The sequence below is a fragment of the Lissotriton vulgaris genome, chromosome 7, assembly GCF_964263255.1.
Source record: "Lissotriton vulgaris chromosome 7, aLisVul1.2, whole genome shotgun sequence".
In the NCBI taxonomy this organism is placed as follows: domain Eukaryota; kingdom Metazoa; phylum Chordata; class Amphibia; order Caudata; family Salamandridae; genus Lissotriton; species Lissotriton vulgaris.
This window is the reverse complement of record NC_141695.1, coordinates 857,090,710-857,234,888: the sequence shown is the minus strand read 5'-3', so window position 1 is coordinate 857,234,888 and position 144,179 is coordinate 857,090,710.

Below are 144,179 nucleotides of genomic sequence, written 5' to 3'. Positions count from 1 at the left end.
GTCATCTCTCCGTAGGGTGTTCCGCCCGGTTTTTGGCAGGGCCGGACGTTCCAGGGGACGTTCGTCCGGCCGCGGCTCTGGCCAGCAGCGTGGTCATCAGTCCCAGCAGGGAGGAGGTCAACATTTCTCCAATTCCGGCTCTAAGTCACAATTCTACCCCTCCCGCAAAGGTCGTGGACAGGCCGGCAAAGGAGGCTATGGCGGAAACCAGGGAGGACGTCAGGATTTCTCCGCCACAGGTGAGCTTGATTCCTTACGAAAATGTGGTCCTGGGGGGCAGAGTGCGATTTTTTCATCAGAATTGGCGTATAATCTCCAGCGATGCATGGGTGTTACAGACTGTTCAAGGTTATCGGATAGAGTTTTACCATCCTCCCCTTCAAAGTCACGTCCCTTCAACCCTTGTTTTTTCCCAACTAGATCAGGACGTAATCTCCAAAGAAATCGACTCCCTTCTGGTCAAAGGGGCCATTGTGCGGACTTCCCTGCATCCTCAGGAGTTCGTCAGCAATGTCTTTCTGGTGGAGAAGAAAGGGGAAGGGTCTCGCTTAGTGCTCAACCCCAAGGACTTCAACAACGGAGTGGTTTACCGCCACTTCAAGATGGAGGGCATCCATCTTCTCAGGGATCTCCTTCGCGAAGGGGACTGGATGGTTCGCCTGGATTTGAAGGACGCTTACTTGTCGGTCCCGATCTACCAGCCTCATCGCCGCTTCCTCCAATTCCAATGGTTGGGGACGTGGTTCGAGTACACAGTTCTCCCGTTCGGCCTCTCGTCCGCTCCGTGGTGCTTCACGAAGCTTCTGCGGTCAGTAGTGGAGTCGCTGAGGGCTTGCGGGGTTCGTCTGATAGTGTATCTCGACGACATGCTATTGATGGCTCAATGCCCTGTCCGGTTACAAACCCATTTGGCCTGGACGATCGAACTCTTGCAATCTCTAGGATTTCTAGTGAATCCTCAAAAATCTCTTTTGTATCCCTCTCAGTCGATAGAGCTCTTGGGTTTCCTGGTCGACTCGATCTCTTGCCAGCTGCTCTTGCCTTCCCAGAAGATCAGGTCTATCAAGCGGGAGTTGATATTACTGTTATCCAAACAGAGTGTGTCTTTGAGATCGATAGCTCGGATTGTCGGCCTGTTGGCTTCGTCCGTTCAAGCGATCTTTCCAGGTCCCTTACACTATCGAGCCCTTCAACGTCTCAAAACAGACATTTACAGAAAGGTCTTCGCTATTCCGATCTTGTGCCTCTGTCGACGGACGCCAGGTCGGAGATGGTGTGGTGGCTCGACCACATGGAGGCTTGGAACGGGAAAGCCCTGTTCGGATCTACCCCGGATGTAGTGCTGGAGTCGGATGCCAGTCTTTGGGGTTGGGGAGCTCGGTTCGGGTCTGTGACGACGGGCGGCCGTTGGTCACGGGACGAACTGCTTCTTCACATCAATTGTTTGGAGCTCCTGGCGGGCTCGTTTGCAATCCGCAGTCTTGCTCCTCAGGCTACCAAGTGTTGCATACTCCTCGGCATGGACAACGTCTCTGCGGTTTGGTATGTCAACTAACTAGGAGGGACGAGGTCGAAGCTCTTGGCCGAAATTGCGAAGGATTTCTGGTACTTCTGCCTTCAGAAGAAGATCACTCTTATTGTAGTGTATCTCCCGGGTCGCGAGAATCAGGTGGCCGATTGGAATTCTCACCATCTGCTGGACTTCAGTGATTGGAGGCTTCATCCCAGGGTGTTTCGCAGCCTCTCTCGCATTTGGGGTCAGTCTTGGATGGATCTATTCGCCTCTCGCCTCAATGCCCAGTTACCCAAGTTTTACAGTTGGCGTCCGGATCCGGAGGCTCTGGCCACGGATGCGTTTCTTCAGATTTGGCCTCCACATCTCTGCTATGCGTTTCCCCCGTTCGCAATGATTCCACGGGTCTTGGCTCGGACGAAACACTTCCGGTCGGAGATCATTCTGATAGCTCCTCTTTGGAGGTCTCAGACTTGGTTTACGGACCTTCTGGAGCTGAGATTCTTGACGCCGTTCCTTCTTCCCCAGAAGTGGAACTTGTTGTTGGACCCTCTGCTCAATCCGCATCCTCGGATTCAGTCGGGTGAACTCCGGTTGGTTGCCTGGTGGATTTCGGGGAACGCTGGAAAGTCCCAGGCTTATCTGGAGACTCTGCACGATTTATCGGTGAGGCTTGGGCCCCCAACACGCACAAGCGTTATGCATCAGCTTGGCGTCGATGGTGTGGCTGGTGTTCTGAACGGGAATTGGATCCCGCTTCAGCGGATGTTACTTTAGTGGTCAATTTTCTAGCTTCTATAGCTTCTTCTGGCTCTGCTTATAGGACGGTCAATTGCTTTCGCTCTGCGATCTCTGCGGGTCACACCTTTGTTGACGGGAAGCCTGTTGGGGAACATCCCTTGATTTCTAAATTACTCCGTGGCATTAGGCTGGTAAAACCGCCTTGTCCAAAGTATGTTGCTCTTGGGATGTCTCCATTGTTTTACATTTTTTGGAGGCTTGGCCTCCCAATTCCTCTTTGTCTTCATTTTTGGAGCCCATTCCGCTCAGGGAGCCATGGCTTCTAAGGCTTTTACTGTTGGGGTGAGTCTGACGGACATCATGAAGGCCGCTGATTGATCTTCCGATTCTGTGTTTAAAACGTTTTGTTTCAAGCCTATTGTGGATATTGCTTCTGTTGTGGTGGCTCAGCTTTGAACAAGCATAATCTGAGCCTCCTGTCCTGCCATAGAATTAAAAATTTGCAAACATTCGTGACAAGAATTTTCAATTCTATTAAGGACACGGAGGCGAGGATTATCCCACCCAAATGTATTTTACTGCATTTCTCATGTATGTTATCATTGCTATGACATCGCTCTAGACTGTTTTTCTTGCACTTTTTTCCTACCCTTTGTACTTTTACCTTCCATGGTACTGGGATGGTGTATTACGGCTCTGATTTTCTTTCAGGTTCTGATCAAAAGTGAGGTTTTTCTTCAATACACTCCTGCATCGGTTTCCAGCATCTCGGATTCTGGATATGTTGTGTTCTCCTGCTCCAGTCTCCTGGTCCTTGGTTCATTGGGATGTCTTCTGCTGGTCGTTCTCCTGTTGCCTTCGGATGTTTCCTCCAGGCTGTTCTGCGGTACCACTTGAATTGACTTTTTTGACTGATTAACTATACTGGACAAAGAAAGAGGAAGTCATTCCCTCTATGGTTGTTTATATAGGGATGTAGTCTCTATGGTTGCCTAAGTGTTCATGGGATTTGTAGTTTTCCTTTTCTTTACTGTATTCCTATTGGCTGCTGTTTGTAGTAAAGAAATCGAGAAAGCATAATCCACGCCTCCGTGTCCTTAATAGAATTGAAAATTCTTGTCACGAATGTTTGCAAATTTTTAATTCATATACCAGTCGAAGGTGGTTCACACGTCTAATCGAGTTCTGTCGGGTAAGAATTTCTCTTGGGCTGTTGGGAACACCGGTCTAGTGTGTTAACCACTTTAGGGTTACTTATGAGTTCTCGACTCATTTATTTCAGGACGACTTCTCTTTTGGCAGTGTTTACCATTGACGCTTTAGATGGTACTTCTTTGAGCATTTTCGATGTTTAGTTCGGTGAGCGTTAGTCTTCTTGAGTTTGATTATTTTTTTGCATGGGGCTTTCAAATTAGCGTGCTTTTACGTATTACCTTGTATTTGGGAACCTTAGACATTCTTGCAGCACTAAGTTCACGGATAGCATGGTTTGTAGCAGCATGTTGATTCTAGGGAGAACATCTTTTTTCGGACTGCACTTTCGTAACTATTGGCCAGTATTCACTGTTGCACGCAAGGGTGAGGCACCTGATATCACGTTATACCTGGCACGGGTGAGATACTCTATCTTTTTTACTCTTTTACAGCTAACGATTTCTTGGCAGTGTTATTCCCCATCTTAATCTTAGTAAATACAGATGATAGAAGCAAATGTAGTCACATGACACGTTGTACATCATGATGTTGTTTTTTGTGTTTGTAGATCAAGACTGCAACCTTCAAAGGACGTTGTAAATAATGTTGCACTATTAGATATATGTTCCGTCATCACAGTAATTTTCCCCTGATGAAGGGTTCGGTTAGAACCCGAAATGCATTGGGTACTCTTTAAGTTATGATTTCATCGAATTCACCAAATGTGATTTAATTGAATAGTGTGAACATAAGGATTCACAAACTGTATATATTGCACGTCGAATGTATTTGTCTATGAAAAATGTTACGCATGTTTATTTTGATATCGCACTAAAAAGCCAGAGTTATGTAGGCATGAATAAATTACCTTGAGGATGAAAAAGAATTTGGATTAATTACTTGTACATTTCATAGAGGCCTTCTGCCCATAGCTGTGCTACAAGCAGCATAGGGTTTTCCCTGGGCCTCCCAGGAATGTGTCAGTTCATCGCCTCCCCGCAAGGTTCAGAGATTTTGTTATGAATCTGGGGTTTTTTTTGTTTGGAAGGGGGAAGGTGTGTCGGGTGCATGGAAGACACAAGCGTGCCCTTTTTGTCCAAGCTGGTGCATCGGGTGTGTGGCACATACGAGCATGGCATTGTGTTTCATAGCTCGTGGCTGCCTCGCGTCCAGCTGTCTTTTTTTTTTTATTTGTCCTCATACGCCATTAAATATTTCCGGAGCTAGATTGGTTTACTCTGCGGGCCCCCTGTTTGTTGCCACCAGCAAGAGAGCTCTGATCTTAATGGTTTGCACTTTACACAGAACCTCTTGTAATTGGTCTGATCCAATCTTCTATCTGTTGAACCCAAGAACTGAACCCGAGTGGTGAAGTAATTCCATGTAGAGGCATAATCATTGGACATGCATACCCCTAAGTTTAAAGGCTGTCCAACCAGCCCATACATGGTGACCAAAAGGCCCTCCTCTTACTGTTTTCTTTCCATGTGGCTATATTCAATTTCATTACATATTTAACAGAGTTCAGCCAATCTAAAAAAGTCGGGAGTATATTTGACAACATTTACAAATTTCTCTACGTGCAAGTAGGATAAGATAAAAATACAGCTTATTATTATCTGAGGGTGACAATTAATAATTCAGAAGTATACCAAAAATATTGAAGAAATGCTCACCTGAATGTCAAACCCAAATATGTCTTCCATACCTTTTATTACAAGACCCCAGAATTGCTGTAATCTAGGGCAGCTTATTAACATATGCTCATCGTTAGCTTTACCTTCCCGACACTTTGGACAGCATGGGATAGTTCTCTTTGCAAACTTTGACAATTTAAAAGGAGACCAGTATACTCTGTGAAGAGAGAAGAGATGATTTCTCCTTAAAATGGCTGCTTGGACTGTAGAATATAGTAAATCAAAAGATACTTGCCATATAGCTTCGGTGCTGGAGCCCGGCAAGCATTCGCCCCACAGCTGTGATGGAAGGATAAAGTCCCCGTCTGCCAGGTCTATCAGGAGCCAGTAGAGATGTGCCACTTCTTTTTTATTCCGTTGTCTGGTTCTCAAAGCAGTCTCTAAGTCATTTGTATAACCAAACGTGAATTTAGATAATTGACTGTCCGTTATTAACTGCAGATCTTCCCAGGGTAACAAATAGCTCTCTGGAATGAGTTGGGCCCAGGAATTTACACCGGCAGATTTTAAAGGTGTTACTAGTGAATCTGTAGTCCACTCAGGTGACCCAGGTGTATCCCAAATAGGCGCCATAGCGCTATAATAGCTATTTTTTAACAGCTTTCTGATTTTGAACCAGGTGTTTGCTAAATGCTTTAGAGATTTTAGTCAGACTTTCTTGAAGAAGTGTGGATCTCCAAATTTGTATATATAAGCATGTCCTTTTGGGTATTACAGCATTTCTCTAAACCTAGGGCCCGATTCACAGAATGAACTTAAGACTCAATCCTAAACCTACTACTGTTTTGGTATTCACAGATTGCACTTACAACTTTTGGTATTCACAGAATGAACTTACTACTTTTGGCATTCAGAGAATGCACTTACTACTTTTGGTATTCACAGAATGAACTTACTCATTTCCGTATTCACAGAAGTTAGGACTCCTAACTTTAGGACTCCTAAATGCCTTCTGTGAATACCGAAAGTCTTAAAATTAGGATTTTTCTCAATTTAGTAGTAGTAAAGTTAGGACTACTAACTTTAGGATGCCTAAATGCTTTCTGTGAATACCGAAAGTCTTAAAATTAGGATTTTTCTCAATTTAGTAGTAGTAAAGTTAGTAGTCCTAACTTTACTATTACTAATTTGAGAAAAATCGTAATTTTAGGCCTTTCGGTATTCACAGAAGGCATTTAGGAGTCCTAAAGTCTTGAGCTGGCACAAAATTCAATTAAGGAATTAAGTGTAAATTCTACTTCTAAAGAAAATGTAAATGTTGTTGCTTCTACAACTATATGTAGCAATTCTTCAAGAAAATTTAAGACTAATGAAAAGGGAGTTTTCAAAAAATCTAATATGTGTTACAGATGTGGTTATCCTCCACATGGAAAAGAAAATAGACTTTGTCCAGGAAACAATGCAAAATGTCACAAGTGTGGTAGGATTGGCCATCTGGCAAAAGTTTGTCAATCCAGTATTAACAAAACGGAGAAAGTTAATTGTGTAATTAAGGATGAGCAAGTATGCAAAAGTGACATTGTTCAAGATTTTCAAGATATGATTGTCACAGTCATGGATGGTGGCATTGTTACAGGTGATCCGTCTGAATGTGTTGACCCTTATGTTGATATTCAGGTGGGTGATGTGTGTTTGAAGCTTTAAGTGGATTCGGGAGCTCGCATTACTATGATAACGTATGAACTTTTTAAGGGATCCTGCGGTAACAGGATACTTTTTCCCCCAGATAGAGCACCTGTTTCGTATGAAGGACGTAAAATAGATTTGGAAGGTTTGATAGAGGATGTGTTGGAATTTAAGGGACGTAAGATACAGGGTAAGATCTATGTAGCAGTTCGCGGTTTGAATATCCTTGTTTGGTACCATCAAGGACTCTTTGGTATGGTGTTAAGACCGGGAACTAGTGAACAAGTCTTAGTTGTGCAAGATTTACCTGATTCTCTTTGCTTAGAGCGTGAATTTCCTAAGGTGTTTTCAGATTCTCTTGGTAAGATTGTAGGATTTAGACACAAGATTAAGGTGAAAAACAATGCTGTGCTGGTGAAGCGCAAAGTCAGGTCAGTTCTATTTAGTCTCACAGCAGACCTTAAAACGGAATTGGCAAAATTAGAGAAATTTTGAATTATTGAACCTGTAGAATCAAGTTTGTGGCTTAGTCCATTGGTTGTCGCACGAAAACGGAACGGTGAGACCCGTTTATGTATTGATCTGAGAGGTCTTAATAAAGAAATATGGGTGGACTCCTATCCTCTTCCTAAAATTGGAGATTTACTAGAGGAATTAAGAGTTGCTCAATGGTTTTCTAAGATTGACTTAGCATCAGCGTACCACCAGATCATGTTGGATGATGAGTCGCGGCATTATACAGCTTTCAACTCCCCTTTTGGGTCATTTCAATTTTGCAGAATGCCTTTTGGGTTGGCTTCTGCGGCTTCACTCTTCCAAAGGGTCATGCAGTCAGTTCTTCAGGATGTCAAAGGGGTGGTCATCTTTCAAGATGATGTACTCATTTTCAACAAACATTTAGAAGAACATGACAAGATTCTCAGATCTGTTCTTGATATTTTTGAGAAGAAAGGAATTGTTGTAAAAAAAAAAATGTGAGTTCTGGAAGAGAGAAATAGAATTTCTGGGGCATCTCGTCTCTGGTCAGGGTGTGTGTCCAAGACCTCGTTTAGTAAAGGCTGTTGTTGAGTGTCCCAGTCCCAAGAACAAGGACGAGTTACGTTCATTCTTGGGTATGTGTGAATTTTACTCACGTTTTATTCTTGATTATGCCAGCAAAATGAAGACACTTTCCAATATGCTCAGATCTAATGTCACTTTTATATGGAATGATAACTCTCAGGAAACTTTTCAGTTAGTCAAGTCTGAGATGCTAAATGCTAAAACACTCAAGGCTTATGATCCGACTGTGCCTTGTACCATCACTGTAGACGCCAGTAATTATGGTTTACGAGCCATACTTACCCAAAATTCTGGTGAGAAGGAGGTCACTATTAGCTACGCTTCCAGAGTACTTAGAGATCCTGAAGTAAATTATTCCGTAATTGAAAAGGAATTGTTAGCATGTTATTGGGAGTGTGAAAATTCAGGACCTACATTTGGGGAAGAAAGTTTGTCATCCAAGCTGATCACAAACCTCTTGTGTATATAATGGGAGGAGAACGCATTAAATATGCTACACCACGCAGTGCACGTTTGACTACCAAACTTTTGCAATATGATTTTGTGACTAAGCACATTCCTGGGAAACAAAATGTTAGAGCTGATATGTTATCTAGGCTTCATTTGAGCGAGGATGAGCCGTTGGATGTGGATGAGGACAAAGAGGACTGTTTTATTGCTGTGGTAGATGCTGTTGATTGCAAAGCATGTAGTGAAGTTGAGTGGAAGGAGGCTGTGAATGAAGACTCTACTCTTACTAAAGTAAAAGAATATATTGTAAAAGGTTGGCCCAGAGAGAAGTGTGTTTCTTTTGCCATTCAGCCTTTTTGAAAAGTTGCAGAGGAACTGTCTATTGAGGATAGTGTTGTCATGAGGGATGGTAGATGTGTGCCTCCCATGAAGATACGAATCAGATTGATTGATTGTGCACATTATGGGCATCTTGGGACAACTATGACAAAAAAGCGACTCAGACTCCATTACTGGTGGCCTTCTATGGACAAATACATCACAATGATTGCAGTGCACACCTCAGTTCTCCTGTTTTTTGCCCTCTATGGACAAAGACATTGAAGAGAGGGTCGAAGAGTGTGTTGTTTGTAGTAGGGCAGAGAAAGGTTTGAAAGTGGTTAATCCACCCCTTCAACCCATCTCTTTTCCCACAAAGTCATGGCTTAAAGTAGGTATTGATCTAGTTGGGCCATTCAATGTTCTTCCACATCATTTGCGTTTTGCTTTTGTGCTAATGGATTTTCACAGCAAGTGGCCTGAGGTCAAATTATGTGTGTCTCCTACTGCTAGCAATGGCATTTTATTCCTAAGAGAGATTTTTATGAGGGAAGGATTTCCTGAGGCTAGTCTAAGATAATGGCGTGCAGTTTGTTAATCAAGAAATGAATGAGTTTTTAAATGAATCTGGGGCGAAGCATTTAAGAAGTTCTGTTGGACATCCACAAACCAACGGTTTAGTTGAGAAAATGAACAGAGTGGTTGTGGAGTGTATCAAGTGGGCCAAACACAACAGCTTTGATATTGAAACTGCGGTTAGATCCATGTTGTGGTTTTATTGTACAACCCCACATTCTCTCACTAAAATAGCACCATTTGTTTCTCTTAAAGGCAGAGTACCCACTTCCACTCTTTATCCTGCTTGGTTGCTAAGAATGGTTTCAAATAAAATCTCGTGTTGTGTAGACATTGTTGCCTTGGAATCACTTGTTAAAGTCGCACAGGAAAAAATGTCAGAAGGATACAATTTGAAGAAGTCTGCCCAAACTGTTGTTTTGCATCCTGGGGACATGGTCCGTATTAGAAATTCTAACTTTGTCAGAAAAGGTGGCATGTCTTTTGGTGAGCCTGTGTGTGTAGAAAAAGTGTGTGGTGGTGCAGTGATGGTGAAAAGGTGGACATTGGTGGAATATTGCAAAAGTTGTCAAAGTTAAGGCTGCAAAGAATGAACCTTCAGGAACTAGGGCAATATCCGCAGGCAATGTTAATGTTTCTTCTGGTCCGCCAAATGTATCTTCTAGAACAGGATCTATAAATGGTTCTCAAACTGATGTTTCTACTAATGATTATTCAAGTAATGTTTCTGTATCTAACCGGTAAATTCAGGTGGTCAGAAGGTCAACGCAGATTACTCGGCTTCCTTGGAAACTGCGTTGATTTCAATCCTTATTCATGTATTTTCATATTTCACTTTGGACATTTTCTTTGCTTCACACAGTCTTATGCATTGCATTCATATTGCTCTTGTATTTTCATGTATTTTATTAGAATGCTGCCTGTTGTTAATTTGCTATTTTATTGTTACGTTTTCTTTATTTATTGTTTCTAGCAGTTTTAACTTTTTGCTCTTTGTTATAATGCTTGTTTGTTTTTAACAAAAAGAGGTAATATGTTGTGCTTAGATATACTTGTTTGCATATCTGATAGAACTTCATGAGTTGCCATGGAGTTATTTGTAGTCTAAATTCTATTACTGGTCAGTTGGTGCCTCTCTGTAGCTGTGAGAGGAGCGGTGGCTCGTTTATCCCACAATAAATCTAAAAGACTACTTAAACGTTTCTCTTTGCCTTGATGTTTCCTGTGAGACACAACAAAAGCCCTTTTGGTCCTGATGTAGTAAACCGCTCATGATACCATTCAACCTCTCTGCTAGAACCTTGACAAAGATCTTGTAGTCAAGATTAAACAGAGAGATTGGTCTATATGAGTCACACTGATTCGCTGGCTTGGATGGTTTTAAAATCAAGGCCACAGTGGCCTCATCCCATGAGGGGGCATGTTCCCACCTTTTTCAAAAATATGAGAAAACAATTTTTTCATTACTGGAATCAGAACTTCAGCTAAAGATTTATAAAGCTCGACCGGAAGACCATCTGGTCCTGGCGCCTTACATTACTTGCCTGATTCTATTGCCTTCTTAAAGTCAGACTGAGATATAGGTTTGTTGAAATTACTAAAAGCCTCATCGCTGACTTTTTAGAAGGAAAACAATGAAGCCAAGATTCTATTATGCTGTCCTGTGGGGTGAGATCTTCTATGTAAACGTTATCAAAATGTTTTCGGAAAGCTTCTTCAATGTCTGTGGGTGTCTGACATAATTTTCTCGTAGCATTACAGTCTACTTCTCTTATATTACTTCTTGCTAGGTCCTGCTTGGTTTTCCAGGCAAGGAGTTTCCCACAGCCTTCCCTGTATTCAAAATGCACCACCTTACTGGCCTCCCACCTTTTTTGCAATCCTGCATCCAGCACCCCTGTCAGATCCATTCTAAGAGATATTAATCTGTCAGCGATATTCCCTCTATTCTATCTCCTTGAGCAGTGCGGTCATGCTTTAACACCTGAATTTTATCCTCTATTTCTTTTATGTCTATTTTATGTTTCTTCTGTCTAGCAATCTGAATGGTAGGTATACAGCCTCTTAATAATGTTTATAGGCATCCCATTCTATTTCTATAGGAGTACTATCGATATTAGTTGAGAAATAGATCTTAGATTCTACCACTAGTCTTTCAGTTATTTCTTCCTCAGGCAAGATAGCTCGATCTAATGTCCATCTTTAATTTGTTGGTTTATTTGGAAGTTTCAACGTTAGTGTTACAGCCAAATGATCAGATAAGTGACCCCCAAGATGCTTTGTTTCTGTCACCCAACCCCTCAGCTCCGTAGTAATTAAAAAGAAATCTAGCCTAGCCCTTTGACCGTGCTTCTTGTTATGGAAAATGTACCCTCTCCTACCTCCCTCTCTTTCTCTCCATATATCCGTCCAGCCTAACTGTTTCATAGTATTTTTCAGTAGGGATCTCATTTTACAATTCTGAGGTGTTTTACTATTCAGAGATCTATCCATCGTAGGGTCTAGGACTAAGTTGAAGTCACTTGTCAATATTAAGGGATGTCAAAATGGCAATAACTCAGCACATAGACTATTTAAAGGAGCTGGATCATCTAGATTGGTAGCATAATATCCTGCTACTGTGAATTTATGAGTATGAAATCTTATGTTTGCTATTGCTCATCTCTCCATCTTGTCCACTTCAAATCCTTCCCGGCCGTCTTGTATTGTTTCAAAATGTTGGAAGGTTTAGGAGGTGGGAGAGAATGTTGTAATGATTCATTCTGCCTGTAACTTATGTGTTGACCAGACCTGTCTGCACGATTAAAGGACGTCTGAGGAATAGTCCTATTTCTGCCTCCTTATTCCTCGTCTGGGACTTTTCCTACAGTAAGTACCATTGAGTTGGGTAAAAATACAGGTGCTAATCTGCACCACGATGCCCCACCTGGTGAGCATAGGCTTTACAAACATGTTATGCTTTCTCCAGACTCTTTTTGTACTCAGCATGACTATAAAAGTGGCAGAGACTTTGTGACAAGAATGATATTTTATTGCCTTCTTGGAAGTGAGTTAAGGCACCAGGAGCTATTGAGACTTTGCTGTGGTGCAAGAACAGAGGGCAAGTGCCTTGGACAGTTCGCAGTAATTCTATATGCAATGTGAGAAATAGATTGATAGCTTCAGTAAAGATAATTCTTAGATCATGAAAAAGAGAGATATCCTTTTGGACAATTTTGCTGCTTATGTAATAATAAAAAAAAGCAAACACATTTTGCGGCAAATATCGTCATATCATTCACATGTGAAAATTTAAAACGATGTAATTACTCTGCTTGCAATGCTTACTGTGAAATATGCAACAGAGGAAACATATTTAATTCACGGCACATCACAGAGTGAAAAGGGTGAAAATGAATGCAAAACTATCCATCACGTTTTTTGTTTAGAAATAATTTCATGGGTGGCCTGATGAATACCCTAAAAGACGTGTTGCGTGAGTTCCTCTTCTGAGCTGTGATTATCCTGAAGAGCTTTGGTTTACAGAAGTCAGTAAACATCCTCTCCCTCCGCAAAGGTCGCAATTTTCTGCCTTTGCCTGACCTTATAGGTAAACTTTGACTCTGGCTTACTTCTAATACCTATCACACCACTTCCATAACTTGGTTTAACAGCATTGCCTGATGTATGTCCATGGGAGCCAGACCCACAAACGATGCCAGATTTTCAAGATAAACTATGAATGTGTAAAGGATCACCATTTTCATTCACTGTATGTGAATTTTTCTTTTGGTCAAATATTGATAATCTGAGAGGGCTCCTGGCACTGTGGACAGACTTTGTACAACACACAGCCATGCCATCACAAACCCTATAAACTCTGATTATTAAAGTAGAGTTTGTGTACATTTTTGTCATGGTAATTTTTAATGCTAGAGAAAGGAGAGTGCTGACCAAGTCTACCAATGGTAAGAGAAAGGAGAGCGGTGAGCAAGCAAACCCACCAATGGTAAGGAAGGGAAAGGAGAGTGACTAGAAAATACCAAGTTTCAAAGGAGGGTCAAGGGTAAATAGTTTAAAGACCATCAGAGTCAAAACCCTTACTCCGACTACAAGAAACAATAAAAAACTTGTCGGTCTACAGTTCAGCTGAGTCTAAGATGTTCTCACCGAGAGTGATCAAAACTGGACATGCCCTGAGCCAGCCTCACAGTAGTCAGGAGACACTAGTGAAACAAAGTCCTATTAGCCCACCCTCATGGCGGAGCATCATCATTTAGGATATCTGGAACCAGGTTGGTGCCTCCGTGCCTTGATGTATTGGCTGGATGACACGTACCCAAGGTTCAAAAAGTGATAGTGTCCTTGCCCCTGGCGGTGCTGGTACAGTGCAGTGCAGTGAATATAGTGAGTGATATTAAAATGACTATCGAGGCAAAAAAATATTTTATTGAGTATTCACCTAGACGTCAGGTTAAAAAGAGTGAGAGAACAGTGTGAAAATATCACTGTATTCTTTGCTAAGTGGTCAAAACGGCCAACATGTTTCTGCCTAATGGTGAAAAGTCCACCGGCATTCTTCAGGGCCAAAGCTGTAATACTACTACTGCAAAGTTGTACTCAAACTTGAAGTGCAAAGCAAATTAATGTGCAAAAAATAGTTATGAATGGTATCGTCAATTGGACGATCCTACTGTATCCTAGTAAACTCTGTGGTAAGTGGAGGATACCATCCCCAACACGTTGTGGGAGTATAGCTTCACCTCACTGGGCAACGACTCGGAGTGATGAGGCCCCGCTCTCTCCGTCGGTACCTCTCGGCGTCGTCCTGAGCCTCATCGGCTATTTTTTGCACATTAATTTGCTTTGCACTTCAAGTTTGAGTACAACTTTGCAGTAGTAGTATTACAGCTTTGGCCCTGAAGAATGCCGGTGGACTTTTCACCATTAGGCAGAAACATGTTGGCTGTTTTGACCACTTAGCAAAGAATACAGTGATATTTTCACACTGTTCTCTCACTCTTTTTAACCTGACGTCTAGGTGAATACTCAATAAAATATTTTTTTGCCTTGATAGTCATTTTAATATCACTCACTATATTCACTGCACTGCACTGTACCAGCACCGCCAGGGGCAAGGACACTATCACTTTTTGAACCTTGGGTACGTGTCATCCAGCCAATACATCAAGGCACGGAGACACCAACCTGGTTCCAGATATCCTAAATGATGATGCTCCGCCATGAGGGTGGGCTGATAGGACTTTGTTTCACTAGTGTCTCCTGACTACTGTGAGGCTGGCTCAGGGCATGTCCAGTTTTGATCACTCTCGGTGAGAACATCTTAGACTCAGCTGAACTGTAGACCGACAAGTTTTTTATTGTTTCTTGTAGTCGGAGTAAGGGTTTTGACTCTGATGGTCTTTAAACTATTTACCCTTGACCCTCCTTTGAAACTTGGTATTTTCTAGTCACTCTCCTTTCCCTTCCTTACCATTGGTGGGTTTGCTTGCTCACCGCTCTCCTTTCTCTTACCATTGGTAGACTTGGTCAGCACTCTCCTTTCTCTAGCATTAAAAATTACCATGACAAAAATGTACACAAACTCTACTTTAATAATCAGAGTTTATAGGGTTTGTGATGGCATGGCTGTGTGTTGTACAAAGTCTGTCCACAGTGCCAGGAGCCCTCTCAGATTATCAATATTTGACCAAAAGAAAAATGACTATCGAGGCAAAAAAATATTTTATTGAGTATTCACCTAGACGTCAGGTTAAAAAGAGTGAGAGAACAGTGTGAAAATATCACTGTATTCTTTGCTAAGTGGTCAAAACGGCCAACATGTTTCTGCCTAATGGTGAAAAGTCCACCGGCATTCTTCAGGGCCAAAGCTGTAATACTACTACTGCAAAGTTGTACTCAAACTTGAAGTGCAAAGCAAATTAATGTGCAAAAAATAGTTATGAATGGTATCGTCAATTGGACGATCCTACCGTATCCTAGTAAACTCTGTGGTAAGTGGAGGATACCATCCCCAACACGTTGTGGGAGTATAGCCTCACCTCACTCGGCAACGACTCGGAGTGATGAGGCCCCGCTCTCTCCGTCGGTACCTCTCGGTGTCGTCCTGAGCCTCATCGGTCCGTCAGTACCTCATCGGCTCAGGACGACGCCGAGAGGTACCGACGGAGAGAGCGGGGCCTCATCACTCCGAGTCGTTGCCGAGTGAGGTGAGGCTATACTCCCACAGCGTGTTGGGGATGGTATCCTCCACTTACCACAGAGTTTACTAGGATACGGTAGGATCGTCCAATTGACGATACCATTCATAACTATTTTTTGCACATTAATTTGCTTTGCACTTCAAGTTTGAGTACAACTTTGCAGTAGTAGTATTACAGCTTTGGCCCTGAAGAATGCCGGTGGACTTTTCACCATTAGGCAGAAACATGTTGGCCGTTTTGACCACTTAGCAAAGAATACAGTGATATTTTCACACTGTTCTCTCACTCTTTTTAACCTGACGTCTAGGTGAATACTCAATAAAATATTTTTTTGCCTCGATAGTCATTTTAATATCACTCACTATATTCACTGCACTGCACTGTACCAGCACCGCCAGGGGCAAGGACACTATCACTTTTTGAACCTTGGGTACGTGTCATCCAGCCAATACATCAAGGCACGGAGACACCAACCTGGTTCCAGATATCCTAAATGATGATGCTCCGCCATGAGGGTGGGCTGATAGGACTTTGTTTCAGTAGTGTCTCCTGACTACTGTGAGGCTGGCTCAGGGCATGTCCAGTTTTGATCATTCTCGGTGAGAACATCTTAGACTCAGCTGAACTGTAGACCGTCAAGTTTTTTAAAGGAGAGTGACTACCAAGCCTACCAATGGTAAGTTAGAGAAAGGAGAGTGGCGAGCAAGCCTACCAATGGAAAGGAAGCGAAAGGAGAGTGCCAAGCAAGCCTTCCAATAGGAAAGAAAAGAAAGGAGAGTGGCGAGCAAGCCTACCAATGGTGAGGAAGGGAAAGGAGAGTGATGAGCAAGTCTAGCAATCAGTCGCAGCTCCTCTGCTATTGTGAAGGAGCGCTGCCTCATTGCTTTCGAGCAGTGCGAGAAGTAGAAACATAAAATGATAATAACTTTTAGCTGTTATCATTTTATGTGTGTGCTGCTTTGCGGGCGGGCCTGTCGGTGGGTGGGGCTACTCTGCTCTCGGAGTAGGAAAGGGGAGCAGTGGTAGGCCCACTCCTAAGTGCGCAATGACTGTTTGGTCGGCCCGCCCGGGCCACCCAAACCAGTCATGCGCACTATCCCCGTTCTCCTTTAAGGTTGCATTACGGCCTGCGTGGAGAACATGCCCAGGCCTAGGCCCCCATTCCTTGATTGAGTGCCAAACTAGGAAGCTCAAAACCAATCACAACGCTGCATTACAGCGTTGTGATTGGCCAGGGAGCCTGGGTGCCTACCAATCACCACGCTGCACAGCGTGGTGATTGGTCAGTGGTGCCTAGCTGTGCTTCCTGTTCATCGAGGAGAGCTGGAGCAGAGATGCGGGACTCGGCGGCAAGGTAAGTTAATATTATTTAACTATGCGCACCCCTGCACAACCCCCCCCTGAATAATGACCTTTCCACCTGCCCTGACACCCGCAAATCATGCCGACTGCCACTGCTACCAATTGTAAATAAGACAAAAGAGAGTGGCGAGCAAGCCCACCAATGGCAAGGAAAGGAGAGTGACAAGCAAGCCTACCAATGGCAAGGAAAGGAGAGTGGCGAGCAAGCCTACCAAAGGTAAGTAATGGGTGTGCTCTAAAGCCCTTTTTAGATAATTTATTAAAGAACATTAGACTCCCAAGAACCAGCACTATAGCATTTTTCGAGAACATACTGTTAAACATAAAACACATACAGCATACTTCATACAGTTCACACCTGTTTGGGTCATGTTTGTACTAGCGGCCCTTTATCGTGCATTTTATCTTTCACTACATCATTGACAGCGTTTATAGATATTATCACACAAATAGGACATTGCTACATGGTACGCTTCATGCATTTAGCAATAGTTATTACTCCGTCAAATAACCAACGTCCCTTGGCGCTGACAAGTCCTCGTCCGGCAGACCTGCAGCTTGCTGTAAAGAGCTGTAAAACAACAAATCAATATGATTTTTATACCGGTGTGGGTGTTCACTGAGCACTGGTGATGGGGAGGTGTGCCCAGCACGCACTGCTGGACTTCACACTCTAACCTGGATGCAGGCAGACCCCCCCAAGAGCTGGGTCTGCGCTCTGCCTCTGCTGTCTCTGTCCAGGTCACACCTCAAGCTCCCAGCACATCTGTACAGGACTTGACTGATGGCGACCCAGTCCTCCTTCAGTTTCAATAGGGTTCTACCAAGATTATCTATATACACACGTATAAAACGTGAAAAATGGCATTGGTAGTGATAATAAATGTCCCTCCCAGTAACCTGGTCATGGTCGTGTCCATAGGGTCCACAGCGAAGGTTTCGGACCAGGACCCCCGGCTCACACGCCGGGACAGCGCAGTGATAGATGTCTGCAAGCAGTGGTTCCTGGAGTCCTGATCATTGTTCTGTCTCCAGATCTCAGCATCTCTCCATCTTCAAAGAGGTGAGCTCTTTCAGAACCAGCTGCTCTACTCTGAGCTCTGCATTACTTTCCTTACGCGACCTCTTCGTATAGCTTTACCAATTGTTTTTGCACCATGTGTAAATGTGAACATGCAGATGCAAGACTAGTCTGCAAGTTATGCAGACACTCTTTATTTCTGTGGGCATAATTAACTGTTGCATCCTTCAAGTAAATAAGATTAGAAGAAGAGATGGCCTTTGCGTCCTAACATATTTCCCCTTAGACACAGAATGATCTAAAACCCTTGGATACATGAGGCCCTACGTTTGTAAATTTCCCTTACCATTCAGAGTTTTGGATGATGGATGATGTGGTGAGGGTCTGTTCATTTGGCCTCACCCATCCTTGGATCAATTTCTCACTGATTTCACTGTCTCAGTGATCCCATTCGATATGTTCAGGCATCTGGGTGCTATCTTACTTCTAAATATTCGGAGCATCTTTGGAAAGGGAATCTGGCTGCAATTGCTGTTTCTCTAGTTCGGGTCATGTGCGAATGTCAGCAACTAACTACAACATAAGTCTTTCATTGAACATTTTAGATCCAAGTCTGTGCTGGAAAAGGAGAAGATGGGATCCAGCCAAATTCTTGATCTGGTATCTTTTAGTGAGTCAGACCCAGGCCAGCACCAGGGAAAGGTGCCAACTGTGTGCCAGTGCAGCCTGCTGATGCTAGCACCCAATTAGGAACGTCCGCACCTTGTGTGCTTTGTATTCAAGGCAGCAACCTCCAGGGCACCAGGGATGTCTTCTATTTTCAGTTCTCGTTGGACCCAACACAAATGCCTCACTTAAAGGACTATCAGTACTCCTGTTAGATTCTCGTCCAAACTGGGAGCTAACCGGAGCCTAACACCACGATGCAAATGTCATACAGAAAACGAAGTAGAAAATTGAAGATGCTAGCCCTCCACCACTTATCTCACAATTTTTGTGAATACAAACAGACAATTGTTTTGTTTGTATGGGCGAATTTATTTAACCCTTTTCATAAATTTTTGTCTTATTTATAGAAACATTTTAGGTGCTGTGCCTTCTACCAGGCACATTAAAGCTCTATTCTATTTCATGATCGGTCAGACCTGTGGCTAAACTAAACAAAGATCTCCTCAGAAATTACATTAATTCAAAAGTTATCTTAATGCTGTTGTACCTCGGAACTTTCTAGATACACAAGGATCTCTACGGTAGGTGCCTGAAAGCCCATAAGATATTTTCAAATGCAGTCTGTCACCAATAAAGTACACCAGAACTGATTTACCATCTTATTTGATATTGCTTCCAATTTCATAGTGGAAAGAGTTAAAAAACAAGCATTTGCAATGCAATAGGTCTCGCAGCATTAAAGTTTGAGATATTGGCATTGTGTATGACAATGCGTTGCATAAAGTTTTTAGCAAACTTTGAATTGATGAGCAGTGAGAGTGTGTGCAAGAGTATGCTGTTGCTCACAGCCGTTATTATTCACACAGCTCTGATGATGCACCTCACGCACGGGGCTGACACACTTATTATTCACACAGCTCTGATGATGCACCTCAGGCACAGGCTCACAGCTGTTATTATTCACACAGCTCTGATGATGCACCTCACGCACGGGGCTGACGCAGTTCTTATTCACACAGCTCTGACGATGCACCTCAGCCTCGGGCTCACAGCTGTTATTATTCACACAGCTCTGATGATGCACCTCAGCATGGGGCTGACGCAGTTATTATTCACACAGCTCTAATGATGCACCTAACGCACGGGCTCACAGCTGTTATTATTCCCACAGCTCTGACACTGGGCTGACGCAGTTATTATTCACACAGCTCTGATGATGCACCTCAGGCACGGGCTCACAGCTGTTAATATTCATACAGCTCTGATGATGTACCTCACGCACGGGACTGACGCAGTTATCATTTACACAGCTCTGATGATGCACCTCAGGCATGGGCTCACAGCTGTTATTATTCACACAGCTCTGATTATTATCACCTCACGGTGCACTTTCCCTTTGTACAGAGTTGAAATACACCTCTCCTGCTCTACTAACAAAGGGCCCCAAATGACTCGTACGTCACCGCTTTCGGCATCTTATCGAGTTTATCAATCATGGATATATCGGCCCGCCACTCCACATATGCATGTTACGAGCAGTCACTCCACACTGATCTCCGTCGCATTCTGCGAGGGGCAGCAGTGCACACTGTTTCAGTAAGTGCGAACTGGAAGGATGCTGTTTGAAAGTGCGTGCACTGAATGTATTGTTTGGTACATGCCTGCGTTCTGTCGAATCAGCCGTAAAGTGTGGCGTTGTGCGGGGGAGGTGGGGCTGCGCGCAGCTGTGCTACTATTGAGGCTTGCATAAAGAAGATGGGGCCACTGGGAAATACTGGGGGGAGGAGGGGGCTGTGTGAGTTTGTTGCACAGGTTAGGGATGCTGCTGTAAACACGTGTACAATATTGCCCTGTGGTGTTGCTTTTTTGCAGTAATAAAGAAAGACACTTTAGAATAACTTGGCTATTGAAAACTTGAGACATGGCTGCTGGGTTTATTTCTTCACTCTTGTGCCATGCTGGTTTTTTCGTGTTTCATGAAGTAGGGAGGCATGGTGAGGCTGTCATCCGGCGAGCATACTGATGGGTGGCAGGGTCACAGGTGACAGGGTGGTAGTCTGGGGAGTCTGTCAGTGATAGGGGGGTGTGAAGGTGGGGTTTGTCGGTGTGCAGTGACAGGGTCTAGTGGCTCAGTGTGTGGAGAGTGCGAGGGGGAAGTGTGTTGCCTGGGCTGTTAGTGCTGGTTGGGTGAGGGATACTATGGCAATGGTGTAGAAGTGTGGCCAGTCAGTGCATCAGTCTGTCAGTGCTACTCTGTGTGTAGGATGTGGTCAGGGGGCGCCAGCGTGCAGGTTGCGGTGCCTGAGTGGAAGGGGGAAAGGTGCTTCCGTGCAGGTCGAGGTTATCGTTGAGAGTTGTGTAGGAGTGTCTGTGTGAAGGGTAGCATGGTTTTAAAGACAGCGTGGGTGTCGGTGCGCGGGTTTGATGGCATCGGATTGTAACTGCAGACCGTGACAGCACTGTGGGTGCTCGTGTGTGCGGGGCTGCGGGGGGGGGGGGGGCTGCCAGTGTTGTCAGGTATGTGGCTCCGCTCTCTCCCTCTTCCACGGTTCAGAGGCCGCATTCCTTCCATTGGCCCAGGGGGATGAGCGCGCAGAGCAAGGTCTACCCCGGGGGCAGTACACCGGAGCCACGCCCAGGGGAACGAACGAGTGATGGGGACTGGCGCATCAAGGGCCATTGAGAGGCGCAGCACTGATTTCCACCACCCGGCACAGGACAGCAGCCAGAGCTACTGCAGAGCAGCCCAGAGGCGCTACATGCATTCATGCCAGCGCCAAGAAAACAAGTGTCCAGGAAGGGCCCCTTGCCCAGCTGCTCTCCCTGGGATCTCACCTGTCACAGCTCGGCCGCCTCCTCTACTTCCGGTCCGGCGCCGGTTGGTGACGTCACAACAATCCCAAAGCTCTAACGCGCCACGCCTTGCCGGACTCCGCCCCCAACCGATAGCCCCGAAGTTATGACGTACGACGTGGACTGTGGCGCGCGAGGAGAGGGGATGCATAAACTGGTGTCCAGCGCAGCTTGTGCACGAGATGAGGGGAAAGACCGGACTGGCGGTAAGTGGGACGGGGGGCGGTGCACTTGTGTGTGCGAGCGTGTGTGTGTGCGACGGAGGAGCGTGTGTGTGTGTGTGCACGACGGGGGTCTCTGTATGTGTGCATGCGTGTATTTGCGCTCGTGTTTGTGTCTGTGTGTGCGCATGCGTGCAGGGGGAAGTGTGCCTGTGTATGTATGCGCTTCCCAGGAGACAGACACGACGAGCGCGTTCGCGCGCGCATGGCTTGCGCCGATCGCCTTTTGCGAGATATGCGCGGCCATCTCTGTCTCCTGGGAAGCAGAGTCAGCAACAAAAGATCTCTGGCGAGACACAGCGCTTACGCGCTGTGTTTTCGCTACGAGACCTAATAATGTATAGAACAGGTGGCTGTCTGACTCCAACCCTCATGAGTCCCCCTCGAGTGACTCAGTCCCTTTTCTGCTGCCATCCTTTGCCCTCAATTTCTGGGATTCGGAAGTATTTCTTTCTATTTCCAACACTGTATAAATCAGAGTTTGTGGTTTATTGTTGTGCATATAATAATCCTTCTGGGAAATATTTCTGAAAATGAGTGGAAAATTGCATTACAAAACACAGAGCAGGTGTTTGAGCTTTAAATGTATGCCATTATTTTAGCATTATATGTTTATGCAAATTAATGGTTGAATTCCAATGTTTAAGGTGAAGGCTCCACCACTTGCCCTGCCTGAGCCGCACAAGAGCAGCATGAAAGGAATCATCTGTTTTAAGGGAAGCAGCATGCCTGACCCTGGGCAGAAACTTTGAGACAGAAGCATGTTTTTGGGAACACTCAAGTTAAACAGCCTGGCTGCTGTTGCAATCCCTTTGTTGACAACGGGAAAGCATGTATGTTCAGGTTGCTTCTTTTTGTGTCTGGCTTGACAGTGCCGCTGTTGCCAGACCTTATGTGATTCACATAAAAAGAGCTTTAAGAGCACTGTTGAGAGAAGGTTTTGTCTCCGCTCACATGCTGATCTTCCTTCTTAATTTCACTGGGGAGGTTGTGTGCATTCAATGTAAAAGAGTGCTTCGATCATACAGATAAACTTGGTCTGAGTTATTTACGGTGCCAACCCATTGATCAAGGTTGTAGTTCGGATTAGTTCATCCGGAAAACGTATGACTGATGACATAGATCGGATCCATTTGTTAAGAAAAGTGTGACAGAGGCAATATACCTGAATTATGTATTGTGAAAAGTACACGTTAAAGCCAATTGCCTTTCATGTGTAGATTGTTATTACTCTGTGCTAAAACCTGTGGACATGTTTGCCAACATGGATTCCCTGGATTGCCATTATAGGACCATGTTTTTGGTTTAATTTCATTGCTTTTTAGCCATCAGTTAACAGGGCATCCGTCTGCAAAGGCTTATTTAATCACTTGAGAAAAAGAGCTATAAGAAGTAGTGGGAGGAGACTGGGGGAGGGGTGCTGGCTCTGCCCACAGGTGAATCTTCTTCTGTACAAGCATTTGACTCAAAGTTGTTGTGTTAGTCCACACAGGAGGTAGCTCCATTATTCATAATTGATAAAGTTGGAAGGGGCTTTGCATGATGTAAGTCCATGACCAGTGGTGCAAGAATGGGTTCACATGAAAACTCAAAGAGAGCTCTGATAAAAAAGAGGTTTTACTGCTTGCCCAAATAACATAGAAATTGGCTTTGCATTGTGAACTGCGTGAAAAAAACAATAGGAAATGGTTTTACATTGGGAACTCCTTGCAAGACACCACAGACAGTGTTTATATCTTATGAACCAACTGATAAATGCAATAGCAACTGTTTTTTTTTTATTTGTGTATTTTAAAGAGCGCAGAGCTACCCCAACGGGGTGTACCGGCGCTATTGAACAGACAGCAGTTAGGCCAGAGCAAATCATATTAGCAGAAAAGCCAGGTTTTAAGGGATCTGCGGAATTCATGTTCCGACTGAGTCGTGCGGAGATGAAGCAGGAGTTTGTTCCAGCGATGGGTGGCACACACTTTGAAGGTTTTACCTCCAGATCGGGCTTTTTTAAATCTAGGGGTGACTAGTAGCAATTTGATGTTGGAGCGCAAGGCTCTGGAATGACTATAGAGACGAAGTCTCTTTATGAGATAGGCTGGTCCTAAGCCTTTGGTAGTCTGAAAGGCCAGAGTCATGGCTTTAAATCGATCCTTTTAGAGATGGGGAGCCAGTGCAGTTTCCGCAATTAGGGGGAAATGTGTTGTCTAAGTGAGATGCCACTGACCAAACGGACAGCGGCATTTTGAACCGTCTGGAGTCTGTGGCACAGTCCTGCTGTCAGACCCAGATAGAGTCCATTAGCATAGTCTAGATGCGAAGTTATGAGCGCATGGACTATGGTTTTACGAGTACTTCTGGGCAGGTAATTGATAAACTTTTTTATAATTTTAATTTGACTAAAACAAGCGGCAGAGACTGTTTGTACTTGATTAGCAAAGGACAGGCGGTTGTGCCACCTGACACCCAGGTTTCTAACCGAGTCTTTAGAAAGAGGGGCAATGCTCAAATCTTCTGGCCACCAGAGATTGGAGGCTAGGGGAGAAGGTTGATTGAAAAACAGGACCTCTGTTTTGTCTGCGTTGAGTCTAAGACAAATTGTGGTCCGTCCATTTCGCAATATTCCTGAGGCATGTTTTTAGGGAATCAAAGGTGGTGGCAGATAATTCATCATAGGAAAATAGAAGCTGGATATCGTCAGCATGCGATGTTATTTTAATTCCAGACTGTGATATCAATTCGGCCAAAGGGGTGAAATAAACATTAAAAAGAAGCGGGCTCAACGAGGAGCCTTGAGGGACGCCCCATTTGAGGGGCCTAACTGAAGAGGTGTAGGGGGGAGTGTGGACCTGTTTTTTACGGTCTGAAAGAAATGAGGCAATCCAGTTAAGAACCGAACCCTGGATTCCAATGGATTTCAGCCGTTTCAGGAGGGTTTACTGTAAGAACTCTGACAAAGGCAATAGCAAGGGGTTTTACCTAGTGAACTCTCTGACAAACTTAGTAGGAAAGAGTCTTATATTATAAACTCCATGACAGACACTATAGAAAGAGGATACATGTTTTAAATTATTTGATAAATACAATAGGAATAAGTTTTAAATGATCAATTCTCCGACAAAGGCAATAAGAATGGATTTAGTACATGTATTCATTTTCATATCAGCCCACAGTGAAGGCTTGGTGTCTCCAGAGGGGGAGTTAATATTCGTTTCAATGCATCCTCTGGGTCTGCCTAATTTATTAAGGCAAAGACCACATGGTCAAGTTCATGTTCATTTTAGGTTTAAAGTATTTTATTCATTCAGTGTGACACATCCAAAATTATATACAGCAATATAAGATCAGCAAATGAAAAGGAGCAAAAGTCCGGCATGTCACAACATTTTAGCCCAAACATTCCCCACCACCCCAATGTCCCAATGCCCCCCCAACTCCCCCCCCACCCGCCCCTCCCCACTGTCCAGTGCGCTACCAACATGCAGCCTATCTCCCGAGGCTATAGGCAATTGGGGAGGAGGATCTCATCCCTCTCACTGATCTGGCGCTGGCGGGCTCGTAAGCCGTCGGAGGCGGAGGTACCTCGGGCAAGTGAGCTCTCTGAACTCTGTGAGCAGCAAAGAGTGAAATGGTTGCCACAGTTCATTAAATTGCGTTACATCCCCAGCCACCACCAAAGACAATTTCTCCATCCCCAGCACATGCCAAAGTCTGTGGAGCCAGCCCGTTATCGTGGGTACTGTGTCTGTACGCCAATGTATCAAGATATTCTGAACAGCAGAGCTGAGTGCAATGGCGATCTGTCTGCCTCTTCTGGACTTGAGGGGATACATTAGAGCATTTGGGAGTCCTAGCAGGGTACATGCCGGGAAGCGCGGGAGCTCTATGCCGAAATGAGAGTCAATTTCATCCAGCACTTCCTTCCAGTAGTCAGTTAAGAGAGGACAGTCCCAGAGAATGTGCGTGAGTGTGCCCCGATGTCCGCACCCCCGCCAGCACGTGTCCGTCTTACTATGGTCGAACTCATGAATCCGCTCAGGCGTATAATACCAGTAAGTGGACACTTTAGTAAAGGTATCTGTGAGGTCCATATGATAGGCTGAGTGGCGCGCCCTAGAAGATATGTGGTCCCATTCCTTGGGGCTCAGTGTCCTCCCAAGCTCCCGTTCCCATCTAACCCTCCCTGGATTTAGGCATGGGCGGAAAATCCGTTCCGCTCGCGGATTTTGCGGATTTTCGGGAAATCCGCAATCCGCGAGATTTGCGAATCTCCCGCAAAATCCGCAAATCCGCGAGCAGCGGATTTTGCTTGCACTGCTCGCACTGTTCGCGTGAGTTCGCGTGAGTTCGCGCCCCGCGAATAAGTGCAAAATTGCAGAAATACGATTTTAGCAAACTGAAAGTAACTACTTACCAGGTTCAAAAGTTCAGGCTCATCATTAGTAGCCATTTCCTGTAGTGCTTCCTGAGGGGCCCCTCCAGAGTTCAGTTGCCAGTTGAAACTATTATGTGACCCTGCTCTGAACCTCAGAATAGTTACACATATGCCACAAAGGTCCTGAATTACAGCTAAGGGAGACAAGCAGGAGCCAGGCTGGAAGTTAAAATCCATTAATCAGCCCCTAATTCATTATTGTCAGTTGGGGCAGGGCAGGTGTTGTAACTAATTTTGCAACAATGAAAGCACTTAGCAAGTGCAAAAGATCACTAATCAGGGCGCACTAAGGAAGCAGGTGCCAGCTAAAAAAATATTCTGTGACACATTAATCAGCCCCAAATTAATTCAGGTCACTTGAGGCAGGGAAGGTGTGATTTGCTTTACCGAAAATAATGTACACTGGACAACCAGAGGGTGTGGTGATGAAACAGAGGGTGGCATGGGTGGGCCAGAGGGTGGCATGAGTAGTCAGAGAGTGGCAGTGGTGACAGAGAGTGGCAGTGATGAAGAAGAGTGTCCCAAACAGGCTGGACACGTAGAAACAACAAGTTCGCAAAACTTGCGACCCGACAGGTAAGTTCGCAATTTGCGAAAGTGTACAAAACCCTCGCGAACTGGCAGAAACACGGGCGAACACAAAAAAAAAAAATCCGCAAATTCGCGGGAATTCGCGGATTTTGCGGATTGCGAATCCGCAAATCCGCAAAATTCGCGAACGCGAGATCCGCAAAATTCGCTCATGCTTCCCTGGATTGTGGAAGTGTGTGGAGGGTAGTTGCAAAAACTTATACAGGTCCGAGATTAGTTTTGAGTCCGATGTACGGGACAACAGCCATCTCTCACACGGTGAGAGCATCCTATCCGCCACCTCCCGCACCTGTGGCTGAAGGGCCCAATGCCGAACCTGCATGTAACGGTGTCTCTCCGTTTCAGGGAGTGAGAATTCCTGCCGAAATTGTGTGAACGGGATGATACCCTCGGGGCCATACAGGTGACATAAAGCTCTGCATCCTGCCTGCCGCCAATGTGTGAAAGCTCCTTTCTCCATCCCGGGGGTGAAGGCAGGATTATCCACTAGCGGCGAAAGGGGCGAAGGAAACATGGTGAGGTCATACCTAAGGTAGGTCGCATCCCAAACCCGCAAAGGCACTCTAGTAATGAAGGATGCGTAAAGATTCTTAGGCCGATGAGTCCGGTGCAGGAACGGTATCTCCTGCAGAGGCCGCCCCGCCACCGCTTGGTCCTGGAAAAGCCAATGCTTATCCGACTCCCACCTGCACCATTCGACCAAGTACCTCAATTGCGTCGCCTGAAAGTATTTCCGGAAGTCAGGAATGCCCAAGCCTCCAGCGTCAGGAGACAAAAGAGAAAGGGTCCTGCGTAGCCTGGGCTTTTTCCCCTGCCAAATGAAACGGGCTACGTCCGACTGCAATTGCTGTATCCACCCCTTCGGCGGCAGCAGCGGCAGGGCCCTCAATAAGTAGAGCACTTGTGGCAAGATCGTCATCTTGACAGCAGCAATCCTGCCCAACCAGGAAAGGATGCCGCGATTCCAGCGGCCTAGCTCGGCCTTGATATTGGCACCCAAGGCCAAGTAGTTGGCTGAGACCATGGCTGGCAACGTAGGGGCAATCTGAATCCCTAAATACGGTATCGCCTCCGAGGACCAAAGTAACGGGAACCTGTTCTGCAAGTACGCCTTGGTATCAGGCGCCAGGGATATATCCAAAGCCACCGACTTCCCCATATTTACTTTAAAGCCCGAGACCGTGCTGAATGCCGCCAGTTCTTCCATACAGGCCGGAAGTGACGTCCGGGGTGTAGCCAATGTGAAGATGACATCATCAGCGTAGAGACTAACCGCATGGGTAAAGCCACCCATCCATATCCCCTCCACCGCCGGTCGAGTCCGCACGCGCTGAGCAAGCGGCTCCATGTAGAGAGCGAAGAGCAAGGGTGAGAGTGGATAGCCCTGCCTTGTGCCTCTCTCAATGGGGAAGGCTGCGGAAGTATGGCCATTAACCCGGACCACCGCTGATGGCTCCTTATAGCAGTTGAGGATCATAGAGCGAAACCGTTCTCCAATACCCACCTTCACCAGCACTTGTTCCAAGAAGGGACAGTGCACGCGGTCGAACGCTTTTTCTGCGTCGACCGTGAGCATCATCCTCTCACCCGGAATCCGGGATGCCTTCTCCAGCAGGTGGACCACCCGTTTTGTATTATCCACCGTCTGCCGTCCCGGAACAAAGCCCGCCTGATCCGGATCAACAAGGCCGGGCAGATGAAGCGCCAAGCGGCTTGCCAAGATCCCAGTATAAAGTTTCAGGTCGACATTTAAAAGAGATATCAGCCTATAAGATCCACAGTGTTTAGGATCTTTCCCCGGTTTGGGGATTACCGTGACGGAAGCCCTCAAGAGATCAGGCGGGATGGCTCCAGGTTCCGCGAAGGAATTGAAAAGGCGGGCGAGGATTGGGGCTAACGATCCGCAGAACGTCTTATAGAAGAGGGCCGAGTAGCCATCCGGGCCTGGTGCTTTGCCGTGCTTAAGTCTGGCAATGGCCGTCACTACTTCCTCTATGCTAATGTCCCTGTTTAGGTGGTCCGCCTGTAGTGGGTCCAAGGAGGGTAAAGTGATCGAGTCTAGGTAGGAGGTCATAGCCGGCACATCCGGCGGGTCACCCGCATAGAGGTTGCCGTAGAACTCTCGGAACGCGGCCGAGATGCAGGAGTCATCCTTCACTATACCGCCCATGGTATAGTGGCCCGGAGCCTATTGGCCAAAAGTTTGCCACAGCGATCCCCCCCAGTATAAAACGCAAGTCGTAGTCGAAGGGCCGCATATTCCGCCCGGTCCACATCTAAGGCAGCAAGAAGTTTCCTTGCTTCTTTAAGCTGCCGCCAAATCCTCGGGCCCCAGTTCTGCGGTGAATCAGCTCCAATTCCCGGACCCTGTCAGTGAGCTCATCCCGCTTTATCTTGCGCTCCCTATTTTCGGCCGCAGAGATCGATAAGAACTCTCCTCGGAGGACCGCCTTCAAAGCTGCCCACTGGGTGGCTCTGGTAGTATCTGTGTTGTCATTGTGCGCTAAATATTCACAAAGTACCTGCTCAATACGGTCCGTCACCATTTTCCTGTGGAGCAGAGTATCCCGGAGGCACCAGACCCTCGCCGGGGCGGCAGACGGTGGCAAGCAGAAGGATGCCTCAACAGGGGCGTGATCCGACAGGGAAATAACCCCCATGTCTACGGTAGACGCAAGGGCCTGCACCGGAGAGGTGACCAGGAGGTGATCAAGCCTCGCGTAGGTCTTGTGCGCGTAGGAGTAGTACGAGTAATCCCTGTCCACGGGGTGCTTATGATGCCAGAGGTCCTGGAGGTCCACCTCCGCAAGTCGCGCCTTGCAACCAGCTGAGAATTCCCCGACTTGCGGGGAGCGCTGAGCCGATCAGTCGACTACCGAATCAAAGACCATGTTAAGGTCGCCCCCGAGGATAACCTGCCTATCCGGCGAGGCTGAAATCTCTTCCACCGCAGACTGCAAGAACCGCTCCTGTTTGTCATTAGGACTATAAAGAGAGCCTATCGTGAATATCATGCCCCCCACCCGAAGCCTATGTGCCAACATCCTCCCTTTAATTTCTGTGAATTTATGGATGTGCTCCCCCCTGAAGTGTCGAGCCACTAGAATCGCTACCCCGGCTGTCTTGGTAGGACCTGAAGAAAAGAACTGCGTTGGAAATTTACAAGAGCGTAGCCTATGTGTGTCCTGTGGCAATAGGTGGGTTTCCTGAAGGAGGCAAATGTCTGCTTGGGTGTTCTCCAACAGGGAAAGTACCGCTCGCCGCTTAACGGGATTGTTCAGACCCCTGACATTCAGGGTCACGATTTTAAAAGAATGAGGAGGCATAGGAAGAAATGTGTGTAAAGGCGCAAGTGTCCTGCATGGTGAATACCGTGGGTGAGCATACTCCCTCAAACTCAAACAGCAAGTCGGTCATCCACCAACAGTATGCAACGCCTCTCCCCCTTGCGCAGCGTGGCCTAGTACCAACCACCAGCCCCAGTTCGACCAATTCACCCGCCACACACGCGCCAACCCCACAGACCCCCTCCCCATGCTCCAACCTATCGCCACAAAGCCAAGCAAAATGGAGAAACTCAGGCAAAGCAACATTTCCTAGTACAGCGCACTGGACAACTTCTTTCCCCACTCCCAACTCCCACGAACCCTCCCGGTACCCCAACACCCCAAAACAACCCCTTCCAAACCCCAAACACTGTCCCCGTCCCTCCAAAAAAAGAGTCAAGGAAGCCATTGTCCAAGGCCGGCTCAAAATGGCAAGTCTATGGAAAAGTCTCGAAAGTGGACGTCCAGCCACAACACCACCCCCGCTCCCCTCCACCCCCCCAGGCACCCAAACCTGCAGCTCGAAAAAGAAGAAGCGATGTCGATCTCCCCCCGGAGAATTCTTAGGCGGTCAAAGCAACCTCCTCTGTCGCCGTTTCTCTAGCGACCTCCCGCACAGCATTATCCATCTCAGCCCGGATAGTAGGCGAGTCCGGTCTCACTGAAGAAGTCGAAGACCTGCGGCCAGGGATCGATTGCCAGCCATCCCTGGTGATCCGGCGACGACGCGGAGTGGGCCCATCTTCGTCAGTCGCCGTGATGCCCAATACAGTACAGGTGTCCTGAAGGGAGCGCAGCTGATGCAATATTCCGTTTCAGTGGAAGATGATACGGAAAGGGTGGCCCCAAGAATATTGAATGTCATGCTCCCGCAAGAAATCAGTCACAATCTTAAAAGACTTGCGTTTCTGTAGGGTAACCACTGAAAGATCTTGAAAGAGGGCCACCCTATGGCCTCTGAACTCCAAGGAGGGCTTAGTGCGAGCTACCCTTAGAATCCTTTCTTTCAGCGGATAGTCCGTCAGGAAAGCCAGAAGATCGGGGGGAGGCGCCGGGGCTCTATGTCGTGGGCCCACTCTATGTGCTCTATCGATCCTGAGAGTAAAGTCTGCCGGCTCACCCAGGACTTCCCGAAACAGATCTTGCAAGTAGGCGGCCGCCTCTTCCCCTTCTTCTCCGAGCGGAACGCCCCCCGGACCCTGATGTTGTTCCTCCGGGAACGGTTCTCGAGGTCCTCACATGGGATTGTAGATCAATCTGCTGGTCTCGGAGCCTAATCACTTTCTGCTGAAGCTGTGTGAGTTCCTCGTCCCGGGCATGTCCCGCTTCTTCCACGGATGAGACCCTTTCTCCTAGGCCATCAACCTCTCTCCGGACCTCTCGTACCTCCCCCGCTACTTCCTGCTTGAGAGTCTGGAAGTCATCCCGTAGGGAGCTAAAGAGCGACTCAAGGAACGACCTAGTAACTGGTGGCTCCCCTCCGCTCGCCCCCTATGAACTGCTAGACTGACTGGGGGAGGGCTGTCCACGGTCTTGCTGAGCGTTGCTCCTGTTCAGCATCTCCGGCAGGGTGCGGTCACCCTTCCTGTTCCCCCTGTTGCCGGCCATTTTGGGAGCCGAATAAGAGTGTTCAATCCTCACCAGCGATAATAGCGTTCACAACACCACTTAGCTACCCGGTGTGTGACCGCCCTGACCAAAGAGGCCGCACGTCGCTCCTGTAGTGCAGTCCAACACCCGTTCTCCACCGCTCCGTGCTCTCCGGGCGGAGACTCCTGCCCACTCCACCTCAGTGCTAGGCCGGCGGGATGTAGCTTCCAGGTCAAAATGGCATCCACGCTCCGTAGCACTCTGCCTCTCAAGCGGCCCCCGAGCGGACCCCAAGCCGTACAAAACAACAGCCAACAGTTCCCCGCGGCAATCGCTTCAAAGGCTTCTGAGACTCCTCTGGGCCCGAGTTGCACCACCAGGCACCCACCACTTCCTGTCCGGTTTCAGCGGGTGGGACGATCTCGTGCCCCGAGCCAGGCCGGCAAGGCCTCCGAAATCCTCGGCACCGGTCCCATCCACGGCTGTAAATCGGTTGTTCGTCTTGGCGGGGCCCCAACTTCTCACCGCTCCGGTCGCTTTCGTTCAACGCCACAGTCAGCGGCTCCGCACTGCAGTAGGGGGCGGACCCGAGCTGGTCCCGGCTCCCCTCTAGGCCGTGCCAGCAGCCTCCGCACAGCGCCTCAGGCTCGAGTTCGCTCACAGGGCGGACCCAACGGCACTTCCGGTCGGGCCGCAGCTTTCGGAGGTCGCGGCTCGGCTTCCACAGTCCGCCAAAAGTGCCTTCTGGCACGCAGATTTCTCTCCCAGCAAGGTCCACCAGTTCTCCACTGCACCCGCCATCGCCAGCTAGCGACGGTGGGGGGAGATCAGCGATAAATAAGGTGCTCAGGGGCCTGGGCCGGAGGAGCTCGCCGAGGTCGCGTCCTTCTACTCCGCCATCTTGGCCACACCCCATCATGTTAATTTTAAAGTCATTTGGCTTACATGATTGATTTTGGAATGTGAATGCAAAGGCAGTATGTCTCTCATTTTACGTTGTGAATGACTTGAAAAAACATGTAGATAACTTTTTTGATTGTGAAAATTTCTAATATTTTCATTCTTTCGCAATTAGACTGTTGGTGTAAAAAGTGTTGCATGTCCTCACCGATAATGAGAGCAGACTATAGTTACATATTTAATTGCACCTTGTTATATTTCTTTAGAGTACATGACTTGCACCCAGGCTATTCTGCATGGCACCTTTTGGGGTGGTTCCAATTTTCAATTCCACTTTGAATATTGTAAATATATGTCATTTTGATTTTAATATTTAGTAGTGTGCGCATTAAAGCACTTTTCCTTTTTAAAGAGAAAGCACTGGCTGAATATTGATCTATTGAAGGTGAATCGAAATTTGCCTAGCTTACGTAACGGTAAGTTTCAATTCTATTAAGGACACGGAGGCGAGGATTATGCTATATCTTCCTTCGCTTTATTAACATAAAGAAACCACAGCAGCTTAGGAAAAGATATAATAAGAACAAAAAATGCTTTAAACATAAAGCATTGACGTAATGTTCAACAAAAAATCAACAACAACTCCCAAGAGTCTCTTTGTTATAATCATAGTCCACAGTCCTTTGTCACTGTTCATCATCCCTATATAACCGGACTTCCCATCATCTTCCTCCTCTTTCTTCGCGCAGATCACGCTTAAGCCTCATTGGTCCTGTTTAGCACCGTCGTTGCCTGCCAAAAAAGGAACAGCATCAGCGAGGTGGCCCAGGAAAAGGTTACAACAAGGCGAGGAGCATTCAGTGAACAACACAGTACAGACAACGTAAAGGAAAACGCTTTACTTACTGCCATACGGGTGGGTAGAGACACCACCGTAGTCCGGGTGGGATAATCCTCGCCTCCGTGTCCTTAATAGAATTGAAACTTACCGTTACGTAAGCTAGGCAAATTTCGATTCTATGTCAGGACCGGAGGCTTCAGATTATGCTAGTTTAAAGCTTACTTACCACCAACTGAGCTAAATCCACCACCGGCTTAAAATAAAACCTCTTGAAGGTGGAATCCGAGGACCAGTCCGCCGCTCGCATAAGGTCCTCCAGACGAGCACCCACCGAGAATGCCTTAGAGGCCATGGCCCCCCTGGCGGAGTGCGCTCCAAAGAGAGAAGTATTGATGCCCGCTTCTTGCATGACCCAACGCACCCACCTAGCGATGGTGGGGGAGGAGACAGCTTTGTGTGGCTTCCGCAGGGCAATCAACAACTGACGCTCGCCCGGAGGGCGTAGATCCAAGGTCAGGTCCTCATATGCTTTGAGGCATTGCACGACACACAACTTAGGAGTGTCAGTAAAGGCTGGATAAGAAATGGAACGCGACGACGTCTTAGTGCGTCGACCCACCGTAAAAGTAACCCCCTCCGGGGAAAAAATGCGTGCAGAAACATCCAGCGCGCGCACGTCCGAGACGCGCCTACAAGAGACCAGACATAACAACATGGCTAATTTCGCCGAGAGCTCCTTAAGAGACAGATAAGAATTCGCTGGCCACAATAGGAACAGGTTCAGGACCAAATTGACGTCCCAAAGGACGGAGTACCTGGGCTCTGGCGGCAGCGCGAGGCGAACCGCTCGCAGAAGCCGGCACACAAAAGGGTGTTCCCCTACCGGATGGCCATCGATGTTATCATGGCCCGCAGAAATCGCCGACCGGATAGCATTGATCGTTCTATACGCCAAACCCTTGTCGGCCAAATGAGCCAGGAAATTCAGCACGGGAACAAGGCCGGCGACCACGGGATCCAAATCCCTTCGTAAACACCAACGCATCCACTTAAGCCAAGCGGATCTGTAACGCTTCGTCGTACTATCAGCCCATGCTTTGGAGAGCAAGTGCTCAGCTGACCCCGAAAGGCCCGGGAGCGTCCAGCGTCTCCTGAGAGCCTCCACGCCACGAGGCGGAGAGTGTTCTGCATGACGAGAGGGTGAGGTTCCCGATCCGGGCTCGTCAGGAGCAGAGGAAACAGGGGGAGTAGGATTGGAAAATCCCAGGAAAGTTCCAGAAGAACCGGAAACCATACTTGAGACCTCCACAGCGGTGTAACCAACACCAGGTCCGCACCCTGGCGGCGTATTTGAGCCGCCGTTCGCATGATCATGGAGAACGGGGGAAACGCAAACGGCTGTTCCCGACTCCAATCCTGCAAGAACGCGTCCGTGGCCTCCGCCAGAGGGTCCGGCCTCCAGCTGTAAAACCGCGGCAGCTGGTGGTCGAGACGGGACGCGAAGAGGTCCACCGAGAAGGGGCCCCAAAGGGAGTGTAGCCACCGGAAGACTCCCGGATCCAGTCTCCACTGGCTGGCATCCCTGAGATGTCGAGAGTGCCAATCCGCTACCTGATTGGACTGGCCTGGCAGATACTCCGCCGTCACCGCAATGTGACGAGACAGGCAATAATCCCAGAAGTCCTTCGCTAAATCCGCCAAGGCGCGGGACCGAGGACCTCCCAGGTGGTTCACATATCGGACCGCCGAAACATTGTCCATCCGGAGCAGGACACAAGCCTTGACCGAATCTTTGGTCCAACAGCGAACCGCGAAGGAGCCCGCAAGGAGCTCCAAACAATTGATATGCAATTGTTGTTCTTCTGACGACCAGGCGCCGCCGGTGGAAAAATCCCCGCACCGGGCGCCCCAGCCCGACCTGCTGGCGTCGGACTCTATGATTAAGTCCGGAGCCGACCCGAAGATCGCTCGCCCATTCCATGCCTCCATGTGAGACAGCCACCATGACATCTCCTCCTTCACCTCGTCCGTGAGGGGAACCCACTGATCGTAACACATCCCACGGCGCAAATGCTGCGCTTTCAGGCGCTGAAGAGCCCTGTAGTGCAGCGGGCCTGGGAAGATCGCCTGGATGGAGGACGACAGAAGACCCACCACCTTGGCGACATGGCGCAGTGACGTACGATCCCTCGCGATCGTCTGCCGAAGCAGGTGCCGTATCTTTGCGACCTTCCGGCTCGGTAGGCTCAAGACCGCCTGCACCGAGTCCACCACGAAACCTAAAAAGGTGATCTGCTGAGTGGGAACCAAGACCGACTTGGAGCCGTTGACGACGAACCCCAGTCTCTGAAGCAGGCCGACCGCTTGACGCAGTTGTCCTGCCAGCACCTCCGGGCACTGCCCCATGAGGAGGATGTCATCTAAGTATAAGATCACAGGCCTCTTGCCCCCATCCGTCTTGTCTACCAAGAAGACGTTGCTGAGGAACCCATGCGGGTGGCGCGTTGATAGGCGGATGGCTCCCTTGCGCAGCAAGTCCGAGACCTCCCCGTCTATCAATCGCGCGTCGGAATCTGAGAAAACCATTGGGCGCGGGGGCCTCACCTGAGTTGGCTGGTCGTGAAACTCTATATGGAAACCTCTCACAGTTTGCAAAACCCAAGCATCGGCAGTGAGCAACTCCCACTCCCCGTAAAAGCTTGCCAGCCGCCCCCCAATCGGAACTTGATCCAAGCAAAGTACACTTACCGGGGGCATTTCCCTGTCCGGACTTCTTTTGGAATCCTCTTCCACCATAGCGTTGTCCCCTCGTGGGGTAGAAATTGGTGTAGTTGGCCGAGGTCTGGTACTGACCTCTTCCGGAGCCTTGTCCACGGTTGTTGGTCTGCTGACCACGGCCGATCGCGCGGCCCCTGCCGCGACCGGCCCCTCCAGAAAAACGCTGGTGAAACACCCTCTTGATGCTGGACTGGGCCTTGTCCAGCGACGTGAACGTGTTCACGAACTTTCCAAGCTCGCGGATGAAAGGTTCACCGAAGAGGCCACCCTGGGCCACGGCACCTGCCTCCGACGAGGCCAGGTCCCCCAGCTTCGGGTCCAGCTTAATGAGGAGCGACCGCCGCCGCTCCGTGGACAGGGCACAGTTGGCGTTGCCCAAGAAGACGATCACCCTCTGGGCCCAGTTGGAGAGCACCTCCGGTGAAATGGCGGTGCCATTCGCTCGAGCCTCCTCCGCCATATCGAGGATCTTCGTGGCGGGCCCGACCGCATCCAACAGCTTGTCCTGGCAGGCCCGCCAGGACCGATCGATCCCCTTCCTGGGGTCCTTCATGAATTTCGCCAGGAAGGTGGCCATCTTGGGGTCCAATTCTGGGGTCATAGCCACCTTCCCCTCCAAAGTAGGCCGAGGGCATTCCCCGCGCAGGCAACCCCTCGCCTCCTTCTCCAGGGGCTTGCGCAGCTGGCCCGCGACAAACTTCGCCACCGTCTCCCCCGGGGCCCAGGCCGCGGATCGGGGGTGGACGATCTCGTCCGGGTCCAGCATGCCCGACTCATCTCGGGGCATCTCCTTTCCCGAAGGCGCCGGGAGCCAAGACCGGGTCGACTCCCCGTCGTCATCCGTGTCCGGAGAGTCGTAGATCGGGGAGGCGGGCGCCGTTGACAGACCGCCCGAAGTGCCAGGGTCCACCAAGGGCGTCGGAGGCACCGCCGTCGCCTTGGCCAGGAAGGCGTCACGAAGACGCTCGAAGGCGCCCTTATCCACGCCTTGGGCCTCCGATGAAGGCCCCTCACCCCGGGGTCTCTTCGGAGCGGGCGGCAACCCGCCGGACGTCCCCGGGAGCTCGGGGGGCGGCGGCACCTGCGCCGCTGCCAGCTTGGCACACTCCTCTACGATGCGGGCCGAAAGGCGGTCCTCCATGGGCCCTACCACCTCCGTCACACAACGATAGATGGAGCTGTCCACCGCCTGATAAAACTCATCATCCTGCAGATAGGGGCAGGCCTCCTCATCATACTCCCCTTCCATGTCGGAACCAAGGGCAAATGCGGGGCACCCAAGAGGGCGGCAACCGAGAAAGTTCTCGAATGTGGGCAGGCCCAGCGGCTGCGATCACGTTTTGGGCCAGCTGACGTGGCAGGTGGGCTGCACCAACCCCCAAGCGCGCAGACCCTCCACGCCGGGACCGGGTCTACGTACCCCTCAAGCGTGCTAGGCCACACACGAATAAAGAGGTGCACAGATCTCGCCCGAAGGCGATTCACGCGGTCAAAACCGCCATACAGACCCCAAAGGGCGTCAATTTGTGAAGTACAGACCCGGAGCACCAGGTGTCAGAGGGGTACGCGAGGGTCGGCCCCTGCGCAAGCAGACCCCACGGCGCGGCTTCTCGCACCGCGGAGGCGCGCCGGAGGGTCGGCGAGGCGACAGGCCGCCCCCTTGCGGTCTATGTACACACCGCACACAAGTGGGAAAAAAAGTCGCGTAGGAACGGCAGAACGTTCCCGCAACTAGGGGACTCTGAAAGGAAATAAACCATGCAAGGGGTCCCCAAAGACCGCAAGACATCAAGCACAATAAAAGAAGACAAATAGAAAAGCACTTATCTGGCTGCGGGAGCAGCGAAGAAAGAGGAGGAAGATGATGGGAAGTCCGGTTATATAGGGATGATGAACAGTGACAAAGGACTGTGGACTATGATTATAACAAAGAGACTCTTGGGAGTTGTTGTTGATTTTTTGTTGAACATTACGTCAATGCTTTATGTTTAAAGCAGTTTTTGTTCTTATTATATCTTTTCCTAAGCTGCTGTGGTTTCTTTATGTTAATAAAGCGAAGGAAGATATAGCATAATCTGAAGCCTCCGGTCCTGACATAGAATGTTGTGCGCTGTTATTCTCTGATTCCATGTCCCATAGCCAGAAAAGTTGAAAGACCCTCACTGACACAACTGGGTCTAGGAACATTTGAATGCCGAGGGACCTCCTGCATTGGATTTCTCAAATACACTAGGAAGGGGTTTAAGATTGTGAACTCTCTGACAAATACAATGGGTAGAGCATTACATTGTGAACTCCTTGCCAAACAACGGGAAGGGACTTCTGACAAATGCATTATCAAGAGGTTGTACATTGTGAACTTTCTGACAAATGGAAAGGAAGAGGTTTAGTGTATAGTTGACTTTTTAGGTCTGGCCACGGTACATGTTTGTTGTCACAAAAAAAGCATGTATTATCATTTTAATGTATTTGTATTTACCTAAAATGTTTGATGGGTCTCGCTAAGCAGAGACCACATGGTCATGTTTATGCTCATGTTATAGCCAATTGTCTTACTTCACTGATTTTTAAATGTTCTCCTAAATGCAATAGGACTCACATTTAACATTATGAATGACTTGACTAAGTGTGTAGGTCTAACCTTACTGATGATAAAAACCATTAAAGGTTGCGGAATGCCCATAAAGGGGGATTGCTGATTTTAGTTAGGCTAATAGCCTACTGGTGCGCAAATTGTGACCTAGTACCACATAAATGGGAACAAGCTAAATGTACCAGGATAGTTGTTATCTTTGATATATCTTTTTTGTACATGATTTGGACCCTGCCATTCTGCAAGGCCCCATTAGGAGGGGTTCCAATTTGCATTTCCAATTGAAATAGTTTAACTATTTGTAATTTTGTGCCATATATTTATTTGTGAGCTCATTGTCGTGCTGCTTTTCCATTTTAAAGAAACATTAATTAGCTGGACATTGATTTATTGCTATTTTTGTGCATTTTGTGCATTTCTGAGGTATGATTCTTTAGCCCATGTCACCTCCCTGAATCAGCCTTGGGCTTTGTTGCTTCATAACACTGACATTAAAGTGCTAAGAGGGTTGCTTGGTCCCAGCTAGAGGGACCAAGGCATGAAGCTCCATTAACCAAATAAGGGAGAACCCTATTGACACAAGTGGGGAGCACTAACTACTCACTGCCCTCGGATATCTCAAATCAGATTTCTTAACTACAATAGGAAGTGATTTTACAGTGCCATCTCCATTCAAAACATTGTTGTGAGAATGTTCATATTATGAACTCTGCAACCTATGCAATAGGATAGGGTTTTAGAACTCCCTGACAAAATAATAAGAATGAAGTTTGTAATTTTATGTTTAGTATTAAGTTATATAAATTGAAACTCATTTTCTTTTAAAAGTAAAATTATTGGACATGTATTTAAGAATTATTGTTCTCTTGATAGAGTTCTTTAATGTGCATTTAACGCCTATGGTTGCTTTCATTAGTTATTTTGTCATTTTTTTCTCCAATCTTTTTAGTGACATTTCCAGTAAAAAGAACAATACCTAGATGACATCTATCCCCTTTTGGCAAAAAAACAGTGGAGGCATGGTGTTCTACCTCTGCGAGCTGTCACCTGCAAGTGCCTCTGTCCCGACCAATTGTCCAGCTTGTAAACATGATACTAAAAAGGAGCTGCATCTGTTGTTTTTTTGTCCTGGCTTGTTCCCCTATGTAAAAACGTAGGCTTTCGAAGATGCATGCAGGCATTTAGAATACTAAAAACCGGCACAACTGGACCTATAGTATTTGCTGTTTCAAAATTTCTGACTGTTATGTGGTTTAAGCGCAGGCTATTAATTGAACAAACCTAAGCCTGCACTTTTATCCCGTGGCACACAGTCCTTTTTATGTTTTTTAAACTGTCTTATGAAATTATTTATAGTTTTAATAATCTTAAACTGTGGCCAACAATTATGAAATTTGAATAGCAGCTTATGTTGCCAAATTTTGCTGAAACCGGTATTGATATAATGAACTTATATTGTCATCTATTTTTCTTTTGTACTCTTTTTAGTAAATCACTGTACTCTTTTATGGCCCACAGCCGAAATAAAGATCTTTTTGACTTGACAATACAAAATTGAGCACTTTTAAAAACCAAAGATTCGCACACCTTGGCACTTTAAAACCTTTCTCTTCCCATCCCTCCCCTCTTAGTATGATTTTCAACATTGCTGGAAGGCTCTGCCACGTTTCCTCTCAAATTACTTCATTCAGACAATCAGTTAACATCACACAAAAGCCCTGTATTTTTGGACATTTCCAAATCGTGTGATAAAAAGTACCCACAAGGCCACAACCGGGTCTGCAATTGACACTTGTTGTCCTACCCATCTTGAACAATGTAGTCGGGAGATAATATAAAAAATGAAGGATTTTTAATTGTACTAGGCCACTTATCTAGGGAAAGCAATGACCTCTAACCAGTCCTCATCTTAGAGACACCCCAGATCGTGTGCCCAGTGCTCATACAGTTGTGTCAGGACCTCAGCGATGTTCTGAAGTATTTTCTTATATGTCAGTGACGTGGCCTTGCATGGCATATATTCATCAAGGACGAGGACTCGGGCAGTACCATGCCCCTCTGCAACACTGCCCTCAGTGCATGTCTTGTCTGCAGATAGTGATATGTTTTGTTAGGTGCTAACTGGTAGTCTTGCTGTAAGTCTGTAAAGGGATCACATTGTTGCCATATGACCCCATCCTTGAGATGCCGATTAGGTTGCACTTATTGAAGTAATTTAGTACAACAGGTTCATGAAGAAGATTAGGTCCAAACTTTGCTGAAATGACCCGGTCTTTTGCTTTTAATGTAAATTTTATTCCATGCAGGACAACCTTTGTAACTTCCTACATGATCTAAACCACCACATCTGTAACAAACTACTTGAGATTTTTTTCCAAAGAAATTTTTGTCTTTTACCATAGAATTTCTCTTGGGAGGAAAGTAAGGAACATTCTTAAAATTAGTTTGATCCTTCACTACAGAAACTTCAGGGATAACTTCTTTAGTTTTGACAACTTAACCTCTTATTTCACTGACACATTTCTCATTTTGTTCAATCCCTTTAGCAATATTTAACACAGCACTAAGTGAAGACTCAGTACCCATCCATAAACGTTCTTGTATTTTCTTACTTTTGGTCTTCATCATAATTTGGTCCCTTAATACCTGCTCAAAATTAATGGTCTCAAAAGCACAATATCCAGCCAAGGTACACAAAGCTGCTACGTAATCCTCAATGGATTATTCGTCCTTTTGAGCCCGTAAGTAAAATTTAAATCTCTCCATTACAGTATTAATTTTCCTACCAAATCTATTTTTCATCTGTTGAACAGTAGTTTCAAAAACATTGGTGTCACCTGAACTTTCTATGGCAGGTAAATATGCTAGTTCCTTTAAACCAGCTCCTCCCAAACAATTTTTTAATGAAGCTAATTTTCTCTTAGCAGAACAACCATCCTCTTCTAACACGTCAACAAAAGCTAAAAACATAGGATACCAAAGATCCCATTCCATTTTAGGTTCACCTACACTTGGTAGGAAAGGTGCAACAATGTTAGACATGCTAATACAGTTGAAATAAAATCAAATACACAATAGCAAAATGTCACAGTAAAAACCTAAAAGAAAGAAGTAGTTATAAAATAATTAACTAACATAAGAAAAAGGGTTGCCAAAATCCAAAGTCTGCTGTTCTGTATGAGAATAATCTTTTTTTTTTCTTAACGCGTACAAATACAAAGTTCAAACTCCAATTTGGATCAAATAGCAAATTATGTGAATTCTTTAGTAAAATAAGCTCATATTCAGACTTAAAACCAACTTTTGTTCCTTGCGCGATGTTTAATATTTCAGATTGCAGTCTTCTTCGTCGATCCGTGTATCCAGTTGCTAGGTAACACGACTACAAAATGGTGGTCATTACGTTGCGTGTGAAGTCACGAGATGATGTCATCACGCATGAGCCATAATGAGTAGAGCTGTCGAGAAACAGAACACAAAGAACATTCGAAGGTTCATCTGTCAACGATGTCACTGAAGGTATGTACGCTGTACACGCTCAAGTAGAAGGATGCAGTTTCAAAAAATGCCGGGATCGTACGTTGTGGATTTACAAAAGATGCAATGGAGGTAAACACACAGCTGCTCGAACGCAACAGCCGATTCAAACCTCTTTTTCTGCCCGATATTGACAGCGAAAACACGTACACGACATCGTTAATACAGTGCTTTAAATGAAAATACCACTTTTTACTTACAAGTGGTTCAGGTAGAGCACTGCAAATTACTCGATTTCCCAATGAATTTTTTGGCTTCTTGTTCCAATATACACCTCGAAATTACTTCAAGCCAAGACATTAGTTAGCTTAACACATCGGGTGCATACAATTTAGAAATATCTTCCGTCCAAAGAAGGAAAAAATAAATAAGAAGCCACTGTATCACTTCTACATATATTTTTTAAAAACAACACAGGCGCTGGTGCAATCAAAGCATGTAATATAAAACAGCCGCAGGTGCAATCAAATCACATGAAGTAATATATAAAAATGAATACCTCAAGTAAGTGAATGCTGTCTGTCCATAAAACCTTTCTAAAGTCTTCTTAAAATCTTGATCGTCGCCAATTCATGAAGTAATTTAGTACAACAGGTTCATGAAGAAGATTAGGTTTAATAGGAACAAACAGCTTGAACATCGACAGTCAATGAAGAGCCTTGTTTTCTCCCAACTCCCCACCCATAGAATGTTCACCCCAGAGAGAACAATAACAATCCAAGCATGTGCATAATATTCTACACTAAAGTACAGTAATAAGAAACGAATAAGAATACTACACTTATCAAAGCCAGGGAACCGTCCCAGTGTTCCCAACATGACTGTGTCCTAAAAGGGTGTGGCCTGTGTGATCTTCCCCCTCCAGCCCAGGGTACAAGTAGCTGTGTGTCAGATATCAACCACTAGTGTTGTCAATCCCTTAAGTTTCAAACATGTGGGAGCTCTGTAGAGTGCCCTTAGATAACCCCATTGCAGCCCTAGCCTGTCCATTTGGTAGGCCGGCTCAGCGGGGGGCCCAAAGACATAACCGTTGATAGTGGACAGCTGTGCCAGACAGTAGTACTTTTGGATGTCCGGATAGGCTACTCTACCATTGTACCAACCCCTCGACAATTTATGTTGTGCAATGCGCGCTGGGCTGCCATCCCACATTAGCGTTCTGATCTCACTCTCTTTTAAGCCTAAAGTATAATCTGTGCACTGGGTAGGGCGTGTTTTGTAAACTATATAAAAAACAGGGTAAGGACATAATTTTAAACAGAGCAGCTGTACCAAGGAGCGTCAGCGGGAGGCTTCTCCAATATGGACATCCCATTTTAATCTTTCAAGAGGTGGCACCAGGTTCTTATCAATAATAACATTGTGCTCCTTGTGACATAGAGTCTGAGGCAACGGAAGCCCTTGGTAACCAGTTCTGCAGTGCAATCATGGTGGTCGCCCCTGCGCTTTGTAAATTTGGGATTTTTGCAAATGTATTGTATATAATGAGATTTTATCTTCCTACTGCTCGGTCCATTGCAGGCCTTGGAATTTCTTTTTTGATCAACTATGTCAATATTTTATTCCTTATGCAACAAAGTGATATAATTGTTTTGCTTCAGTCAAGCATTGGATGGCAAATTACCTTTTAAAGTTAAATGTATAAAAAACACAGGTTTTGGTTCAAGAGTCTTTAGAACTGGACCTCTGTTTGGCAGTCGCGGACCTTCAACAAGTTAAGTCTGTGATCTCAATGATTTAAAATGCACACAGATGCATCTTAATAAGAAATAATATTGTGTTTTCCCTCCCAGCAATATATAAATTCACCTTTCCACCACTAGCAATATCTCAATAGAATGTGTGAGTCATATGATATAAACACACGTTTTTACAACACAGAGGGTTCACTATATACTCCTGTGATTAGGTGCAATAGAGTTCACGATCCTAGAAAAGATTAATTCAGTGCATGGTATTCACAATCATAGAAAGGATGATTCTGAGGCTAAAATGCAACTAAAAGTCAAAATCCTTGTTCTCCAATGTTTATCCAAGATAGTTCTCTGAGAACAAGGTACTTGAAAACTCATGATGAATTTCCAATACTATCCAATCTTCTGGCAACAAGATTCCAGTTGCAACAATTATGTTTCATGAATGCAAGGCAAGGAACACTCTAAACCATAATGAATGTATACTCAATGGATCTAAGATGGCTACCACCAGTGTAGGTGTGGAGAGACTCCCAGGGTACTTCATCTTGGTTCCACCTGCATGTTTAATGTAGTGCAACTGTCACAGCCATGAAGTACCACACATAACGGTGCCTACACGGTGGGTGAACTGTTTACCTTCTCTGTAGCAGAAGACTAGAGAACCCTGGAAGTTCAGAGAGTATCTCCACTCTAGTCTGGCATACATAAAGGAGCTTAAACCACAGATCATGACACTATAACCCAAAGGTTTATTATCAATGCTAATCTTATCTTCTGTCCCATTATCATCCAGACAGCTGGTGCATGTTACTCTCTTTTGAAGACCATCAGAAAAATTCTTCCTTGCTTCTGAGTTGAGAGAAGGTTCATGATCAAACAAACAATCTCATCCTGTTTTGATTTTAGGAATGGAGTTTTGCTTAGCTTAGCTAACTATCTTATCTGTTGCCTTCAGATTGTGTAAAATGCCACTGCCAGATCTATTACTCAGTTATCTCAGAAGACTTCTTTTAAATCCCAGTTGGACTTACTCTGAGGTAATAGAAATTTTCAGGTAACTAATGTATCCCCCACTCGCACCCTATCCATGCACCCATGTTCCTTGTATGTTGTGTAACTTCCTTCCCGTACATGCTAGAAAGACGCATATGATTTTGCGTCCAACCTTAACATGTCAGCTATCCAGTCCTGCAAGTAAATCCCGTTAATTAGGCTTCTAGGCCTATGGTGCCAACGTCTTTACATGGTACACTTTTGAATCTCGCACACATTTTTCTCCATGTTTCCTGGCTCAGTCGAGCTAGGCCCTTAAACGAGGCCCCGAGTCTCATCTCTCCTGTCTCTGAAAGCTGTATGCATCCCTGACCCCTGCCTTACTTCCTGCACAGCGAAGCGGTGCCCGGCTCGGCCTGGCCTGCCTGCCAAAATCGTATTTTGCCTACAGTTATCTGCTCAGCCTCCTCGAAAACACATTCCAGTCTAGTGAAATAGGAAAACATATTCCCGGCTACAGAGCAAAGGGCCCGGCCTTCCTGTCCTCCTTGCAAGTGATTTACTGAACCCGTTACCATGGTAGGCCCATGGCCCCGCGCATTGCACCAAGACACGTATGCACGCACTAGCATTCAGTATTGAACGGCCTCTGCCCGAGAGACCTTTTACTTCATACACTACATCCTCCAAACATGAGATACCAGATATGCTATAGGTACAGGTTGCCCTGACATCCCAGACACCAGTCTCCTCTACTCCTCTACTAGTGCTAAAGTCAAAGCCCCCAGTTCTCCCCAGTTACACGTCATGCTCAGTTGCGCGCGCATATAGGTCATAAGTTTCTGCTGATCCTGCAAACTTTTTCTATGCATCCACCCACTTGTGACGTTTCTCTGACATGTCCAGTGCACGCCCATGTGTACGCCTTTTTACACGCCTCCTGTTACGCACATGTGTTCTTATCTCTCTCTTTTCACCTGTTACGCATACTGCATTCATTTCAATTATACTGTTTTACTATATATAATGTGTAATGCTAACAAAACGTTGAATGTCCCTTCCTGAACCTTAGTGGTGATGGAACATGATATCCTGCAACTCGAGTCGCATAATCAAAGCCCGTATGACTCAGATACCACGGACTCTGCCTCTCATTTGATTGAGCTGTCCTTTATTGATAATTAATTGTATGGAAAAATGATACGGTAAAATTATTTACCACATAATTTGGCGCCCGAATAGGGACCCCCTTCCCCACTCGCCGGCGATGTTACGCAGGCTTTGACCCCTTCTACAGCCGCGACGGAAACCGTGCACGCCTGCGGGTTTTCCTGCTATCTCCCTCGGGCCCACGGAGGAGACGGAGACTGCGGTCCGGCATCCAGACGAGGCGGTGAGGAATGCGGAGGATCCCGACCAGAGCCCCAAGTCGAGAGAGCAAGGTCCGAGGTATCCGGAGGCCCACCTGTTCCGAAGCGCATGCGTGGTAGCGTGATGCGTAGCAGCCAGACGTCCTAACAGTCCAGTCCAGTCCAGTTTCCGAGGCCTTCAGTTTCTTGCTTCCCGGTGAGTACCGTTGTTGGGAACGCATCTAGACGGGTTCATTAATTTGTGCCCGGTCAAGACAGGTCTGGGTACACAGACCTGGTCCAGACGTGTTCACTTAGGTGAATACGGTCCGACGTGTCTCTTTATGGGACCGGTATTGTCTGTACTGTTTTAGCAGTGCATCTAGTAATCCAGTATTCTAGTGCTGTACCTCGAGATTTACAGAATTTGTGTTTTCTATGTACCAGGTAATATCAGTCTGACATGTTTCAATGTGTTTTAATGTCGTGGTATGAATGATTGTTTGCTATTCATTACTGTGTTTACTGTGCTCACGTTCAAACCAGTTCGAAAATGCCATTGTTCTCGAAATTACGTCAGATAGGAACTAGGAAAGGGATACTCGAAGAAGCAGTTCCCGTCCCACCTAGGGACACTCCAGGATATTTTATGTACCATAAGCACGGCTTAGATGCCGTACTGTATCTAGATTTGTGGGTAGATTACACTAGGGATCTGGAAGAGAAGTATAGATGGCCTGCCTCAGGGACATGGGATGCTGATTGCATCATGAGGGTAGAAGAAGCATTGTGGAAAAAGAAACCCAGACAATCCCAGAAAGATGCCATAGAATTGTGGCGTAAAGAATCGCATAGAAGAACAGAGAAAGCAATCAGAAAAGCAGAGAAAAGTAGAGAAGAATCTGAAAAAGCCAGAGAAAAAGAGTTACTAGAAGAAGGAGAACAAGTCAGATTAGAACAGTTAGACCGTCAAAGAAACGCACTCATTACAGGCATGTATCCTGTTCTTGCCGAGGGCCTGCCCAAGGCGACCCCGGAAGTACCCCGTAACTTGCCACCACCATTGGTCCCGACTAAACTTCGTCACAAACAGACCGCAGCAGACATTTTCCTTTCTTCCTATTTAGATGATGTAGCTCCAGCATATACCAATGTACGCGTACCACCAGCTAATAATGCACAGCAACCTCTCCTGCCTGTTCAAAACGTACAGCAGCCTACTCAGCCAGTTCGGTCTGCTCAAGACGCGTTACCCCCACCCACTCAAGACTCGACTTCTCCATCCGTTGTCACTTCCCATCCTGTCACCACTGTCCCGGACACAACTATTCCTGTCACTACTACTACTACGCACAAGAACAGAAGCCCACCACCAGGCCGTCCGATAGTTTCGGGCATCGGTTCAATATTAGAACCGCTCTCTAAATTTGCTGATGAATATCTGAAGCCACTTGTCCAACAGACACCAGCATACCTAAAGGACACTCGTGACCTTCTAGTACAAATAGAGAAAAAGCCCTTTAACCCAAAAACTATGCTACTTGTGGGCCTAGATGTGGAAGCTCTATTTACGAGTCTCCCCCAAGATGACACCATACAAGTCTTGGAAGATGTATTATTTACAAGAGAATGGCAATTTAAAACTCCGAGACATTTCATCCTCGAGTGCTGTAAACTAGCACTGAAGGAGAACTTTTTTGCCTATGGTGATGACTTGTATCTCCAAATCCATGGAACTTCCATGGGGAGCGCCTTCGCTCCCTCGGTGGCAGGGCTCTACGTCAGTCACTTTGAGGAACAACATATAACAAATAACACCAACATGTTCTCTTCCAGTATATTATACTGGAAGAGATACATTGATGATATCATCATGATTTGGGATAAAAAGCTGGACCTACAGTCTTTTATGAACTGGCTCAACAACCTTGACCCATGGCTAAAATTTACACACACAGCTACAAATTGCAACCTTGACTTCTTGGATATAACCATATTCGCAAAAGACAATGTGTTGCATACAAAGACCTTCAGAAAACCAACGGCTAAAAACAGTATTTTATCCTATAAAAGTTTCCACCCAAAACCTTTGAGGGACAATCTCCCCTACAGTCAATTTTTACGCTTAAAGAGAAACTGCAGCAACAACGCAGACTACAGAATGCAAGCTAATGAATTAAGCGACAGACTGAGGCAGAGAGATTACACAGAGAAAACAATTAGACTCTGTAAGAAAAGAGCAAGTAATCAGCCGAGAGAATGTCTCCTCCAAACATTTCAAAAAGAACCAACACCAGATCTGACCACCTGTGTCACTACATTCAGCCAGGCTTCTTATGAAGTAAAGAAACTGGTAAATAAGAACTGGCATATCCTCCATACAGGACCTTTCAATTGGCCTAGACCAAGGTTCGCAAATCGGGGATCTAAAAACATCAAGGATGTCTTAGTACATACCCGACCGATAAGAAAAGCAAAAACGGTCCTTACCAGAGATATAACCATGTCACCAGTAACTGGACATTATCCGTGTTGGTCATGCGTAGCATGTAAAACAACAATTGCTTCCAAAACACTACAACTTTCTGACACACTTCTCTGGCAGCAGCGTCAACACACGAACTGCAATTCGACACATGTCATCTACATGGTGAGCTGCCCTTGTGGCAAGCGTTATATCGGAATGACATGCCGCAAAGTGAAAACTAGAATTGGTGAACACCGGAGCAATATTAGATTAAAAAAGAATACCACCAAATTGTGCTCCCACTTCGTGCAAGCAGGTCATTCCTGTGATGACATCCATTGGACAGTAATTGAAATGCTAAATGAAGTCTCAGAGATGTGAAAGAACACTATTTGAGAAAGAACAGAGGTGGGTGGAACGCCTCAAAACCTATGAAAACGGACTCAATGATTCTATACCGTGGTACCAGTTTGCAAAATGATCCTGTCTAAATAAACTGTTCATTCCCAGTATTTTCTTTGAGTGGACACTAAAAGAATCACATTTACAACTTCAGGCACTAATAAAGCTTGTTTTCAAACAAAAAAACAAGAAACTCCGTTTGACACACCCAGAACACGTTGCTCGGAGTGCCTGCCCCTTTAAAAATGTTCGCTCAGTTTGAGTCTCCCATTTCCGGGGGCAGAGTCAGCACAAGACGAGGTTGCAATTACACGCGGGTAATGGCGGAGCGAGGCTGTACAAACAACTGAATCCCGGTAAGGTGACCGCGAATATCATCTACTAATGCAATACATTTCAAACACAGCTCTGTGCCCAGTGGGTTCCCCCTGACGCAAGCGAGTGCCTTCCAGTCTCAAGGTATGACAACGCGCAGCGTGTATAAATAGTTCATTTGCCTTGCTTATGAAAATACCTACCCTTGCGCCTTTCTACATGCCAGCGCGTAACAGTAAAGTTTTTTTTTTCCTTTCCCACCTCTCAGTGTTTCTTTACAAATTTTTGAAACTAGCGCTTTCATGTGCCAGCGCGTTAAATTAATGGAATTCCAATCCTCACAACTATGTCCACAGTGTAAATAAACTCAACCCTGTTACCCCTCCCCCAATGAGATAAGTCTCTGGAACTAATGAATAATATTTTTATTCAATCTAATGCGCAAACCTAAATCAGGATGTTCTGAATAAGTGTGTATCTCTCTATGTACTCTCCCTATTCTATTTCAGAAACTGGAGGAGTCTTTATTCCTGGAAATTTACACAGGTTACTACTAAAATACAACACAAATGGTGTGAGTAATACGTACATTGTTTGTTTATATGTTAGTCCTGACGAAGGCTCTATAGACCCCTATGGGCCGACAGAGCTGAAACATGTTGACGTTTGTGTAATAATTGTATTGAAACTACTATGATCCAGTAACTCGATCTACCCAGTAGTACCGTATCTATTTTAATCAATCTGGAAATCACACCAACAATTAAAATTACTCTGGGTGATTTTTCAGTTTTTAAACCTTTTTTCCTTTTTTTGAGACTTTAATTTTGACACACTTTTTTCACTTCTCTGGACACTGCACTACAGGCCAGAGGTGCCTCGGGCTGAGGCTGGCAACATCACTATTTTGGAGTAACCAATGATAACTGCCAACAACCCATATGCGGGGCGGACGAACCAGATATACCGCACAAACCACACTGGCATAGGGTTTTTGAGGTTACTCTAAAAACTTTCCTTACCAATGGTCTGATGTGTTACAAGTGTCTGTTTCTTCTTTGATAAATTGCCTACTTACCCTGGGGAATGAAACAGACATTCAAATCCCTAATCCCCCCTTTTTTGATTAATTGTTACTACTACTACTACTGCTGTTCTTCCTACTACCAGTCCTCACAATCCTTTCGCTATACCGACAACTCAGGGTCCGCTTACATTACCTGCACCTGTTTTTCACACTATGACGCCAGCAGTATCAACACATCTAGTTGATAGTTATGCTTCCGCTTCAGGAGGCACTGTAGGGGGTCAACCTGTCCCTGTCACCCCGCCTCAAGTAAGAAGAATGACATACAGAGAAGCAGCATTAAAACGCACACCGAAAGCTGCGACTTTCGCATCCTTAAGACCGTACAATACAGATTGCAGATACCAGGTGAAGGCGAAATGATGTTAATTTCGTTACGTTTACGTCGTGTTGCAAATTATTTGATGCTTTTACCGGAAATGACAAACCATCTAGACAATATATACCATTTTATTAGAACGGGGGAGAGACCAGAATGCATTCGCGAGGCCATGGCACATCATAAGGTTGAGACACAAAGAATGATCTTACGGTTTTTGATAAATTGTTTGATAAGGGAACGAGATCGGCCAGGTGCTATCAAAGAAGAGATGGACGTACCGATGAATTGGAGTAATAATATAGCAGATTGTAAACATGATAAACAAAATTGCGTAGAAGCCATGTACAGGAAGATCCGTAAAGAAATTGCAATAATACACGAAAAAGCAAATGCGGCTAGGGAGGCCGAGACAGACAAGAATGAATCCTCAGAGGAGGAAGAAATAGATAATCCAGTAGAAGACGCAGACAGAATAGCGTACGTAGGTAAAGCGAGGCTTCCTAAACAGTATTCTTTTGACAGACCTTTTGACAGACCCATCCGTCTAGAAAACAAGAAACGTTTCCTTTCCCCCATACCAGAACAATGTTCTCTTGAACATGTATTCCAAGACACCGATAAAATACTGAAAGAAAGAATAGGTTACCATGAACTTAGTACAATGCGTGATCAGGAACTAGCACGGTCAGCAGTCCAATGGGCTGGAAATGAAAGCATATATAAAGATGATTCAGTAGCGCAAACATTTTTGAGTCTTACCCCAGACGAACAGCGACTAGCTGGTATGTCCATGATCCAACATCTCATTACACTATATGAAAGTCAGCATTCTGATCCAGGTCCTCTATATAATATAATGGAAGAATTACTCCTAAAAAGATGGAGAGGCCTAGGTACCGATTTAATTAATACCATTCTAGAACAACGTCACAAATACAGAATTTTCCTGACTGCACATTTTGTTCCTGTTCCACCCCCAGTATGACAACAATTTCATATAGACAGACAGAATCCCTTACGAGAATTTCATCCTGTCCTGACCCCAGGGAGTGAGCTCCAACGAGTATTCGTATACACTCCTTTGACCAAAATGGAATTATTGGAAATGAAGAAAATAGTGCCCAGTCATGATAAAGATCCGGCAGGTTTTCACTATGAATTAAAAGACTGAGACTATATGAGACTATACGTATCCCGACATTCTTAAAATGTTAAAAGTATTGTTGCCGGCTGGTATTTATGAAAAACTGAAAGAGAAAGAATGGGAGGTGGGAGATAAAAAGATTATTTGGACAGAATTAGAAGACGAAGACAACAGACGAGTCCCAGGCACAGGTCTTGGGGTCAAAACCAAAGCATTACCAGGATTATTAGTACAAATCTTGCCTAGATTATTGACAGTTAAAAAGGAAGACTGGGATGCAGTCTCAGCCTGCAAACAGAAACAAGACGAAGACACTAGTGATTTTTATTCTAGATTCGAGAAATGTTTCATTATTAATAGTGGCCTGAAAACAAGTAGCGAATCATATCCACATCTTTTTGTGACCAAATTAGTCGAGAATTCCTTACCCCAGGTTAAAAACAGAGTATTGAAAGTCGAAAGCACATGGCAAGCAAATACGCCTTCCCAAATGTTACAAATGTTACAGTATCACCAGAACAGAATTAGAGAGGAACACGATCATGAACAGAGACGTATGAAAGACACGAAAATGAAAGTACTAGTTGCCCAGTCCGTCCCAGCAGATGGTCAGAAGAGGGGTAACACACAGACTAGTCATTCTGCAGCTCCTGTTAAAGGGAATTGCAATTACTGTAAACAGCCAGGTCACTTCATAAATGAATGTGCCGTTCTAAAATACAATATTGCTACAGGCAAAACGAAAGAAAGACCGCGTCCGCCTAGACCAGAACATGTTCCACAGAATATTCCACAGAATACGCAACATCCCCAGAATGTACAACAACAGACAGTAACTGTACCCCAGCCCCAACCCATTGCCGCAACACAGCATGTTACACAGCAAATGTACCAGTATGCACAGTCCGATTACCCCGATTATCAGCAGTATACATGAAACAGCCTAGAGAGGGAGGTTGGCTTGCCCCTTATCGAGGTTCCTGTAGATCAAGATGGTCCCTATGTACATAGTCAGGTATTAGGGAAAGACAGAAAATTTTTGATTGACACAGGGGCGAGCAGAACTACCATTAGTCATGACGAGGTTCCAGGGGCACCCCTCTCAGGCTCACAGAATGTTTCCCTTGGATTTTCAGGAAAGCCTATTGTTAACGAAGTGTCAAAGCCAGTTCCCCTTGCAGTTGGTCCATTGTCCCGTACTACAGATCTGTTACTTACGAAATCATGTCCTGAAAACTTGCTTGGTATTAAAACGTTGAAAGCTCTAGGAGCAGTAATATGTTGTTCTCCGGAAGGAGTGAGATTGTTTTTACGTGACTTTAAGGGTCATTATGTGTTGAGAGATTTTGATCCAAGATTGAAAAATGTTCCACAGCATTTATGGGCGCAAGGTCCAACTGATGTAGGTTGTATGCACATTACTCCCTATCGTGTCACACTCAAGCAAGGTGTTGTACTGCCCCGAATCCGACAATACAAATTACCCCCCGAGGCTGTAGCAGCCTTACTGAAAATTATTGACGAACTCATTACCCAAGGAGTAGTTGTTGAAACTGACTCCAATGCATGTAATTCTCCAATCATTCCGATTCTTAAAAGAACTGACCCAAATGCACCTCCCGTCTACAGATTGGTGATTGACCTTCGAGAACTCAATAAATGTATAATACCACAGTACCCAGTATTCCCAGATATTTCATCACTATTGACTGCCATTGATTCCGAAGCTGCGTTCTTCACTGTAATTGATCTCAAGAACGCCTTCTTTAGTGTCCCCATTCATCCCGAAAGCCAGTACCTTTTCGGGTTCTGTTTAAATGGCCGAAGCTTCAAATTTGCACGTGCACCTCAAGGGTTCACGGAAAGTCCTAGCATTTACAGCCAAGCACTGAAACGACAACTAGACAGTATTCACATGCCTACTGACACTGCTCTACTGCAATATGTTGATGACTTGTTAATTACAGCACGGACCGAACGTGACTGCGAACGCGCGTCACTGACAGTCTTGTATTTTCTGGCCGAAAAGGGGCATAAAGTGTCCCCTTCGAAGCTACAATTCTGTGCCCAGCAAGTGGTATACCTTGGACACTTGCTGTCCAAGAGGGGTAGACAGTTGACACCAGATCGTATCCAGTTAATTGCACATCTGCCACAACCCAAGACACAAAAGGAAGTACGGGCCTTCATTGGCCTCACTTCTTACTGCAGACAATGGATTCCCCAATATGCATATCTAGCCAAACCACTCATACAGTTGACAACACAGGAGGCAGCGACTTCGACTGTCCTCCCTTGGACTCAGGAACATACACAAGATTTTAATGACTTGAAGAAAGCTTTATGTCAAGCACCTGTTTTAGCGACACCATGTTACAGCAAACCTTTTACACTTTTTGTCACAGAACACGATGGCACAGCATTATCTGTTCTCACACAAGATCAAGCGGGACACCACAAGCCTTGTGCTTATTTTTCTAGTACATTGGATCCAGTAGCCCAGGCTTTGCCTGCGTGCCTAAAATCAGTTGCAGCAACAGCTCTAGCTATCAGACAAAGCGATTCAATAGTGTTAGGACATCCCTTGACAGTACAGGTTCCACACTCCGTGGAAGTTCTTCTGAACCGAACCCAGACTCAACACTTGACCATAGCACGACTGACAGGTTATGAACTGACACTGTTCCAGCCACACATAGAAATCAGACGTTGCAACATACTTAACCCTGCCCCATTGTTACCCTTGAGTACAATTGATCCAGCACCTCATGACTGTGTAGAAGTCATTAATACAGTGACAAAGCCCCGACAAGACTTGACAGACATTGCATTGCCCGACCCAGACCTGACACTTTACGTGGATGGTTCATGCATGAGAACAAGCACAGGAGAGTTAGTGGCCGCATATGCAGTGACCACTGAAACTGAAGTCATAGAAACACATCGTATTGACACATTATCTGCTCAAGCAGCAGAGCTCATCCCTCTGACCCAAGCTTGTATACTAGCCAAGAACAAGAAAGTGAACATATACACAGATTCACAGTACGCATTCGGAGTCGTTCACGACTTCGGTGTTCTTTGGGAAGAGAGAGGTTTTTTAACTTCTCACGGTGCCAAGATTCAACACGGTCCCCTCATTCAAGCCCTGTTAGAAGCAATACACTTGCCTACAGCCATAGCCATTATGAAGTGCAAAGCACATACTAAAGTCACTGACACTATTTCCCAGGGTAACGACCTGGCAGATCGAACAGCCAAACTCACAGCTCAAACAAACACACCGACTGACATGACAAAGACTGAAGTAACTTCACTGACACATTGCCTGACAGTTAAGGATCCCACACTAAATGTACTCGACATACAGACACATGCAACCCCAGATGAAATCAAGAAATGGACTGAACAAGGAGGGATCCAGACAGATCAGGGATGGATGACGAAGGGAAGAGCCACATGGTTCCTCCCCGACTCTATGGTTCCAGTTATCATTAACACAGCACATAGTCCAGCACACTTAGGAGAGAAAGCTATGTTAGACAGTTTACAGAATCTTTGGTTCAACAAACATTTACGAGCAGCAGCGAAACAGAAAGTGCGTACTTGCATGATCTGTTGTCAGTTCAATCCAGGCAAAGGTATTCCCGTGGAACAAGGTAGATTTCATCCTCCTGACCATCCTTTTGAAGTCCTCCAGATGGATTATAACCAGATGGACAGATGCCGAGGATTCAAGTATGTCCTCGTAGTCGTATGTGCTCTTTCCCGATGGACAGAAGCATATCCAGTCCCCGATTACACTGCTGTAACCACTGCCAAACAGCTGGTCCTTGAATTTTTCCCGCGATATGGTTTGCCCCGTGTCGTGTATTCTGATAATGGACAGCCATTCTCGTCCGAGCTTATGAAACAGGTATCACTCCTGTTAGGTTACCAGTGGAAGTTCCACTGCGTACGACACCCTGAAGCAGCCGGTCTCGTTGAGAGACATAATCAAACCCTGAAAACACGCTTAGCAAAAGTCAGTGCAGAAAAAGGTGTAGATTGGATAGTAGCCCTACCAGTTGCCCTCTTTTACATGCGAATGGTAGCTCATTCTAGAACAGGATTGTCCCCGTATGAGATTATTTTTGGTCGTCCCCCGAATATGTGGGGTACGCCTATGCCCCGAAAGATCACTGATGTTGAAAGTAATATGCTGACAGATTACTTGGCTTCCTTGATGTCTGCACTACAATCTTGTCGTTCACAGGTTGCGGCTGCCTTCCCAGACAACACCCAAGTAAAACCGCATGAAGTAGTTCCAGGTGAATACGTATACGTGAGAAATTTCGACAGGACAAGTCCGCTGGAACCCAGATGGAAGCAGCCAAAGCTGGTGTTGAAGACAACGAGGACCGCCGTAAAGCTAGAAGGTCGCAAGGGATGGCTGCACTACAGTCATATTAAGAAATTTCACGGACTGTGTCCAGAGACTTCGATTAAGGACTGCCCCCTTTCAGACACTGACTCTAAACTCCCCCTGCTAGAGAAAACTCCTCAACAGGAGTATCGTTCCAAATTGAGGTCTAGTAAGTCAGACAGCGTTTAATTGTTTAAGTCCCCCTCGGGTGAAGCGGTTAGACAGGTTTCTGACATGTATAAGATAGACCCAAGTAGTCAGAGAGATAGGCGTAGCGAAGAGAAAACAGTATTGTAAAAATTTGCACAGCCGATGCGTCATCGCATTAATTTTTATGTTTCTTCTGAGTCTTACGATCATATGCATAAGTTTAATGCTACATGTTTTCTTTCCTCTTGATTCTCATGTACATGCTTCCTCTAATGACACTGTAGAACACACTTTTAGCGACCTGCCTCCCCACGAATTATCCTATCGTCTAGCAATGCGCAACAATACATTCATCCGTATGTTACATCATTCTCACCAGACCAGCAATGCCACCAATTGCTGGGTATGTGGCCGACTCCCTCCCTATCAGAAGTACAAGGGAGCTCTGCCCCTCTTTCCTTATCCATTCACACATAATGGTTCGTGTGGTTCATGGTTTACTTTAATGTCTTCCCTAGATAGTAAGTCCAAGGTTTCCCAAGGCAATTGGATATGGGGGAACCTGAATACAGTCATGAATAAAATATGTTTCCCAGACAAAGAAGGTCTTCCCCAAAGGACAGGGACCGATCTAGAAAACGAAGTGTATGGATTAGGTAATTTTACACTTAGCCTCATGATCCTGAATGTGCAGTCTGAGACTAATTCGGACTTGCCGTTTATTACAGTTTTGCCAGTGAAAGGCGAATTATGCGCCAGGAAGAATGGTTCAGTACATCTAGGACACAGTGATTGTAATACTGTGGTCGAATTCAGTGATGAAGGAAAGTCTACTTTCAAAGCTTCCCGCCATTCTTATTTTATATGTGGTCAGACAGCCTATGTACGTCTGCCATTAGATTGGAATGGGACGTGTTATATTGCGTTCTTATTGCCACCTGTTTTTCTAGCCCCGCCTGATTATCATCGAAATCCACACCTTGTACATATGAGACATAAGAGAGACCTTCCTCCCGTTATTGATTATTCTGAATCAGCATGGGATCAGTATAAGGATTATATTAAAGGGTACTTCTGGTTCATAGGTCCTGTCCAAAATAGTAAGATAATCCAAAGATTGACCAGAACTTTGGAAGCAGTAGTGAATGAGACTACTTTTGCTTTAGGTAACCTGACCGAGGAGCAGTCTGCTATGAGACTTGTTGTTCTTCAAAATCGCCTTGTCCTTGACGTCATCCTGGCCGATAGGGGCGGGGCTTGTAGAGTCATCGGATCCAGTTGTTGCGTGTTTATTCCTAATAACGCGCCATCCGTGTATAAAGCCATAGCAAGGCTCCATAACATAGCTCATCAGATGCACCAGAATCCAGACACTTGGACTTGGTCTGGTTGGCTCTGGAGTGTGAGATCCGCCTGGGGATGGAAATTGTTATCATTCCTAGGAATAATATTGGTCGTAGTATTCAGTTGTTGTCTCTGTCTGCAATGTGGGCCAGCGATTTGCGGCTTGTGCGCCACAGCTTGTATTCCCCGTCCAAGTACACGTTCCCGTTCCCGAATAAAGAAAGAAGAACAAATGATGCTTTACGAACAGATAGATGGTCTCATGAATATAGACATATACTGAAGGGTGTAGTAGGGTCCAAGGAGGGAATGAGGTAATAGAAATTTTCAGGTAACTAATGTGTCCTCCACTCGCACCCTATCCATGCACCCATGTTCCTTGTATGTTGTGTAACTTCCTTCCCGTACATGCTAGAAAGACGCATATGCTTTTGCGTCCAACCTTAACATGTCAGCTATCCAGTCCTGCAAGTAAATCCCGTTAATTAGGCTTCTAGGCCTATGGTGCCAACGTCTTTACATGGTACACTTTTGAATCTCGCACACGTTTTTCTCCATGTTTCCTGGCTCAGTCGAGCTAGGCCCTTAAACGAGGCCCCGAGTCTCATCTCTCCTGTCTCTGAAAGCTGTATGCATCCCTGACCCCTGCCTTACTTCCTGCACAGCGAAGCGGTGCCCGGCTCGGCCTGGCCTGCCTGCCAAAATCGTATTTTGCCTACAGTTATCTGCTCAGCCTCCTCGAAAACACATTCCAGTCTAGTGAAATAGGTAAACATATTCCCGGCTACAGAGCAAAGGGCCCGGCCTTCCTGTCCTCCTTGCAAGTGATTTACTGAACCCGTTACCATGGTAGGCCCATGGCCCCGCGCATTGCACCAAGACACGTATGCACGCACTAGCATTCAGTATTGAACGGCCTCTGCCCGAGAGACCTTTTACTTCAGACACTACATCCTCCAAACATGAGATACCAGATATGCTATAGGTACAGGTTGCCCTGACATCCCAGACACCAGTCTCCTCTACTCCTCTACTAGTGCTAAAGTCAAAGCCCCCAGTTCTCCCCAGTTACACGTCATGCTCAGTTGCGCGCGCATATAGGTCATAAGTTTCTGCTGATCCTGTAAACTTTTTCTATGCATCCACCCACTTGTGACGTTTCTCTGACATGTCCAGTGCACGCCCATGTGTACGCCTTTTTACACGCCTCCTGTTACGCACATGTGTTCTTATCTCTCTCTTTTCACCTGTTACGCCTACTGCATTCATTTCAATTTACTGTTTTACTATATATAATGTGAAATGCTAATAAAACGTTGAATGTCCCTTCCTGAACCTTAGTGGTGATGGAACATGATATCCTGCAACTCGAGTCGCATAATTAAAGCCCGTATGACTCAGATACCACGGACTCTGCCTCTCATTTGATTGAGCTGTCCTTTATTGATAATTAATTGTATGGAAAAATGATACGGTAAAATTATTTACCACAACTCCACAGGTTACAAACGAATAAACAGATCTTTTTTAAGACACCTTGCATGGTGCACATTTCATCTCCGCTTTTGGCTTTAGTCCTATGTGCCCTCTCACAATCTTGATTTGTCTTCAAAGGCCCTCTTGGTGGTGTCCATGTTCCATTACACCAATTAAGCTAGATACACTTCTTTGGGCCTCACTCTTATCTGCAGAACTATTGGGGCCACATCACAGAGACTTTGGAAAACAAAACAAACACAGCAAAACAAAACAAAAAGAAAGAAAATGCATGCACACAACCTATGCAACTTGCTTCATAAGGAACAGACCAAACTGATTTTTCACTATTTTCTTTACTCGTGTAATATCACACAGTATAAACTGTCCCATATTTCACATTTGAGAAGCGTACAGGATCTATGTCCTCTCATTTTTGTGTAAACTGGGCAACCGTGTAAAATCATGTTTCTCCAAGCTTGGCCCTGCTGTAAATACCATTTGTTCCATTGTAAAAATGGTGCAAGATATTTGTGCAGTTTCTCTTTTGCACTACAACAAACTTTTTATTTTATGCCCCATTATTATTTGGATTCCTTCTGTCCCGGAGTTCTATAATTTATGTATATATGTATGTATGTATGTATGTATGTGTGTATGTCATGGTACATAATACATTTATCTTACTTACAAAACAGGTTAAGCTGGTGAGAGAGTATATGGTTTTAAGCTTATTTCTATGAAAGCAAATACATGTCACATCATGCAAATCTGAATAAAGGGGGGGTTCCCGAAGAGTTTTAGACAGTTATATATATATATAAAATAAACAATACACGAATAGATATAGATAGATAGCTAAATAGATAGATACTGCTTATTTATACAACATAAGCATGTTAAGGTATAGAATTGAGGTAGGTGTTATGCATCTGTCCCTGTACATGTTACTGTGCTTTCATTTATAAGGAGAAACATTAATGTAGGGGGAGGGGACAAATTAAATAAATAAAAACAATCTTATATACTTAGCCACAACATATATGGGGATATCAGACTGTGCAAGTATTGTCGCTTCTATGCACATATGCTTTACTAAGTGTCATGTGTATGTGTGTGAATCGATGTGCCTATATGTATGCATGTATATATATATATATATAGGTATGTATGTGAAAGAGTGCCAACTACTGTTAGTTGATAAACGTCCCATACCCGCGCTTCTGTACGCGGATGATGCGGTTCTCATGGCACGCACGTCACTGGGTCTCCAACGGGTAGTTTCCAGTTTTGCTACACTCATGTCTGACTTGGGTCTCACTGTTAATACATCAAAAACATTTACAATGTAGTGCGGGGTAGGCAGTAATAAGAGCAGAGATTTCTACAAAGACACCAAAAGAATTGAGTGTTCAAAAATGTTTTCTTACCTAGTGATTTTGTTTGACCAAATGGGGACCTGGACAGAGGCAATTAAAGCTAGCAGATTATTATTTATAAAGGCATTGGCAGCCCTATTACATTTTTGCAGAAAACTGGGTAGACGGCCACCAGTAAAACTGCTGCAAATATACAAGGCAAAGTGTGTGTCAATCGTCACTTATGGTGCTGTCATTGGGGATTATGTTGATGTTAATTCTTTACAGATTGCCGAGAACACCTTTTTTAGGTTTTTTGCTGGCCGCCCCAGGCACCACTTCCATACACATTTGCCATACAGAACTGGGCATGTCATATGTAACAGACATTATAAAAATCCAACCAGTCCTACTGTGGCATAGGATCTGGGCCAATGAGAAAACGTTACTTAATCACCAAATCTTCATTGATGGCAGGGAGTTAGATGGGGCCATGCATATTAGGTGGCTAAAAACATATACAAATTCACATGCAATCTTGCCCATCCAGAATATTATAATGACCCCAACACTATGACTACATTTGTCAGAAAAGATCTCAAAATTAGTTGCCTGAGTTTATTGGAAACAAATAGAAATACTACCAAAATGAACTGTACAGGCGCACCATCTTACTTTAACCACATTTAGTGTACAGCCGTACATAAGGGTTATCATAGGCGACTACGGCAGGTTCCTGCTAACCCGCTTCCGATTAGGCATTATACACAGATCAATTCGTTTTTCTGAATTGAATGATTGCTCCAGACTGATGTGTAAATGTCTGTGCGATGACTTATCTCCACAGTCGTCATTGCATGTATTCTTCTTTTGTAAATTTTATTCCGTCCAGAGAAGGAGGTGGATCTTTCCGTTCTTAAGATCACTCGGTCTAAGGCAATGCCATCCCACGTTTCTGGTCTTGCAATCTCTAGAGAACTAATTTGTTATTACTTCCATTATTGTGTTTTAAAAAAATGTCTTTAAATGTAGGAAACCCATTATGATGTGAGACTCTCTGAGCATGATCAAGTGAATGGACTACTGTTTTTCATATGAAATTAATTTTTTAAACTGTATACCCCATAATTTTAACATTATTTTATGAATTGATAATCATGCTGTAATTTTTTATGTGCTTTTATGATTCTTTTAATAAATCATATAAAGTTGTATTTGATTTGATTTGATATATGAATATATAAATATATTTGTAATATATAAAAAATATGTTTATATTCTTTTCAGTTATTTACTAAACAAAATAAAAAAAACATTCCCTTCAACATTTATAGCATCCCTTCCAATATGTCTGAAAATTATGAACTCCCAAGCATCCTTTTTAAACTTTTCTCTGCTTTTTATTTGCATTTACCCAACTAACAGGGATACATGTCTACGGCTCCCAATACCAATTCACAACTTCCCTTTGCTAATACACTTCCATTATTCTATTCCTACTCAATACACTACTAAACGCATGTGAACTCAAGATCACAAATTCATCAAACTTACCTAATTCTCAAATATGGAAGCAGATATTTCTAATATACTTAGGGCTATATTCACAAGCCCCTTTGCATCTCTCTTGAACCACACAATGAGGTGCACAAGCAACGCAAATGTAAAATGCGATTAATCTAGTCAAGCAAGGCCACCTTGCGTGGCTTCATAAATCTTGAGTAATGTAACACAGCGCAAATCGCTGCGTTGCATGACTCTCTGCCAGGGAGTAATTTCCGTTGGTGTTACATGGGTGTTCCCATGCAACATATATGAATTTCAGCTCATTTCTAGATTTACAAGGACTTGTAAATGTGGTAATGTGTCAAAAATATATGCCTCCCAAAGAGAGGCATAACATGGGGAAATATCTTTATTTCTCCTCGATTTTTCCTCTGTCTATGTGTGCTTCAGAATGCAGCACATATAGAAAGAGGAAAACGCCTCTCAGGATTGTCTTTGTGCAGAAAGATGCCTTTTCCTGCACAAACACAATCCTCCATGTAACGCCGGCACCCTTGCACCATGGTGCCTCCATTGGCGCTAGGCTTCCAAAACGGTGCCAGTGCAAGGGGAAAAAGATAGGAATGCACTGTATTGGATAAATACTTCGTATCCCTGCCCTTTCTCTGTGATGTAGGGCAGCGCCGCAAGGTGACTTGCTGAACTGCCCTGTGCCATGAATGTTGTAAATATGCTCCTAATTGTTTAGCTCTAATCTTGTGTTCCGGATTAGCGTGTTATTTGCCGTAGAACTCTTGAACACCTCGTTCAGGGTAGTAAGCGCTATATAAATACAAATAACATTTATAATTCATTTTGAATTTGGTTGTTGAGTGAAACAAACAGGTTTTTATCAAGGAGGAACTTCTATGAGTTGACTATCATCTATTAGTTAATTCAACTGGGGCCCGTTCATATTTGGAGACCCTCTGTGAACAAATAAAGCCTTCCCTCCTCTTTTAGCATCACCCTAAAGCAAAATTGGTTAATATTTTTCCTTCTTTATAGCCACTCCGATTTATTTTGAGATTGCTGTGGAGTAAAAGAAGATAAATAAAAAATAAAATCATTTTTATTTTGAAAGAACGTCTAGTGGGAGACTGTGGAAAAGAACCTAAAATGCATGTAGGTGTAGAAATGACAAGTAACACAGAGGTAAGTTATCGTTTTATTGGAGAGCAAGCTGGTAGCGTCCTCACACCTCCAGTAACCCTTTTAACAGACACTCCCAGCTCCCTTTCATCTTATCGCATTCCAGAACCTATGACATCCTGGTACCAAGACACAAATAACCATGATCAACCCACAAAATGGGTCCTACTAGCCGAGACTTATCTTCACATAGGAATACATTCCACTAAAACAGATCCAGATCACGCATTGTATTTTATCTTTATCAAATTATGTATTTAATATTTGTAATTTCTTTTCAACAATTTGATACCAACATCTAACTGCCGTTCTTACATATGCTCATTTATATTTCCATAATAACACAGTTCATTTAGTATCCTTTTTCATTTGTTAACAAGCTGTATACATTTATTTTGCTCCTTTAAAAACACGGGATGCCAAGTCTTCCTTCTTTGGACAACTGCTAAGACATATTAACTCTAAGACAACACTAAACCTGATAATTATTACCATGGTGATGGAAATACCACTGGAAGATGATTACATAAAACAGGAAAGAGAAGTTATATGCACAATATCAAATGCTATCAGAAAAAATAGATGCAGAGAACCCTTTAACATGCATGCTAAATTAGCAAAGTAGGTGCAGGCAACACCTAAATACTATAACATGCTATGTCAGAGCTCACGACCCAATACTCCCTCTTAAATATACAACTAAATTATGAAATCATTAAATTTTGTAGGCAGTACTACTGATCTACCTATATGTGTGAGCTTGTTACTATTGCTCAGGACCGAATTATTTGCAACTGAGCCATGGGTGTCTCCCCTACTACCCCCACATCCTTCTCTCGAGGTGGAAGCTGTCACTGTCTCGCTTGCATTTGCTACTTCCTCCCACATCCATTCCATTGAATGGGCAGAATCCCCACTTTTGGTACATTGCCAATTAAGGATTGTGTTGCCCCTGTCCATCCTGCTAAAAGGCCATACCTTTTCATCACTCAGCAGGGCCAATTTTGTGTAAACTTCCACGACCTGCAATGGTTCTGAAAATGTACTGCATCCCTTTTCTAGTTTTATAACCCAGTTTTACTCTTACCCAATCACTAGGTGCTAAATATACACCTTTTATAAGATGCTTTTCATCATAGAATGTTTTGTACTGTTTCTTCTTTTTCACCAGATTGCATTTCAGTACAGCGGGAGACCATTTGCCACAAATGTTCATATTTGTACAGGCCAGGTTGTCCTTTGTAATCTCAGAAGTCTAAACTGACAATTCCATGTACCTGTGAGTGTTATCCTGTATTTATTTATTTATTTAGAGGTTTTGTAGAGCGCGTAGTAACCCTAAAGTATCCCAGCGCTAAACCAGAGTCTCCTAGGGTTTCGGCAGTGGAGGGGATTATGGGTGAGGGAAGAGGAAGGTCTTTAGTGATTTCCTGAAATGGAGGAGATTAGGTTCTTTCCTCAGTCTTCGTGGGAGGTTGTTCCAGAGTTTGGCCGTGTGGACTGAGAAGCGGCGGCCACCTGTCCTGGCTTTTTTAACTCTGGGGACTTGGATGAGATTTTCTCCGCTGGATCGGAGGTCCCTTTCCGCTTTGTAGGGGATGATGGATTCCCTGAGAAGCGGGGGGCCGTTGTTGTTAAGGGTTTTGTGGGCCAGACAAAGAGCCTTGAAGGCAACCCTTTCTCTGACTGGGAGCAAGTGTAGGGACTTGAGGGCTGGCTTGGCGGACGATCTTGCAGATGTGCCAGTCAGTAGGCGGGCGGCGGCATTTTGAACTTTCTGCAATGAGTTGAGGGTCGCTTCGGGGGCGCCCAGGTAGATTGCATTGCAGTAGTCCAGCCTCGACAGGATGAGGCCCTAGATCAGGAGTTTCTTGGCGTTCGCGGGGAGCAAGGGGAAGATCTTTCTGCCGGCTCTGAGGAGGCCGAAGCATGTTCCTGCCGTCTTTTTGGCCTGTGTCCTAAAGCTCAGGTCGTTTTCAATCCACACGCCCAGGCTTTTTACCTCGTCCTTGGGAGCGGGGGGGGGGGTCACCCAAGCAGCTGGGCCAGAGGTGAGGAGGCAGGGAGGGCCCTTTGTGACCAAGCATGAGTATCTCGGTCTTTGAACTGTTTAGCTTCAGTGAGGAGAGGTTCATCCATCGGTGGACTTCGGTGAGACAACTGTGGAGATCAGAGGGGGAGTGATGGGGGTGTGAGAGGGTTACCACCAGCTGGGTGTCGTCGGCGTAGTTGATGATTGAGACGCCGAACGGACTGACCCTTTTCTCTAGTGGGGCCATGTATACGTTGAATAATGTAGGGCTCAAGGATGAGCCCTGCGGTACTCCGCAGCGGAGGGGGATGACGGGTGAGTGGCTGTCGTTCTCCCAAACTTGGAAGGAACGGCCTGTTAGAAAGGATTTTAGCCACTTCAAGGCCGTACCCTTTACTCCTATTTCTCCCAGTCGTTGGATTAGGGTAGGATGGTCCACAGTGTCGAAGGCCGCACTGAGGTCCAGGAGGATCACTGCCACTGATCCTCCAGTGTCCAGAATGCTTCTGGCCTTCTCCACTGCTGCCAGGAGGGCGATGTCGGTGCCCTGGCCTGGACGGAACCCTGTCTGGGAGGCCCCTAGTAGGTTGTTGCTCTCCAGGAAGAGTGACAGTTGTTTGTTCACTAACTTCTCTGTGATCTTACTATTTCCCGGGAGAAGGGAGATGGGTCTATAATTGGAGAGGTCCTGTGGGTCTAGGGAGGGTTTTTTTAGTAGGCCTTTGACCGCAGCCGCTTTCCAGCCAGGGGGAACTGTACCCTCCGAAAGGGAGGAGTTTATCAGTGCCGTGAGGGGGGGGGGGTGATAGTGCTAGTAACTTTTTTCAGGAAGCGGAGGGGTGCGGGGTCGAGTGGGGACCCACTTTTGATTGAGGCCAGTGTTGCCACAACTTCTTCCGAGGTGACTGGACCAAAGACGTCCAGGGAAGGAGAGGGGCTGTCGGGCGGATGGGAGGGGTGAATGGTAGAAGTGGTGGGATCCCAATCCGTGTGACCCGGATCAGGGGGGGGGAATGGCCAGGAGAATTTTTTGTATTTTCTCGTCGAAGAAGGTAGCAAGATTGGTACATTTGCTTTCCGCTTCTTTGGGGTCGAGAGGTTTGAGGGGGGGGGTCAGGGGCATGAAGGAGTTCTTTGAGAACGGCAAAGGTTTCGTGGGCCGAGCAAGCAGCGTTTTTGATTCTGCTCTCGTAGAAAGCGGTTTTGGTGTTGCGAAGCTCCATTTTGTAGGCACTTACTGAAGTGCGAAATGTTTCTTTTTTCTCTCCTGTTTTGTCCTTCCTCCAAAGGCGTTCGTTCTGTTTGCAAGCCTTTCGTAGGAGGTTAAGTTCGGGGGTGTACCAGGGGGATGGGGTGACTCTCTTAGTGCGTTTCAGAGAGCTCGTTTTCGGCAGGATGGCATCAAGTGATTGGGTGATCAGGTATTGAATTCCTTGTCCGCAGCTATGGTGTCTTGAGAGGGGAAGGGAACGTTTTCCCTTAGTCTGGCTGCCCATTCTTCTGGGTCCAGTTTCTGCCATCGTCTAGTGCAGGTTCTGATTTTGGGAGGTTGGGGGGGCGGAATGTTGATGTTCCATACGAAAGGGACCAGATAGTGATCGGTCCAGGGGAGTGGGACGTGATCAAGGATTTTCAGGTCTGGGATGGTTGTGAATATGGGGTCGAGCAGTTGCCCTCTTTCATGCATGGGCTGTGGGTTTTTTAGTTTAAGGCCGGTGGAGGAGATGTCCTGTAGCAGTTCTCTAGCCTGTTTGTCTTCCGGGTCTAGGAAGTGTACATTAAGGTCCCCCAGTAGTAGGTAGTTGGCGGAGGACGTACATTTGATGGAGATCTGATCGATGATTTTGCTAGGAAATTCTGCCAGGTGGCCTGGGGGGCGGTATACCAGCGTTCCAGACAGCGAGGTGACTGGAGAGAGTAGTATGGCGAAGTGGCAGCTTTCATAACCCATGATGTTGCCGTCAGAAGTCCTGCAGGAAAAAGCGTCCTTGTAAATTATGGCTAATCCACCTCCTGTACCCTCTGGTGTGTTAAGCGAGCACATAAGGTACCCGGGAGGGAGTGCGAGGACTATGTCGGGGCCATTGCTGGGAGTGAGCCAGGTTTCAGTTAGGAACAGGATATCTGTGGCGTGGTTTGTGATTAGATGGTTGATTTCGTGCGCGTGCTTCACGAGCGATCTACAGTTGAGTAGGCCTAGATGAACACCGCTAGGTGTCGGATCAGAGCCGTCGGGGTTGCAGAGATTACATCTGATGAAAGGGTTGTCGCCCTTCCAGATGCGCGTGCAGGATGGATGTTTCTGGGTTTTTAAGGCTAGAAGCTCGTCACGTGAATAAGGCAGGTTATTCCTGGCTGAAAAGGGCATAGTGACTGGGCCTGGGGCCGGCTGGGCCCGGACGGGCCTAGACGGGCTTGCCTTTGGCGCGCCTTCGGCGCGCTGACGGCGCGCCCGCTGCGCCCGTCCGCTGCGCTGCCTGAACTGACACATGATTTATAGGCGGTCTTAGTGCGGTGAGAGGGGTGGGTGTGGCCAAACGGGGTGGGCGTGTCCGTGGCTCCTCGCGGCCGGTAATGGCGGCGTGCGAGTGATTCCTGACCCCTTACAGCGTTAATATCGGCTGTTTGGGGTTTCTCAGGTAAGTGCTAGGGAGTGGGCGCAAAAGTGATTTTAAAAAGATAGTCACAGTTTTAAAATTCAACAAATACAATTTTATCTAATGCGTAGCTCCCGGCTTCTGCCTCAGGAGACTCGAGAAAAGTGCAGCTCTTTCAATCAGGGCGCACTTTTATCTGCTTGGCGAGTGGTGGGCGTGGCCAAACGGGGTGGGCGTGTCCGTGGCTCCTCGCGGCCGGTAATGGCGGCGTGCGAGTGATTCCTGACCCCTTACAGCGTTAATATCGGCTGTTTGGGGTTTCTCAGGTAAGTGCTAGGGAGTGGGCGCAAAAGTGATTTTAAAAAGATAGTCACAGTTTTAAAATTCAACAAATACAATTTTATCTAATGCGTAGCTCCCGGCTTCCGCCTCAGGAGACTCGAGAAAAGTGCAGCTCTTTCAATCAGGGCGCGCTTTTATCTGCTTGGCGAGTGGTGGGCGTGGCCAAACGGGGTGGGCGTGTCCGTGGCTCCTCGCGGCCGGTAATGGCGGCGTGCGAGTGATTCCTGACCCCTTACTGCGTTAATATCGGCTGTTTGGCGTTTCTCAGGTAAGTGCTAGGGAGTGGATGTTAGACGGACCGGGAGGGTCGGCCGAGATTACGGGGAGAGGTCTCCAGGGAGAGCCGTCTCCAACGACTGTACAGAGAAGTAACTTCCCCCCCACAGACGGACACCACACAAGATTGAAGGTTAACGAGACTTTATATGCACTTCTTAGGTTACGTTGATATAATACAAGGAGGTCTGGACTCAGGGGTCCCCTCGGTTCTGATCTCTGGTTGAGGAAAAGGGTAGCGGGACAGTCTTAGTTACCAATGAGTTCAATAGCTCTCAATCCTCGAGCTCGGCGTGGTTGCTGATCGGGCCGTGGAGGAGCCAAGCAGGTCCCGAGATGGATGAAGGGTGGTCGGCGGGCCGTGGAGAAGCCAAGCAGGTCCCGATATGGATGAAGGATGGTCGACGGGCCGTGGAGAAGCCAAGCAGGTCCCGATGCAGATGACAGTTACAACGGTCCGCGGCCTCGCCAGCAGATCCGGACGACGGTGAAGGATGAAGGTTACGACGGCTGTGTCAGCGCCAACAGGCAGGATGATGGTGCACAGGACAGAGCTACGGCAGCGCCAGTAGTCCGTCCAGGATGAGTTCTTCTTTCGTCTCTCGACTCCAAGATACAACTGCCTTCCTGTTCTGGAGCTGCCCCAGTTATAGGGCTGGCGTGCTTTGATGTCCGGACCCTCGCACTTGGAGGTCGGGAGGTCCGGGATGAGGGAGTCCAGACACCCAGCAGGGGGGTGGAGCCAGCGCCCGGGGAGGCGATGGGCGAGCGGCACTGGCCGGGGGAGAACCATCGACACCTCTTTCTCCCATTGACTGGCCAAGTAGCTCGCTCGCCTCCTGGGTGGAGGGTGGTGCCGGAATGTCTGAGGCCGGGCTAGGCCCAGGGTTGAGGTCGATCGGGGGCCAGGCGGCCTCGTGGCGAAGTGTCCAAGATGGCGGCCCGGGCTGGCGCGTGGGTCGGCCGTGGATCGGACCCACGAGGTTATCATGCTCGAGGGCAGGTGTCCCTGAGGGGACGTAGGACGTGCAATGGTGGTGTGTGGTGCTTGTATGACTGGCTCGGGCTTGGTCGAGCCGGGGGAGAGCGGCCCGTCATGTGGCCTGTCCAACATGCGTCCCCCCCAGCTGAAGGCGGGGAGAGTTACCCATCCTCTTGGGGACTCTCTTCGTCGAGGCGGAAAAACCGGGACAGGCCATCCGCGTTGGCGTGGTCAGACCCAGGCCGGTGTTCAACGGTAAAGTCCATACCTTGCAAGGAGATGGACCAGCGTAGCAGTTTTGGGTTTTCCCCCCGCATATGCATCAACCACTGCAGGGGTCGGTGGTCAGTCTGCACCCGGAAGTGGGTGCCAAAAAGGTAGGGTCGGAGCTTCTTGAGGGCCCATACCACAGCGAAGGCTTCCCTCTCTATGGTGCTCCAGCGTTGCTCCCGTGGTAGGAGTCTCCGGCTGATGAAGGCCACCGGTTGATCAAGGCCTTCGGTGTTCACCTGGGACAGGACCGCCCCAATGCCCTGGTCGGAGGCATCCGTCTGGACGACGAACTCCCGGCTGTAGTCTGGGGCCTGGAGTACAGGAGCGGAACACATGGCGGCCTTTAGCTGTTCGAAGGCCGCTTGACACTCTGGGGTCCAGTTCACCTTCTTGGGCTGATTTTTCGACGTGAGTTCGGTGAGAGGCCCCACGATGGTACCATAGTCTTTCACGAACCTTCGGTAGTAGCCCGTGAGGCCCAGGAAGGCTCGCACCTCAGTTTGAGTGTTAGGGGGTTGCCAGTTCTGGATGGCGGCAATTTTCAGTTGAAGAGGGGCCACTAGACCGCTTCCCACTTGGTGTCCGAGGTAGGTCACTGACCCTTGTCCAATTTGACATTTGCTGGCCTTGATCGTGAGGCCAGCTCGCTGAAGGGCTTGCAACACTGCTTGGAGGTGGTGGAGGTGCTCGGTCCAGTGGTGGCTGTACACAGCGATGTCGTCCAGGTAGGCGGCGCTGAACTCTTCGAGCCCCGCCAGGACCTGATTGACGAGCCGTTGGAACGTCGCTGGGGCATTTTTCATGCCGAAGGGCATGACCGTGAAGTGATAGTGGCCATCGGGGGTGGAGAAGGCAGAACGTTCTTGTGCTCGGGGTGTGAGGCCGATCTGCCAATATCCTGCCGTTAGATCGAAGATGCTGAGGTAGCGGGCAGCGCCCATTCGGTCGACCAGTTCATCTGCCCGGGGGATGGGGTGTGCGTCCGTTCTGGTGACTTCATTCAGGCCCCGGTAGTCGACACAGAACCGGAGTTCGGGTGTGGTTCCGGGGGCGGCTGCTTTGGGGACCAGTACGACCGGGCTGGCCCATGGACTGTCGGAGGGCTCGATGACCCCGAGCGTGAGCATCTTAGTTACTTCCGCCTGGATGCAGGCCCGTACCCGATCAGGTACGCGGTAGGCCCGGTGGCGGATAGGAGGGCTGTCTCCGGTGTCCACATCGTGCACACACCAGGAAGTGACACCTGGGGTGAGGGAGAACAGGCTGGCAAACCGTGATAGGAGGGCTTGGCACTCTTGGCGTTGTTCCTGGGAGAGGGTCTCCGAGAGTCGGACCCCATCCACGGAGCCGTCTTGCTCCTGGGTCCGCAAGAGGTCAGGGAGAGGCTCGGAGTCGTCCTCAACCCCGTTGTCTGTGGCCATCAAGAGGCTGAGTTCTGTTCGTGCAAAGTGGGGTTTCAGTCTGTTGGTGTGGAGGACTCGGAGCGGATTCCGGGCGGACTCCATATCGATCAGATAGGTGGCGGGTCCCTTGCGCTCGATTACTTTGAAGGGTCCCGTCCATTTGTCTTGGAGAGCGCACGGTTCTGTGGGGGACATTACCCAGACCTGTTGCCCCGGCTCGAATTCAATAGATGAGGCGTTCTGGTCATACCATCTCTTCATGTCCTCTTGACTGGCCTCTAGGTTGGCTTTCGCTAGGTCTCTGAACCGCTGGGACTGGTTGCGGAGGGTGAGGAGGTACCGGAAGACATCTGGAGGACTCTTGGCCGGAGGCAACTCCCAGCCTTCTTTGATCAGGCTGAGTGGCCCCCGTACTGGGTGCCCATAGAGCAGCTCGAATGGGCTGAAGCCTAGGGACTTCTGTGGGACCTCCCGGTAGGCGAAGAGGAGGCACGGCAGCAGCACGTCCCACTGGCGACGGAGGGGTTCTTCCAATCCCCCGATCATCCCCTTTAGAGTGCGATTGAACCGCTCAACAAGTCCGTTTCCTTGGGGGTGATAGGGGGTCGTGAAGCGGTAGGTGACCCCACACTGTTGCCAGAGGGACTTCATGTATTTGGAAATAAAGTTCGTGCCTCTGTCACTGACGACTTCTCGGGGGAACCCCACACGGGAGAAGATCCCCATCAGGGCCCTGCCGACCACTGGGGCTGTGACGGTCCGGAGAGGAATAGCCTCAGGGTAGCGGGTGGCGTGGTCCACTAGTACTAGGATGAAGCGATGGCCTTGTCTTGTACGTGGGTCTAGGGGTCCCACAATGTCTATTCCGACCCTCTCAAATGGGGTCGTGACTACGGGAAAGGGTTGCAGGGGGGCCTTTAATTTGCGGCCGCTCTTCCCACTGGCTTGGCACGTGGGGCAAGATCGGCAATGCTGGTGCACATCGTTTCTCATTTTTGGCCAGAAGAAGTGGGTCACTAGGCGGCTGTAGGTTTTATCTTGTCCCAGGTGCCCTGCCAGGGGGACATCGTGGGCCAGATTTAGCAGGAAGTCTCTAAAGCGGAGTGGTACCACCAGTACTCGGTTGGCCCCCAGCTCGGCGATTCGTTGCTCGCTGTACAGTAGGTCATTGTCCCAGTAGACCCAATGAGTTCCGGAGGTATCCCCTGCGCTTTGGGCGAGCGCTTGTTGTCGGAGTCCCTCAAGGGAGGGACAGGTCTTCTGCTCCTGACGAAATTGTTCTTGTGTGGGCCCCCCTTCTTGAGCCCACTGGTCGAGATTAGCAAGGTCGGAAGGTTGAGCAGGTTCGAGGGGGATGCCCTGGTCGGGGGTCTCGGCGGGGGCGACCGGAGGCGGAGGCGCCGGCCATTCTGGTTCTTCCGGGTGATGGTTGGCACGGGTGGCCATAGACCGGGTGGTGACGCACGCCCAGTCTGGGACGCCCAACATCCCCAAGTGTTCTTTTCGCTCCACGGCTGCCCACGGGGAGCTTTCCAGGTCATTTCCGAGGAGGCAGTCCACGGGGGCGTCGTCTCGGACCGTTACTTTCAACATGCCGGAGACCCCTCCCCACTCAAAGGGGACGCAGGCCATCCGACACAGACTCTCCGAGTTGTCGGCTGATCGTACAGGGCAGAGAATGTTCGGTAGATATTGTTCTGGGGTCACCAGATGACAGCGGACGGCTGTCACACTGGCCCCGGTGTCTCGAAGGGCTTCGGCCCGTTGTCCATTGATGCTCACCCATTGGCTGTACTTCTGGGTGTTAGCGGGTAGGGGGACCCGCGGGACCATGTCTCTTCCCCCTAAGCACGCGAGAGTCATGGCGGCTGGCTCCCACCCTTGATACTCTTGCTCGTCTGTTTCTGGTTCCTCGGAGATCTGTTCTTCCCCTAGTGCCGCGGCGGCCACCTGGCGGGGTCTTGGGCTCGGATACTGCGGGCAGCTTGGGTCATTTGCATAGTGGCCTACTCGTTGGCATCGGTGACATGTAACATTGGCTCTGTATCCCGGTCGCGCCGGGGTGCTGCCCCGGTTGGCCGGGGGGGTGGTGCTGGTAGTGGGGGCGGCCGGAGTGTTGTCTCTTCCTCGTCCTTGGCCCCCTCCTCCTCCTCTGGGTCGGTGGTGCCCATTGTTGTTCCTGTTCTGCTCGTAGGACCCATTCCGGCCCACTCGGGTGATCTCCCACCGGTCAGCTTCGGCTGCGAGCTGCCGGGGATCGGTTAACTTGCTGTCGAGGAGGTGTTGGCGTAGTTCAATGAAGCAGTTGTTGGACAGATGCTCCCATACCATCAGATTGAACAACTGCTCGTAGGTCGTGACGTGGTTCCCTCTGATCCAGCCTTCGAAGGCTCGGCTGAAGTACGTTACATAGTCCACCCAAGTTGTACCTGGAATGCGTGTGCAGTCTCGGAACCTCTGACGGTACATCTCGGGCGTGAGGCCATAGCGAGTGAGGAGGGCCGCTTTCATATGGTCGTAGGAGGTCATCTGGTGGTCTGGGAGCTGTAACAGAGTATCGCGGCCCTCATTGAGGAATTTGCCCCATAGGCCGGCTCCCCAGTCGGCTCTATCGATCCGGTGCGCAGTCATCGCGATTTCATATGCCTTAAACCATTGCTGGATGTCGTCTTCTCGAAAATATTCTCGGACCACATCCTTGGGGATGTGCACTTTTTTGTCCGTGGTCCCGGGGGTGGACGGTCTGTCGGGCACCCCTAATTCTTTATTCTGTTTGCGCAGGTTGATCTCGGCTAGGTTCCGCTCGTGCTCGTACGTTAGTCTTTTTTCCTCGAGCTCCCTTTGCCTCTGTTTCTCCTCTCTTTCTTCTCGGAGGCGAAGGTGCTCTAAGTTTATTTTTTGCTCGGCCAATTTGAGTTCTATGTCCATCTTGAGTCGGGCCATTTCAAGTTCGTGTAGTCGGGCTTTTTCTCTTTCTTGGATCTCGTCTTGCGAGAGACCCGTTCTTTGCTCTTCAGGGGCCGTGTTGGTCTTTTTCGCGGTGCTTTGCTCCGGGGCTTCGACATCCCCGGTCTCTGCCCAAGATTCTAGGGCATGCTTAAAATCGTCCTTGGTACTTAGTCCGGTGGTAGCGATACCTAGTTCGATGCAGAACTGCTTTAGTTCACGATGGCTGTATTCCTCTAGCTTTTCCATTTGGAACTTCTCAGTTGATCCGCTCTCTTTAGTCGACATTGTTGTTCGTTGTGGGGTGAGCTACTCTCTGTACGTTATGCGGTGATTCGGATCGCGCCGCTGGCCACCAATGTTAGACGGACCGGGAGGGTCGGCCGAGATTACGGGGAGAGGTCTCCAGGGAGAGCCGTCTCCAACGACTGTACAGAGAAGTAACTTCCCCCCCACAGACGGACACCACACAAGATTGAAGGTTAACGAGACTTTATATGCACTTCTTAGGTTACGTTGATATAATACAAGGAGGTCTGGACTCAGGGGTCCCCTCGGTTCTGATCTCTGGTTGAGGAAAAGGGTAGCGGGACAGTCTTAGTTACCAATGAGTTCAATAGCTCTCAATCCTCGAGCTCGGCGTGGTTGCTGATCGGGCCGTGGAGGAGCCAAGCAGGTCCCGAGATGGATGAAGGGTGGTCGGCGGGCCGTGGAGAAGCCAAGCAGGTCCCGATATGGATGAAGGATGGTCGACGGGCCGTGGAGAAGCCAAGCAGGTCCCGATGCAGATGACAGTTACAACGGTCCGCGGCCTCGCCAGCAGATCCGGACGACGGTGAAGGATGAAGGTTACGACGGCTGTGTCAGCGCCAACAGGCAGGATGATGGTGCACAGGACAGAGCTACGGCAGCGCCAGTAGTCCGTCCAGGATGAGTTCTTCTTTCGTCTCTCGACTCCAAGATACAACTGCCTTCCTGTTCTGGAGCTGCCCCAGTTATAGGGCTGGCGTGCTTTGATGTCCGGACCCTCGCACTTGGAGGTCGGGAGGTCCGGGATGAGGGAGTCCAGACACCCAGCAGGGGGGTGGAGCCAGCGCCCGGGGAGGCGATGGGCGAGCGGCACTGGCCGGGGGAGAACCATCGACACCTCTTTCTCCCATTGACTGGCCAAGTAGCTCGCTCGCCTCCTGGGTGGAGGGTGGTGCCGGAATGTCTGAGGCCGGGCTAGGCCCAGGGTTGAGGTCGATCGGGGGCCAGGCGGCCTCGTGGCGAAGTGTCCAAGATGGCGGCCCGGGCTGGCGCGTGGGTCGGCCGTGGATCGGACCCACGAGGTTATCATGCTCGAGGGCAGGTGTCCCTGAGGGGACGTAGGACGTGCAATGGTGGTGTGTGGTGCTTGTATGACTGGCTCGGGCTTGGTCGAGCCGGGGGAGAGCGGCCCGTCATGTGGCCTGTCCAACAGCGTGTCCGTGGCTCCTCGCGGCCGGTAATGGCGGCGTGCGAGTGATTCCTGACCCCTTACTGCGTTAATATCGGCTGTTTGGCGTTTCTCAGGTAAGTGCTAGGGAGTGGGCGCAAAAGTGATTTTAAAAAGATAGTCACAGTTTTAAAATTCAACAAATACAATTTTATCTAATGCGTAGCTCCCGGCTTCCGCCTCAGGAGACTCGAGAAAAGTGCAGCTCTTTCAATCAGGGCGCGCTTTTATCTGCTTGGCGAGTGGTGGGCGTGGCCAAACGGGGTGGGCGTGTCCGTGGCTCCTCGCGGCCGGTAATGGCGGCATGCGAGTGATTCCTGACCCCTTACAGCGTTAATATCGGCTGTTTGGGGTTTCTCAGGTAAGTGCTAGGGAGTGGGCGCAAAAGTGATTTTAAAAAGATAGTCACAGTTTTAAAATTCAACAAATACAATTTTATCTAATGCGTAGCTCCCGGCTTCCGCCTCAGGAGACTCGAGAAAAGAGTATGCCCAAACTTTGCTGTACAATTTTATCACCCACTCTTTATCATTATAATTGTACACTACCCATCCCCACTTTGTTGAAGCGTTCTACAATGCCATTTCCAGCTGGACGATAGTCTGGGATTTTCTTCCCAAGGATACCATACCTACTTAAGGAATTCCCAAACTTTTCAGAAACTAATTGTGACCCATTATCACTTAGTATGGACTTCGGAATATCTACTCTTGAAACTATTTTCTAAAGAAAGGCAATCATGGCCTTGGCATCAACCTCGATTTACAAAAAGGGGGTGGTGATGAACAGAGTGTCTGAGTTAAACAGACCACTCTTACCCAGTCCAAAGATCAGGGCTTGATCCATCACCGTTATTTATCTCACTGCCCCATCCCAGCTCAGAACCTGGCTATATGCAAATCAGTCTGTCCCTGGCCCAGTGCATCATGGGAACAGGGCAGACTAAACTACCAAGCCAATTCTTCACCAGAAAGGAAACAAGCTACCGGGGACCGGTTTCTGGCATTTCAGCCTTCTTCGGCCCGGCTTGCTTGAATCCTGATGGAGCAGTGAGAAAGGGACTCATGTCTGAGTATACCCTGCCACACCTATAGTGGCCAAAAACGATTTACAAAAAGGGGGTGGTGATGAACAGAGTGTCTGAGTTAAACAGACCACTCTTACCCAGTCCAAAGATCAGGGCTTGATCCATCACCGTTATTTATCTCACTGCCCCATCCCAGCTCAGAACCTGGCTATATGCAAATCAGTCTGTCCCTGGCCCAGTGCATCATGGGAACAGGGCAGACTAAACTACCAAGCCAATTCTTCACCAGAAAGGAAACAAGCTACCGGGGACCGGTTTCTGGCATTTCAGCCTTCTTCGGCCCGGCTTGCTTGAATCCTGATGGAGCAGTGAGAAAGGGACTCATGTCTGAGTATACCCTGCCACACCTATAGTGGCCAAAAACGATTTACAAAAAGGGGGTGGTGATGAACAGAGTGTCTGAGTTAAACAGACCACTCTTACCCAGTCCAAAGATCAGGGCTTGATCCATCACCGTTATTTATCTCACTGCCCCATCCCAGCTCAGAACCTGGCTATATGCAAATCAGTCTGTCCCAGGCCCAGTGCATCATGGGAACAGGGCAGACTAAACTACCAAGCCAATTCTTCACCAGAAAGGAAACAAGCTACCGGGGACCGGTTTCTGGCATTTCAGCCTTCTTCGGCCCGGCTTGCTTGAATCCTGATGGAGCAGTGAGAAAGGGACTCATGTCTGAGTATACCCTGCCACACCTATAGTGGCCAAAAACGATTTACAAAAAGGGGGTGGTGATGAACAGAGTGTCTGAGTTAAACAGACCACTCTTACCCAGTCCAAAGATCAGGGCTTGATCCATCACCGTTATTTATCTCACTGCCCCATCCCAGCTCAGAACCTGGCTATATGCAAATCAGTCTGTCCATGGCCCAGTGCATCATGGGAACAGGGCAGACTAAACTACCAAGCCAATTCTTCACCAGAAAGGAAACAAGCTACCGGGGACCGGTTTCTGGCATTTCAGCCTTCTTCGGCCCGGCTTGCTTGAATCCTGATGGAGCAGTGAGAAAGGGACTCATGTCTGAGTATACCCTGCCACACCTATAGTGGCCAAAAACGATTTACAAAAAGGGGGTGGTGATGAACAGAGTGTCTGAGTTAAACAGACCACTCTTACCCAGTCCAAAGATCAGGGCTTGATCCATCACCGTTATTTATCTCACTGCCCCATCCCAGCTCAGAACCTGGCTATATGCAAATCAGTCTGTCCCTGGCCCAGTGCATCATGGGAACAGGGCAGACTAAACTACCAAGCCAATTCTTCACCAGAAAGGAAACAAGCTACCAGGGACCGGTTTCTGGCATTTCAGCCTTCTTCGGCCCGGCTTGCTTGAATCCTGATGGAGCCGTGAGAAAGGGACTCATGTCTGAGTATACCCTGCCACACCTATAGTGGCCAAAAACGATTTACAAAAAGGGGGTGGTGATGAACAGAGTGTCTGAGTTAAACAGACCACTCTTACCCAGTCCAAAGATCAGGGCTTGATCCATCACCGTTATTTATCTCACTGCCCCATCCCAGCTCAGAACCTGGCTATATGCAAATCAGTCTGTCCCTGGCCCAGTGCATCATGGGAACAGGGCAGACTAAACTACCAAGCCAATTCTTCACCAGAAAGGAAACAAGCTACCGGGGACCGGTTTCTGGCATTTCAGCCTCCTTCGGCCCGGCTTGCTTGAATCCTGATGGAGCCGTGAGAAAGGGACTCATGTCTGAGTATACCCTGCCACACCTATAGTGGCCAAAAACGATTTACAAAAAGGGGGTGGTGATGAACAGAGTGTCTGAGTTAAACAGACCACTCTTACCCAGTCCAAAGATCAGGGCTTGATCCATCACCGTTATTTATCTCACTGCCCCATCCCAGCTCAGAACCTGGCTATATGCAAATCAGTCTGTCCCTGGCCCAGTGCATCATGGGAACAGGGCAGACTAAACTACCAAGCCAATTCTTCACCAGAAAGGAAACAAGCTACCGGGGACCGGTTTCTGGCATTTCAGCCTTCTTCGGCCCGGCTTGCTTCAATCCTGATGGAGCAGTGAGAAAGGGACTCATGTCTGAGTATACCCTGCCACACCTATAGTGGCCAAAAACGATTTACAAAAAGGGGGTGGTGATGAACAGAGTGTCTGAGTTAAACAGACCACTCTTACCCAATCCAAAGATCAGGGCTTGATCCATCACCGTTATTTATCTCACTGCCCCATCCCAGCTCAGAACCTGGCTATATGCAAATCAGTCTGTCCCTGGCCCAGTGCATCATGGGAACAGGGCAGACTAAACTACCAAGCCAATTCTTCACCAGAAAGGAAACAAGCTACCGGGGACCGGTTTCCGGCATTTCAGCCTTCTTCGGCCCGGCTTGCTTGAATCCTGATGGAGCAGTGAGAAAGGGACTCATGTCTGAGTATACCCTGCCACACCTATAGTGGCCAAAAACGATTTACAAAAAGGGGGTGGTGATGAACAGAGTGTCTGAGTTAAACAGACCACTCTTACCCAGTCCAAAGATCAGGGCTTGATCCATCACCGTTATTTATCTCACTGCCCCATCCCAGCTCAGAACCTGGCTATATGCAAATCAGTCTGTCCCTGGCCCAGTGCATCATGGGAACAGGGCAGACTAAACTACCAAGCCAATTCTTCACCAGAAAGGAAACAAGCTACCGGGGACCGGTTTCCGGCATTTCAGCCTTCTTCGGCCCGGCTTGCTTGAATCCTGATGGAGCAGTGAGAAAGGGACTCATGTCTGAGTATACCCTGCCACACCTATAGTGGCCAAAAACGATTTACAAAAAGGGGGTGGTGATGAACAGAGTGTCTGAGTTAAACAGACCACTCTTACCCAGTCCAAAGATCAGGGCTTGATCCATCACCGTTATTTATCTCACTGCCCCATCCCAGCTCAGAACCTGGCTATATGCAAATCAGTCTGTCCCTGGCCCAGTGCATCATGGGAACAGGGCAGACTAAACTACCAAGCCAATTCTTCACCAGAAAGGAAACAAGCTACCGGGGACCGGTTTCTGGCATTTCAGCCTTCTTCGGCCCGGCTTGCTTGAATCCTGATGGAGCAGTGAGAAAGGGACTCATGTCTGAGTATACCCTGCCACACCTATAGTGGCCAAAAACGATTTACAAAAAGGGGGTGGTGATGAACAGAGTGTCCGAGTTAAACAGACCACTCTTACCCAGTCCAAAGATCAGGGCTTGATCCATCACCGTTATTTATCTCACTGCCCCATCCCAGCTCAGAACCTGGCTATATGCAAATCAGTCTGTCCCTGGCCCAGTGCATCATGGGAACAGGGCAGACTAAACTACCAAGCCAATTCTTCACCAGAAAGGAAACAAGCTACCGGGGACCGGTTTCTGGCATTTCAGCCTTCTTCGGCCCGGCTTGCTTGAATCCTGATGGAGCAGTGAGAAAGGGACTCATGTCTGAGTATACCCTGCCACACCTATAGTGGCCAAAAACGATTTACAAAAAGGGGGTGGTGATGAACAGAGTGTCTGAGTTAAACAGACCACTCTTACCCAGTCCAAAGATCAGGGCTTGATCCATCACCGTTATTTATCTCACTGCCCCATCCCAGCTCAGAACCTGGCTATATGCAAATCAGTCTGTCCCTGGCCCAGTGCATCATGGGAACAGGGCAGACTAAACTACCAAGCCAATTCTTCACCAGAAAGGAAACAAGCTACCGGGGACCGGTTTCTGGCATTTCAGCCTTCTTCGGCCCGGCTTGCTTGAATCCTGATGGAGCAGTGAGAAAGGGACTCATGTCTGAGTATACCCTGCCACACCTATAGTGGCCAAAAACGATTTACAAAAAGGGGGTGGTGATGAACAGAGTGTCTGAGTTAAACAGACCACTCTTACCCAGTCCAAAGATCAGGGCTTGATCCATCACCGTTATTTATCTCACTGCCCCATCCCAGCTCAGAACCTGGCTATATGCAAATCAGTCTGTCCCTGGCCCAGTGCATCATGGGAACAGGGCAGACTAAACTACCAAGCCAATTCTTCACCAGAAAGGAAACAAGCTACCGGGGACCGGTTTCTGGCATTTCAGCCTTCTTCGGCCCGGCTTGCTTGAATCCTGATGGAGCAGTGAGAAAGGGACTCATGTCTGAGTATACCCTGCCACACCTATAGTGGCCAAAAACGATTTACAAAAAGGGGGTGGTGATGAACAGAGTGTCTGAGTTAAACAGACCACTCTTACCCAGTCCAAAGATCAGGGCTTGATCCATCACCGTTATTTATCTCACTGCCCCATCCCAGCTCAGAACCTGGCTATATGCAAATCAGTCTGTCCCTGGCCCAGTGCATCATGGGAACAGGGCAGACTAAACTACCAAGCCAATTCTTCACCAGAAAGGAAACAAGCTACCGGGGACCGGTTTCTGGCATTTCAGCCTTCTTCGGCCCGGCTTGCTTGAATCCTGATGGAGCAGTGAGAAAGGGACTCATGTCTGAGTATACCCTGCCACACCTATAGTGGCCAAAAACGATTTACAAAAAGGGGGTGGTGATGAACAGAGTGTCTGAGTTAAACAGACCACTCTTACCCAGTCCAAAGATCAGGGCTTGATCCATCACCGTTATTTATCTCACTGCCCCATCCCAGCTCAGAACCTGGCTATATGCAAATCAGTCTGTCCCAGGCCCAGTGCATCATGGGAACAGGGCAGACTAAACTACCAAGCCAATTCTTCACCAGAAAGGAAACAAGCTACCGGGGACCGGTTTCTGGCATTTCAGCCTTCTTCGGCCCGGCTTGCTTGAATCCTGATGGAGCAGTGAGAAAGGGACTCATGTCTGAGTATACCCTGCCACACCTATAGTGGCCAAAAACGATTTACAAAAAGGGGGTGGTGATGAACAGAGTGTCTGAGTTAAACAGACCACTCTTACCCAGTCCAAAGATCAGGGCTTGATCCATCACCGTTATTTATCTCACTGCCCCATCCCAGCTCAGAACCTGGCTATATGCAAATCAGTCTGTCCCTGGCCCAGTGCATCATGGGAACAGGGCAGACTAAACTACCAAGCCAATTCTTCACCAGAAAGGAAACAAGCTACCGGGGACCGGTTTCTGGCATTTCAGCCTTCTTCGGCCCGGCTTGCTTGAATCCTGATGGAGCAGTGAGAAAGGGACTCATGTCTGAGTATACCCTGCCACACCTATAGTGGCCAAAAACGATTTACAAAAAGGGGGTGGTGATGAACAGAGTGTCTGAGTTAAACAGACCACTCTTACCCAGTCCAAAGATCAGGGCTTGATCCATCACCGTTATTTATCTCACTGCCCCATCCCAGCTCAGAACCTGGCTATATGCAAATCAGTCTGTCCCTGGCCCAGTGCATCATGGGAACAGGGCAGACTAAACTACCAAGCCAATTCTTCACCAGAAAGGAAACAAGCTACCGGGGACCGGTTTCTGGCATTTCAGCCTTCTTCGGCCCGGCTTGCTTGAATCCTGATGGAGCAGTGAGAAAGGGACTCATGTCTGAGTATACCCTGCCACACCTATAGTGGCCAAAAACGATTTACAAAAAGGGGGTGGTGATGAACAGAGTGTCTGAGTTAAACAGACCACTCTTACCCAGTCCAAAGATCAGGGCTTGATCCATCACCGTTATTTATCTCACTGCCCCATCCCAGCTCAGAACCTGGCTATATGCAAATCAGTCTGTCCCTGGCCCAGTGCATCATGGGAACAGGGCAGACTAAACTACCAAGCCAATTCTTCACCAGAAAGGAAACAAGCTACCGGGGACCGGTTTCTGGCATTTCAGCCTTCTTCGGCCCGGCTTGCTTGAATCCTGATGGAGCAGTGAGAAAGGGACTCATGTCTGAGTATACCCTGCCACACCTATAGTGGCCAAAAACGATTTACAAAAAGGGGGTGGTGATGAACAGAGTGTCTGAGTTAAACAGACCACTCTTACCCAGTCCAAAGATCAGGGCTTGATCCATCACCGTTATTTATCTCACTGCCCCATCCCAGCTCAGAACCTGGCTATATGCAAATCAGTCTGTCCCTGGCCCAGTGCATCATGGGAACAGGGCAGACTAAACTACCAAGCCAATTCTTCACCAGAAAGGAAACAAGCTACCGGGGACCGGTTTCTGGCATTTCAGCCTTCTTCGGCCCGGCTTGCTTGAATCCTGATGGAGCAGTGAGAAAGGGACTCATGTCTGAGTATACCCTGCCACACCTATAGTGGCCAAAAACGATTTACAAAAAGGCGGTGGTGATGAACAGAGTGTCTGAGTTAAACAGACCACTCTTACCCAGTCCAAAGATCAGGGCTTGATCCATCACCGTTATTTATCTCACTGCCCCATCCCAGCTCAGAACCTGGCTATATGCAAATCAGTCTGTCCCAGGCCCAGTGCATCATGGGAACAGGGCAGACTAAACTACCAAGCCAATTCTTCACCAGAAAGGAAACAAGCTACCGGGGACCGGTTTCTGGCATTTCAGCCTTCTTCGGCCCGGCTTGCTTGAATCCTGATGGAGCAGTGAGAAAGGGACTCATGTCTGAGTATACCCTGCCACACCTATAGTGGCCAAAAACGATTTACAAAAAGGGGGTGGTGATGAACAGAGTGTCTGAGTTAAACAGACCACTCTTACCCAGTCCAAAGATCAGGGCTTGATCCATCACCGTTATTTATCTCACTGCCCCATCCCAGCTCAGAACCTGGCTATATGCAAATCAGTCTGTCCCAGGCCCAGTGCATCATGGGAACAGGGCAGACTAAACTACCAAGCCAATTCTTCACCAGAAAGGAAACAAGCTACCGGGGACCGGTTTCTGGCATTTCAGCCTTCTTCGGCACGGCTTGCTTGAATCTTGATGGAGCAGTGAGAAAGGGACTCATGTCTGAGTATACCCTGCCACACCTATAGTGGCCAAAAACGATTTACAAAAAGGGGGTGGTGATGAACAGAGTGTCTGAGTTAAACAGACCACTCTTACCCAGTCCAAAGATCAGGGCTTGATCCATCACCGTTATTTATCTCACTGCCCCATCCCAGCTCAGAACCTGGCTATATGCAAATCAGTCTGTCCCTGGCCCAGTGCATCATGGGAACAGGGCAGACTAAACTACCAAGCCAATTCTTCACCAGAAAGGAAACAAGCTACCGGGGACCGGTTTCTGGCATTTCAGCCTTCTTCGGCCCGGCTTGCTTGAATCCTGATGGAGCCGTGAGAAAGGGACTCATGTCTGAGTATACCCTGCCACACCTATAGTGGCCAAAAACGATTTACAAAAAGGGGGTGGTGATGAACAGAGTGTCTGAGTTAAACAGACCACTCTTACCCAGTCCAAAGATCAGGGCTTGATCCATCACCGTTATTTATCTCACTGCCCCATCCCAGCTCAGAACCTGGCTATATGCAAATCAGTCTGTCCCTGGCCCAGTGCATCATGGGAACAGGGCAGACTAAACTACCAAGCCAATTCTTCACCAGAAAGGAAACAAGCTACCGGGGACCGGTTTCTGGCATTTCAGCCTTCTTCGGCCCGGCTTGCTTGAATCCTGAGGGAGCCGTGAGAAAGGGACTCATGTCTGAGTATACCCTGCCACACCTATAGTGGCCAAAAACGATTTACAAAAAGGGGGTGGTGATGAACAGAGTGTCTGAGTTAAACAGACCACTCTTACCCAGTCCAAAGATCAGGGCTTGATCCATCACCGTTATTTATCTCACTGCCCCATCCCAGCTCAGAACCTGGCTATATGCAAATCAGTCTGTCCCTGGCCCAGTGCATCATGGGAACAGGGCAGACTAAACTACCAAGCCAATTCTTCACCAGAAAGGAAACAAGCTACCGGGGACCGGTTTCTGGCATTTCAGCCTTCTTCGGCCCGGCTTGCTTGAATCCTGATGGAGCAGTGAGAAAGGGACTCATGTCTGAGTATACCCTGCCACACCTATAGTGGCCAAAAACGATTTACAAAAAGGGGGTGGTGATGAACAGAGTGTCTGAGTTAAACAGACCACTCTTACCCAATCCAAAGATCAGGGCTTGATCCATCACCGTTATTTATCTCACTGCCCCATCCCAGCTCAGAACCTGGCTATATTCAAATCAGTCTGTCCCTGGCCCAGTGCATCATGGGAACAGGGCAGACTAAACTACCAAGCCAATTCTTCACCAGAAAGGAAACAAGCTACCGGGGACCGGTTTCCGGCATTTCAGCCTTCTTCGGCCCGGCTTGCTTGAATCCTGATGGAGCAGTGAGAAAGGGACTCATGTCTGAGTATACCCTGCCACACCTATAGTGGCCAAAAACGATTTACAAAAAGGGGGTGGTGATGAACAGAGTGTCTGAGTTAAACAGACCACTCTTACCCAGTCCAAAGATCAGGGCTTGATCCATCACCGTTATTTATCTCACTGCCCCATCCCAGCTCAGAACCTGGCTATATGCAAATCAGTCTGTCCCTGGCCCAGTGCATCATGGGAACAGGGCAGACTAAACTACCAAGCCAATTCTTCACCAGAAAGGAAACAAGCTACCAGGGACCGGTTTCTGGCATTTCAGCCTTCTTCGGCCCGGCTTGCTTGAATCCTGATGGAGCAGTGAGAAAGGGACTCATGTCTGAGTATACCCTGCCACACCTATAGTGGCCAAAAACGATTTACAAAAAGGGGGTGGTGATGAACAGAGTGTCTGAGTTAAACAGACCACTCTTACCCAGTCCAAAGATCAGGGCTTGATCCATCACCGTTATTTATCTCACTGCCCCATCCCAGCTCAGAACCTGGCTATATGCAAATCAGTCTGTCCCTGGCCCAGTGCATCATGGGAACAGGGCAGACTAAACTACCAAGCCAATTCTTCACCAGAAAGGAAACAAGCTACCGGGGACCGGTTTCTGGCATTTCAGCCTTCTTCGGCCCGGCTTGCTTGAATCCTGATGGAGCAGTGAGAAAGGGACTCATGTCTGAGTATACCCTGCCACACCTATAGTGGCCAAAAACGATTTACAAAAAGGGGGTGGTGATGAACAGAGTGTCCGAGTTAAACAGACCACTCTTACCCAGTCCAAAGATCAGGGCTTGATCCATCACCGTTATTTATCTCACTGCCCCATTGCAGCTCAGAACCTGGCTATATGCAAATCAGTCAGTCCCTGGCCCAGTGCATCATGGGAACAGGGCAGACTAAACTACCAAGCCAATTCTTCACCAGAAAGGAAACAAGCTACCGGGGACCGGTTTCTGGCATTTCAGCCTTCTTCGGCCCGGCTTGCTTGAATCCTGATGGAGCAGTGAGAAAGGGACTCATGTCTGAGTATACCCTGCCACACCTATAGTGGCCAAAAACGATTTACAAAAAGGGGGTGGTGATGAACAGAGTGTCTGAGTTAAACAGACCACTCTTACCCAGTCCAAAGATCAGGGCTTGATCCATCACCGTTATTTATCTCACTGCCCCATCCCAGCTCAGAACCTGGCTATATGCAAATCAGTCTGTCCCTGGCCCAGTGCATCATGGGAACAGGGCAGACTAAACTACCAAGCCAATTCTTCACCAGAAAGGAAACAAGCTACCGGGGACCGGTTTCTGGCATTTCAGCCTTCTTCGGCCCGGCTTGCTTGAATCCTGATGGAGCAGTGAGAAAGGGACTCATGTCTGAGTATACCCTGCCACACCTATAGTGGCCAAAAACGATTTACAAAAAGGGGGTGGTGATGAACAGAGTGTCTGAGTTAAACAGACCACTCTTACCCAGTCCAAAGATCAGGGCTTGATCCATCACCGTTATTTATCTCACAGCCCCATCCCAGCTCAGAACCTGGCTATATGCAAATCAGTCTGTCCCTGGCCCAGTGCATCATGGGAACAGGGCAGACTAAACTACCAAGCCAATTCTTCACCAGAAAGGAAACAAGCTACCGGGGACCGGTTTCTGGCATTTCAGCCTTCTTCGGCCCGGCTTGCTTGAATCCTGATGGAGCAGTGAGAAAGGGACTCATGTCTGAGTATACCCTGCCACACCTATAGTGGCCAAAAACGATTTACAAAAAGGGGGTGGTGATGAACAGAGTGTCTGAGTTAAACAGACCACTCTTACCCAGTCCAAAGATCAGGGCTTGATCCATCACCGTTATTTATCTCACTGCCCCATCCCAGCTCAGAACCTGGCTATATGCAAATCAGTCTGTCCCTGGCCCAGTGCATCATGGGAACAGGGCAGACTAAACTACCAAGCCAATTCTTCACCAGAAAGGAAACAAGCTACCGGGGACCGGTTTCTGGCATTTCAGCCTTCTTCGGCCCGGCTTGCTTGAATCCTGATGGAGCAGTGAGAAAGGGACTCATGTCTGAGTATACCCTGCCACACCTATAGTGGCCAAAAACGATTTACAAAAAGGGGGTGGTGATGAACAGAGTGTCTGAGTTAAACAGACCACTCTTACCCAGTCCAAAGATCAGGGCTTGATCCATCACCGTTATTTATCTCACTGCTCCATCCCAGCTCAGAACCTGGTTATATGCAAATCAGCCAAACGGCCTATCAAATGGACTAGAAAGCCTTGATCTTTGGACTGGGTAAGAGTGGTCTGCTTAATTCAGACACTCTGTTCATCACCACCCCCTTTTCTGAATCAATTTTGTCCACCATAAGCGTGGAAGGGTATACTCAGATGTGAGTCCCTTGCTCATTGCACCATCAGGATTCAAGCAAACCGGGCCGAAGACGGCTGTAATGCCAGAAACCGGTCCCCGGGAGCTTGTTTCCTTCCCAGTGTAAGAATTGGCTTTTGTAGTTTGGTTTGCCCTGTTCCCATCATGCACTGGGACAGGAACAGACTAATTTGCATACAGCCAGGTTCTGAAACTGGGATGGTGCAGTGAGCTAAAAAACGGTGTTGGATCTAGCCCTGATCTCTTGACTGGGTGAGAGCTTTCTGCTTAATTCAGAGACTCTGTCCCTCACCATCCCTTGTTGTAAATATTTTTGTCCACCCTAAGCGTGGAAGGGTATTCTCAGATGTGAGACCCTTGCTCATTGCACCATCAGGATTCAAGCAAACCGGGCCGAAGACGGCTGTAATGCCAGAAACCGGTCCCCGGGAGCTTGTTTCCTTCCCAGTGTAAGAATTGGCTTTTGTAGTTTGGTTTGCCCTGTTCCCATCATGCACTGGGACAGGAACAGACTAATTTGCATACAGCCAGGTTCTGAAACTGGGATGGTGCAGTGAGCTAAAAAACGGTGTTGGATCTAGCCCTGATCTCTTGACTGGGTGAGAGCTTTCTGCTTAATTCAGAGACTCTGTCCCTCACCACCCCTTGTTGTAAATATTTTTGGCATCAACCTCACCAGAAACCTCAATTTCAGGCCATTTGGAATAATGGTTGATGGCTACAATGACATGTTTCGACAAATCTCAATCATCAAGAATTAGACCCAGAATGTCTATGCTCAGATCCTCCCAAGGACGCTCTAGGCACCACCTATCACCCAAAGGTGGCCTTAACATGGACTGTGCTTTGTCTGAATTAGCACACAACAGGCAATTTTTTACAAACCTTTCTGTATTAAAGTCTGTGCCTGCCCACTAATACATAGAATTCACTCTTTTTTTAGTTTGACAATTCCAAGATATCCTTTATGGTTTAAATCCAAAATTCTTCATCTCAACTCCTTCAGAGGTACTACTCTCCCCCCTCCCCCCCTAAAAACGTAAACCTGTATCACTAAGGGATAGTCATCCTTAATCTCCCACAAGCTTTTGCATTCATCCTGTAATTCCTTCTTATCTGACCAACTATTGATAAGGAAATGTTTCATTCTCCTCATATCCTCATATTTTGCTTCCCATTCCTCCTTCGGTATAGCATTTATACTATCCCTAGTCATTGCCCACACTGAAATCCTTCAATTCATCATTTCCTTCATTCTTAAAAGGCAAAGGAGAATGACTTTGTTTCTTTTCCCTGGCAGATACTCAACATGGTACATAAACTCCAACAGCCTCAAGGATCGTTCTTGCAATACGTGGGATATCCCTGACAATGCCATTAGAAATCAGAAGCTTTACCAATGGTTTATGATCTGTTCATGGGGTGATTTGTGATCCTCATACATATTGTCAGATTTTTTCAATTGCCTAGACCACAGTTAACATTTCTTTTACGGTTAGTGAGAACTTTTCCTCCATTGGTGAAAGTGAACGAGAAGCATATGTCACAGTGAATTCCTCCACCACGCCAGCCCCTTCCCACTAGCATCTGTGGTAAATATGCAATGGGTTCCTGCATCAAAGCCTTGAAAAGGAACAGCTGTGCTTATCTCAAGCTTTATTTTTTTCAAAATCACTGTGTAAATCTTCATTCCATACAAACTCCTGCCTTAATTTCAACCATTGCCTAAGTCCATGTGTTTTCATAAAAAAGTTTTGTATGTATTTTGAGTAAAATTCTGCAAGCCCTAGGAAAGACTTAACTTCCTCTTTCGAGGTCAGGGCAGGGCATTGCTAACAGCCTCAACTATGTCCCTTTTTTGGGGATATACCATCACCGCCAACTTCATGGCCTAAATATGTAACCTAATGCATTGCAAACCAGCATGTCTGCGGCTAGACCTTTATCAGCTAACTTCTCCAGTACCAACTTTAACCTAGAATTATGCAGCAATTTGTCTCTGGCCCTCAGGACCCTGCTAGAAGGATGCAGTTGAACCTGGTGATAGGCTGACGTTAAATTGAATGTTGAAAACCATTCTATCCCCTTGGAGTGTGATAAGAGTTCATCTATTCTAGCTAATGGAAATTTGTCACTTACAATATTTTTGTTCAAATCTCCGAGGTTCAGACTATTCTGAGATGAGGTACATAAGGCACGAGGCATCTTAGACCATTCACCTCTTGAGGTGTGGCTCCAGGGCAGGCCTGTCCGTAGTTTACAGAGGATTTTAAGCGGAATTGCGCAAAGTGACAAAAAAACTCAGCAAAGTTCCGCAAGTGGCGGAGTGCAGTGCGAATTGCCAGTCTTCATGCCGCTTGGGTAAAAATTCTACCCAAGTGGCAGCTCACAATCATGAACTTACAGTTCGCGAGCGGGTAAAAAAACTCTGCTGCACTACGCGAAGTAGAGTTTTCTGCACTCCACGAGCTCCGCGTAGTGCAGAAAACTCCGCAAACTCTGCGACCGGAGCGGAATTCACCGCCCAGGCCTACTCCAGGGACCTGGCAGAGACAATACACTACCACCTAGACTAGACTCCTGGCTCCTACAGGATGAACAATTTAAGGATAAAATATGAATAAGAACGAAGCAGTACTATCAAAACAATGTGAGGTCGGTTGAATCGGCATGTACGATATGGGAGGCTTATAAAACGGTAATAAGAGGATATGGCCAGGCCCTGGCAAGGGGAAAGAGGAAGGAACAAAAGCCACAATTTGGGGCCCTGGAAATAGAGATCAAGTAGCTTGAGGTTTCAGTGCCGAAAGGCAGTATCCCCGACCCGATTGTTAAGCACCAAGCGCAACTTATCTAGAAATGAGGGGCATAGACAAGGATAAGGTTCGGGCTCTGGCAAGAGTGACACAAAGACAGCTTTATGTAGTGGGCTATAAGGCTAATAAAATGATAGCATGGCTAGAGAAAAGGGATTGGAAAAGATTTGGGGACCGAGAGATTTGTACACCTGCATAAAACAGGAAGGGAGATTGCTGAGGCATTTGCTGTCCATTATGAGCCACTGTACATGTCCACCTCCGTTAGAACAGAAACTGACTGCACTGAACTCCTGAGAGACATATGACTCCCCACATTGTCGACTGAAGAGCGCAGAGCGCTGGAGAAGGATTTAACAGTCGAAGAAATAACACAGGCAATACGAGACTTATAAACAGGTATGGTGGCTGGGCCCAACGGCCTACCAGCTGAACTTTAGAAAGGGGTGGCCGCTGCAGTGTCACCACATATGCTCAACATGTTCCAGGAAGCAGGGACAGTCTGCAGACTTTCTGAGGACCAGCGGCTGGCCATGATAGTGGTCATTCAAAAAAAGGAAAACCCCCTAAGGATTGCTACCTGTGCAGGCCCATCTCGCTATGAAACATAGAAGTTAAGGTGCTGGCGAAGGCCCTTTGGACCAGTTTAAGGGGAGTGTCAGCTACCATAATACACTCTGATCAATCAGGCTTTATGCCTCATAGAAGCCCCAAATTTAATTTGAGGCACCTGTAGGGAGTGCAACACATGACTGCAGATGAACCAGAATAAGACGCAGTATTGCTGTCACCAGACGCTAAGATGGCGTTTGATTGCATTGAATGGAACTACTGTTTCTCTGCATTGGAAAGGTTCAAATTTGGTCATAAGATCTCCACCTGGATAAAGCTCCTATACAAGGAACCACTACAGAGGGTGAAGGTAAGCGGAACTGTGTGCCGCCCTTTTGCCCTACACAAGGTACCAAGTAAGGGGTGCCAATTGTCACCTATGCTTTTCGCAATGGCGCTGGAGCCTCTGGTCGCATGGTCCCGGCGTGACCCATTTGTGGCAGGCATTATGGGAAAGGGCAGTTGGGAGGAAAAGAACTCATTATATGCTGACGTAAGATAGCTCTACCCCACCTGGGCCCGATTCTCTGTGGACAGACTGCTCCATATATTTCAACGGCTTGAAGTTACACTGGGTACCAGATCAACTGGGGCAACTCCCGATTGTTCCCCTTGTCCAGGATTGTCCCGACCCTCCCAGCTAGTGGACAATCCCTTACACTTAAGGAAAAGTTTACATACCTTGCAGTAGTGATTTCCAAGAACAGGGATGAGATTTTGGCGGATAATATACTCCCACACCTAGACAGGCTATGCCGCGATGTAATACACTGGAGACGACTGCCAGTGTCACTGATAGGACATGCCTTTTATTTCAAAATTATGACCTTGTCACGCCTGCTTTATGCCCTGCAGAATATGCCGTACAATATACCATTTGATTTTTTTCAAAAAGTAGGTAGCAAGCGGCGTAATCTCCTATGGGATAGAGGCAGCACCCGGATAGCCCTCCATAAATTGCAGTGAGGAGATTTTATTGGGGGTCTGGCGATTCCTGATATTAGAAAGCACTACTGGGCAGTACAGCTGGTCACAGTCAAAGAAAGGGTGTTTGCAGGACAGGAAGAACCAGCATACAGGGTGTATCAATACACAATAGGACATGGGGATGTCCAGCGGTGCTGTATAGCAAGAGGCTTGAAAAGCGATGACCACCACACACACAGACAGTAGTCCACACCTGGCCACAAAATTCTTTAGAAGGGGAGATAAGTTGATGGAGAGGACGCCACTGTGGGATAGTGATCTCGTCAAGGAGGTGGGAAATCTGAGCTGATTCAGTAATTGGAGCCTACTGGGGGTAGAACACTTTAGGGACTTCTGGAGGGGTCAGGCTATAATCCCCTTTCAAAAACTTATAAGTGGAACACCAGATGCCCAGGTCTGAGATGTTTCGATATCTCCAGTTTGGGCATGCACTTAAAACTCACATCCTTGAAGGTAATCAGCAAACTGAATACACACCACTAGAAGATAGACTGTTGCTAGACCCTATGATAGATAGAGCCACCTCCCTGATATATAGAGAGATCATGAATAACACATGTGACCCTCTGGGTACCTTATGAGAGACTTGGGAGACAGTCGTGGGCATACCTGCAGACAATGATTGGCAGGAGGTGCTCCAGAGCCCCAGGGAAGTGACCATAAGGGTGCGCTTCCATCTCAAACAACTCTGTATCCTGCATAGGTCATGCTCCTCAAGAGCCCTCATACACCGGTTGTTCCATAGTAATACAGACCAATGTACAAGGGTTTATTGGGAGATGGGTTCCTTTTCTTCATATTCTGTGGGGCTGCCCAAAAATACAGCAATACTGGGTAGCAATAATGAGATTTATGTCTGAAGTTGTGGGTCAGGTGATCAAACTGGAGAATAGATGGCATATATTTTGCATGACTGGGAAAGAAAAATGGTCAGTGTATCATAGGGAGTGGTTGATGGTTGCGTCAGTAATAGCGAAGAGTAATATAGCCAGAGCCTGGAGGGCGGAGAGACCTCAGTGGGTGGTGGATTGGGAACAGGACCTGGATTGGTGTTGTGCAGGCAAAAAAGCAGTTTTCCAAAGTTGGGGCTGCCCTCGAAAATGGGGGAAAATATGGGGTAAGTGGATGAGTACAGGGCTTTCATCCAAATAGGTCTGTGTAGGTGGGTCTGACACTTTGGGACTATATGTGGTCAATAAAGATGGTACCTATATTCTTGCAAATGTTGCATTGGAATTATCTGTACTCAGAGTTGCCCAATAATGCTGTATAACTTTTGATATGTTGCTGAATAATTGGTTAATAAAAAGATTTATTAAAAAAAATCTTTGAGGTCAATGCATAAACGAAACAACATCATACGTCCGGGATACGACCAACTGAGCCCACCACTCCGCACTTTCTACAGGTTCTATTATACCTTTGCTCTCTAAGGCATCCAACTCTGCCATGACACCTTCTCTCACATCTATGTGTATGTTCCTTGCTTTATAACATATTGGTACAGCTACCTCGCTTAATACAATTTTGTGGACAAATCCACAAATATTTCCTACTTTACCGGAAAAGGTGCTCGGGAATTGTCCCTTAACCTCCTCTTCCATTGACACTGTGTGTTCACTGAGTAGCATTACTTGGTCCCTCTTGTTGGGCTCAAGGGTAATACCTAAAGCCCCCTGATCCACCCAGCCAAGTACAGATTGTCTCTTCTCTGCTATATACAATTTACCTTGGGCTGGCCTGTTTCTAAATTCAAATGGGGTTTCTACAAATCCAGCCATTAGAATCCTCTCTCTAGTAAATGTAACTGGGTGTACTCTGTTGGATCTAGGCAGTCAGCTGACACTGTTGCAAACCTGTCCTCCCACACTGAACGTTGTACTATTGCAAAAGGTGATCCAGAGTCAGGAACGATTTGTATCTGTATTCCGCCAATGTTTATATCACACATGGGCTTTTTCTTCAGGTTTACACTCACATCTAAAATGGCATCGTCAATGCAAACAGCACCCTCAATGCTGAGGACCCCTTCATCGCTGAAGGATACACTCTCACCATCCTTATCATCCTCATTTTCCATTACACATTTAAAAGTCTTTCTGTCGTCTTTATTAGACTTTTTCCTGCAAAGACTGGTGAAATGGCCCATATTCCGCAGTAAGCACACTTTTATTTGATCACAGGACAGTTTTCATCCTTGGCCATATGACCCATATTCCATCCAGTAAAACATGTAGGACATTTGCTCTTCACTCCTGTTTTATTTTTAGTAAGCACCTTCCAGCCGCAGCCCTTGCCTCTACGTTTTGCCATTTTTCTCTCCTCATCCTTTGAGTTATACCCCTTGCAAACCACCTACCCATCATTACTGCTTTTTAAAGCAGCTTTGGCACACCTTTTTGACATTTCAGCTTTCTTTATAATGACTACTTTTTCATTCAAAGGGGAATCACCACACACCCACAGTGTCTCCTGGATTCCAGTATCATTTTAATGCATCACTAACTGGTACCTTATGAGATCATCTTGTAGGGAACAAAATTTACAAGTGAATTCCAGTTTCTTGAGCACAGCTTCTTAGTCTTCTACTGACTCAGTCCTCATCTGTTTCCCATGAAAATATTATGCCTATTAATTGCCGCACTAACACATTGATTGGTTGTGAATATCTAAGTCTTCAAAAGTATTTATAAAAACACCTGCACTGTCTGTAGGCCTTGCTTCTTTTTTCATTTGACTGTCCACATGTAAACCTTTAGGCCCAAGGCTATGTAATGGAATCGTTTCCTTCCTGGAAGATGTACCTTCCTCATCATACTCCTCATGTGCCGAAAAATAGTTTATAAAATATTCCTTCCAGTCAGGCCACTTTAATAAAGAATCACCTGGCCATGGAAGAAATGGCACTGGTCGGGTAAGGCCGCAATTTTGTTAACTCATAATGAAAAAACAATACCACTATTTACACTCTTTATCATTAGCTATTACTAAGGAATCACACTGCAATATATAACTGTGCCTACATGATGCCACACAGTGCACTATGCCCCGCAAAGCTACTGAGTGTAGTGCAACATCCACACTATTCTAATGCACTATACAATGTGTGAGACTAGTGATTTACCATGTAACAGTCATTGAAAATGTGTAAAATTCTGTAATACTGGACATGTACTCAATAATATGTGGACAATAATAATAATGTAAGACAAGGTGTGTGTATCACTGTGATGCACACCAATTCTGGAGATAGCAATAATGAATATAAATTATCTATGAAACGCCCACATTAGTATTAATCACTGTGACATGCCCACATCTCAATGTACGCTCACTGAGGCAATAGAACAGAGAGCTCTTTGCTCAGATGTGCATGCAGTGCCATGCTTGCAATTAAAGATGGGGTGGACTTAGCATGAGCTTGTGTCTGTAACATGGAACAACACTATAGGCTTCACTGCTCAGCCTTGCTAAGGAAGTGAACTCTATCTACAATCAACGTCACTGCACGGTGTTGTGGTCTGCAGACCACTGAAAGCTGAGTACCAGCAACACTTCAGACACTGCTCGCGCTGGTCCATTCAGCAAAAATATGATAAACCCTGATAAATCACTCAGGGGGAACTGTTGCTGCCGCACCTCCTGACTGCTGGCCAACATGAATTTCAACCAGCTGGCCACTATACTCCTTTTCTCCGCTTGTTCTCCTCCTTGTGGGCGCTTCACCACGGCATCTCGAATCCCTCTCCAGGCCAATTTGCAGAAACGACATGTACCACAAAGGTAAGTTATCCTTTTATTGGAGAGCAAAGTGATTGCGTCCTCACACCACCAGTAACCCTTCTAACAGACGAGACATTCCCCGCCACATTCCAGAACCTGTGCCATTCTATTACCTAGACACAGGTAACCCGGAACCATTCATTTCCTTAGCCCATGCAACTGTGAGGAAGCCATTTTAAGAGTGATGCAAGGTTGGGGTAGGTGCAGTGTTTTTTTTAATGAATTCTAATGCAGTTTTGAAAGGTTCCAATAGTTTGGAATTGTAAAGTAAACAATAAAGTCACTCATTTGAAAGGCTTCAAAGGCTTCTGAGGATGCAAATGCTGAAGTTTTAGCGATATTTCCATCCTCTGTAACAAACATAATTCCTTAGAAGCCAATCAAAAACACTGTTGCACACATCTTTCTCTACAGCATACGATTAATTTATAGCATGACATATGTTCAGATATGCTGTTATTGATACAGTATTGATACAGTATCGCACATATCATCTCTTCACCCTTCCTCAGCACAGCCCTAATGTGTGAGTTAAGATAGAAAATGAACTTGCCTCAAATTGTAGATCATTTATTTACTTTCTTTTGGCCGATGGCCATAAAAGTAACACAATTAAAATATTTTACAAAGCAAGCACAATACAATGTCCGCTAAAAAAATATAGAAATGCCATGCATAAAATATTGTTAGAAGTATCCCCTCTTCGCATAAGGGCACAAAACCGATGTACTAACACTTGACCATAGACAAAAACCTGATGTGGTCCGTCATTTCTAAACGCACAGGGCCTCATTTATGAGCACTTTTGTGCTGCCGGAACGTCACTTTTTTGATGTTCCAGGGGCGCAATGTGCCCAACATATTTACAAGGCCATGTAAAGCCACTTTACGTGGCTTTTCAAGGCCTAGTAAATGTTGTGCCCCTTTTACACGGAATACCGCATGAAAGGGACGTCCCATAGGTGTTGCTGTGGGTGTTCCCACGCAAAACCCATGGAATATGAAGCATTCCCAGATTTACGAGAAATCATAAGCCTTGGAATGCGCCAGAATCTAACGCCACCCAAGAGGTGGTGTTAAGGATGCTCAACGAGGAGAAATGTTTTCATTTCTCCTAGTTTTTTCATTTTTGTATGTGCGCTGCATTCTACAGCACACATAGAGAAAATTGCCTGATTTGATTTTTTTTTGTTCAGAAAGGCTCACAATGCCTGAAATGCAGGCACCCTTGCACAATGGTGCAAGGATGCCTGCAGTGGCGCATGGCAACCCATTGTGAACCAGCACAGAAGAAAAGGACAAGAATACACCATATCTCATAGATAAGGCGCATTCCTGTCTTTTTGTTTAGATGTCAGGCAGTGCAGCAACATTCCTTGCAGTGCTGCCCTACGTCAAAACCTCATAAGTGAGGCCCACAGTTGCTTTGTATACTTGCTGTTTTAAAACTTAATATTTCGTGATTTTTACCATGTGTGCATACTTAGATGGTTCAGGTAACCGAATAGAGTATTACTGCTACAGAGGCCCACAGTTTATTCATGGTTTGCAGAAATGAATGGGTTCGTTAGAGCTTCAGACCAGAATAATAAACTTTGAGAAGCAGGTACTCTAATAAGGGACATTACCGGACACAAACATACTATATTTAAAACCTAAAACATATGGGTTTATCCATTGTAAAACCCACGGTGGTATAGGTACCAATAAACAGCTGGGCTTGCAAGTCCTAACCTGTCTCACAGGATAGCCTAGCTAAATAAAGTGCATGTGCTCTGGCTTAAATTATCATTAAAAAACACATGTTCTAAAGGCAGTAACACCATGATACACAATAGGGGTGGGCGGATTTGCATTAGGCAGAGGACGGAATTAAGGAAGGAAAGTCAATTTATAACCGAATTGGCCATATGCTCTCCAGGTAATTAGAAATAGAGAAGACATTACCCAGAGACGTGTCTGCTCTACATAATCTAATCCCTGCCCTATATTGAACAACACATAAAAGACAGCACAAAGAAGCAATCCACCGCCTGTGCTGCTTATAGTACATTGGGCAAAAAAGAGGAGGTGATCATCTGTTTCTTCTGCACTTCTGAAAACAGGACATATTTTACTTCTGCCTTGATTACCATTCTATGTGACAGTAAAGGTAGTTAGCGGTGATGTAGCTAGCCTAAACCTTACGTAAAGGGCTTTTGTGAATGAGGAATCAATATAATTCATATAATGTTCAAAGTGTGAGGTAGGCTTGAATCCTGTGAAACAAATGGTCATTCGACCCTAGCCCATCTGTTTGGGGAATTTGACCCCCTCAAGTTCCCAGTAGATGGCCTTCAGTTTCTTTTTACGGAAGATGGAATCATTTCGGGAGACAATAAATTAAGCCTGGGTGGGTAACTCTGTTCCGCCAGTGGAGTTTACAGAGTTATGCCTACTCCGCGCTCCATTGAGAACATGGAGTTTAGGCAAAACTCTGACTCCGTGGCGGAGCGGATCTAGTCGGCTCCTCCACCTTTCCAAATTAATTATAATTTTCTAAAAAAAGTCACGTACCTGCTGTGGCCGCCTCCTCCTCACCATGGCCGCTCTCCTTCCTCGTCCTCTCCGTCCTTGTCCATTGGAAACCCCTATGTTGTACGTCTTTCATGTGCGCATGCGCAAGACATACAAAGTAGGGGTTTCCAATGGACAAGGATGGCCTGGACGAGGAAGGAGAGCAGCCATGGTGAGGAGGAGGCAGCCACAGCAGGTGTCTTTTAAAAAAAATATAGAATTAATTAGGGAGGGGGGGAGGGAGTGGAGTTGAGTTCCACTGAGTTTTTTTCCAACTCTGTGGAACTCCGCATAACGGCACTACACCAGCTCATCACGGGGTTACAAAAAATACTTGTGTAGATTCATAGAGAATAAAGACTGCTTTACATAGTCAACCCAGGGTAACAAAACTCCTCTCCAGGACTCATCTAGGATATCTCTTAGGCCCTCCTTATATTCTGTCAGCTCAGGCATAGACAAAATCCGTAGCCAATACAAGATAGATTTCAAATGCACTAGGAGTGCAAAAGAACATAAACCTAAATTGGTGGAAGCCGGAGTCCCCGTCCCGCACCACTGTCACCAAATGCGAGACCTGGGACTCCTCACTCAACGTCACCCCCTTAGTAGCTTGGTATGAGCAGCCAGGCCTATCTCCAAGGCACAAGTGTACAGTATGTGCAATCACACCCACAGCAACCCCCTGGTGACACCAAAAATGGACTCCAAACGAGTTTGATAAAATCGAGTATAAACTTTATATAAAAATATATATGATCAGACCACAGAATACAAAAACCAACATATAATAAAGGGTGATACTCGTTCCGGCTGGCTGGTAGGTTCAATTCCCAACCACAGCATTCAAAATGCTACGCTGGTCGCAATGCTAGAATCACACAAGTTGCAATGGACAAAAAATAGTGCACTGCTTAACTATACAATCCTGCAATGGGCAAAGGAGAAATAATACAATGGGTAATGATAGACCCTGGTACCTTGAAATGTGAGAAATAATGCAATGCGTACCGCTACAATCATGTACTGCGCAATGAAGGGATAGTGCAATGGGTCAGACCCCAATCACGTACTTTGCAATTTATTTATGAGTTGATATAGTTTATATAGCGCTGGAATCGACTCCAACTGGAGTATCTCTGCGCTTTGGTACCGAATAAGAATACAACAGATAAGCAGAAGAAGAGGCATGGGACTAAATTTTATTGGTAAACAGCAGAGTTTTCAGTTGTTTCCTGAATTTTAGATGATCTGTGCATAGCTTAAGGGCCAGAGGAAGTTTGTTCCACAGTGTGGGCCCTGCAACAGATAGTGCTTTCCCTCCGTGTCTGTTTTTTTTAACACGAGGTACTGCCAACAAAAGATTTTCGCTAGATCTCAGTGATCTGGAGGGAGTATAGGGGGTGAATTTCTGTTCCAGGTAGGTCGGGCCATGTCCGTTTAAGCATTTGTGGATAATGCAGCATATCTTAAATTTGGCCCTTTGTCGAATACTCAACCAATGCAGTTTGTCAAGGAGAGGTTTTGATGCTGTTCTGGGAGGGGCATTTAGGACAAGGCGAGCTGCCGTATTCTGGACCACCTGGAGTCTGTCCAGGACTCCTTCATTAGCGGAGAGGAGCAATCTGTTGCAATAGTCGATACGACTCAGTATGAGGGCTTGCACTAGGGTTTTTCTGAAAGAATCTGGTAACAGGGGAAAGATTCTGCGCATCATGCTGATTGTGTGAAAGCATGAGCCAGCTACCATGTTACTATGCTGTTTGAGTGAAAGGTCGTGGTCAAGACGAATCCCCAGGTTTTTGACGACCTGTTTGGGCTCTGGGACAGTATCAAGATCAGACGGCCACCAATCTGGGGTCCACAGTAATTTGGCATCTCCAAACAGCATTACTTCCGTCTTGTTGACATTGCACTGTAGGTAGTTGGTGGACATCCACTGTGCGACGGCTTTCATGCCAGCGGAGAAGGAGTTTCTTATTTCAGTGGTGAGTTTTTGAAAGGGAAAGAGGAGCTGCGTGTCATCTGCATATGACACGGGAATGAAACCAAATTTGCGCATCACTCTTGCCAGGGGTGCCACGTAGATGTTAAAAAGTGTTGGGCTCAAACAGGAGCCCTGTGGCACCCCTTTTGTAATCTCTACCTCTGTTGATCGATATTCACCCATGGTGACAGTCTGGGTGCGATCGGTAAGAAAACTCCTTAGCCAGGCAAGGGCCTTGTTCTTAATCCCTACGTTCGACAACCGGTCAATAAGGATGTTGTGTGACACGGAAATAATGCAATAAGGCCAGCTACAATCCTGTACTTTGCAATGGAGAACTAATGCAATGCGTAGAGCTACAATCGTGTACTTCGTTATGCAGAAATAATGTCAGGCATCATAAGACAGTCCGGCAGTTCGCTAGCAGCAATATTGGCAATGTGTATTACGATAATCAGCCTCTTCGATAACAGTTGCCCCCCCACACGTATCAACAATGACATAAAGTACAGCTTCTTACTCTGGCCCCAGTACCTCCACTTATTTCGTCAGTACGGGTCCAAATCTGATCCGAAGCAAAGGCTCACATCATCAGAAGGACTGAGAGGCACAGAGAGTGTCCCTCATAGCCCGCACCCTGCCCAGTTAGTAATCCATGTTACCTGGGGGTATGACCCCACTCTCCTCTCCTCCTTAAGCGAACTGGGCCTTCCGTGCAGAACTTTCTCAATGGGCCTCAGTGGCTCGGCGTAGCAGCTCAGCTCCACCAGGGCTGACAGGCCGGGCCGCGACTGTTTGGAATGTCTCAGGCGGCAGCAGGGCACACGTACCCCATGCCCCTGAGATTACTTTAGTCTGGGTGCACATTCACCACAGCACCCTCCGGGTCTCCTCTGGCATAAAGCCACACACATCCAACACTGATGGGACTCCACGTCGACTCCGAGTGCACGCTCACCAGGGACTCCTTCCTGCGGTCTCAGTTGGCACCAAGACACGCACACCATGCTGCAGAGACTCACTTTCTTCCAGTGCATATGATGATCAGCCGATCACCTCCACAATCCCAGTTTGCACCAAAGCACGCACACTGTTTCACTGAGACTTACTCCAATTCTGGTGCCCCGATATCCACGTGCTCTTCACTAAAGCCTTCGGCTGCACCACAACACGCTCACCGTGTCCGAGCCTCACTACTCCTCCGGTGCACTCGATGACAAGGCGCTCTTCACCAATGCCTCCGGTGCACCCCGATGCGCACCCTGCACGTCCGAGACTCACTCCACTTCTGATGCACATGTTGATCAGGTGCTCCACACTAACGCCTCCTATGGACCACAACACGCACCCTGCGTGCCCGAGACTCACTTCACCTTCGATGCACACATTGACCAGGCGCTCTTCACCAACGCCTCCTGTGCACCATGACATGCACCCAGCGTGTCCAAGTCTCACTCCTCCTCCGTGTGCCCAAGATCACAGGGCACACCTTCCTAGGGTCTCAAGCTGTCACAAAACGCGCCCACCGAGTCGCTTGAAATTTCTCCCAAAACTTTTATGTTCCTGTGTTTCCAAAGAGGGAGCCAGCTTACCTCTGGCCCTTGGAGAAACAACACACAGCACAAAGCATAGTCTTCATCAAGCAGGGGGACCCAGCGCTCCAAGCACAGTCCCATCAGCCTCTTGCTTGGTTAAAACAGCAAGCTGCAGACCAGCTCTAGATCACGAAGCAAGTGTTGGTCCTTACCCAGCAGTCTCTTCCGCTGTTCCTTCCTTAGCAGAGGTTCCTCATGACCACGAAATGGGTCCAAGCCTTTTCAGTCTCAATCCATTTCTGTTCCATTCCAACGTTCACGTTTCTCAACTCTCATAATTATACCCCTAAATGTCTTTGAAGTTCATTGTGCTCAGGAGTCCCTGACCCTTGCCTAAATCAATTCTGGGTGTCTGCCTCCCAGTGTCACCCTTCTCCCTTTGATACTGGGGGTCTGGATCCTTCATCACTCAGCAGAACACAGGTCAATTGTTTTATAGGAGCAACCCAGGCCTCTTCACCTCACGGGGCTTCTCCTCGCCTACTCTCCAGATGCAGGTCAGCCTGGTGCCATCTCAACCCCTACCTTGGGTCAAGACCTCCCCCAGCTCCTCTCACCTCTCAGATCTAGACAGTCAATCCATATTCAGCAAAGACACGCCATCACTTCCTGTGTATATCAAGCAAAATTGCCCTACAGCCACAGATGGCGAAAGGGAATCTTTGAAGGAATGTGAGACAAAGGTCAGACGCAGGGTAATGAAGAATATTAGAGAGTAATCAGGACATTAAAGCGTGTTGGCATGTAAAGTGTGAGTGTAAAAGACAAGATCCATGTATACTCTCCTCCTGATCATTCAGTGGCGGCTACTCCAGTTATGTGGCAGAGCGTCGCCTCCACTGCTGTGGGCACAGCAAAAGTGAAAAATAAAATGGTAATAAAGTGACTTTATTACCATTTAATTTTTTGCTCTGCCAGCCGCCAGAGTTGTGTGAGGGCACTGCAGGGCAGGCCATTGCTGCAGTGATTTCTGTACAGCCTGTTTGCTTGCTCCAGGTCTTTGATCATTCTGTGCATGGGGGACTTGAGGCCATCAACAGGTAAAGTAAAAGTTTTTTGGGTTGACTCAGAGTTTAAATGTACTCCCTACCTAACATTTTGAGTAAATTTCTTCCCAAAGTGCTTCCCAAAGTGAATCATTGCATTATTGCAGTATAAACTGAATCACCCACATCTCCAGAGCCATCCCAATCATTTTTACATTTTGACACCAAAACTCCTCTTGTCTTTTGCTTTTGTCTACAATTTATGGGTTTACGGATGGACCCTGCTCCTTAGGGAACCATCAAACAGCATATTTGGTACTCCAGAGGGACAACGATTATGGCCTCCCTATTATGTAGTCTTGTAGTGATTGCTCCGTTAACCTTCTCCACACAGGCAATGGCTGGTTTTATAGGTTTTGGAGTACAGTAGCAAATCCAGGGGTGATGCCTCCAAGCCTCTCCATTTAAGTTTAGTCTAGCAGCTGGGACAGATGGCAGCCTCATTGTGTTTATTTAGTTATTGTGTTTCAAAGGTTGGTGAACATAATGTGCATAGGATTTGTCACAATTATCGCAAACCGCAGACCGTGTGCACAGGTGGCTGTTATTGACTATATTTGCTGCACCTGTCAGTAGTGTGACACTTAGCAGTCCATGGGAATCCCTGTGTTTGTGAGATTGGCGGCTGTAAGATGGAGAATGAGTACTACTTATAGAGGACAAGGAAACCCCACTTGACATTTCTTTCTTTCCTTTTGTTGTTCCAGGTCCTGTCTGGAAGAATATGCAAGCTTTACCAACAAGTCAGGCACTTGGTGAGTATGCTAGCACACCTGTATGTAAGCAGTTGGCACTACAATAAAATTCTGCTAAGAGGGTAAAGGATGATCTTTGCAGAAACCCGTATGAACAAGTGAGTTGACCCTGTCAAGAATTTTAACTTTGCACTTTGTCTTTTTATTCTGGAAGTAGAAATCCTCCAGCAGGGCAAGTTTGAAGGCTGTATCTGACATAGTCCTCTTGAAATTGGATTTGTTTTGAATGAGGTATCATAGAAGCTGCAGCTTTTGGCAGGAAAAACTATGGGAAGAAAAATTCAAATATTGAGTGCACTGAAGCCCTCTCCTCAGATGAATACCAACATCCCTTCCATCTGGTCCTGATTTCTACACTGGAAGTAGGTCAGTTCTTTGGACCTAGGAATTCTACAACAGGATAGGCAGTGAGGCTGCAGCCAGTGGGAGTTTTCATGCATTTGTGAAACTGTGCATTATTAACATTGTGCAGAATATAGGTCCACATTAGAAATTGCATGTGTACACTTTTATGATGAATTTTTAAAATAATTTTGTGATGACATGTTAAAGGGCCTTTTTCTGGATTATACAAACTAATCCTCAATTAGGCCATGATACCATGTTTTTCAAAATAGATGTCTCACCCTGCACAATACCGTTTTATCATTTCTGCTGCACAATGTCAAGCAAATTCATGTTTATTTCTATTGATGTTCCATTGATGTTGTTCTTGCTGTTCTTATAGAAAACTTTTCCAACCCAATATGGGTTTAGTAATGTTGCAACTGAGCAAGTTCTCTTCCGTTGCCTGCTGTATTGCATTCATTCACAATAGCTTACTGTTGTTTTTGTAATTTTTGTTCTGCCATCTCCATACGACTTCAGCTCATCTCGCAGAATTATTATTTATGTAGTAAGACACTGTTTAGATGGTAAGGCAAAATGACTTAGTACATCTGCATTTACAATTTCTGTATTTTATCTTATAAATTTGTGTAATAAACTTCCTAAATGTTCACATTCTGCGCTTGAATTCACTTATTAAGTCTGTACCCAGTTATTTGACAGTACTTAGAAATGCTGTGTGGGGCCTTATATTGGATGTATATTGCCTCATAGATTTGAGGTAAAAAATTGTCTCCATTTCATCCACCCCTGGGTGCATAGTCTTTTCGGGGTGTATGCGCCCATAAACATTTGATAGCAGAGGATGGTTGCGGATAAGATCACCTCCTTATCTTCTTTTAGACATTCTCTTTTGTCCAGTCTCTACTGTGGCTTCTGACTATATTCCTAATTCTCCAGTGGATTTTTTTATTGAATTACCCTTTGTGGGTTTTCCTTGTGGATTATTTGCTGGGCGTCTAACGTTTAGTTGCTGCTCCTCAGCAAAAAAGATTTAAGTATAAATCGGTTGGAATGATTTGTGAGATTGCGAGTTTTTTCGTGTTATATTGATGTATTGTGAGTTGTGCAGTTGATAGTGTGGTTTGTATTGAGTGATGGATGTTATGCTGCATGTGAGGATTTTGGTTATGTGATATAGATTTTTGGATCAATTGGTGGTTTGATCACTGTGATTCTGATATACTTGTCTTATTTGTGATTTGTGTTGAGAAGTGTTGGTTTCTAATTGGTGATTTGGTAATCAGATTCATCACAGTTCAAGATCTCAAGATATTATTGCTGAACCTGTCTGAAAAAAGGTAGGAACTTAGGAAATGTTGCATTCACACAGATTGGGATTTTTCGGAACTAATGAGTTTCCTTTCTACTGTTTGCATGTTTAATTTAGGTTGGTGTCATTTGCTGCCCGGTGCTATGTTATTCAGAGGTGGATTGCCACTGAAGTGTGTTTCCTTTGGTGTGAATTGAGTTTGATAAGTGCTGTGAAGCTGCTAATTTTGTTTCTATTGTTGCTAGATTCTTTCCATTCTAACTTGCCTATTTTCTACTGTTTAGGAGGAGCAGACAAGATAGTATTTGTTATTTGTGTTTGGATAATGACCAAAGGTATTTGTGTTGATTTTCCATTACCGGCTTTTCCCTTGAATAAAAGCTGCACTGTGATTGACTGTCTGACCCGAGGGGTTACGCTGGTATTCGTGAGATGTCATCACAGAGTTGCACTGTCATTGGTTGATTACTGTCAAACTTGCACTGTCATTGGTTGACCTTTGGGTTTAGTTGTTGTTCGCTTGTTGGTTTTGTCTGGTTTCCTGAATTATTATGAGTGAAAACAATGGGTGCTGTGTTGAAAAAGCCTAAGCCTCTAAGCTTAGCTACTAAGCTTAGCTAAGCTACTAAGCCTATGCTACCAGTATATCTGCTACGGCGTAACAGATGTTTACTCCAGAGAGTTCGCCTGTGTATGAGCTTTTGACAGGTGTTGGGCTCTCTGAGTATACCTGGAGTCGTGATTGGCATGAATATATCTCTGGTGCCAAAGATTTGCAGTTTCCTTTAAAGGGTACCTTTAACATTGAAAATCTAGATTTTCTGAGACAATAAATAAGAGACAGTTTGAGGCCTTTAATAAATGGGATCGAATTGCCATGGAGGAAAGAAAGAGAATGAAGAAATGGGTTGAGGGTTTATTTAGGATGTGGTAAGAAACAATGTGGGATAATCAGGAGAAACACTGGAGAGAGGATATGGCAGATGGAGCAAGATTTTTAGCTGAAATAGTTAATGAGACAATAGACAAAAAGAACACTGATGAGGGTAGCAGAAAGAAACAAACAAAGAACAAGATTCAGATGTGGAGGATAACTTATTAAATGATCTTTCAAATTGAAGACCACCTCTGTATACACAGGCACAAGTGTCTCGACGCTTTACCTCTTGTGGGTGCATCCTGACAACTGAGTTTGAGTACACAGGAATTGACGTTGCTAGCTGTAACTAGTGAAAGTGCAACATTGAGTGCAAGAGTTCCATCTGAGGGTATTGTTACTGTTCATACTCCTGCACCTATGGCTGCACCGGTCTTCCTAAAGAGAGAGATGTTAATATTGCACTCATAAAGATTGAAAATGGAGAATTTTTGCAGGGAACAGTTGATTTAAATAGACTGTAATAAATGTAGATGAAATTAGGTACCAGATCAGAGAAGCAACAAAGTGTGTGAATAAAGTATATGATAACCTTGAGGAATTGGCTGTTGAATATATTGTTAATATCAGTAGAATGAGGAATTTACTGAGAAATTCTAAAATGGATTGAGGTGAATCAAAGACAAATGAATTGAGTATAGTGACTTTGCGAGCTTACATTAGGGATTTAGTGTAAATCACTAAATCTGGAGAGAATTCAATAAGTACAGGAAAAAATGGAAAAGGAGAGTTACTAAGAAAGGAAGGGAGGAGAAGAAGGCAAAGGTTATAGTGAGTGATCCCGAACAGGAGACATTGTCAGAATTTCCTTTAAGTGAAATGCATGGAAGGAATTGTGCGCAGGTACCCTGGACTAGGGTTGATCTTAATGCTTTTACTACATATTTTTCAAAGTCGAGAGAGTAATATGATAAGAGGTACATGGAGATTCATAGCTTGGAGATGATTTTGAAAATATGAGATTGTGGTTTCTAGTGATCCCTAACGCGGTAGATTTAAAACCTATAAATGTCTGTGACTCAAAAGACTCTTGCGGTACTAAAAGACTTCAGACAGGGCACCAGTGGTCGAATTTGTGGCATTTGCGCAACTGCAAGATGGCCGCTAAAGTGCTGAGGTCAGTGGTCTAGTGTTTCATCAGATTCCGAGTGAGCTTGATGTGACGCGCGCTCACCTGAGGTATTGCGCACTTCACTGAGGCTTTTCCCTGGTGAGGAAGTGTCCTTAGTGCGTCCATAGTTCTTGAAGATTAATTATCAGAGTTTAAGTTATTTCGGAGCAATTCCTGAGAAGAGCAGAGGCTTCTATAAACGTTTCCAGAGACTGAAGAGAAAATTAAGAAGAGAGGCGTTTTTGACAAGTTAACGGAGCTGCGCTTGTTTCCTGAGTCAGAGGCCGGCAGAGTTTATTTCTTCCACAGCTGTTCCAAGCTTAGAGCTAAGTGACAGAAGAGAGTGTTTTCATTTGACAATTTAAAAAGAAAAACGTTAACAATTTAAAAACATATTGACAGAGCTGTCTAGAGACTTTGAATTTACCAAGAGTTACGATGTGTTTCAATCTGTGAAAAGAAAGGCAAATTAAAAACGCTAATAGCACGTTTAAAACTGAGAGGAATTCTACGTGTACATTGAGAGGAAAAGAAACAATAGAGAGGAGTCTTATCTGAGATATTTTCTTGTGGCATTCATCCTAAGGAGAGAAAGAAAAGTAAGCAACGTTAGAACTCAGAGTTAATAGAATACAAGGAGAAGAAAAGACAACGAAAAGGTTATAATACACAAGAGTAAATTTGAGGAATAATTCCTTCCAAATACCTGGTAGGTCATAGAGTTTAGTAAAGAACATTAACAAGAATACAGGGAAAATAACTAGGAGACTGATTCTGTCCTTAATGTCTTGCAGATATAATAGCCAAAGCTTCATCTTTGAAAAAGAGAAACAACATCAGGTTTAAGAAGAGAGGCAAGGTGCTAAGAACTGTGGGTAGGTAGTCATTTTAGGAAAAAGTAAATAGGAAATAAAGTATTAGAGTAGAGTAGAGAAGGGAAATACATAATTGTTATGTGCTTAGTTTCCTAGGTGTTTTCGAGAGTGAAAGCTGAAGAAGAGAACCAGACGGAAATTAGAAGGTTCTGGACCTGTCTCTTCTTGTTATTTATTATTTTATCCACTTTCCCCCTTCCCCCAGGCTGATCAGTTAGCGCCAAGATACTTTCTGGCCCTGAGTGGTTGGTAGTGGGAGTTGGGAAATTAGCAGCTTCTGTTCCCGTGCAAGAATTACCGGCTGAGCAGGAAATATTGAAGGTGAGCTTTGACACCTATGGACAGAGTGTAAAGATGCAGCTGCTTGGCTGACTGAGGAACCAGCTAGAGCTGCTCCTAACAGTGTTCCAACTAAGGTGGTTTCTGACAAATATAGAACAGTGATAGGTCATTTGAAAAAGAAAGTGCCAAAGAAAGAAGTGAACTGGGTGAAAATTATGAGAGCTACACAAGAGCAAAAAGAGTAAGTGTATCATTATTATGAGAGGCTTATGGAGATTTATAGCAAATAGTACAGGTACAGTGAAGTTGAATAACCAGAAAAAGAAGGTATTAGCAAATTCACATCAGCTTTTATTATGGCTTTTTGTCTAAAACTTAGCTTGCCTATTCAGCAGAGTCTGATGTGCTGGTATGGGAACAAACACAGACCTCAAAATTTGGATACCACAAAATTTACCTCATTCAGTTCTTCTACAGTTTACTTGATCGGAGACAGTGGCAAACCTAATTTCATGAGGCAATGTGGCTCCATGTTAATGTACTTCCCCAAATATCAAATTAGCAGCGTAAAAATAGCTCAATAAGGAATGGGATCCACTCAATAATTGAGTTGTAGATCAATGATAAGTTAAAGGGTTTCATTACGAAAATAGAAAATCTGAGATATAGAGTCCTCAGATGTAAATTTATATAGACTATGCTAAATCAGAGAATATTCTAAGTCTCAAATGATTAGCAAAATAAAAAATTATTTTGTAAAATAAAAAGAATTTTGGCAGCATCCCTACCATAATAGGAAAGTCTCTTGACTTGTCTCGAAAACAGTGTTTTTTATACATAATGTTTGCATGGGAAATTAGATATTTCAGAACAAATCAACATGTTGCGAGCAAAAGAATCATTTAGTTAGCAAATCAGAACCCAAGAAAAATACACATCATTGCTTCAACACAAAAGCACCATCACAATTCTTAAAAAGAAAAATCGGCACCCTCTTTGGTAATGTCGTCCAGAGATGTTCAAACAAATATGAAACAATACAAAATAACAATTTCTCCCAGTGAATACACCCAGTAAAGAAACAAATGCGACAGATACTTGTTGCAATTTTATAAGCACGCCAGTGAAAATTCATTGTGAGTAAAACAGTATAGCAATGAAAATAAACTAATATGACCTCACAGCCTGTGGGGAAGGATGTACATGGGGGAGAGCAGGAGTGATTGACAGAAATGGCATCCATTTTGTCTAAAATGGCGTTTTACAGGGAAATGTGGTATAACTAAAACTCATTGAAACAAATTGAAAACATCATAGAAGTTTCATTTCAATTGCAATTATGCTAATGTAGTCTGTATATGTAAAATCAAGTGTAAAGAGGAATATTAATCATCTTTATTAATGCATAAAATATAAACTTGAAAAACTATTCCATAAAGTCCCGCTGAGATTGTTTTATAATGACTAAAACAATTAATAAAACTTTATTAATCAGGAATTTATTCAGTCTCCATAACTTTCTGCTTCTTTCTAGAATGCTCCTCCATCATCTTCAACTGGTTGTAGAAAGAATCCTTGATATACTCCATCTCATAATCGTTAGACCACTTCCTTTTTAATGGTCTCTATGCATTTTTATACCCACAATTTTTTATCAGACTCCCAAAATAGTATAACAAGTGAACCAGAATAATTATATAAATTGTTACAAATATCATAGAAGTATAATATATCACATAAAGTAACCACATCCAAATTATTCATCCACTCACGTATCATACTAAAACCCTCAGTAACTACCTAGTTAATCCAAGAACCTATAGCTTCCCTTAAGCCATGGTCTTCGAAAGATTGTAAGTTCATGAGAGATTGTTAGTCAGGTTTGTGATATAGGAGTTAATAATAGGACTGTTATCATAAATAAAATTGCACCATCTCTTAACATTTACTACTTTGCAAACACCGCCTTCCTTTGCAAGAAGGCTACCTGATGCTAAGTAGTTCTGCTTCACCATAGCTCTAATACCCCTTAGTTCTGAATTTGTTTGACTTAGTGCTCCAGCTGTGCTTCAAGCAAGTCTATCCACTAATGTAGGTAAATGTCTACTTTTCATATCATTCATTGCCACACCTATAGGGGGAATAATAGCACCGTATAAATCTAGAACTGTCTGTCCAAATCCTCGTTTCCCTATCCTCAAACCAATGAAATTATCCGTTTTACTCATATGATAAACTTTCTGAAACACTAAAGCAAGATAACAAGATCCATCCCAATTACATGGCAAATTAAGATAGGCAGTCTTACCAAACACATTATAAATTCCTTTCAGAATCGACTACACCAACCAAATAATCAGCATTTGCAACATAACTTCTTTTTCACTTTCACACGTATTTAGCCTTGTCATCTTTAAGAGGTTTGCAATGCACTATACACATTTTACCTCTCCTCTCTTGTTCCATTCTCAATCTAGGGTCTGGATTCTTCTTCTGCTTCTTTAATTTGTTCTCTTGTTGCCTTTTCTACTTTCCAATCTCTCATAATCTTACAAAACAGAATAATATAATGAAAGGCAAATGAAAGAATGCACTTCTTGTTTTGTTCCAAATCCACTGGTTAATGACAATTTCTCGCAGGCCAAATTTCAGCAAGCAGGTCCAAATCGTGCAATGCCTAGCATGAAGATTCGATTTCAGAAATATACTGGTGAACGGGGCACCATTTTTCCTGCCTCTCCAAATGTTTGAACTCTATTTAAAAATTACTATGAAGTTAAAAGACCATCTCAGAGGCCACCTGGGTTGACTCAGCAACATCGAGTTCATCAGTGACAGTTTATTTTTTTTTCATTGAAAACATCAATTACCCCATACCTTGCATTGGGTGGATTAACATACAATTACTCAGGATGTTAAGTATATTTAAATGGGTTGGAGAAAAGGTCTGGATGGGCATTTCTGCAGCATTTGAAGCTTGAAATTACTCTACCTCTGTCGCTTGTAGAAACTGTCAGAGATTATTGGAATAAACATGGATTATGAGGATGACCTGATTTAAGATTGGATTCTTTGTTGGGGGATTTTAGCAGTGTGGCTCTACACTGGTGTGCAATTGTGAGCCAGTATATTTGTGTGTAAACTGTCAAATTCAAGTTTTCTTGCAGGCAAAAAGCTCTTGTCAATGTAACCAGTACTGCCACTTGTGCTGAAGTTACATTCGTCAGACAGGGTGCTTCAAGAACTTCAGAAATGGAACATACTACATAGGCAACCTATAATACTCCATTGTGGTCTTTCAAACAAAAACCATCAAAAAATAAAGTCAGGTCAACCATTTCTAGGGAAGTGTCTTTAATATCTTGTCTTGGTTTGGTAAGTAAGGTGATAACTGCACTACAGTCATGTTCACCCTTGTCATCTTCATCCTCATGTTCAACTTTTGCCATTGTCTTCACAATCATTATGTGGAATAGGAAGCTGTGTTGCTGGAATATTTGAATTACACCTCTTAATCAATATGTTCTCTTCTTCAAGTATAACTTGCTCATATCTGGTTAGTTGACTGTTTGTCATGTTCTTAGTTCCTGTAGAGCTTAATGAAACCTCAATTTAGTGTGTGATGTATACAATTAAAGTATGGCTCAACAATATTCCTTCACTTTGTTCAATAGCCAAGCAAACAACTGCAACTGATTTCAGACAACCAGAAAGATTTACAGCTACTGGATCCAACACATCTGAAAGGTAGTCTATTGGTCTCATTATCCTACCATGTCTCAGGATAAGGATTGAAAATTCACACCCACCTCTCTTATGGCAGTACAAAAAGAAAGTCAAATTGTAGTCAAGCATTCCAAGGGTGGTTGCATTAAATATAATCTCTCCTAATGTTAGGAATGCCTCAGAACACTGTTTGTTAAATGGTACCGGATCTTTTATGGCTGTGTGTCAACCTTATTTAACGTTTCGCAATAAAGGAAAAATTAGCAATCCACGGAGGACAGCAATTCACAGAAATATCTTCACCTCCCTCTGGTTGGTAGGGTTATTAACTTTCAGAATTGCAGAAACACATTCTGTTGAGACTTTCTAAAGGTATGTTACTGTTACATCGCAACTTTTACATCGGAATGCTGTTACAACGCAGCTTTTACAACGCTGGTTCCATTACATCGGATGCCATTACAACGCAGGACATTACATAGCAGATGCTATTACAACGCATACCATTACATCGTAAGTATTGGTAAGTATATAATTTTTTTTATTTTATTTAATATTATATAATTAATTTAATTAATATTAATTATAAATAAATATATTTATTTATGTTTTTTAATATTATAAATTAAATATATTAATTTATGTAATTTTTTAAATAAGTATGAGTATAGGAGTATATGTTTTGGGGTACTGAGGTATATGTTTTGGGGTGTTTGGGTATTTTTAGGTTTTAGGGCTGGGTTTAGGTTTTGGGGTACAGGGGTATTTTTAGGTTTTAGGGCTGGGTTTGGGTTTTGGGGTACAGGGGTATTTTTAGGTTTTCGGGCTGGGTTTGGGTTTTGGGGTACAGGGGTATTTTTAGGTTTTAGGGTTGGGTTTGGGTTTTGGGGTACAGGGGTATTTTTAGGTTTTAGGGCAGGGTTTGGGTTTTGGGGTACAGTGGTATTTTTAGGTTTTAGGGCTGGGTTTGGGTTTTGGGGTACAGGGGTATTTTTAGGTTTTAGGGCTGGGTTTGGGTTTTGGGGTAAAGGGGTATTTTTAGGTTTTAGGGCTGGGTTTGGGTTTTGGGGTACAGGGATATTTTTAGGTTTTAGGGCTGGGTTTGGGTTTTGGGGTACAGGGGTGTTTTTAGGTTTTAGGGCTGGGTTTGGGTTTTGGGGTACAGGGGTATTTTTAGGTTTTAGGGCTGGGTTTGGGTTTTGGGGTACAGGGATATTTTTAGGTTTTAGGGCTGGGTTTGGGTTTTGGGGTACAGGGGTGGTTTTAGGGTTTATTATTTTTAAAGTACGACTTTAATTAAATTAAATTAATTAAATTAATTGAATTTAATTTAATTTATTAAATTATATTAATTACAATTTTAAGTTTTATTCAATTATATTAATTTATTAAATAAATTAAATTAAAATAATTACAATTATAAAATTAATTAAATTAAATTAATTACATTATATTAAAATAATTAAATTACATTAATTCCATTTTTAAATTTAATTAGACTAAATTAAATAAATTAAATTAATTACAATTTTTAAATTAATTTCATTATATTAGTTAAATTAAATTAATTAAATTAACTTAATTACATTTTTTAAAAATAGATATACTTACCTATACTTACGATGTAATGGTATGCGTTGTAATAGCATCTGCTATGTAATGTCCTGCGTTGTAATGGCATCCGATGTAATGGAACCTGCATTGTAAAAGTTTCGATGTTACAGCATGCGTTGTAAAATAACGCGTTGTAACATCATAGATCCCTTTCTAAATATTGTGATAAAGATAAATTACTTCATTTTTACAATACTGCATCTTTGCGACAGCTCTCAGCTAAATGATTCAGCAAAGCAATTATATCAAGTTTACAACCTTCTTTAGTATTTGATGCAACCAGTAGGTGATCAATATACTGTATCAAGACTACTATTACAGACCAATCTCATATTTTGATTAACAATTGCAGGACTTTAAGTATATCCTTGTTGGATCCTACACCAAATAAGAGCTTTATTTTGAAATTGGAATGCAAACACATTTTCGTTCTCCTCATGGAGAAGGAATGAGAAGAATGTTTGGTATAAGTCATTGACTATATACACCTTTGCATCTGAAGGAATTTGGAATATAATAACTGAATGGAGTCGGTACTACCAGACAACATGGAATGACAAATTAAAAACAAATTCTCAGGTCCTGCAAAATAGACCATTTGCTACTTAGACCCTAATTTTGAGATTTTGTCGGAGTGCGGGCACAGCAAGCCACCGCTCCGATAAAGCTCACACCCCCAACCGCAGGATTATGACCTTCCAGTGGACTGACGGGTGGGCAGCATGGCAGTTTCCCCTGCGGTGCCCATTTAAAGGCGGTCGTGCCTTTTAAAAAGGAACTGCAATGGGAACCTCCCACAAGGTTCCTGCACTGCATTGACTCAGAAGTCCATTCCATGCAGAAATCCATGTGCATGCACACAGGGGGGCACATGTTATGCTCTCCCTGTGTTCATCCACATATGCATGAGGCACAGGGGGGCCCTATAGGCCCCCCTCCGTTTCCTTTCCGCCAGGCTTTTCATTGCGGTGTAACTAACATGAAAGCCTGGTGGAGAGGAAACTCACAATATGCATGGCGGGACTGTGGAGGTCCCACCATGCATATTGCTGCCTCTCACCGCCGCTCCAACGCCAGGGAACAGCGTTTCCCTGGTGGAGCAGGAGGTCACCAGTCAGTTCGGCTGCCCGACTTGTAATTGGTGCGGCGGTGGCTGGATCTGCCACCACAGCACCACCACGAGTCTGGCAGTCATCGGACCACCAGACTCGAAATTAGGGTCAGAGTCTCTTTATTTCCATCAGGGCAAAGTTGCAAGGGCTACCAAGCACTTCATGATGGATTTCCTGCTCAATCATTTTCTCAATATCAGGTTTCATTCCTTATTCAACTTCTTTTAAAAGTGTATACTGTTTAATTCTAGGGAAAGAATGTATCATGCTTTACCCTAATTTTAACTGCTTCAGCACTTTTTATCAGTTCTATCTCCTTACCAAAGAAGTCCCACACCTCTTCTCTGACAGTGTGTCTTAAATCCAGAGCCACGTGATCTTTTGTTAAAGCTGTAAACAATTGAACCCTCGAATCTTTTGATTTAATTTTAGACACTTCAACCACATTTTATGTTTCAATTGCAATACCATCCAATGTGCAGTAAATAATACAATTAATTTGCAAAGCAAGCCTCTGCCCAAAAATGTACAGGACTTGAATTACATGTCTTATTTTAACTGTGATATCTTTTTTAACCTGTTTAACAATGTATTTATTCCTGATCACTACAATTTGGACTTCTCTTCCAGAGAAGGGTAGGTTTGGGGCTTTTACAAAGTGAATTATACAACGCGCAGCCCCTGTATTGATTAAAAATGAAAAAGGTTTCCATTGACTTCGCCATCAATGTATGGGCCACTTTGATCTATCTCTGAGGCTGCTCCAACTAAGCAATCATCCTGCCATTGGGAATTATTCCCTGAAGAATACTAAGAAGAGTCATTACTCAGGATCAGGGGATTCTGCTAGTAACCTGGACTATATGTTATTTTCGTTTTGATGTTTTGCTGCATCACTAGGGATGAAGACATCGTTATGTGAAATGATTTCTAATCATGCATACTCAGCACAGATGTTGACTAAGTTGGGATTATTGACAAGGCATTTTTATGAACCTGGGAAAAAAACTCATTGTGGATTCTATTTGGATTTTTTCTGCCTTAACATTACAAGTGGCCAATTTTATCACTGGAATGACAAGCTATGTTCCTCTTCAACATTTCAACATTTACATTAATTCCAGAAATGCTCACCCTTCCCTTTCCACCGCCTTTCATTTGCATTGACCTATTTCCCATTCTCGCACCTTGCATTTGAGCCATTCCATTCACTTCAGCATTTTTTCATTTCACTCTGTTCCCTTTTTTCTCAATTGAATCTTTAATGTGAGGTCTTAAAGTAATTAGTGCTGGAACCACTCATCTGAAAATCAGGTATTCTGCAGAGGCGAATCAAGACCCCCTGGCCTCCTGAAACACCTCTCAAACCTGCCTCACAGCTAGGGAGTATCAGCAGGTGTCCTATGGAAAGGGATTTGGAAGAGAGAGAAAGAACACTGCTACACCCCTTGCTGACTAATCCAACCAGCCACCCGGAGATTTGGGAGTGTACGGAGGACAGCGTGCCGCCTGTGCGTATGATGTAATCGCAATGAGAGAGACAGCACACATGTAATACATGCATTGCAAATCAAACAGGGAAAAGTACTGTTTTACCAAGGGCATATTTCATACCACAAATCACCTGAAGTCTTTTGTTTAATAGTTAATTAGGAATAAATGTAATTAATTCCATTGAATCTATGCTCTTTTCTTCTTCTTCTGTCATGGCTACTTGGGTCCAGCGGCAAGTCACCTTCGGGTATTCGTGTGCTTTAAAAATCATATTAACATAACATATCATAACAATAGTCCCCACAGTTGTATAAATATGCAAGTTTCTCTCTTCTGTAATTGAAAGGGTGTGTGGAACTGTTCTTTTCACAGTTCCAATGTATGATCCAAGTCGTGTTTCTTGTCGCTTTTAGTGCGCTGTACTGTGGCAAGTAACGCTGGTCAAAAGTGATAGCGCAACTGGGTAAGCAATTGTCAGAGTGTTATCAAATGAGCACACAAACAATAAAGGTAAAATGACTATTGAAATAAAAGCAAACATTGCACGATCTGTATGTTAAGAATTTAGCTGGATTAATTTTAGCCGTAGTGTTGCGGATGCTGCTGCGCTGTATGAGGATTAATAAGTACTTAGATTGTTCTTCTTTTGTCTTCCTCATATTCGATGTCTTGATGCAGGAAGACATTACCTCAAGGAGTGGACTTTGCAGAGTCGAGCAAGAGCACCCCGACGATTCTCAGGTAAGAACGCAGCGCACACAAGGTCCGATGCGGGAGGGTGCAGCAAAGCCAACGTAAGGGTGGTGGCTGAGATGTGGTACTTATAATCCAGAAGCCAAGATGGCCACCCGATCACGTGGTGCAGCACGGTCACGTACAGCCGCATGTTTCCACGGATGCCATCAGCAGTCAGTGAGGCTGCAAGTAAGGAAAGATGTTTCTATTAAAAAGCGAGCCCCATTCAACACACTGAGACGCGCGGGGCTCAACATCATGTTTTCAAATATGCAACAATGTCCTGGCAAATGTTTAAAATATGTTCTGGCAATAAACAGTGTTTTCCAAGTATGATTTTTTTTTTTACAGAGTTTTATATAGCGCAAACTTGTCCCGAATCGGGTATCAGAGTGTTTTACATAGCACCAGTTGCATTACATGAGGACACATTCATTTTTTGTTAGGGACGGGGAGATTAAGTGATTTTCCCAGACTCAAACCCAGCTCCCCAGATTCGAGGTCGGCCGCCCAAGCCGTTAGGCCAACTCCTCTCCCCTGTGTAACTATATTCACAACAGCGTTCAGGCAATAATAAGCAATGTTCAATCATACAGTTACATGACACATGATCAGAAGTAACTGGCAATAATAAGCAAAACTCAATCATTCAGTTACATGACGAATGATCAAAAGTATCTGCACAACACCCTACCCAAGGGGCCCTAATAGATATATTATTAAACAAGCACCCTGGGGATGATGACAGATGAAGCAGGGTACGGTGTGTTCGCTGAAAATTAGACCCAAATCCTTAATTTCATCATGAGTCAAATCCATTTTTATCATTTTTTTTACATTCTTCATTTGACTAATGTCAAGCTCATACTAATTAGCTAATTTATCGAATTTTCCATGTGCTCCATTCACACATCTGGCTGCATCTTTAATCAAGTGCTTAATTTTGTCAGCATTGTATGACAATAATCTGTTTAGATCAATTTTCCCTTTTAACATTTGTCCAAATCCAATTTTTAAAAGACCAACATGAATTGCCTTCTCTTTAGGAGTCTCTTTAACCACAACTGTTGTAACAGGTGGATCAATTTGAATTTAACAAACAACTGGGTAATCTCTGGTAGTACTCGTCATGCTGTCATTGCAACTTCAGGTGGCGAACTTGCTATCATGCTCACAACCACAGCTATAGGTGGCCTCTGGATTTGCACTGCTGTACTATCTCCTGCTGCACCCATATCTGGTACGCTGTCAAGACCAGCACCAATTCCCTTGATCCTGTCGGTGTCTGGAGGAGATCTGAAATTCAAAAGGTCATTTAAAAAATGATCCTCCTCATTGGCATCATGATTCTGTTATTTTCCTTCATTGTTTTTTCTTTCTGTCATCTATTTCTTCAATTATTGCCGGGAAAACTCCCACACCCTCCATTATATCCCCCCTCTCGCATTTATCAAGACGATCCAATTTATTTTCTAACCGATATCTAAATGAGCCCTTCACTATTTTGTCAGTTTCTTTCTTTCCTTCTCTGTGGCCATTCAATCCCATATACTTAATGCCTGAAATTATGTGGGTTTAGGTAACAGCTATCTTTCATTCCTGGTGTGTCTCAGGAAATCTAGCTTTCTAATGTTAAAGGTACCTCCTAAAGGAAACTGTAGGTCTTTATCAGAAGTAGAATAGTCTTGCCATTCATAAATGCAAGTTCACGCATAGAAGCAAATGTCAGTCGTCAGATCGTATGCAGGTATTGCCCTGGCAGGTAATTTCTGACTCTCAGTAGAAGGCACAACAGAAAACTTTGGCTTTTGCAAGACAGAGAAAAAAACACACTCCCCTAGGGGTTTTGTTTGTGCACAAATGTTCTAGCCCTTACATCCGTCCAAAAAACATCTCACGTTAACTCTCACACCCAAGCATTGGATTAGTAATACCCTGAAGTAATACTGAAGGATGGCCCACTAAGTTTAAAAAGTAGTCAGAAAGAAATCCCTTGAATTCAGATATTGCGCGTGAAAAACTATAATTTTTTTTTTTTTAATCAAATTTCAGTTTAAAAAAAAATCCAGAAGACCATTCCTTACACTCCTCAAGTCAAGGTTCATTCAATTCCAAATTACACAATTAAAAACTTTGGCATGAGTGTTCAATGCAAAAGTGAATAACATAAAGATGCATTAGCAAAACATAAACACATAAAATTCACTATACATGAGGAAACCCTATTGACACAGAGAGAAATTCTGTTGTCTCTAAAGGTCCAACAACGTTACTCAGGGTTAAAAACCAGGTAAGAGCCCTGCTCCTATCCTTATGTTTTCTCCTTGTTGGATTCCTTATTTAATACATCGTCGACGCGTTTCCGTGGTACACAAAGAATATATACGACCACCTTCTTCAGGACTCTACAAATAACGGGGTTTACTCCTCCATCTAATAGAAATTTATACATATAAGTCACATGGAATACATTTCCAAAAACATACATACCAAAACGTACATAGAAAAGCCTATTTAATATAGACGGACAATATTTTATCCTACACATTATATGATTTCACTGGAGCCTCATCTCTTCATTTTCTAATAATTTTTACTTTCAAGGACACCCTTCTAAGAATGTAAGGGGAATAGACAGTACCGGCGGCCACAATATTGCATATCCGAAGTTTCTACTATCTAAAATAATCAAAAAAGATGCAATTGAAGGATGTATTCTCTATAGACACTACATTGGTTTATTCTTCCAGCGCACACCTTGATCTGACCTCCAAGAGGCGGACGAGTGACATCAGAAAGACCAGACATAAGAGGGTCTCCGATTATCTACACCCTATCTTCACTACCTGGCAATGATTTATATCAGACAGTCATGGCAGGTGGCTGTCAAGTTTCAAGTTTATTTATTTATGATTTTGGAACTCAAATGAGATCCACATAAAAGACTGAAAAAAGCGAGTACATTTTCATACAATCAGAAATAAAAAAACAAAAGAGAATGAACATTTAAAACCCTCTAATATAACTCTAGAAAACTTTTTAAAAAGTTAAAAATTTTATGACAGAACATTTCATTGGAGGGATTATAAACAGTGTCTAAGAATGCAGTGGCGGAGAGAATACTTAGTTGAAGGCAAATTGGTCTCAGCCACTTACGCCTATGCAAGAGTAAAGCCGGACATACAAAGAGCACATGGGTGATATCCTGAATTGAATCATTACAAAAATTACACCTAGCTGGGGAGCCATACTATCTGGACAATAGATTATTCAAGGTTAGTAGATCCTGCCTTAATATAAACATACACCGGCGTACACCATGTGGAAGATTCCAGGTAACATAAGATTGCGCTTTTCTTATTAGGCAGGTATCGATGACCAGAGAGACATCTTTCTTCAAAATACGGGCTTCCCTTCCATCTTAAAGCTTAATTTCCAAGAAAACATCTTCAAAATGGACTTCAGCTGATATGCAGTTAAAGTAAATAGAACTAATTCATCAAGTTGTAAAAGATCAACTGCAGTTCTAAAAAAAATTACAATTAGAGAGTGCTCATTGAGAGTTCCTAACAGTTCTTTTTGAATAAGGTGTCTTAAAGAACCAGGTTCTCCCCTTGCAAGATTAAAGACCCAACGCACTATCCCCGCTAGGCCCTGGACCCAGCTGCTACGCAGGCCGAATTCCAACCTAAAGGCGGCAATAGAACACAATGTATTAACTGTGGTTATATACCGCAGAATTTTGCTTTCCGTAGTATTCAAGGAACCCCAATCAAGTAATTCAATACCGTAGAGTAACGATGCTGGGAATTTAGCGCGATAAACCTCTAGCAGAATAGCCAAGTGTCTTCTACCTGTAGATTTATAAAGGGAGAATAAGCTTTTACCTTGAACAATTGCTTTCCGGGTGTTATTTGCTATGTGAGCCTTTTCACTTAGATTACCAACAATAGTTTTTCCGAGGAAGACATAAGATTTTACCACTTCTAATCTTTGTCCACCTACAGACCACGGGAACCTCACATATTTTGACTTTTTCCTTCCCGTCATGCACATTACTTTACTTTTAGACACATTTATCTTCAGATAATGTGCCTCTGCATATTCATGAAGTGCCTGCAGATGATTATTTAATCCTTTTGGTGTTGAATCCAGAATTAATATATCGTCTGCATACAGCAGACAGACGATCAATGTACCCCCCAGGGTGGGCGCGATTCCTTCACTAATGGACAGAACATGAGGGAGATCGGAAATATAAAGAGAAAATAATAAAGGGGCCAATAAACAGCCTTGTTTTAACCCATTGGCTGAAGAGATTACTTGAGAAAGTCCACCTTCCCCACCGAACAGAACTCTACACCAGGTGTCGGAGTGAAGAGCCCAGACTAGCTCCAAGAGGGTAGACGGCATGCCAAGGTCCGATAATTTCCTCCACAGCAAAGAACGATCTACTTTGTCAAATGCTGTGGAGAAGTCCATGAAAGCTCCATAGACTCTCCATCCTCGGACCTTGATATATTTTTCAGTTATGATTTGCAATGCTGTCAAATTGTCCATGGTGCCATGCCTTTGCCTAAACCCAGTCTGCTCGAGGGGTAAGATTTCACCCTTAACCACCCAATCATTGATCAACTTAAGGAGACATTTTGCGAAGACTTTGCCTATGGCGTCTAAAAGGGCAATTTGACAGTAATTGTTTGGAGCATCACGATTTCCCTTCTTATGTAGGGGGACCAATATGCTCCCCCTCCAGGAGGGGAGAACAGATTTATGGGAAAAACAAAAGCTAAAAACCGGGAAGAGAATTTTGCTCCACATCTCACTATTTTGTTTTATGACTGAAATGGGAAGCTCATCCGGACCCATTGCTCCGGAAGAACGCAAACCCTTAATAGCCAGTTCAATGTTCTTTTCGGATGGCGGACCATATTGGGAGCTATCCACATACATTCAAACACCAATCCATTGCTGGCATATAGATTCTCAATATACCCAACCCAAGTTTGCTCTTCAATAGGGATTGGTAGTGGTCTAGATCTTACTCCACAACCTTCCCCAATAAGTGACCAAAATGTTCTAGCTTGACCCTTGCATGCTGCTTCCCGCAGTTTAATCCATAAAGAGTCTTCACTCTCACGTTTCAATTTAGCCTTCGCCCTGCTCCTCCTTCTTCTTAATAAAACTATTCTGCGGTATCTTTCAGAAGTATAGTTCAGGTACTGTTCCCTAACTAATTTGTTTATTTCAATATTAAGATACCGAAGGCAACTGGGAATTACTTTGGTATTACCTATAGGATATGTTTTTTTTGCAATGGAAGTTACTGCAATCATAAAATCAGCAAAACATATTAATTCGAAACCATTCCAATAAATCAAATTCTCCACAGTAGCATCTAAGATACTCGCCAATCCCTTCATAGCCCTGAAATTCCAATGGCATCTCCCAGATTTATCTCCAAAGCTTACCAATTCACTATTTATAGACCATGGGTCCGTTGAGGGAGGATTTAAATTTACGGTAATAGTGAGTACCTTATGATCAGTAAGTTCTGTGTTGGAGACCGAGAGGTCTTTCAGGAGGGAAAAAGAAGAACTTCCCACTACCGCATAATCAAGAATGGACTCACTATTGTTGGACTTATGAGTGAAATTTGCCGGGGTATCAGAAGACATCCTTCCATTAACTATGATGCCATCGACTTCTAACAATTCCTCCAGAAATAATTTCCCTCTCTTATTGGTCTTGATATTGCCTGGAAAGAGGGCTTGAGGTATCTGTAGAGATTCCTCCTTAAGCTTATTTCTAAACAGCTAAACAATTAAATTCCCCTAATAAAATTACGTGGGGAGAAGGTTCAGAATCAAGAATTTTCTTTATATAGGAGAAAACCTTCTTTAAACATACATTATAGCATGCTTCTGGAGGAATATAAATATTTATCACTACAGTCGATTTACATGGATTACCGCTATCAAGGTTGCGCAGTGTTATTGCCTGGAAGAGATTACTGGGATCTAAATAATGGGCAAAGTTCCATTTTATCTTATTAGACAGCAAACAGGCCACTCCGCCTTTAGCATGGCCTCTCCTAGTGGAAGTGGCTCTACCATCCACCGAGTAGCAGTCCTTGCCTGCAAAAAGTTTCGCATCACACCCGGCCGGTCTCTTGGAGACAGATCATATTAGCTTCTAATGTGTTCAGATATTGTAATTTTTCCGGACTATTCTTTATTCCGGCAACATTCCATGATATTATTTTTAAATCAATGCTAAAGATGGGGATACGGTTTGGAATTATTCATAGATTTACTTAACAAGATACTAGGCAACCAATTCCATTTAAGACTCTCTTCTACCTCATTCGGTTTACAAGGGGGGGAGTTTATGTATGTCACGTGCCTTACATTTTTCGAGATACAAATTTTTAGTTCATCAATTACAACGGGCCTATCTATACTGCTCTTGACTGCCTCGGGAGTAGGGACTTATTCGCGAGTCTTCCATTACGAGATTCCACTAGAAACGGAATGACATCAATCCCCCTACTTTGTAACCCTTCAGACCATTGCAAGATATGATTTACAACAAGTTTAGAAAAAAATCTAACCCTCGCTAGATTCCCAACCTCTAATTTCACAATGGAAACTACATCTAAATCATTAGTTTGAATAAGTTTCAGACTTTCGATCTCCCAAAAACATTTGAGGAGCGAGGATCTGTTTAGTGTGACATCCATATCAAACAGCGAAACAAAATCAAGATAGATGGTGTCTATACTTTCCTTTTCAGGGACAGTAATTGACTGGAAAGTATCTATATTTTCCTTTTCAAGAACAGCTTTCAGCCGCTTGGAAGCCTTCTCACATCCAATCGTAGCGGGGAATGGCTTGGCTAGGGGGTTAAGAGCTGTTAAAAGGGGACTAACGGGTTTTATCTGTTCAACAGATCGAATACTGTTAGAAGACGCCCCTGGTATGGTAATCATGAGTTCATGATCTGACTTGGTTTGTCCGATCATATCTTGGGCTGCATTAAGCAAAGAGTCTTGGAGGACGTTTTTTTCTATGGGGGTGTCTAGGTTTTCATCAAAGTTCATTTTCCTCTGTCTTTTTTTTGCAAATCTACGATTGGGTTTCCTCTTTTTTCCTCTGAATTTTTTATGTTTTCCTATTTTTTCCTTATTTCCCTCAAATGAAGTGTCCGAAGCGCCCTCTTTGACTTCTTTTATCTGGGGTTTAAATATAGGGAATGGCTTCTTATCTATCATTTTTTCTGGGCCCATCAAGATTTCTATTTCTTGATCAAGCTCGATAACACAGTTAGCTACAGCTGCTTTTGATGTATTTACCAGGGAATTCCCCAGTGTAACTACTGGTTTCTTTCTATCAATAGGGCAGGAATTCTCATCATGTCCAATTTGAACTAAACCTGGATTTTGAGGGGCGCTCTCACGCTTGTTCTCCGCCATCTTGTCTTTCAATACTTGCACGTCTACTGGAAATGACTCATGATATAGGCTAGATTCGGCACCTTGTTTACTAGTTAATAATACCTTAAGTATTTGTGTTACAGTTTCTAGCACACAATCTGAGCCACCAACAAATTTTTCCAGTAATAGTAAAATAGAAGAAAGCAGGTGTTCTAAGGATGTTAAAGAATCGGAGAATGGTTTATCATGCCTAATGGGATGGTTAGGATGAGTGTCGGTAATGTTAAAATCAGGGCTTGTAGAGATGTTTGACTATGATATTTAGAATTGAGATTTATTAGATGGAGTACTACTATAGGTGGCTGTCACAATTCTAGAGTGGTATGTTGATATTCTAGACCTTCCAGAATGTAAATCATGAAGTGATTAGATAAATAAATCATTGAGGGCTAATACTGGATATTTTTGTTACTCCCCTTTTTTTCTTGTATATTTGGATAACCAAAATTAGACGATGGTGAGTAGGGAATGGAGGTAAACCCACTTGACAGCTTGAAGAAATAGGAAAATTGACATTTTTAACGCTTGAAGCACGATTATCTAAGGACGTGGCCTATGAGAACAGCGCAGGTAATGAGACATGAACACTGTATCAAGATCAACTAGATTATACAGAAATATATTAAGATTATAAACATCTGATTAAGTGCATGTTATCTTGTTTTGTCTCTCTAGCGCGGGTTTTAGAACAATCCTATGGGTTTTTAATGAAGATGTGTGAGAGTAAAAACGGATAGCTGTCTGCTGGTCTTTCTGACCACTTGGTGAGTGTGAATTGGAGTCTTTTATTTTAAAGGGATCATGTGGTTGGAGTAGAGGAACATGTAGTATTATTCCAACATGGGTGGCAGGCATGATTTTCTCTGGTGCCTATGGATTGAGATATGGCGCAGAAAACCTGTAGTAGAATACACATGCCTTATAGTACCCAGTTGGTGCGGTATGTGGAGCAATGTAAGAAAGAATAAACTACAACTACATAACCTGGGTTGTGTCCATAGAAGAACTTATTAGAAAATTAAAAGATGAAGCGCCACTAAAATCATATAATGTGTAGGATAAAATAGTGTCTGTCTATATTTAATAGGTTTTTCTATGTACGTTTTGGTATGTATGTGCTATAATCTAGCTACGTTATGTTTCACAGATACACATATATGTATTCACAGATACTCAAATATGTATTTATTTTGTATGCCAAGGCACCATCATTTGAATGTCACTGATATGGTTGTTATCTTGGTACATTCCACTCCCCTGCCCTGCACTTCTAGTTGGCACCTCCCAGTTCTGAGGAGGCTGCTTTAGAATGTTGAGATGTGGTGCCTTCACTGGTGGAGAGAGGAGCTGTGAGAATAAAGGCTATTCATCAATCTTCCTGCCTGCAGTCTTTTTATCAGTGGCGACGATCTGTGTAATGGGACAGATGGTTCCTGCTCCTCCCCTTCTGCTTGAACACCAACTCTACTTCTTCATGCCACTTCGCCAAAATACGTCCACGTTTTCAAGCAATCCTTCATCGGGCACCTACACCTGATTCCGGTCACCTTCTATCTTCAAACCAGCTGGTGAGGCCTTGTTTAAGTACTTTTCTGAGAACTTGGTTGGTGAACTTTGTCGCGCCACCTCTATCCTCATCGTGGACAACTCTATTTTCCCATACCATCCTTTGGCGCGTCCTGACATTATTATAAAACCTCCATTCTCTTAAGGAGCATCTCCTTTTTGACTTTCCTCAGGGAGCTCTGCCCCTTGACACTTTACCCATCCTCTTTCGTAATTGGGTAGGAACATTTATTCAAGCACTTCACCAGCAAACAGCATAAGGGCCACCCGCGACTTCTTCTCAGCTACGTTGGTTTCACAGCGGCTCCCTCTATTAGCCCCTTACCTCAGCAACATTCATTCAAGCCTCCCCACGGGCTTGCTCACACAGCTACACCGGTTCTCCTGTGACTTCGGCTCCTTGTTCGGCACGCTGTGTTCTCCTCAGCGGCAGGTTCTTGACCGCCTCACTCCTTAATGGCAGCTCAAAGAGGGACACTTTAGCAACACCTCAGTGGCGCCTCACTCCTTTACGGCAGCTCAAGACGGGACACTTCAGCAACATCTCAGCGGCAGCGATTCCTTAAAGGGGGGCAACTTCATTTTCAAGCAGAGGACCTTCTTGCTCCCAGACGGCAGTAAGCTGTGCGGTCTCTCCTTGATGGCGTCAACTTCATCGGTGGCACACCATCAGCTTTTGGGGTGGTAAGGTTCCTCGGCGGTGGACCAGATTTGGGGAGAATTAGTTCCTCAGCGGAAGACCTCTTCAGATACTCTTCACTCCTGCGCAGAACGGCTCATTCCTGGAGCCGCCTTTCCTGACGCCTTTCCTGACGCGACCGCGTCAGGGAACACCTCCGGTGCCCCAGCCTCTGTGGAACCGCCCTTCTTGACCTTCTCACACTACCTGCCTTCCTTTTGAGGCGTTCATCGGAGATACTCACTCCATTATGCGTGTCAGTAGCTGGGGCCTGGTGATTCATCGCGGTGACACGCACACCTTCACTTTAGAATTTCCACCTCAGTTAACGGAGACACGCACTCGGCATCAAGGTTATTTTGCCGGTGAGTTTCTCGGTGGCACGCTAACCTACATGTCCTCAGCGTGTCATGCCAATTACTTCATTGCACGTTGATGTGCACACCTTTTTGGTCTTTACTTTATTCATCTAAGATTTCACTCCTCAGTGACAAGAAAGGTGTAAGCACATATTATCTTCTTGGTGCTACATTTCAATAATCTATTTCAGTTTTAATGTTCATCTTAAGCTAATTCATGTAGGGTAATTTTTAATATATTTCAAGGTCTTCATTGAACTGTCATTAACTAGTGTACATTGTTGTTCCCTTAATGTGCTATTGCCAACCTTTTAAGGTATAGGGTAAGCATGGGCGGAAAATCCGTTACGCTCGCGGATTTTGCGGATTTTTGGGAAATTCGCAATCCGCGAGATTTGCGAATTTCCCGCAAAATCCGCAAATTCGCACGCAGCGGATTTTTTTGGCGGCGCGCGGCGTTGGTGATACAATTTTTGCGGCGCGCGGCGTTTATCATCGTTTGCCGAGTTGTTTTTCTCGATAGCTTGTGAGTGCTGCGCCATTTTGGATCTTGCTGTGTGATCCCGCGGGAATTGGCGAGCGCGATTACGTCATCGCGGCTTGCCAGCGATAGTTTGTCAACGCGAGTACGGCGAGATCACGTCTCGCGGTACTTCGCAATTGCGAGATTTGAGATGCGGCGAGCGAAAATATAAAATTTGCAATTCTGCACAAGAAATCCCCCAGCAAGCAGCATAAACCTTCTAGAAATGATGATTTTTATCTGAATAACTCCTTAGTTTGACATTTGCCTGCACTTTTTTAGCGAGGAGTCCATTTTGGGGAGGGGGGCAGGGGGGTGGGAGGAAGGAAGTGCCCCACAGTCTTCAACTTCCTGTTCCTGTTCAGCAGGCTCCTCCCAGTGCTTTGTCCATCTCCTGGTCACTTTTCATTTGGGTCTGGAGCTGGAAGGATTACTTTTTGTGGATGCTGCTGGATATTTGGATTTGAGGCCTTTTTGACTTTCTTTGGATCACTGTTGGATTAGAAATTTTACAAGTAAGTTTGTTTGGGGCATTACAGTTGCTGCAATTAAAATTTTGGAATTTTCGATTTTTGGGCTGTTTTGGGGCCTTTTGCCCAGGGGTACTCAGTGGTGGGTGGACTGAGTCTTTCTGTGGGTTGTCTTGAACTTAAACATCATGGAGGCCATGGATGGATTGGGATTGTGCTGATTTTTCAGTCATTTTCGTTTTTTGGGGCTGTACTTGTGGCCTTTTCACCAGGGGTATTTGAGTCTAGCATGGGCCTAGTCTTTCTGTAGGTTGTCTTGAATTTAAACATCATGGAGGGCACGGATGGAATGGGATTGTGCTGATTTTTCAGTGATTTTCGTTTTTTGGGCCTGTACTTGTGGCCTTTTCACCAGGGGTATTTGAGTCTAGCATGGGCCTAGTCTTTCTGTGGGCTGTCTTGAACTTAAACATCATGGAGGGCATGGATGGAATGGGATTGTGCTGATTTTGCAGTGTTTTTCGATTTTTGGGGGTGTTCATGGGGAGGGACAGGCCATGTGGCTGGTGGCCATTTTGAGTGCAGCTACAGGCACTGGCCATGTGCTGGCAGGCAAGTGGCCATTTTGAATGCAGGCTTTGTTGTTAGGCCTCCAACCATTTTGCCTACTTTTCAACCTTTATTTATGCCCAGGGGTAGTGAGTCTTGCATGGGCCTAGTCTTTCTGTGGGTTGTCTTGAATTTAAACATCATGGAGGCCATGGATGGAATGGGATTGTGCTGATTTTGCAGTGTTTTTCGATTTTTGGGGGTGTTCATGGGGAGGGACAGGCCATGTGGCTGGTGGCCATTTTGAGTGCAGCTACAGGCACTGGCCATGTGCTGGCAGGCAAGTGGCCATTTTGAATGCAGGCTTTGTTGTTAGGCCTCCAACCATTTTGCCTACTTTTCAACCTTTATTTATGCCCAGGGGTAGTGAGTCTTGCATGGGCCTAGTCTTTATGTGGGTTGTCTTGAATTTAAACATCATGGAGGCCATGGATGGAATGGGATTGTGCTGATTTTTCAGTGATTTTCGTTTTTTGGGCCTGTACTTGTGGCCTTTTCACCAGGGGTATTTGAGTCTAGCATGGGCCTAGTCTTTCTGTGGGCTGTCTTGAACTTAAACATCACGGAGGGCATGGATGGAATGGGATTGTGCTGATTTTGCAGTGTTTTTCGATTTTTGGGGGTGTTCATGGGGAGGGACAGGCCATGTGGCTGGTGGCCATTTTGAGTGCAGCTACAGGCACTGGCCATGTGCTGGCAGGCAAGTGGCCATTTTGAATGCAGGCTTTGTTGTTAGGCCTCCAACCATTTTGCCTACTTTTCAACCTTTATTTATGCCCAGGGGTAGTGAGTCTTGCATGGGCCTAGTCTTTCTGTGGGTTGTCTTGAATTTAAACATAATGGAGGCCATGGATGGAATGGGATTGTGCTGATTTTTCAGTGATTTTCGTTTTTTGGGCCTGTACTTGTGGCCTTTTCACCAGGGGTATTTGAGTCTAGCATGGGCCTAGTCTTTCTGTGGGCTGTCTTGAACTTAAACATCATGGAGGGCATGGATGGAATGGGATTGTGCTGATTTTGCAGTGTTTTTCGATTTTTGGGGGTGTTCATGGGGAGGGACAGGCCATGTGGCTGGTGGCCATTTTGAGTGCAGCTACAGGCACTGGCCATGTGCTGGCAGGCAAGTGGCCATTTTGAATGCAGGCTTTGTTGTTAGGCCTCCAACCATTTTGCCTACTTTTCAACCTTTATTTATGCCCAGGGGTAGTGAGTCTTGCATGGGCCTAGTCTTTCTGTGGGTTGTCTTGAATTTAAACATCATGGAGGCCATGGATGGAATGGGATTGTGCTGATTTTTCAGTGATTTTCGTTTTTTGGGCCTGTACTTGTGGCCTTTTCACCAGGGGTATTTGAGTCTAGCATGGGCCTAGTCTTTCTGTGGGCTGTCTTGAACTTAAACATCATGGAGGGCATGGATGGAATGGGATTGTGCTGATTTTGCAGTGTTTTTCGATATTTGGGGGTGTTCATGGGGAGGGACAGGCCATGTGGCTGGTGGCCATTTTGAGTGCAGCTACAGGCACTGGCCATGTGCTGGCAGGCAAGTGGCCATTTTGAATGCAGGCTTTGTTGTTAGGCCTCCAACCATTTTGCCTACTTTTCAACCTTTATTTATGCCCAGGGGTAGTGAGTCTAGCATGGGCCTAGTCTTTCTGTGGGCTGTCTTGAACTTAAACATCATGGAGGGCATGGATGGAATGGGATTGTGCTGATTTTGCAGTGTTTTTCGATTTTTGGGGGTGTTGATGGGGAGGGACAGGCCATGTGGCTGGTGGCCATTTTGAGTGCAGCTACAGGCACTGGCCATGTGCTGGCAGTCAAGTGGCCATTTTTAATGCAGGCTTTGTTGTTAGGCCTCCAACCATTTTGCCTACTTTTCAACCTTTATTTATGCCCAGGGGTAGTGAGTCTTGCATGGGCCTAGTCTTTCTGTGGGTTGTCTTGAATTTAAACATTATGGAGGGCATGGATGGATTGGGATTGTGCTGATTTTGCAGTGTTTTTCGATTTTTTTTGTGCTGTATAACTGAACTGATGTTCCTCTGTCTTCCATTTTTTTTAGGTGCACAAGACTCAAGAGAACCACCAGTGCCAGGAAGAAGTCCTGCAGCGGTGTGTGTGTGCAGCATAACGTCACGCGACGTCACGTCTGGCCTCAGACAACTCTACAATTCGTGCAACTGCGGCCTGCTGTCTGACCTGCTCTGAAGAGGATGGCCCCAAAGAAAGGTCTCCGTAGCTCCTCTAGCAAGAAAGTTGCTAGTAAGGAGCAGAAGAAGCAAGTTACCAAGGAGGCTGGTGTGCCACCCGCCACGTTTTTTGGGAGAAAAAAAAAAAGTACGCCTGCAGCAGCAGGATCTGCTGGGGACCAAGCTGGGAGCAGCACCCCTGCTCCATTGGGTTCAGTGCCCACACCACCACGCCAACTTAATTCAAAGCCCTTGAGTGCTTCAGAGGCAGTCAGTGTACTTCTCCAATCACCATTGACCAGTGATGTTGGCTCATCGCAAGAAAGTAGCAGCACTGTCCCTGAATCAACACAGGTTGTTGTAACTCATCTGACAAGTGTTGAACAACCACAGCCGCAACAACAACACCATGTGCAAGTACACGCCCAAGTACATGTGGAAGGAGAGGCAGCAAAAGGAGATGCGCAAGCAAAGGTGCATGGAGGTTCACAAGTGCCCACAATAGTTGTTCCTCCCGAAGTAGGGGCACATCAGGAAATCGACAATGAAGCCGAGGTATCATTGGAAGCCACTCCTCCTGATGATCATTCATTGTCTTCCACATCCCTAGCAAGGAAAAGATCAAGGGGGGTGTCTACATCTTCTTCAAGCCCACCTCGTTCTGATGCAAGTGATCTGTCTTGGGAACCACAACTGCGGTCTGACAGTGAGGCACACCATGATCTGACACCGGTACCTAAGCGTAAAAGGAAGGTCGTCCAAAAACTCAAACCTATGGAGTGTGATGAGGCTCAACAAGAAGTGACAGATACTGCTGGTGATGAAGCCTCTCACGATGACGACGAGCCAGTCATCACAAAGGTCACTGCAGCCCCACCGGGCATGCAGCAAAGAGACATTTTGACCCTATCCCGAGAAGCTGCTGAGCGTGATGATGATGTCGGCGAGGAGGCAATGGAAATGGAATCATTAGATTTGGAGTTAAGTAGTACACCAAAACCTACCGCTTCCATATTTCTTCCTCGCAAGAAGGTACCCACCTCGTCCTCGACCTCAATTCGTGGTGGTGAAAGTGCAAAACGTACTGAAGTTCGGCAATCCACATCCTCCACTTCATCTGGCATTAGCAGCAGGACCACCACCACCAGTATCGCCGCCTCCTCCGGCCCCCAAAGACATTTAAAGTCTCCAGTTTGGGACTTCTTTAGTGTTTGCCCAAAAATGGAAAACGTAGCCATTTGTAGCCTTTGTAAGGTTCGAGTTGGTCGTGGTAAGCTTGGTTCTAACTATGGTACCGGAGGCCAGAGAGGTCATCTTAAGAGAACGCACCCTGCCCAATGGCTTCCGCACCTAGAGGCGTTTATGCAAGCCAGAATTGCACGAAATGAAAACGTTGATTTTTCATCTGATGATGACGAGGAGGAAGAAGACGATTCAAACACTTCACTTACACCCAGTACCCCTGTCAGCAGCACACCCCATGTGAGCCACACTAAGAGTGTGGGAGAGAGTGAGACATCAATGCGGAAAAGTACATCAGCGAGCGTAACTGGGTCGAAGAGATCATCATCATCCCGTAAATCCTTGGTCCAGGGCAACATTAAAAAGATGTTGTTTACAGAAGCGCAATATGAACGCAACCACCCAATGACGCGTCTGTATAACACTAAGCTGGCTAAAATGCTAGCTCTGGACCTTCTCCCTTTTTCTTTTGTAGAAGGGGTTGGTTTTCTAGAATTAGTGGCAGCGCTCTGCCCTAAATGGAAGGTTCCTAGCCGGTCCTATTTTGCCCGAGTTGCGGTTCCAGCACTACATGAAGATGTTCTGAAGGTGATTGGGGCAGCTTTGCAGAAGAGTGCTGTTCACACTATACATCTGACAACAGACATGTGGACCAGTGGTGCAGGCGCTGATTACATGTGCATCACTGCACACTGGGTCTCTTTTTCAGGGGCTAAAGCAAAGCTAAACGCAGGTGTTGACACGGACATTGTTTTTAAAGCTGCTCGGAAACATGCAACACTAGCCATGTTTGGTTTGGAGAAACGTCACACAGCAGAAAACATTTTGGATGTCTTTAACACAAAGTTCCTTAACTGGCTGTCCCCACTAAAACGCCAGGTTGGTTATGTTTCCACGGACAATGGCGCCAATATAGTTAAGGCCATGAGGGACGGTTACTATTTCAGAGTGCCGTGTTTGGCGCACTGTATAAACCTGGTTGTCCAAAAATTCTTGGCTAATAAAGCCAGTGCAGCGTACAGTGTATTGGACACCTGCCGAAAAATGTGCAAGCATTTCAGCCATTCTTTTAAGGCCCGGAAGCAGCTGAGGAGCCTGCTATATCAACGTAAAATGCCAGTGAAAGCACTCATCCAGGAGGTGGTAACACGTTGGAACTCAACCTTCTACATGCTTGAGCGTCTGTATGAGCAGTATATGGAACTCGATCAATATTTCCTTACAGAGGGTACAGAGGAGCTGAGGATGGGTGGGCCGCAATGGAACATAGTTCAAGGCCTGACACGCATGCTTCGTCCTTTTGAGTTCTTCACGCGTGCAGTCAGCAAGGAGGACTCTAATTTGGGAAAAGCTATCCCATTGTTGTACATGCTGGAGGACCAACTGAAGGAGGTGTGTTCTGTGTTTGAAAAAGATGACAAAAACCAAGACTCTTTGCTTCTGGCTGAACAATTATTAGAGCTCCTACAAGGTGATGAACGTCTTAAAAAGATCCACTCAGAACAGCATTACATTTGTGCTACTATTCTGGATCCACGCTACAAAAAGGCGCTGGCAGGCCAAGCATTCTTTCCTTTTGATGATGAACATGTTCCAAAGTACAAACGTTGGCTAGCCTTGTCAGCCAAGAAGTTTGAAACAGAAAGGCTGAAAATTGAAGGAAATGGCAGTACATCAGCAGGCCATCCCCAGTCAAAACAATCCACTTCTGCACCTGTGGCTGTGGCACAAGTGACCTCTCAGCCGTTAAAGACACCGGCAACCGGATCATCTGCACGAGACACAACAGAAACATTGGAGGCTGAAGAGGATTGGCTAGCTCTGCGTGGGTTTGGTTCTCAAAAGGTCAGAGGCACAGCAAGAGCTAAGCAAAGTGGAGGAACCTTGGAAGAGGACCTTGAGTCGATGGTGAAGGACTATCTGAATGACTCAACAGAGGTCTATGTTAATTCTGACCCATTGGCGTATTGGCATGGGAAAAAAGAATTGTGGCCACAGCTCACCAACTTGGCTTTAAACTACTTGTCTTGCCCACTCGCAAGCGTGTCTTCTGAACGGGTTTTCAGTGCTGCTGGTGGCATTGTAACTCCCAAACGGAGCCGCCTCTCTCCCAAAAATGTGGAGAGGTTAACAATGATCAAGATGAATCAGCACCTCATACCACCAGATTTCAGAGTACGAGAAAGCGTGCCGGATGAAGAGGAGGTGGCCAGCAACATAGATGAGGGAATTTCTACTCTGTCAGGTGACACTGAGCTCACCCTGCCTGAATTCGCAGAGTATGATGACAAAGCCTTATTCTTATTCCTGGACCGTGATACCGAGCCCTGAAAATGAGACAACGAATCAATAACTTTCTTTTTCGTCCCTATTCACTTTTATTCCTGTCTGTCTGTCTTTCTTTGTTGTGCACAGTTAATATATTACAAACTTTAATCAGATAATCACAAAATCAAGCCCATCAGCAGAACTGTCTTCACTGGTTTGCTAATTGATTTGAAGTTGCCGCAGTCTGCATTCCTCAGGTTCACAATTTCAGAAGAACATGCTCCTCTATCCTCCTCCTCCAGACTCCTATTTCCATCAAACCAGAGGGCTGGTTTACGCCCAATGAAGAAAGACTCAGCACTTGTGGGGGTGTTGTTGTACCTCTTTGCAGGTGAGTTGACGGCTCTGGGGCCATTGCTGGGAAGCTCTAATACCGGATAAAAGTGTTTTGGACCAAATCCCAGGCGGAAAATTTTTAGTGTTTTTGATGACTTGCTTGCCTTTGAGGTGCTCTTAGGGGGGGTTCCGTCTGTTTGTGGGTGAGTTTCGTGCTCTGGAAGCACTGCTGGGACACTCTAATCTTGATTGCATTTGCTTTTCAGGAAATCCGTCGTGGCAACCCCGACTTACGGCCTAGCTACGCAGCGCGTTTGGACCGAAGGCCGAGAAATATTGCAAGTATGAGATTTTGCTTTTGGCCTGTTTGGGGGTGTTATGCTTCTTGGCGGGTGGGTTGGCGGGTCTTGGGGCATTCCTGGGAAGGTCTAATACCGGGTAGAAGTGGTTGGGACAAAATCCAGGCCGATTTTTTTTTGGCTATTTCTGACATTTTGCTCAATGTGGCCTTTTCGGGGGCCTGTTTGGGGGGCTTCCTGGTGTTTGTGGGTGAGTTTCGGGGTCTGGGAGCACTGCTGGGACACTCTAATCTTGATTGCATTTGCTTTTCAGGAAATCCGTCCTGGCAACCCCGACTTATGGCCTAGCTACGCAGCGCGTTTGGACCGAAGGCCGAGAAATATTGCAAGTATGAGATTTTGCTTTTGGCCTGTTTGGGGGTGTTATGCTTCTTGGCGGGTGGGTTGGCGGGTCTTGGGGCATTCCTGGGAAGGTCTAATACCGGGTAGAAGTGGTTGGGACAAAATCCAGGCCGATTTTTTTTTGGCTATTTCTGACATTTTGCTCAATGTGGCCTTTTCGGGGGCCTGTTTGGGGGGCTTCCTGGTGTTTGTGGGTGAGTTTCGGGGTCTGGGAGCACTGCTGGGACACTCTAATCTTGATTGCATTTGCTTTTCAGGAAATCCGTCGTGGCAACCCCGACTTATGGCCTAGCTACGCAGCGCGTTTGGACCGAAGGCCGAGAAATATTGCAAGTATGAGATTTTGCTTTTGGCCTGTTTGGGGGTGTTATGCTTCTTGGCGGGTGGGTTGGCGGGTCTTGGGGCATTCCTGGGAAGGTCTAATACCGGGTAGAAGTGGTTGGGACAAAATCCAGGCGGAAAAGCCTTTTGGCACTTTTTGTAACTTAGGGTTCGTTAGGGTTAGCCCTAGCAGCAGGATTGCATGTGTTTCGGGGTGTTCTAGATTTTTGCAACTGAGTTCTGGGGTCTTAGAGCACTCGTGAGAATGTGTAATTTTGGTTGCAAGTCATTTGAAGAAAATCCATGGTGGGAAAGGGGGGATTTGGCATAGTTAAAGAAAGCCTTTGCCACTATTCTTAACTTAGGGTTCGTTAGGGTTAGCAGTATTTCTATTGCATGTGTTTGAGTGGGGGGGATTTCGAGTCTTGGAGCGATGCTGGCTATGGCTACTTTTGCTTGGTTGCTTGCAAGTGGTTTGAATGCAATCCACGGTGAGTAAGGGGTAATTAGGAAGGGGGTACTTCGGCCTACTGTTACTTTCAAAGTAAGTTTTGTCACCAGTTTTCTGCTAGGCCTCGTTTTTTGAGATTTGATTGGGGGTCTTCTACATTTTTGCGACTGGCTTTAGTAAGGGTCTGGGTGGGAGCACTGCTAGGAAGATCTAATTTTGTTCTAAAAAACACTTTACAGTACACCTAGCTTGAGGGTAAAGATCCGCTACATTAATTTGCCCATACTTATTTATCCTTCAAAAAGTGACTCAGACAGAGTACGCACTTTCAAAAATATTGTACTGTCTACTAGGAAAATCAAATTGTGACTTTTTGCACTCCACAGCCTACATACCTTATATTTATTTATCAGTGGTGTTGTAATATTATATCACTTCCTGTTTTTCGTTGAATAATTACAGGCCGGGTTTCAGTCTCTGTAACGGGGAAAAAAGGATGGAGTCAGGCTTCACAGTAGCGAGCCACAATTCAGCATCAGGCAGGCAGTGGACAGGGTGTCTTCTGGTGACCAACATCGATGGACGAAGCGTCGGCTGCAATGGAGGAGTGCCGCTAATAAGAGGATTTTTTTTCTGCAGGCAACTTACTTACCACTTCCAACAGGACAACTACAACCACATAGATACAGTATCCCTTGCCTTTTTCTCTGACTGTGACTGCATTTCTTGGATCTCTCTCTGCTTCTAAATTGATCCCTTAACACATCACTTAGTCCACTCCACTATCACATCTGCACCACACATAGTCATTTGTAAGTGCTCCTACGTAATTCGCAAGTCGCAGCACGCCCCAGGCCGTAGAGGACTGGGATGGCCCCAATGATGAAGCATGTCACCAAGGGCAACCCTGGTGAGTGAGGGGACACCTAGAAAAAAAGCAATTTCCCCTTTTCTATCTACTATACCTTCCAGACCAACCCCACTGAGTGTTGTTGTGAATGGATTTATAGTGACCAGCAAGGCTCTCGGGTATCTGGCTACAGAGACCTTATGTTGAATATCGTTATCAATAATTCCACACAGGCCCTGTACTGTCGCATTCTTTCTTCCACAGTTGTCGAATGTACTACTTACTTTTCACTGACATGCATGCAGTAGTGCATGCACTTTCAAAGATTGATGGATAGGTTTGTACCCAAAGATTTGTTTATGTTCAATTGTTTGTCTATGCTGTGCTTTTTTTTACAGGGTGTCTTTTGGTGACCAACATCGATGGACGAAGCGTCGGCTGCAATGGAGGAGTGCCGCTAATAGGAGGATTTTTTTTCTGCAGGCAACTGACTTACCACTTTAAAACAGGACCACTACAACCACATAGATACAGTATCCCTTGCCTTTTTCTCTGACTGTGACTGCATTTCTTGGATCTCTCTCTGCTTCTAAATTGATCCCTTAACACATCACTTAGTCCACTCCACTATCACATCTGCACCACACATAGTCATTTGTAAGTGCTCCTACGTAATTCGCAAGTCGCAGCACGCCCCAGGCCGTAGAGGACTGGGATGGCCCCAATGATGAAGCATGTCACCAAGGGGCAACCCTGGTGAGTGAGGGGACACCTAGAAAAAAAGCAATTTCTCCTTTTCTATCTACTATACCTTCCAGACCAACCCCACTGAGTGTTGTTGTGAATGGATTTATAGTGACCAGCAAGGCTCTCAGGTATCTGGCTACAGAGACCTTATGTTGAATATCGTTATCAATAATTCCACACAGGCCCTGTACTGTCGCATTCTTTCTTCCACAGTTGTCGAATGTACTACTTACTTTTCACTGACATGCATGCAGTAGTGCATGCACTTTCAAAGATTGATGGATAGGTTTGTACCCAAAGATTTGTTTATGTTCACAATTCTTTGTCTATGCTGTGCTATTTTTTCTTGTCTCCCAAAACCTTTCCCAAAAACCCCCGTACCCATCCATTTTTCAAACCCTAACCCTCTTCCCCCGGGCTGTGTGGTTTTGATTGATGTGTGACTAAATTACAGCAATAAATCCACACACTTGCTGGGGAGGATAAGGTGATAGCAACAGGCTGGTGAAGAAATCCGAGGATATATTCTTACTCTGCTTGACAAAGAACCATTGCTAATGTGAAAGAACTTCAACCGAATTAGTAGTTATACATTACCATTTGTTAGGCAACAATGTGGCACTGTTCTACTGTACTTCTGTCACCTGCTATATTCTCAGTTGTACCGTTGAATTGCTCAGGAGGACAAACCAGATTTCATTTTCTTTTTTTTCATAGGCATGCAACTGCCACTGTGTCACACCACTAGTACCACCGCTATGAGGAAATTTTATCTGACCAAGATTGCCAACCTTATTCGCTGTTTCCCGTGGAGCCAGCCCTGGGTCTAGCCCTACTTTCAAACACAAATTACAGGTAAGATAAGCGTTTGGTGGTTTGGGGGTATAATGGAGTATTAGTACGAGAGACGAGAGACTGAAGGTAGTACTACTAAAGTCCTAGGACTCTTGGATTCACTTCACTTAGTCTGTGAGAGGCACTTAGTGTTGAAAACATTTGGGCATTTACACTTAAAGGAAGAAAATGGAACTAAACTTTCAGGAAAACAAAGTCACTGTTAAACCCCCACCCGCCAGGCAACAGTAATAAACGGGTATGCTCAGATAAAGTTTGAAAAAGTATATTTATATCCCTAACAAAATAATCTCCCGCAAGACCCTCCCTAACCCCAACGATTGTCCTTCAAAAGTCCCCAAAAACCCAACTCCCAATTCCCACCCCCCAAAAGTCTCTAAAAAAGGGGCAAGGGACACTATGGGTGGATGCTGTCAACTTTTTGGGCCAGGGCATCATGCTCCTGGCGGAGCAAGGCGTGCTCTACGCGGAGCCCCTCCAACTGGTTGGAAAAGTGGTGGAGCTCCTGCTGGAGGCGGGACACCATCAGGGTACTGCGGCGCAGGCGTGCCTTCAATGCCTTGTAGGTGCAACGGCTGTGAGAGGAAGCTGTAGCTGTTGTCCTTGCTACTCGGCGGTGGCGTTTGGCTTTGGCAGCCCGGCTCAGTCTGGGTGGACCACTGTGCTGGGTGGCACTGGCAGCCCGTGGGGGAACGGAGGCCGATGCAGACGACGTAGTTGTTGTGGTTGACTGCACACTTTCTTCGACCTCCAGGGCCACCAGCCGCGGATATTCGGCCACAGTGGCATCGATCCGCCGTTGCCGGGCCGCTCTAGCCAGCTCCTTCCTCCTTGTTCGTTTGGAAGGAGAACCTATATGAAGAAAGAAAGACATAGTCTGTAACCAATGCTCTTTAAGATTAACTCAATCATTCAGCAGAAATTTGTGTTGCACTACAACTAGCAACTTGCAAACGCATTACATAACTATTGAGGCCAGTATCTATCTAACCTCACACTTCTTCATCCTTGCTCTAACATTAGTGGGAGTTTAAGGAACAAATTCTACGAGCACTATGGACTTCCATTGGAGTCGACTATGAAAGTACACCAGTCTTATTCTTCTTCTTGTCTCTTGTTTTGGAAAATTGGTACGTTATCTTCTGCAAGCCGGCATAATGGCAGCGCAGTAAACTTGCACCCGAGAAAAAGAGACGCACGCCATGAGGAGTGACCTAGACTTGCGTTGCGTTACTGTACCCGTCCAGTACATGCAGGTGGTGAAGCTCTTACTTTTCTATTACGGGTGGCACTGAGAATACTCTGTTACAACTCAAGGGCTACTGCTTAATTAATTTAACTTTCACCCTACAGTGGAAATGAGTACTAGAAATGGAAAATTGAAGAAGATAAATAATCTGATTATCTATCACTTCACATGGGATGTTTTTGCTTATATATGGGATGACTTTAGGTGCTTTGCTTTTTATTGAGTGACCAGTGATACATCCACACATGAATGACTGAGTACTACTAAACTTATTAAGAGAGGTAGGGAGTGGCCACCGTAATAACCGGATCTATGCAGTGCTTGCAATACAAACTACTGCTACTATTGATGGTAGTATTTGGACAAAATTAAAAGTTCTTTTCCTTGCCTTTCCTACACTGGAACGGACGTGCGGGTGCAGTGTTACATGCTCTTCAAAGTTACACTTAGTTCATCCACTGACCGTCTACTCTCTCTAGATCATGGGTACTCACAAACTTTCTCTCAGGGGCTACATTTACAGTGTAGTTTGGGGCCGAGGGCCGCACTGGTGGGGGCGGAGTCAGAGGGGGCGGGGCTAAAGCAAAACGATAACTTGTGACCATGAGGTTGCACACAGGTCCCTGCAGCAGATGCCCTCATCCACTGAGCCACCAGACCCAGCATTTACATACATCTCTCTCCCTCCTGCTCTCCCTCCTGCCCTCCCTCTCCATCTCTCTCTCCCTCCTGCCCTCCCTCTCCCTCCCCCTCTGTCATGTCACTGTGTGTGTGTCTATCTGTGTCAGCCTTCAGCCCGGGTTGAGACCGCTTCCTCAACGCGCACACACAGACAACAACACCAAAGTACTTAACAGGTCTTTAAAAGACCATTAACATATTATTGAGGCTTTGTTTGTTGTAGCGCCCCTGCTTCTCCACCCTGACAATCACTGCTTGCCCGGCCCCACAGAGCAGAGGCTTTGTTCTATTTCACCTCTTTGTGGCCTTGCATCTCCACTCTGCTCTGTGGGGGCCGGGGGAGCAGTGATTGTCAGAGTGGAGATGCAGGGGCGCTAACAGGTGAAATACAAAAAAGCCTCTGCTCTGTGGGGGCCGGGGGAGCAGTGATTGTCTGCAAGGTCTGCGCACCGCCAAGGAAGGCTTGCCGGGCCACCACCGGCCCGTGGGCCGTACTATGAGTACCCCTGCTCTAGATACACATATGCTATCTAAGAGTCAGATAGTAGCATGATCCAGGTATATGGACACATACAGTTTCTGTGTCACCCATCCAGGCTGTTGTCCTTCCACCCATCATTGCTTCATCATTCACCCAGCCATGCATCTCATATTCTTGCCTTCCCAGCTAGTCTTCAATCTCAATAAGTAAGGAATATATAAGAGCTTACCTCTGGCCGCCACCACCACCGTCTCAACTCTCATAGCCGCCGCCTCCTCCCCTGAAGAATCGCCCTCCGCCTCCGTGTCGAGCACCACCACCTCCACACTGGCCCCGCCACCAGATGTTCACCTACAAAGTACATTTAAGAATGTTAGAATAAAGCACTCACTAGTCTTTGGTCTAGGAATGAAGACATGTGAAAACAATGTAATTTGTGACTGTCTACGTTAAAGTTAAAAAAAATGTCCCTTTTTCCAGGGAAGGTTGTCTTGCTGCACTTTTTGGCACAACTGATGAAGGCTGTTTTTTTAACACGCACCATTTTTCTCCACACAGACAGAAGATGGACTTCTAACAACAAGATCAAGTTGAAACGAGGTGAGAGCTCGGCTCGACCACAAGAAATGTCTTCAATTAATCGTCAGCACTAACCACTTTTCCATTATCAGTTAAACGTTTAGTTTTATTATGACTTCATTTTAATAAATGTGTTTACTTTTAATAAAGCTTTTAAACTTAAATACAATCTGTGTTTTTTGGTCCAGACTAGAGTGACTGAGCGAAAGGTTTTGCAATTTTTGCAAGCATGAGTCCAGATAGAACACTTCAAAAGACATTATGGACAATCCCAGAGGACTGCACTAAGTTGATAGAGCTATTTCTGACTAGAATCATGGGAGTTTCGCCAACCGTGCAATCTTAGTTAGCTACACAGACAGACTAATAAGAATAATCTAGTAATACCACAGGGAGTCATAGTAGAGGCAGGATAAGAATTTAGATACAGTCTACAAGAAGAGCAAAGACAATTTTGAAAAAAGTCAAATGAGGAACGCTAGGAAAAATAGGTACTAGTCTAAAATGAAAACTTACTGGGGCCAGCAGAGGAGCCCTCGCCTGCCCGATCCTGGCCCTGTTGAACAGCATCCGCCGCCTGCTGCTCCTGTGTCCTCCTCTCGCCCCTGGGGGGAGCTGACGTACAACATGAAAGAAAGAACAGAAAACATGGATGATTGTTGCTTGTCAATGTCAACCAAATCAAACATTTCAAAAGAACAATAACAAAATATTTCCGCGAAATTATATTGATTAGGGTTAGTTTTCATTTATTTGCGGACCTGTGACTTCGAAAGTCACGTAACTCACTAAACAAAGTACTGAAACGTTCACCTAGGACTGGCAGGCAGCAGTCCGCAGGCAAGACGCAAAGTGACAGACAAACTCCATTGTGATTTCAGTCAGATCAGTGACAACACTAACAGTTGCCTGCTACATTACCAGTCATTTAAATAGTCAAACTATCAATCCACCGCCACTATTTTTCTTATTGTCAGGGGTACAAAGGAAGGGGCAGATTTAAGCCCCTTGCGGCTCTTTTGCGCCGTTCTTGCGTGACTTTTGTGACGCAGCAGCTAAACAAAAAAGGGCGCCATGGTGCGGCGTATAATATTATAACAACGTGACGCATTTGGGAGATGCATCCCGTTATAAAGCCCTGCGCCATCAGGGGGCGTTCCGGCGCAAGGGAGGGCATTCCTGCGCTGGAACACATCCTAATAGTGGCTGAGGGAAATCTACAAAATTTCAATCAGTCACCTTTAGGACAATGATGCGTCACACAAACCCTGCACCTGCTTGAAGCAGACGTACGGCTTGACCCAGCATTGGGGAGATAGGGTACCCCAGAGCATTGCTGGAGCTGCGCCATCGTTGTGACGCAACTCCAGCAGTAAAGCTTCGGTGACGTTTTGGGCCCATGGTGCGCCGCATTGCAAATACGGCGCACCATGTTTGGTGGTGGTAGCGGGCCACACAATTAATGGCGCATCCCTGCTACTTTGCAGGGATGCGACAGTAATTGCAATTCTGCCCCTTAGGGGCATACTTACTTACGCGTTCTGGCGCATCTCCAGAGATGCGCCAGATCAAATGCGTCACGCAAAACTACCCTTGCGACACGGCAGATGCGCCTCATTTATGCGGCCCTGGCGCAAGGGTAGGCACTTGCGTGACGCATCTCGTCACGTAAGAGCGGCGCATCGCTGGAGTCATGTCGCCAACGCAATGCAACTCCAGTAATGCTCAGGGCCACCCAATACTTAACATGCTGTGTCAGTCCTTTAGCCTGCTTCGAGCAGACATAAGGAATTGAATTGACGTAGCAGCGTCGCAGAAGTGCCTGCGTTAAATCTTGTAGATTTCACGCAGGCAATTTTGCGAGGCGCACAGCCGCCGGACCGCCCACCCTGCGTACTAGGAACGCACCCATTGTGGTGCAGGCCCATGGCTTTATAACGTGACGCATCTCCCTAGATGCGTCATGCTGTAAATGACTCGCAGGGATGCGGCACGTTTACGCCGCTGTTGCGTCACGCAAGGCAATGTAAACGTGGCACAAGGGGCTTGTAAATGTAATCTGCCCCCCTAGTGTCTAGCATTACGCAGTTCTGTAAAGTACACTCATACATAATAGTTACTCAGGCCAATGAGACCACGAAATAGAAAACAAATAAGCATAGTAGCAACGCCACTGAGAAGGAGAGCAGTGCACCTGAAATGCACAGAAGATTTTGAAATATAATTTAACTACAATGTAATCGTCATCAGCGGCATTATTGGCTTGCTCCATGTAAAAAACAAATATTTGCAATACAACAACACAGAGCAGGAGAAAACATCATAGTAGTGAGTGATTAAATGGCTACTACTACTCACCAAGCCCGGGGATCTCCAAGCCGAGCTAGTCCAGCAGGTCGCGCTCGCGGTCCAGGAGGTCCGTCCAGCGATGGGTGACCTGGCTGTAGGTG